The sequence below is a fragment of the Thunnus maccoyii genome, chromosome 8 (assembly GCF_910596095.1).
Source record: "Thunnus maccoyii chromosome 8, fThuMac1.1, whole genome shotgun sequence".
Classification (NCBI taxonomy): domain Eukaryota; kingdom Metazoa; phylum Chordata; class Actinopteri; order Scombriformes; family Scombridae; genus Thunnus; species Thunnus maccoyii.
Window position 1 is genome coordinate 13411620 of NC_056540.1, and position 123804 is coordinate 13535423.

A 123804-nucleotide genomic window follows, 5' to 3' on the forward strand; every position below is an offset into this window, starting at 1 on the left:
TGCAGTACTCGGTGTACAGCAGCATGTTGCACAGAGAAATGGCAGCCTGACTAACAAGCTGCTTTTAATAGCCTTCAATAGAGCTTAAGGTTATGTAATTGAGAAAAGTGCTTTGCTTAAGTTTGTCACAAAACAAGTTCAGCCAGCACTCTCAATCATTGTGGAGGACACAGCGTACAGTGTTTGTACAGCAGTTTAAGAGAAAGGGCACAAAGAAGAAAGACTTTCCATCACTTGTTAAAGTGCTTGACACTTGCCCCAATGAGACAGTGCCCAAGATGAATGGTCACCTAAGGCCCTCATCACCTCACCTGTGACAAGCTGTACTGTGGAAACACTCTTCTCTGCTGTCAGTCAAACATAAACTGGCATCAGGGCATCAGCAGTGACACAGAGGCTGAATTCCGCCTACGCTTTAGTTAAACGAAAATCGACAAATTAATTGGACTAATTTAAAATATTAGTATTCTGTAATCATCAAAGGAAAGCTATTTTCATTCTTTATCCCATGTATTGCCTATTATTGTTCATTGGGCATATTTTTAATGGGGACTTAATCTGTACAATCGGATTTTAGGACTGTTTCTGTGACCCTGAAGGGATAAGCTGATATAAAAATGAAAGCATAGATGTATGCCAGGTGTGCGTGTGTGTGTGTGTGTGTGTGTGTGTGTGTGTGTGTGTGTGTGTTAGTGGTTATTTTGCCGCTGTGCCAGGCTGTCATGCTGTTGTGTCCGGTAGGCTTGTTGAGGCTTGATTTTGTTTTGACTGCTTGTCCTTTGGTTCTCATGTATCTACAGCTGTGTGTGTGGTTATTGGGGTGTGCCAGGCTAATACTGCCATGTCCATAGACTACACAGTATACTAGGTATCAGGTGTCAAGTTACCTCTTTTGTATGCAGCTTGTATGATTACACTGTGTTGTATTTAAATATGTAGAGTAATAACTAGAGCCCTTCTGATACTGGGTCTTCAAGGCATATACCAACATCAATATTTGTGAGTTAAAAAATTGTGATAATGATTTGTTTTTCAATATAACACATAACATAAGGGATAGGGATCCCTTCAAAAGATATATGATGAGTGGTACATTTTACAGAGTTAAAATACACCTCTCTATATTCACTTGAGGTAAAAAAATATGCAATGGAGACACTGTTACACAATAAATCTTTGGGATTTGTGTATTGAATTATTTGCTCAACGAATGGCAATGTTGATTCATTGGTCGCTCTGTCTGTTGGACAACTATTGGATGGATTGCCATGACATTCATGTTCCCCACAGAATGAATCATAATAAAGTTGGTGACCCCTTAATTTATCATCTAGTTCCATCATGGGGTCAAGATTTTAATCTGTCCAATACTTTGGTTTATGGCTACTTTAAATACCATTCCCATCGGCAGCAGCTGACTTTGTGTTTACTGCTAATAAGCAGACGTTAGCATGTTAACTTGCTGAACTACAATGTTGAACACAGTAAATATACATGCTAGCATGTTACCATTGTCATTATAAGCATCTTGCCATGCTAACATTAGCATTTAGCTTCAAGCATTGCTGTTCCTATGTACAGCCTCTCACATCTGCTAATGTGGTTGTGGGCCAATTCTGTTGCTTATCAGACAATATATACTTTAACTCTAATATATCTGTGATAAGCTAAAATTGTCTGCTAATAATCTGCCATAGTGATGAATCAGTCCCGTAATAATTAATTTTAAGAGATAGCGTTCAGAAGTTAATAATTTATAGGCCTGAGGCAAAAGTATGCGCTAATCTCTGTGACTGTCTTGATTTGTGTAATTTCATTCTCTATTTATCTGATTCAGATGTGGTTGAACGTATGCTTAAAGCCAATATATCATTATTCAGAGCATTACATTCTGATGGCAGGCTAAAAAGTTGCCTTTGCCTCTAACTGCTACCATAAATCAGTGAAAAGCTTTTTCATTTCATTATGGGATGGAGGCATTATCCATCTTTTCACTGACTTCAGGTTTGTTGTCTGGTCTCTGCACACTTAAAAAAATGAATATGCAGAGGTCTAGATGGTCTTCTGTCAAAATTAGTAATGTGCCAAGTGCTTTCTGTCTTAAAAAAGTTTTAAAGAGGGGTACTGAAAATATTGAAATTTTAAATTATTTCTTCAGGTTTGATCAGTACATTTTCTCTGATTCAAACATTAACTTTTTTCTTTTAATATGGTTCATTTAGGTTCACCTTGCTCGCCCAAAGGCAAACAAGCTGCCAGTACCTTGCAGTCACTTACTCACTTCACTTAGAACAAAAGGCCAATAATTCCCTCGTGTATATTTCACAGTCTGCGTATGTTAATAGAGCACTATACTAATGCATCAAACCAGAATAAAAGACATCTCACTGTGGTCAGATCACATCTAAATCAGGTCTTTAGGGTTTAGCTTTGCTCAGTAATTGCTTCTTTTAGCTCAAATATAAAACCAGGCCTGTGAAACAGTCAAAATTAAATGTTTAGTTCATTATAAGAGTTTGAACTTTCCTGGAGCTTTCAATAGTACCCTCTGACTCTCTCCTAGTGTTTTCATTTTTGCTTTGATCTTTATCTCCCCAACTACAAAACAGTGTGTCTAAAAATCCTGTTCTTCCATAGACAGTTTCCTGTTAAAGTGCCTCTTTTCTAAGATATCAAAGGCAGCAGAACATGTCATCAATCATTTGTTTAAACCCTTAATCATCCAGGCCCACAAGTCCATTAAGTCTAAAATTACTCCTCAACTTCACTGATATTGTAGATCTGACAAGCTCTTACAACATGCTTTAGTTCTGCAGCACAGTTTAGTCAAATAAAGCAAACAATCACTACAGGGCTTTAATTTTACACCAAACAGTATCAGATTTTGGGTGAAAAAGGCTATTATTAAATCTTATTAACCACTTTTAGAGCTAAAGCTTTTATATTTCTTTCCTCCATTCTGTAATTAGCTCTCAGAGCACAAATTAAACTATCTGGGTGAAAAACTTTGGTCAATTAACTCGGATTGCAGGAGCGAAAACAATGACCTTTAATTATTACACAATGTGCTGTAACTATTTACAGGTCCTGCAGTTATGTTTGAAATACAGATAGAAAGCCTGCTTAGGAGTATAAGGTTGCCGCTTTTGTTTGGATGGTTTGGTAAAAATTCTGCCATTTCATCAGCAGAGGTTTGTTGTAATTAATTATTTGCTATTATTATTTCTCAAAGAGCAATTTGAGATGTTTGAGCGAGTAGACGGCGCGTTAACATGTTCAGCATGTGCATCAGTGAAGCTTGAGCATAACACGAGGCATGAAAACATTCATTCATGCAGTTGTCTTTGGTTTTCCTGGTGTGCTCTGATAACAAACCTTCCCATAAATCAAGCCTAACAGTGTTTACAAAATAGGTTTATAAGAATACATTTTGCAATGTTTAAAAATGTTTCTTCCAGATTTGCTCAATTGCATCAATGACCCCTGTTTTATCATGAACACTTCAATCTCAGCTGAATGTCTTGCAATATTGTGATCATATGTTTACTTTAATCGTCTGCTGTACACTCACACAGGGTGATGACTGTAAGCGACACATGCCGTACTGTTCTCTGTTCCTCCAACCCCTATGAATGAGTAATAATGCTCCTTTAAATGGAGGTGAAAGAGTCTGACACTGAGAACCATTATCAGAGACACCAGTTTCTTTCTGAGGGCAACTAAAACGAGCACAAAAGAGTGACAGGGTGTTGAATGAAGATAAGGTGCATTCTCGCCATCGCTCCAATTTACAGGCCTCAAGAATCAAAGGGAGGCTCTTACATTAAAGGTTTAAAAATGGAGTGGCGTTTTTATTTCTTTTCCCCGGACCTCATTTTATCTGCTTGGATCCTGACGGAACAACTGGTTTCAAGTACAGAAGTGTCTCAGCCCTCATTCCACTGCCTTTTGTCAGATTATGTGTGTGTGCACGTGGCCGCATGCATCTTTACTCTTTAGTGTGAGCATGCGTAATATGTGTAACTAAGCTGTTTGTGTGTTGTGTATTGGATGAAAAAGCCTTTCCTCAGACTTGATAGGACGTTAGTTACTCAAGGAATACAAGGTCAACTGGGAGACTTTCCTCAGTGAAGGCACTGAAGTGTAAAAAGTAGAAGGAAGATGAGAACATTGCCTTGAAGCTACTAATACCTTCAGGGGTAGGTAAGTTAGAGAGTGTGAGAGAGAGGTTTGTGATAAATACAGCTGGTGGTTGAGCTAAAGACATGCAGTCTTCAGGGTTAGTATGAGGGACCATGCTCCTGGTGATGGGTGACATTTTATTGATCTGCAGCCAAGTTGGAGCTAAGCAGGACACGACTGAGGTAGCATAACGTGATTGGACACTTAAATTGTGACAATGATGGAATTTTTCCCACTGGGTCTTCATCTCCTATTATGTATCTGTCTTTTTTCCCCTTCTTTTTCTCTCCCTGCCTGTCTTTCTCCCTTTCAGTGATTGAAAGAAATGGTCTGTCTCAAAATCTCAAAAAAGTCCCAAAGATGTAGGAGACAAAAGTGAGCTGGGGAACCATTTTGCACTTTAATGGAGACCTTGAATACTCTGCATCACTCCTGTGCCCAAGGGTCCACCATGTTTGTTTCAATTGGTAATTGGTACATAGCGTCTTGTCTTACATGCATACACATATTCGCAGAATGCAGAAGCACAGAAAAAAAAGAGAAAGATGTCCTCTTCTCCCTTAGAGGCAGGGACCTTGAGACAGCTGCTGTGAATGGCAGAAAAACAATGAAGCACTTTTCGTCCTCCAGTGAAGAGGCGTTGCCAGGCAGCAGGAGCATGACGTTGTTGCCCGCCAATAGTAGCTGGGAGGGGCGCGGGATGGAGGGAAAAGGTATGTGTCTGTGGGACTGTGATAGAAAAAACGTACAGTTGGTCTTTGGCCGTGACATACAGGGGATGTTCACTATGTCAAAGGAATGCAGCACCTCCTTTGTAGAGCTCCAAATGTGTGTACATGTCTTTGTGTCTTGTGTGTGTGACTGTGACTTCATATCTGCATGCTGAGGCTCAAACAGAGGATCTTTCTGCAACTCTGCCCTGGAGACTAGCATCATTGCGTTTAATGAGCACTTCATTCCTCCCCCCTCATTCCATTTCTAGAAATGGATATCGATTTCAGGGTAGAGAGAGAAAGTGACACAGCCAGTATTATACTGCTCTTATTTCAGGACATATTGAATATAATTTGTACATTATTATTAAATATAGGGCTGGGTATCAAATCTCAGTACTTTTTCTCTGAGGAACGAGTTTCTCTAACTTTATTTGTTTTGCAGTTCATTCCAGAAGTAGTGTTTTATACTGGAAACCATGTTTCACCAGTTAAACTTTTAAAGCTAGCCCAGTCATAGTTGTTCACTTTGAACTTGACGAAAGATGTTAAACATCTCACTGTATATAGCAAGGCCTTATAAATAAAAACACAGATATATTGATGCTGTTCTGATATCAGTGATGGCCACCACACCTTTTCATATAACTCACAGTGGTGAGTGCGATAGCTGTCTTTAGTGATGGATCAAATGGCACTGTAGTGGCAGCAGCATGGGAATCCAGTTTGTGTTTTTAGTTTTTGAGCAAGATGTTCAACATGAGTTTTGTGGGATAATCTGATAATTTTCCCTTTTCTAACCAAATTCCTATGTATTTACAATTCTGTACTGTATCAAGTAGATCATGCATTGTGAGAACAGTAATTAGACTATTTTAGATGATGGCTGCTTGTTTTTAGATAACATTCACTCTAGAAATTTGGCTTCTTTTGTTGAATAATAAAGGTTTTGAAAAGTATATTTATATTCCTCAAAGTAAGGTATCCTGAAAGTACTGTACTGTACTATAAGCTACCAGACTGACACCTAATGACAGACAAAGTTAGAGACAAGCTGGTGAACATAGTGCAGCATTTAGCAGCTAAAGAGCCAGATATTTCCCTAAGGAGTTGGTGGAGACCAAAACAGCTAAAAGGAGAGTGAATATTGGACTTATATTCGCCAGGTGACCTGAAACATGCAAATGAACGCTAATGCTGCTCTGTGTATGCTGGATGTTTATAAAGGCGACTGTTTGTGAACATGTTCACTACATCAACTTAATAAGATGATAATATGGGGGCCACACGACCAGACATAATCCCATCTCTTCATCAGTAATCCAATGTTCCAGGTATTCAGCATATCAGTTCAGTTTATAACTGTATTGGGGCTGTCAATTACTCAATAACTAACTGTGACTCACCTCTCAGCACTCACTCCTCTATAATCCTCCAACTCCAACTTACTGGCTTTCTCTATCTTTAATAAACCTTGTGCATGTGTTTGACTATTTCTTCATCTGCAAAATCACTAAAGCCATATAGCTGTTATCAGACTGTGCTGCTAAACTAATTCATCGGATTTTAGAGTTGTTGCCTGTTTGCCTGTTAGCTATAGTTCACTGTGGAAGCAGATGCACAATGACTCTGAGTTGGAGTAACAAGAAGACTACATGAGAATTGTGAGAGACAACCACAGACAGAAGTCATAAAAAATAGAAGAAAGGAAAGGATTATAAAAATATGTGCTTATTTTTCTGAAGACTGTATTCCTCCAGTGCCACATCAACTCAGAGCAGATTTGTCTCTCTGTCTGTCTCCTCACCACTCCTTGTCTGACTCCTTCCAAAAATCTTCTCTCTGCTTTCTCCTCTATCTAGGCCTATCTCTCTTCTCTCCAGTCTTTTACTTCCTCTGGTACAGCAGAGCGTGTCGTTAAATGCAAATTCAACCACGCAGTGGAACTGTGTTGTGCTAACTTCACAGCATCAATATAAAGCTATTCTCAGTTTATCAACCTTCACCCTCAGAATCTATATGTTTTCCCCAAATTTGGTTATGATGCAATTAAGGCAAAAATTAAAGTCAAGCAGAGTAAATGCTGCAGTCTGATGATATCAATGTGCAGCAATCAAAGTCTGCACAGTAACAGTGCATATGTGGAATACTAATTTTATTACCGTTAAAGCAACACATATTTTCCTGCATTTTCACTACAGGTTATTGAGTGTAAACAAAAGTTATTTGCTTTCTATGAGCTTCACTCACATTTATAAAGGAACAACATGATGTACTCCACAGGAAAAGCATTATTTATGATCCACAATTGGCTATATGATTATATAGCCAATATATATATATATTAGCCCCCCCCCCCGAAACAATTACTACTCAGCTGGAAACAAACCAAATCTTGCAGTACCGGTGTTTCTTTCATCCTGGGGCAGCTCTGAATAGTTTGTTGAAATGCTTCTATTTATTCACATGCAAAAACAATGAGGGGTGCCAGTTTGATCTGTTTCTTCTTTTTGTTTGTTGGTTTGGGGTTGGGGTTTTCTTGTCCATTTGGGGGCAGCAGAAACAAAGAGACCACCACAACAACAACAGAGAAAAAGGGCAGTCGAGCAGTTGTGTAAACTGACAATAACAAAAGCAAGAAAAAATGATGTATATAAGCATAAATTATGTTTGCCAGTGGAAATCAAGGCCTGGGCTTGTCCACTTCAAAGATATGGTATTACAGCCTTTTTTGAGTCTATTTTATATATCTATATTTACATATCTGTCGCATTTTATTCACCAAAAGTTGTTCAGATTTCTCTAAATCCATCTTTATACAGCCCAGATTTCCCTCCATCCTCCAGCAGGCTGTTTCAGAAGCTATTTAGATAAAATCAGCATTATTAATGAGCAACTATTCCAATTCGCTGGAGGTGTGACCCCCACCTTCACCCCCAGGCAATTGGAATATTGCCTAATGAATAATGCAAATTCCTTTACATCACATCTTTACTTGGAGTAATTCATGCAGCTGGAGATGTAAGGCAGTATATAGCAGTCTATGAACCAGAGTCTGATCATGAATGAAGGGGAGGAGCCTGCTGTTGCACAGTTGAGATTTCAACAGGATGTTTCAGAACGGTAAGATCGTGTCTAAGTTTCCTAGCAAAGTAACCGGAGGTTGCTAGCTTAGCTTTAGCACACTTCCAGTGTCCTGCTTTGTTTGTCATTGGGCTGAAATGCAAACTCCGACAACAGATGTTAGGTATGCACTCAGCATAGTGTTGGGCAGTGGTGGCCTTATACTAAAGCTTCCTGCATATTTGATTTGACTGTTGGGTGTGACAATAGTAACGTGTTCAGCTAGCTCTTGAGCTGTGAATTTTAAAATTTCAAATAACTTAAAAACACAGAAGAGATAGAAACTAAAGCTGCAAGCATCGTTGAATGGGCCCTCGCGCCTCCGTGCACGTCAGGCCATGATGCAATCGAAGGGCTTCTGTCACGGGCATGTAGATGTCTTCAGACCCGGGCTGTTTTCAGACAGTGCAAGAAGGAGATAAACATCACTTCCTTTGTCCACTATTTTGCCTGCTACCTGGGCTGCTTCGCTGAAGTTTCGTAGGGGGCACTATTCAGCCAGTGTGCATCACTGATGGAATATTGTCATGTAGACGTGTTCAGGCTGGGACTCTTATCAAACATGTAAAGTTTGGTGCAGACTGGAGCATGTACATTAAAGTTATAGCAACTTCCTCTGTCATGGCGAAGCATCAAATCTCAACGGTGTGAGGATGAGAATTTTCTGCGGGGTGAGACATGTCTGTCTTGCTCACACCTGTGGCATCAAAATTAAGTTTTAGGCCCATTCACTTGAATTTCAATTAGTAAATTGAAAACTCTTGATGAGTTTGTGTGTAAAACAAATTTATTTCCTTATTTTCATCAAGTCTATTTTCAGAAAAGTAAAGACTTTTAACCCACATGACCTGGTGAAAGTTTGATTGACATGTGTACTGTCAGGTGTGTAGAGACAATAAGTAACTGCAGCTGGACACAGAAAAATACTCAATATTTGAAGGGAGAGTGTGAGCGAACCTCTAGGTGCTCGAGCTCTAAGAAAAGAAAAACTGCAGTACAGAGCTACAAAATTTAGCTATGATTTTATTTTTCTACTGCACTTTATCACTTAACAGTCGCCCTCACTCATTTTTTCCCTTCCCCTCATAGGTCATCCCCACTACTGATTATATATATAAGACCTACAATTATTGTAAAATAAATGATAATAACCCCAAACTTCATACAAAGTTTGTATATAATGTACTGTAAGTATATAGACCTTGAGCTACATTCAACTGTCACACCCATCCCCCGCCTTTCTTCCCTCCTTCTCCCTGTCAGATTGAGAGCAGGATTTCAGAGCAGCCTTCTAGTGGAAATATCTTCATAAATCCCATGACTTTGGCCAAATCTTACATTAAAAATCACATTTTAATAGGATTTTTCGTCGCAAATTCATTGATACAGGTTTGAAAGTGGTCTGACTTATAGTTTAGACATCAGACACCTCAGTTTGGCACAAAGTCCGTGCCCAGAGATTGCCTCCCCATTGGTTTACATTGTAAGGTGCAATGTGGCACTCCAACTTTCGGGGCTTATAAAATCTAAACCGTTCAAGTTATTACAAAGTTTTTAATAACTTCTGTTCAGCACAGTGTCATTAGTCATGTATTAAAGCCGATACCATTAACGCCCCTGGGCGTTTCTTGGGGGTCCAAAATTGGCGCAAAGTCGCACTTTGATGAGCATATTGCGGACTTCCTGTTAGATTTAGGTCAGGGGTGTCAGATGATTTGTAGGTCTTGATGAGACAAATAATTGAGTTTTGGTTCGATCTCTCTGCGACATTCCTACGGGCCATGGTCCATATTAAATGCATAGGTGGCGCTCTCGAGCACATTTTGGCACTTTGGGGGTTAATTTTTACATTTTATCAAATATTTCACCAGACCTGATGTGCGTGCCATATTTGGTGAGTTTTTGAGCATGTTTAGGGGGTCAAATTTAGGGTTGAAGTGGCGGAACAATTAAGAAAGAAAGAAACAGAACAGATACAAGAGGGTCCTTTGGGGCTCAGGTCCTAATGAATAATTTTACAGCACAGGAGGGCCTCCACCATCACCCTAATCCATCCCAAGCTCATTTTTCTTGTTTTCCACAATACCAGCCTTTTAAGAACCATTTATAATTTATATGATCAAGAAACTTTTGCCATTTCTTTACATAGGTGTTCAGTTTGTGTACCAGCCTGTGGGAGAGTCTCTCATAAGAGGTGACTTTTTCTACAAGCTGGTACCATGCACACACAGAAGGAGGTTAAGGCCATTTCCAGTCTTTGTCTGTCCTTCTCTGGATAATCATAAGTATTGTCTGAATCCAAATAGCATCATGGGTGGCCAAGGATTTGAGGAAGGAAGGATCACCAAAGACATAAAGTTTGTTTGAGTATGGGTATTGTGTACCTACAATTGTCTGGACACAATCATGAATTGTTATCCAGAACTCTTGTATCACTGGATATTCCCATAGACAATACATCCAAGTGCCCTCTCCCTGACACCTCAAGCATTGGGAGTTTTCTCTCAACTTGAGCCTAAATAACTAATTATTTTAAATTGAATTAGTCTAGTCCTTATGTCCCTTGATACCAGTTTGGAGTCCCTCAATGGATTGGACCATTCATTATCTGTAAATGAATCATTCAAGTCTTTTTCCCATACTGACTTTAAAGCAGTGCATTTTATAGACTTATTTATCAAGTGATGATGGTATCTAGATACCTTGTGACCAAATCCTAATACACATAAGACACAACAAGGCACAACACAACACAACCGATCAATAACTTTGATAATCCAAATGCACTAAAAGACTATAAGTTTGAATGTATTGCCATGACTGATTAGCTCAGTTAATTATATTCTTAACAAAGATCTGCAAAGGGCTTTAGAGTATTATTATTATATGAATCACCCACTGTCTTAATGCCAAACCCTCCATATAAATGAGGAATTACTAATATAGAGTTTAGGGTTTGACCACAAACTTGATGGGGTATTTAAATATAGACTAAAGTCAAACTGCCTTGATACTCAGTCCCACACTCATTTCAGATGAGCGATAACCAGATGTATGATTAATATTCATTGGATCAGGCAGTTGGGAGATAGTTGACTGGATTAAGAGAATTACATATATGGCTCCTTTGTTTTACTATGGTGGTGCTTGTTCAAGGAGAAGCGTCCACTGGGCCAGATGTCTCAGGCAAAAAGCAAAAAGCAATGATATATTTGGTAGTCCAAGCCCTCCTTGGTCAACAGGCTTTTGTTTTACTCATAGTAAGATGAGGCCATTTCCAGCCCACAGAAACTTTCTGCAAAGTTTCTCAAATTGTAAAAAATAGTGTAAAGGGACTGAAATAGGGAGAGCTTGAGGAATATAATTAAACTTTGGCAGGGTATTCATCTTAATGACATCAGCTTTCCCCCATTCTGTCCCAAAACACTCGAGGAGAGGTTCTATATCAACTTTAATCAATCTGATAATTTAGATGGAAACTTGGAGGTATGTGATTCCCTTTTATACCCTGATAATTTAGAGAAGGAATCAGTAGTTGCTTGGACAGATTTTATTGACACTTCAGGGTCTGATATACAGACCAGTATGTCATCAGCATATAGCATTAATTTATGAATAGTTGAGTTAATAGAATTGGGATTGTTTACATGAGTTTATGGATGAGTAGTTGAGAAAGGGGCAAGAATAAATAAGTGTATACTTCTTCCTTCTCCTTTTCAAACATGTAATATTTAATTTGTGTTGTTTGAGAATTTGTTTGAGTTTTTGTATAGGTTTATTTTTTTATTTCATTTTACTATATTGATATTTTGTTTTTGTCTATTTTTTATTTTTATATTTTCAAAATAAAAATAGACTAACTAATTCCTGATATATTTGAATTCTGATGAATAGCAATTGCCAAAGGTTTCAATGCCAAGAAAAGAGGGCAACCCTGACATGTTGTATGATGAAATATAGTCATTTGTAAGAACAGCTAATAAAGTTCTCACCAAATCCAAAAGCTTTTGAAGTCAAAAACAGGTATTGCCACTCTACCCTGTCAAATGCCTTTTCAGTATTCAGAGAGAGGGCAGCCATAGGAATCTGTTTGTCACACATGCCATATAATATCAATAAATCTTCTAATATTATCAGCCAAGTTACCAAAGTAATTTTGATGTAGCATCTGTAATTTCGCCGTCCGCTATATCTTCATCTAATTTGTTTTTAAGGTCTACATTGTTTACTGGCAGGTTCATCTCACTCCAAAAGGGTTCAATTACCTTCACACTAACAAGAGAATCTAAAGTTGACTATAAAAATTAACAAATAATTCATTTATATCTTTTAAAGTCTTCAAAGTGCTGTCATTCCCCATCATAGCAGGTATTATACTTAAAGCTTCCTGCTTTTTGATTCACTAGCAAGCAGAGTTCGGAGATTATTGAACTCACATTTTAACTGTGTTTTAACTGTAAGATGAAGAAGATTCTGATTGGACATATCCTGTTTCTGCAGCACTGTATTCTTTTCTAACTCAAGCTGTTTTGCAAGGCCAGATCTCTTCTTATAGGCAGATTGCTGTATTAACCAACCTCACAGAAAGGCCTTAAGCGTTTCCAAGGCTACTGCACTAGAGGGGACTGTAGACAAATTAGTTTCAGAGTACAGGTTAATCTGATCTCTAATTGCTGTTTTAATTGCCTCATCCATGAGAAGGCTTAAATTCAGCCTCCATCTACAAGATTTTGTTGATTGAGTAAATGGATACAAACTGAGCATAACACTAGCATGATCAGAAATTGATGTTATCTAAATTACATGACAGAGTAGAGGGTATTAATAAAGGCCAATTCACGCTTTCCGCGTTCCATGGACAGCTGTGGACTTGCATGCGGTCATGCACGTGGTTCCATGCATACAATCGGTGGTGCACTGACACAGACGCATTCCACATGATTTCCAGAGTTGTCAGTGAATATTACAAATGCTGTGCAGTGTTTTTTTGATAAGCCTTTAAACGCAACAATCTGTTACTCCAACTTGACTTGCTGGATCGCATTTCATTGTCTCACCAGCACTTTAAACAACACACCCTAAGCAACACAACCCCTTGTATTGTTTTACACAGGACAGTTTTCAGTCTGAATGCAGCTGAGGAGTTCCTGAATGTTGCTGAACAGTGAGAAAAAGTCGAAAAACGAAAAGCTTAATGAGAATAGGAATACAGTACATATGTACATACAGTAGACAAAACAGGCATTCCTGTTTGCTTTTCTAGCACATGAGCAGTCGGCGTTCTTGCAATGTGTACGGTCCACGTGGTCGCAAATTTTGGGCTGTACATGGACATCCACAGAGGGGTCTGCACAGACCCTCATGGACATGGGCCAGTGACAAAATTTACATCACACAGCACTAGCATCCACGTGGAGATGGAAAGCATGAATTTGCCTTTAATGTGTTAGAAATAAGAAGGAAATCTATTCTGGAGAAAGTCTGATGTGGTGAAGAAAAGGAAGTACAATATCTTGTTGGATTTAGGAGTCCTTTATGTTTACAAACCCCAAACCTGACATGACCTTTGGGTATGAGAGAGAGATGGTTTACTGCGATCTAGTGCTTTATCTTAAACCTGATTGAAGTTGCCCCCCATAATAATTGGGTGGTTCCCCAATTTTGCATTCTGAGTCTCCAAAAAAGGTTGGGTCAAGCACATTTGGGGTATAGATATTAACAAGAATTAGCATGTGACCTTGAATTTCCACATTTACTACCAACATTTCTCAGGCTGCATCACGTGACGCTAACATTCACTCTCTTTTAGCTCTGTTTTTGGTCTCTATCAAATCCTGAGAGAGGATTTGATAGAGACCAAATGTCTGGCTCTTAAGCTGCTAGATGCTTCAGCTAGCCACTAACTTTGTGTGTAAACTGGTGCTGAGCAGGTAGTGTGCAGTGGGTTTTTAGAGCTTTTTTCACTGGCTGGACCGGGCAGCTAAACAATGAGCTGAAACTTGCTATAAAGCCAAGACAAGCCTGTAAAGCCAAGGGGAGCTCCAGTCACTGATAATTCTCTGTAGGTTCATCACTATGAGCCATGCCTCTCACATTACACATTGTCATTTGATATATTGTTGTTATAAAAATATAGATTATAGACGCTTTGAAGGTAAAGTTGTGTTTTTATAGTAAGTATACAAGCATAATATGTGTAAAGTGGACGCTTGTGGTTCTGTAAGGTTTGCAGTCAACATCGTCTTGGAAAAACCCACAGCAACTGAGAGCTTACACTGTGAGTGACAGGATGAGAAGCTGTATGTAAACTCTAAGTCTCTGATGGGTAGAAAAGGTCTAATATCCTTTATCTAATGCAATCAGCTATATAAGCCAAAATAATGTTATTAAGCTCAGAAAAAAAATCGTGTTTTTTTGGTGTAAAGCAGCTGTCAACATGTTTATAGCTTGTTTAAAGGCATACCATGCAGGATTTGTCAGTTGGTGTTTGTAAACACAGCATTCAAAGCTGGCCCCTCCTCCCCGGCTCAACAGCTGAGAGGAGAGAGAGGGAGAGCAGCAGTGGTCAAGCGAGCTAGAAATGAAGAGAGTGAGTGGTGGTAGTGAGAACAAAGCTGTAAATCAGATAAATAAAACATTATTTTCTGATTGTTTCATGGCGGTTATGTTTTAAAGCACAAATAAACACACCCACAATTCCGCACACCTCCGCACAACTATGCAGGAAGGTGCCGCTTTGCCAGATTTTGTCTGAATGCAGCCGAAGCACATGCTTATCCTGTCTGCTGTGGCCTCTCTGCTCTGCATGTGTGTGTGTAGCTCAGCCCCGCCCTCGTTCAAACAGACACAGTGACAGCAGAGGAGCAGCACACAGCAGCACTCTGCACACAGCAAAGGAGAGAGATGGAGACGCAGTGGAAACACTGAAGCACATAAAAAACAGTGATGTAACCTGGTCGCTACGCCACGAGTCCCGACCGGGGGGTTCACACCAACACCGGGGTGAACAATGGGTTCAGTGGTCGATGACTGTCAGCCATCAGCGATGGGTGGCCCAACCCTATTTGATATGACATCAAACATCTGGCACATGTCTACTGTGATATCTGGTGGTATTTTGGTGGCAAAAGACAGGAATTTTACACACAAGTATCCATGTTTTAATCTGTGCTGCCTATTCCTGGGGATATTGTATTGATTCAGTGTTATTGCAAGTGTTATTACTACTTGCAAGATGGGACTTGTTAGTGTAGTCTGGCTTTACTAGAGCTGTTAGCTTCCATTTGTTACTGTAAATGAATGTGTCATATTAGCAGGATCAGGAGTCAGCAGTTAGGTTCAACCAATGGCCAGTTTTCTTCTGCGCTGTTTATGGGGGCCGATGTTGTACAGGCACGATGAAAACACAACCCAATATGTTTTTAAAATGTTTTGTTTGTTTATTTATTTGAATTCATTCAAGAAAAAAACTTGAATTTTTAAACAGTTTTAGGGTTGTATCTGAGGGCAAATTTCCTAGTTCGAGAGTTACAGCAGCTTATACTAAATCTGCAGTGCGAAACTTTTACATATAAATGAACGTCCGTTACATTCAAGCCTTTGCCAAACGAGTTCACAGAATGCTGATTAAGCCTATCACTGCAAGATAAATCTCTCTGTATTTCACAGTATATGGAGTGTGTCTCATGTCGGGTGCGACATTCCCGCACTGACCATTTGGCAGTTAATCGTGCAGCTTTTCTATACTTTCCAAATGTTATCGGACCGAATGGATCAAATTCTGATAATGAAATAGGTCATTTTGCGGGGGCTGTGTGGTGCTCAAAACAATTTATCCACCGTTTTACAGCCGCAATAGTGGGTTACGGCCAGTATGTGCTGGTCATCAGGCATAGTGGGACAAATCCCAGTGGACCGTCAAAAATACATTTTTGGGCTGGTGGACTGTCAATACACATCCATTTTTACCAGCCCTCTCTGTGTGCCTGTCATTTGGGGTGCACATGAGTGCGCTCTGTATGCCTGTGTCAGGCCGTATTCAGACCAAATCAGGCATTGTGGTGCACTGCCGCAGGGTTGAGCGGAGGTGTGTGGGGGTGTGGGCATGTCTGTGCTCTAGAACATAACCACTGTGAAACAATCAGAAAGTAACATTTTATTGATCTGATTCACCGGCTTTCTCGCTACCATCACTCCCTCTTTTCATTTACTCTCTAGCTCGCTCGACCACAGCTACTCTCTCTCTCTTGCTCACTAGTGCTCTCAGATCTCTCTTTGAGTCAGGACGCCGACAGAAAAGTCTAGCTTTACTTTTAATGTTATCAAACGAAGAGAAATGTCTTCCCCTTGTCATAGTAACATCTTTGTACTCAGGCAATCACAGCCAAGTGCCCCCCTTTACTCTCATTGCCAGAAGGGAAAGACAAAAGTCCCACACTCCAGCTTTAATATCCATTTGGCAAAAAATGACTCACAAACATCTTCTGTGTTACACTACAAGCCTAGAAATGTAATTGATAGCATATCCACACACAGTAAACAGTGGCCAGTGCAGTTATGGTTGAAGCAAAATACTGTTATTGACTCAAATCTGCTCTTGTTATATACACACAAAAAAATGGTGGTTCTTCAGCGGTTCTTTGGGGTGGTTGAGGTACTATATGGCACCGCTGCTGTACAAAGAACCTGTTAAGCCCCTGTATGGTTCTTTAGAGGTTCTTCAGCTTAGTTAAGTTTAGTTGGGGAAAGAATAAAAAAACACATTAAAATACAGAGTATTTCCTGAGGATAACACATTAAAGCAATGGTTGTCAACCTTTTTGCCCCTAAGGCCCCCCTATGTCTAGGAAATATTCCAGGGCCATCAAAGGAGAACCCCCACCCTTATTATTTTATTCTCCATTTATTTACCAGTAACCTAACCCATATAAAATCTGTGGTGGCATATATAATACACACAAATTGTATCAGTGTAGGCCTACTAATCAAATCCACACTTAAACCATTTTCAGATCATCATCCCATAAGTAGGTTATTAACAGCCTACATATCCTACTTAACTTTACTCTGGAAAAAAAATCTCGGTTGGAAGCTTGTTCCTCTTTATCACAGCAGTATATTAAAAATTTGTTTTTAACTAGAACTACTTTTGACCAGAGCACGTAGCCAGGCAAAGTAGGCGCATCCGCTGAAAAACCTAATCCTGCGCGCCTATCAGGGTGCAGGTGCGCTAGCTGTCAGTGCGCGAGCGGTCCTCAAAGAAAAGTCGAGGAAACTCAGCCGTTGGATTAATCAGCTGGCCCTAGAAGGAACCAGCTTCAGAGAGAGAAAAAGCAGGTGTTTTCAAGTGAGTGTCTTAGTGTTAACCAGTGCCGCCACTCCGCCAGTATGCAGAGTGCGTGGGGCCTCAAGTACCAGGCGGGGGCCCCCAAAATTAAGGTTGATAAAAATGTCATGATAATTATCACATTATTACATTTTAACACAAATTGAAAAAATATATAAATTAGTTATGGGCAGGCCCACCGTTGTTTTTTTCATTGTATGTACCCTATCACTCAATTCAGGCAAATTAGATGTTTTTACCCAAATATCCATAGTCCAGTTTTACTTGCAGGAGTTTCTGAAGGCTCGCTTAACGTGTTTTTCTGCCGCGGAGGAAATAAATTCATGACAAGTGAAAATGAGTTCAAAGCATCCTCCAACATCTGTACTGCAGAAACGGAGTATGTCAAGCCTCCAAATACCACTGTGACAGATGATAATTAGCTCAAAAAGACAAACAGGCAAAAATATGATCACGATAATTTTTTCGCTATTAATCAATATAGATATTTATCATGATATATAATTTGATAATGCTACAACTTTGAAGAGTATCCTGATAATCACTAAAGCCTGAAGAAACCAGAGCAGTGTTTCCTCTATATTCATTTGCGCACAGCCACTGCTGAATGAATGAACAGTTGACTATGGTGCTTGAAGCACAATCTAATCGAAGCAGTACACTTCTTACGCATTTTGTTATGCTATAAAATTTTCTCATGCAAGCATTAGTTTTTTTTGTTGGTCTACACAAACTGTTCTATCAAAGTGGAAAGAAAATTACATTAATTTACATTTAATGGCAAAAGTATTTGAGCAGTTGTATGAAAGTAGTAAAATTTTAATGTTAACTCATAAGATTTGCCTTTCAAATAAATGTGAGAGAAGATGGTTAATGCTATTATTCCCTCTCCCCCAGGGCCATGCTCAGACTAGCCCTCCTGGCATCTCAACACCGAAGATGGTCCTTAAAGGCTGCAGGGAAGGTCACTTCGATGGCACTGGGCCTCGTCCTGTGCGTATATTATTTGCGTATATATTACTCAGTTTCACTTACTTACTTACTCACACTCATTCTAATGTTAAAAGCTCTTGACTAGTTCTTTATTTTGTTCAGAAAATCTAATGTAGGACTAAGCCTGTAGGCCAAAAGGAGACCTGCTTACAGGGCTGCAGTAAATGGCTATGGGCCAGAATGTTTGTAAACCAGGACTCTCTCTTTCACAAAATTTAACATATTTTAAGCTTGTTGCAATATTTTGTATTTCTATATTGTATTTTTTGCAATATTTTGTATTTCTATGTTGTATTTACTGCAATATTTTGTATTTCTATATTGTATTTTTTGCAGTATTTTTTCAATATATTGTGGTGTGTGTGTGTGTGTTTTATATATTTATTTTCCCTGATGGGACTTAATTTACTTGCTGAAAGAAAGAAATATAAAAGATTTGAAAGGATAATATATTGTTTCTCAGTATACATTTGGTACAGGATTCTTAATCTTTTAAGTCACCATTTGGTAAGAAATTGACCAATGACACTATCTAATGGAAAACATTAAAAACTGTAAATTTCAAGTGTTGAGTTCAGAATGAAACCCATTTTACCTAAATTGCATGATTTAATGCTGTAAATAACATGGAATTAAAAAGTGTAGTTTTAATGGGTTTCAATTGGCCAAAAGTTGCCACGATAGAGCCAAATGGTAGTATTGGATGTATACAGCATATTATTGACATATTTAAAGAATTGAAGTTAAAAATAGAAAAATCAGAAAAAAATCCACACCCTTGGGAAATTTTATATCATTTACATTAACACAGCTAAAATGATCAAAAAAAGAAAGCGAGGTGACCAGAGGGTTAAATAAAAATCGGACACCCTTTTATTTTTACCCATTTTTCGATTAACATCCCCCCCTTACTCACTTTAACCTTTTTTCGGTGACATCCCCCCATATCCAATTCACCCATTTTTCGACTAACACCCAATTTTACTAATTTTACCCATTTCTCGATTAACACCCAACCCATATTCATTTTATCAAGAATTCAGGAAAATCGGAAACCCTTTTCATTTTACCCATTTTTCGAGTAACACCCCCCCTTACACATTTTACCCATTCTTCGACTAACACCCAATCTCACTAATTTTACCCATTACTCAATTAACATTCATCCCATATTCATTTTATCAAGTCTTAGGAAAAATCGGACGCCCTTTTCATTTTACCCATTTTTCGAGTAACCCCCCCCCCCCACTCACTTTACTCATTTTTCTCAGAGTTACACTCCCCCCTTACTCATTTCACCCATTTCTCCACTAACACCCAATCTTACTAATTTTACTCATTTCTTGATTACCACCCACCCCAAATTTATTTTATCAGATTTTCGGGAAAATCCGACACTCTTTTAATTTTACCCATTTTTCGAATAATACCCCCTCCCCCTTACTCATTTTACCAATTTTTCGACCAACACCCAATCTTACTAATTTTACCCATGTCTCGATTAACACCAACCCCGTAGTACCTCTAATGGTTCTTTGTAGCACCATTTGACAAAGGTGCTATATAGCACCAAAAAGGTTCCCCCATGATTACAAGACATAGAACCACTTTTGGGTAGTATTTAGCACCATTTTTGTTGAAGCAACATAGTGTTATATGGCACCGCTAATGATTCTATGTAGCACTATTTGGCAAAAGTGCTACATAGCACCTTTAAAGATAGGAGCTATATAGCACGAAAAAGGTTCCTCTATGATTATGAGCCAAAGAAACACTTTGTGCTATTCAGAAATTATGTTTTGTATCTGTATTATTCATCTCATAAGTGTATAAGATGTAATGAGGTTGCATTTATTGGGATTTGCACACAAGTTTTTGTTTACTTATCTACTGTAGTTGTATGAAGATCAAAAAAAAAATGTATTCAGTCTCTAAAGGGAAAACTTCATCTTTCCTTAGCGGGCCACATATTTTTGCTGGAGGGCTAGATCTGGCCCATGGGCTATTATTTACCATCAGCTGTCTATTACTGTGTGGTTTGTCAAAGTCATTTCATTGTTTTCTAGCAGGTTGCATTATTTCTAAAAGTAAAAATGCCCATTAAAAAGCATTTATGACTTGAAGCCAATCCCGATAGCATAAAGAAGTGGGCCGCTTTAGGCAATGATGCGGCACTGCTGGCCTTTTTCTGGCCCGGACAAAATGGATGTGAGCCTGAAATGGCTCACACGTAAAATAGCAAATATGGCCCAAATATCCCAAATCAAATGTGGGCCTTTTTTGGTAAAGATGCGGTGTTCTCAGGTATGTGTATTCTGGATCAGGGCCAGTTCTGGTTTATCTGGTTTGTTCTTTGTTGACATACGGCTTGCTTGTAGCCCAGATCTGGGAAACAGGAGCCCAAGTGCCATCATTCCATGCGGTATGTGGGCTGGATAAAAGTGTCAGGTGTATGCTGGATCTGGGGCACAGCAGTTTTGCAATCTGGGAATGTGTTTTCTATCCTCTGGTTTCATGCATCCCTGATTTTTCTGAAACTAGAAACTCATCTATCAGTTGGTGAGAGGCATGGGGACTTAACTCTATGAAGTGGTGATCCAAAACAACGACCTCAAAGTAGCCAAAAGTTGCAAAAAGCTGCAGGCTGGAATGTTGATTCTCAATGAGTTTGGCAGTACTTCAGTAATAACCGTTTAACAATACAGGTTGTCATTTGATTCAGTGTTAATCGCAAAAATATTGATTAATGGAGCTGTCAGTAACATTTTTAACATTACTGTAACATTCATGCCAAAGCTAGACATGTCATGTATAGGAGCACCAGTTTTTAACTGACACCAGAAAGGACATACTAACATCACTTTTTTTACATAGAATTTGAGAGGAAGTTTAATTTGTGCTGAGTTGAGCAGATAGATTTTATGACAATATAACATAAAAGAAAGTGCTGAAATCACAAAGCATCTACAGTCTTTTATTTCTACCTTCATTAAATTTAATTGACTTTGTTGGCAATAATCTTCTGATACACAGCTTCTGACATGCATGCACATTACACATACCGTAAAGTGGAATGGAAATCCAGCAGTATGTCTGTCATGTCATGCAGGGGACATGACAGAGATATTGCTGGATTTATTTTCCTTGAAAATAAATCAGGACCCTGAGATGAATGATGCTCTCCACAGAAAATTCTTCCCACAATAGTTTTGATGACATTTTATCATTAGAATGTTTTATTCCGATGATTAAACATAGCTTCACTCATTCCTCATTCACATGGATCAATGTACAGTCTGCGGCCACAACAGACCATGGGAGAATCCTGTCTTTTAATCTGTCTTCAAAGAAAAAAATGAATCAAAGCCAGACCAAAATTGTTTTAAAAGAAGCCACAAAGCTTTTGCTCGTCCATTTAAAGACTACAAGAACTGAATTGGGAGCCAGATCTGAAATTATTTTGGAAAACATGTATTCAGTCACATGAAAGAAGTGGATTATAACTGCACAGATGAAAAATGATAACAAACCATTCATAACAGAAGCTTACCCATATTTATCATAATAGTGCACAATTAATTTTTCATCCCAAAGCGGCAAAAAATAATTGAGAGAGAGCTGTTTTGGGCAAGTGATACTTCCTACACTTATACACCCTCAGACTTTTGAAACGTTTCCTGAATATGATGTGATTACAAGCTGTACTCACTGAGGTATGACGAACTGACCTGAGTTTCACTGTGTGATTGGATTTCTGAGAGGGACTTTAGGCTGGAAAAAGAACCACACATATACAAATACTGGATACGTGTTAACTCTATCCCTGTAAATGTTCACACAGCTGAGTGAGCACAGTAATGGCAGCTCATAAAAAAAAAAAAGTTTAACTGGCTTACCAAACAGGTGTCACTCAAAGTGTGGTAATTACAGTTTGTCGTGTTCTTTTTATTTATTTGAGATGAATGTGAAGTGAAACTGTGCTTGCAGAGGATTCTCATTACTAAAAGAAATGGCAGAGCTGGAGCTTTCATATGTGTAATTACAAGTTTTCATACTGTTTTAATAAACTGATTTATCTAATATGTGTCCCCTCCAACACCTCATGCATGGAAATGTAAAATGATGTGTAGAGTATCTGCTTAAATTAACCAGCTATTTCAGTCTTTGCTTGATTTTTGTGGAAAATAAGATTCTGTGTTGTGAATCAGGTAAGATGACACCATATAACAGTCCCATTTGTATGTCTGTTGTTGAGTCATAGTGACATTATCATCAAGTCATGTGTCTTTGAACTTTATTTTCGGAGATCTCTGACATCTTTGTCCAGGTCCAGGTGCAGAAGACATTTCGTCTAGCTCTGCAAAGCAAGAAGTGGTAGAGAAAATTGTCCTCTTGCTTCTACTGTGTGCTGCTGGCAGCCATGATGTATTCAAAGCAAGGGAACTCTCCACAAGATTGAAGGTGTTTGCTCCAAATGTTCTGTGTTTTCGTTATTTCCCTGGGCGAGACGTATGACAATTGTGGGCTTAACCTCCACTCATGATTAAAGGCAGATTCATCTCACACCTCCAGGGGAAGGCTTTGAAAAAACAATGATGTTGTTTCTTCAAATACAGTTGCTCCCAATTCTATCTCCCAAGATTCTAACAGTTACTAGTTTCTAGAAAACAACTTAGCGGGAGGTTTTGTGAAAAACACCTTGCGAAGGAAAACCCCAACTGAGGAAGAAAACACTGGCAATCAATCCACTAAAAGCCATCGAGACAGGTTAGGCTTGTGGTGAGACTTTCAGAAAATAAATGACTGGGATGATAAGGCAAAGTGTTTTTAAAGACACCAGAAGGTGATAAGTCCTCTAAATGTCTTGGGGAGGGAAAAATACAATATTGTGTTCACTGCTTGAAACTGCTTGAACTGTGTCATACATTATCGTAAGCATATTAAAAGTTGCCTCGCCCTACTTCTGAATCTGAAAACCTCTAAAGCTCAACAGCTTCTTTGCCATTTTAAAAGATTAAAATATCAAAAAAGGAACATATCTGTTTGTTTTTAAGAAGGCTGCTCACACTTCCTGATGTTGCTGATGAAACTACACTACAACACTAATGAAAAACTGAAAGAAATGAAAAAACACAATTTGCCATGGCATATAACTAACATGAAGGGGCAGCACTCTGTGTGCCAGGACATATACAGTAGTAATGTGATGGTAATATCTGATTTTTGTATCATTTTTATGTATCATTTTTGCAGCATATGTCAAAAATATTTCTTGATCAGCATGTATGAAAGGTAAACTTTAACTTAAATGTAATGTATCAACATAAGAGACACACTAACACAAATCCAGGCAGTGTAAAAATGTGCTTGTTCTAAAGAAACAACCAAATATTGATCTAGAATCAATTTCAATTGCCTGAACATTCTACATTTGAACATAGCGGTGGAATAAAGCATTTTAGGGGATCATAGTGCACAACCGAAAAAAGGTCTCCAACACTTTTTGAATCAGAAAAACCTTTTAGAAAGCCTGGTGTTGTGTTCCTCCCCCTGTGACTGTTAGAAACCTTGAGTCAAAGCTGTTCCTCTCTGCTGCACATCACCAGCTCCCTCTGGACGCTCCCACCGCTCTGCTGTCACCACATGCTCTATTTCCCCTCCAAATGTGAATACTCTCAATCCCTCTGTCTTCTGTAATGCTTAGTGACAAGTGCTTGTGTGTGAGTGCATGTACAGTTATTGTTTTTGTCTGCATATGTATGTATTTATGCCTGTCTGCATGAATGAATTGATATGTGTTTGTGTAGCCGTGAATTTCTCTGTTTCCTCTGTAATTAAATAGACTCCCACAGAATTCCATTAGTATCCATTTCAGTGGCGTGTTTTACTGTTTCTGACATCTCTGCAAGTACTTGTGTGTGCGTGTGTGTGTACATGGTCATGAGAAGCAGAGGGAATAGTGGGACTGGATGTTGGACATTTTGGATAGCTTCCAATCCGATACAGTGCAATAGCTTGCTTCTTCCCCCTCAGACTTGGTTGACATTTAATTTCTCTATCCTGGTGAGTAATGCATAAAAGAATAGGTCCTGCTGCAATTACAGCCAAGGTCAGTGCAGTGGAGTGTAGTGTGCTGTGATGTTAAGATGTTGAATGGAGCTTTTATAGCATCCCCACTCTGTTGTGCACACACACACATACACATACTCCCTGGTATGTATGCATGGAGAAATAGAAAAAAAAAATCGGAATTTTATTTAAACAATGCTGTTACTATTATCCCACGGAAATACATTGCAGAGGCCAAAACCATCTGTGAAATTATAAATGTAATGCTGCATTTCTTCATTGTCTGTCAGGATGCTTGCATACTTAATTTAATCCATTTACAGCTATTTCAGCCAACTGGCATGGAAACCATGCATGTCATGAATTCAGCCTCCTGCTAATGGTCTTAACATAATGGTTTGGCTTTACTCTGTCAGTCTGATAAATATGTGGGATTCCATGTTCATTAATAACCTGTCAGTCAAGGAGAAGCGGCGCCACAGCAACCACAGACTTGTACACTCAAACATGGCTTAAACACACACATATACAAAGACATGCAAGCAGCAGCAACATAGAAACACTTGTGCATGCAGATGTAAAGGCGAAGAAGGGCACACCTGCAGTCATTTGTCCATCTATCTTTAGTATGGTCATTAGCATGGTGCCTCCGTGTGTGCAGATGTTGTTTCACTCACTAATCCTGCCAAAGCTTTACACGGCAGCCTAGCTTAACACCTAGCCAACTGAAGCAACAGTGCGAGACCTCGTTATGACTTTCCCCCCACCTACCGCATCCCTCCATCCTGCCAATTTTGTTTCTCTCTCTTTTTCTGTCTCTCTCCTTCCAGCTCTTCTTAGGCTCTACTCCTTTCTCATTTTGTCCCCTACTGGAGGCTCATTAAGAGCTTACCCTGGACCCATGCCTGATCAGACCCACTGCCAGTCAAATGGGGTAAACATACTTGTGAGGTGTAGGTTCAATGAGCTACCGGCAGGGGGTGGTAGTATGCCATAAAGTATTTGCCTCCCAAGAACTATCATTTCTATACTCTTAAGCATTGATCACAAGCTCAAAATGCCTGTAAAATTACCCAAACTCAGATTTCAGCAGAAGGCAGCCAAAGTGGCTGAATTAAAAACTCGATCGGTTAATCTGAAAAACATATTATGCTGTGCTTTTATGCAGAGAGGATGGTGTTGTAGCCTGATAGTCTGTACCAAGCAGCCCAAATATGAGTGACAAAGTAAGTGGACAGACTGTGTGAGAAGGGTGAAATCAAACTGTACATGAGGTACACAGGAGCAAAGGAGTTAGGAGGATGTAGCAGATGGCAGACAGATGGAAGCAGGAGGGCAGAGGAGAGAGACGTAGAGAGAGAGGAGAAAGGGCAGGATTGAGGGTGAATCCATCAGCATCTTCCTGTGAGGCGTGACAGAGTGCCGGACATCTAGATGGATGCCTGTAGGTGAGCGCACTGAGTGGCAAAGCAGCTGGCTGTTCACTCCTCCGTCTTTTGTTGGATTCACCTGGATGCCCCATTGACACGTACGCTGACACAGCACCGGTACCACACACACACACACACACACTCGTGCAATCCACCCACAGACTCTTTCACACACACACACACACACACACACCAACATGCTTAAAATTCACTCAAACACTGCAAATAGAAAAAAAATAAGTGAGGACACAAAGTGGGGCAGACAATCACTGCATTGTTTACAATTGGATTGAATATGAATGTAATGCCAGGCAATTTCAGGGCTTCACTTGATCAGCTATCTCAAATGGAAGTTTACACATCTTCAGCTTTTCAGAGCAGCAGTCTCTCTGGAGCAGGGCCCAATGGGTGAAACTTGGGTGAATACACAATGCTTATTACGCTCTGGTCGTTCAGCGGAGTGGATGCAGAGACAGAAAGAGATAGAGAGAGATAAGTTGGTGAAGAAGTTGAATGCTGAGCAGGTCCCGCCTGAGGGCTGTGAGCCAATATCCGTCACTGTGGCATTAATTATATTCTCTATTCATTAGAGCACACCCCGGGGACCGTAGTTATTAGACACAGCCCAATTAGGCCTACGGTGAGCTAACGATGCTGGGCAGGGGCGAGGGGCAGTGAGACGAATAAGGAAACCTAGAGGGTTGCAGTGGTGCCTCTATTAGCCCCTTTTCAGGGAGTGGGAGGACACAGAGCAGATGGAAAAGATGATGTAAGAGGAAATGTAATCTTACAAACCATATTCTCAAAAAAAAATCTATTTTGGTTGTTATTCTTGTTGAGCATACTGTGTGTGAGAGAGAAAAAGAGTAGGTTTTATCTTCTGCGGAATATTGATATGAAAGAAGGCTCTCATCAAAGGATAAAGAGAAAGAATAAATTACAAAAAAACCCATTTCCCACACTGCTACTGCAATTTGCACCAGAAATAACCCTCTTCAGAGACAAAAGCACAGTGACACAGTGAAAGCATGAGGTTGATATGATGGACATGTGAACTTGTGTATGTGTTATATTAGGATTGTTTCAACTCATCCTGTATACTCGTGTGTATGCACATACTTCAGAGATTTCAATACTTCTATTGCTCAAAGAAAGCTACTTGGGAAAAGTTACTGTCCCATGAAAGACAATGACATCTTCTATTGCTCATTTTTACGGTCCCAGAAGGATATGGTGGAAGTGAGACAGAGCCCATGTATTGAGGAGATAATACCTCATCTTTATGATTTTGCGAAGCACTTCCAAATCCAGATGGGCATTAGCAGATGACGAGAGCTTTACAGTCAGCTTTGCAGCCTGGCTACAGTGTGAAACTTTTAACTTCACACTTTGAAATAAAGAATTCCTACATATTTCATAATGACTGAGTTTTAGGACAAAATAGTTTTTTCAAAAAAAGGAACCATCGGGTTGAACACGGGGTCTGGATCAATTCTATTCTGTTCTGATGTTAGAACAATGCGATGCTTGAGCAATATATTGATCTTCTAGATGCGCACATCCTCTTCTTGTTGCTCAATATCTTCTCTTCCAGATTATCTTTCTTATCTGCCATGATGATTGTATGTGGATCCCTGGATCAGGCAAAGCACATAGGCTGTTATGGCTGGAGGTGAGGTGAATCAATATATCAGTGTTTCTTTGATGCAGAGTCTGTTTCCCTATAGTGTGTCTTTGGTTGATTAAACACATCGACTGGCCTGTCAACAGGCTGGAGGGATGGCCTGCTGCATCTCTCTCCGTGGTACCACTTCTCCACCATCTTGGAGCCTTAGCTGGAGGCTAAAAGGTGAGGGAAACTCTGGGTGTAAGGTGATGTCAGCACAATAAATTTGACAACACAGAAAATCATGTCTTCATCTCTGTTTTCTCTCTTCTTGGCCTTCTTACTTTTCTATTGACAGGAAACTTTCTTCTTTTGGCCACTTCAGCCTCCTCCAAACTCTACAGCTAAACAACCTCACTATCCATAACAATAGAAGACCAATTTGAATGCTAAATAGATGGTCATATTCTGTAATTGCTTCAGCCTGCTTGCTGTCCATTACTGAATTAATGGTTTCAGACCTCCCTCTTATTCTGCCTCTCTTCTTATTCTGTCTCTCTCTATGTCTTTCTAACAATCTGTGTCCCTCTGAGGGTGAGCTGATGCAATGATATCGATGACTCCCTGACTACAGAGCATCTATGGGCTGATTATGCACTTTTCCCTCCAATCTAATCCAGCTAATGATGCAGGGATTTCATATTTATTAGGCAGCACACCATCATTTATCATTTCCCAGCTCTCACATAAATAGTCATATTGGCTTTGAGTAAATGAGAAGCAGGAACTAACTGTCTGGAACCTTGGAGGCATAATGCTCCCATATACTATAACAGGCTCAAAGCAGGTATTTGTCTCAGAGAATCATTATCTGAGTGTGAGCTCCCCCAAAACGGTCAATGCAATAAGACCGACACTAAATGGCTGTTTTCACATATCCTTGCAGGCATGACTGGCTGGAATTTGTTGCTGCACCAACACATCTGGTCCCACTGGATGAGTTAAGTGGAGGAAAATGTCTTGGTCTCATTTAAAGGGGCAATGCAATGGTCTTACAAAGTCAAAGGGAATTTTCTTGTCATAAAGAGTAGCTCATCAAAAAAGTTGTATAATATCATCTGTGGTTCTGTAGGAGCCCCATCAGGTCCAAGAAAATAACTCGCAATGATGGCATCAGGGTTCAGGTTGGACTGGAGATATAACAGAAAGTCTGCGTTACAAACTGGGTGCATGGACTTTAAAAGGTGTGGGCATTTACAAAAGACAGTGAGCTCCTAAAAAAACTGCAATTGAGATTTGAATTTAAGATTTTGTGAATTTGTTGGATTGTTTAATGGGTTTTATAATAGATTGTGATTAAATTAAATTTTAAAGTTTAGGAATGCCTGAAGATGTATGTAAATGCCAAGATTTTGGATGCATTAAATGATGCAAGTGAGAATGCTGATGACCTGATTTACCATATTAATTCAATCCTTGTATTCTGATTTGTCGTGTTTTATTGGTATTTTCCTTTTCATGTATAGAATAAATCTTCTATCCATCCTTGATTGCAACTAATATTCTTGGAACAGCTTTTGGATCTGTGTTTAAATGTGCACCCCACATCAGATGTTCGGTGAGCCAAAACCACCAGCATCATTGTAGCGTCATGGAATAACAATACAAAATTGATGAAGTGCAACAACAACCCAATGCGAATTACTGTAGTAGATTCCCTTATTGCCCTGTGGAACATTCATCATGTTTTTTTCTATAAGAAGTGTGATTGTTAGCTTATTTGTTTTTTTTTTTCTTCTGTATTTCAGTTGAATGCAAACATGATGTAATTATTTTCTTGTGTAAAAAAAGAGATCACATATGACGTAAACAAATCTCTCAAATTGTTACATTTTATTATCTCAGCCTCATGATTTTAAGAAGCTTTTTCTTTCTTGTTTTCTATCACAATTCACCAGCTCAGACTTGTCTTCTGCCAGTGAAGGGAAATTACCATCTTCTTCAGTTTCTTGTTTCGCTACAAATCGTACGCTGATCCACGAAGCGTTCATATGTGTCCATACAAAACACACAAAGACACACTGAAGAAACACATAGTGGATTAAAGATGGATTTGATATAGTGTTTGCTTTCAGTCGCGCCCTATGTTAATTGATCCCATTGATTCTGTCAGGCTGATCCAGAGCCTGCAGGCTGAGAGGCTCCCCGCCCTCTTCTGTTAACATGCCCACAGACCCCATATCCCTCAGCCAACACATATACACACACACAGTATTTCACCAATGAAACCTGCAGTATACAAATACATATTTCATAGATTGTGTAACTCCTATTTATTGTATTCCTGCCCAGTAATGACGACACACTGCTCTGAAATGACTGTAATGGGACTTTCTGTTGTCTCAGCAAATATGCGCTGCCCTGTGCGTTCATTTATACGGCTGAGCAATTGTAATGCAATAAGGGGCTGCCCAGGAAATATGACATGTCATATAGTAAGTAACCCCATGCCACAGCTGGAGAGATTAGCTCTGCAGAGGCAGCAGAATAGAGTTATTATTGTCATGGCCAGTGTGAAGTCTGCAGGTGAGGATCCATACGTGGCTTGGTCATTCACCAGGTCACATTGTGGTCCAGTGATCAGCGTGAGTGACACTGACTGGCGAGCTGGTTATTGCTTGGTGGTAGGTTCAAACTGTCAGTGTCATATGGCAGCTCTGCTCACTGTGCTGAGCATAAACTCCACAGTACATACCAAAGGCTATAAGTACAGAGCATGTAAGTCATGTATAAATGTAAAAGATCATACCGGGATGTCAGATTTTTGGAAATGTGCTACATATATGCAGCCGTTATAGTAGAATGTAGTAAGTGATGAGTGACAAGGGTCAAACGTACCCTGCGGTGCTGAAATTCGTTGTTGCCGAGAGCCTATTTTAGTTTAATTCTTTCCTGCCATCTTTCTAGGTACTCTGATGCTTTGCATGTTCCATACAACCCTTCCTTCTCTCCCTCAATTTGACTCTCCAGCTCTAAGCCGGTGCACAGATTAGGGTGCAGGGAGAAGTAGAAAATGAAATCTTTCAGATGCAGCCTGCTGTGATATTGCAAACTCCTGCTGCCCTCACACCTACACACACCCTTTTACCTGTACAGTATTTATTATACACACACACACACACACACACACACAGATTTGTGTGTTGATTGATGCTTGTGTGGCCCGGGGGCCCCATTGCTCTCCTTCCACTTCAGTGTGATGGGCAGAGCTACTCCTGCTCAGCACCATTTCTAATTAAATGAAAAAGATCCAAGCAGCATTTCACTGTAGTTCCCCCATTGCACTGTGATTGTGATTCACAGTGTATGCAGCAGAGGAACACAGTACTACTCCATCTTTTTGTCACCTGTTACAATTTCTACAGTTGATAAATAGGGGTCATAACTACCCAGCGGAGGTCTAGGCCAGATATGCAAAGTGTTTGGCTCTTGTCCTCCTGTCTTGAGAGAGGAGAAGGAAGGGATGAAGGATAGAAGAAAGAGGGGAAGGAAAGCAGGATGGAAGGACAAAACAAAGGAAAAGGAAAGGAAACAAAATGAAAGGAAGGACGTGCACTTGTAAACTGATCTCGATGGAGTTGCCAATGGACCTGGCAGAGCTGCAGACCTAAATCGAGCAGATTAGATTTACTCCCCTACAATATAATCTAGACAGTGAGCTGGGGCTTTGATGTACTGTGCCATGGCCGGGCAGAGAAGAGCCATGTTCAGGGATTGTCTCTAATGAGCTCACCCATGTTGAAGTGCAAAGTAGGGTGACATTAATTCTTAATGGGAGCATTAAAAGCTTAGTTAATGGAGAATAGTGAGCATTTGTGATTAACTGGCCAAATTAATAACAAGTGTCACATTAAGACTTTGCTGAACTCAAGCTGCCTCCCTTTCTGCTGCACAGGGTTTTTTCAACCAGAATGACATGAAATACAATACAAGTTAGGTCAGAATTCATCCACTGAAAAATAAGCACAACTAAGGTCTTGCAGGTTAATGCTGGCAGTATTCTATTTTTTCTTATCGTCAACAAATCACATGAAAAGACCAAAAGGAACAATTTGTTAGTCATTTCTCAATACTTTCCAACTTATCTACCCTGCTTACTCAAAACGGGCTCAAACACATCACAATATATAGTTGTTTTTTTAAGGCCATGTCATCTTTCAAAACAGCTGGAGATTGTAGTTTTTAAGCAAATGTTTCTCAAACAGGAAAATACCAGTAGTGCATTTGTTGGGGACTATTTTTACCTGTGGATTTATACAAATTTGGTGCTCTAATTCCACAACAGGAGTATGGTGTACGTGTGAAGATCTATGGTACAGAGAATTAAGCTACATCAGGCTTTGGCTATACAGTCAATACATATTAGTAGGATTAATTCATTGTTGGTTTTGGTCTTTTGATGATACCAATTTTCCTGATCTTTTTGTCACAAAACTGGAGGTAGTTCATCATTTATAAAGGTCTGAAGTAATTTAGATTTCTAAATTCAAGCTTTATTGTTCTAAATGGTACACAACACAATAGCTGATCCCTCTCTGTCAGCTCCTGTACCCGCGTGCCTGCCTGTTGACATGCAAACTTCTAACAACATCACATTTTACAGTCTCCTGCCTCTGATTTTGCTGTGAACTTACTCATGTCTGTAAATCTTCAAAGGTCTGTGTTAATTCTGTTTTTGCACTTTTAGATGTGTTGCACAGAAGAGTTAGACACAATTACATGTGAACAACATTAGTTTAGAAGTGCTGTTTGCTTTATTTGTACAATTACCTTCAACTTTCCAATGTACTGCCCACTTAATAGATTTTCTCTTTGCTCTTTCCTCCACCCAGTGCCAAGCATTTCTGATGAAATACCACAACCAATCCCCCGAGCTCATTCAAGAAAAAAACATCACAAGTTTGCTCCTTGTTTTTAAACAACAGCCTTTTTCTTTCCGAAGACTCTTCATGCTAATATTACCAGCAGGGGAAGGCCAAGCATGCCATCAGACGCTTAATTAAAAAGCCTTTTATATTATTGACAGCTTCTGCATTTAAAATGACCTTCAGTTGCTTGGGTCTGCATGCTAACTCATTCTTCTTCTTTGGAGGACACAAATGATTTATGCCTCGTCTCTCTATCTCTCATTGCTTCTTGCATTCTTATGTGTTGCACGCAAATCAACTATTATATTTTATACGTTGAAAGATATAATTTATGTGACATTGTGCCATGCATAGGAAATAACTTTGTTATGTAGAACTGCTCTTCGATTTGCTAGTCAGAGCAGTGAAATATAAGCAATACTATTGTGTTGGTCCCACAAGACCAGTAGAAGCAGAATCGTGAATGCAGGCTTGCATGTATGCAGCCCTGCATGTGTTTCACTTCTCTTTGTCGCAAACCACGACAGGAGAGGTTAATGCATTAAGTTCTCACAGAATTTCTCCAGAGCCTTCACTGTCACTCACAGACTCACCCATAGTCATGCAATTCAGACGCACACACGCCAGTTCTGTTTTATTTTAGTTATTTTAGTTAGTTAAGACATACAGAAATGCATCTAGTCGCTGAACCTGGAACTGTTTAGTCAGATTCAATCATTGATCCTGTATGAGTCTGTCAAGCTATTGCAGCTGAGGACTAAACAGGTGAAACAACTGCTAGCATTAGAGTGCATCTGCAGAGGAACAAAGTGCTAAATAGCCTAACTTGTTCCAATCCAGTTCCAAAACCCAAACTCTGTCCTTTATTCTGATGAAGAATTCAGTTCAGACACAAATGGGAGCGGCAGTAACCCAGGAGAACAATCCACCTCTCAGTCGTCCTCACTCCATGGGACACTCTCTATTCCTCTCCACGATGTCCTGTTAGACTAAAAATCAATCCCCCCATGGAGCAGCAGCCCATTTGTCCTTGGCTTTGACAGAGGCTTGGGTCAATAAAGGCACTGCATCGCTACTCCCTCATTGGGCCTCCCAGCAAAGCCTCTGCTTGGCACAGCAATACTCTGACTGGCGTCCATGATAGATGGCACAGGCGTGTGAGTGGAATCACTGGAGCAAGTCGAAGCCACCGGGCAGCACTGACACATTTTGTTGCCTTTCCTGCTTTTATCTCATGGTGGAGCATCAGATGTGAAAATGACAGAAACTTTGACTCAGCCCTCTGGATACCACAGTAGATAACAACACTCTATTTAAAAAAAAAAGTTGTTTGTTTTTTTTTACTTTTTCCACTGGCGGAAAAGCTGTTTGCAGTTATCTACTGTTAGTAGATTGATAATTAGTAGGGTCAGTAATTTAAGGGAAACAATTTATGACTACTGTCTTTTTCACTTTGAATGGAAGTACTACGACATTATTAGTTAGTTTTTATTTCCATGCCAAGCCAAACATTTGGCAAGACACCATATCAAACATTAAAAATATTACAAGACATTTTCTGGTTAAACATGCACAAAACCAAAAAACAAACAATAAACAATGAATGTTGAAAGCTTCAAACATATTGCACAAGTTAACAGAAGAAAGAAAAGAAATGCTACAAGCATGAAATCTACCCTGATACGTTTTTTTTCCTCATTTCCCAGACTAACTTAAATGTTTTGTAAATACAGTAGCCAACTCAATCTTCGTGCATCATTCATGTTTAAGAAACTGTTTTCTGGCTCTAAGGATGACTCTGTTGGTCAGTCACACGATCAGGGTCAAAGTATTTGAGATATTTCAGACTGAAATACATTTCAGACCAGTGGCATAAGCTTGTAATGATGGGTCCCAGTGCAAGATTCACTGCGAGGTGCATTTCCAGTAGCCTCATCTGTACTTTGTGTTTAGCACTAACATAACCTAAGATCTATAATTACTGTATCTGCTAAACATCAGTACATCATTGTGGTTGTGAGCATGATGTGGGCATTTAGCTCAACACAATGCATGAATACAGCCTCATAGAATGTTACCAATAAGACATCAAAACCAAATAAAAACATAAATTAATACAGCATTATATTTATACTTTTATATATTTTCTAATATACAGTATAGAGCAGTATTATTTCTCCAAGTAACTGGCCAACCATCTCAGTATTTGCGCATCATCCGTGTTGTTATCTTACTAAACAAAATGTTATGTGCATCCCACTAGAAAGGAAATAGTGATGCTGACAGTTTTTACTGATAAAGGTGCAGGAGATTCTATTTGCCTTTATCCTCTAAACACAAACTATGAAAGATCTTATCAGCTGTACAGCACTGCATTTTCATGAGCTGCTACACTGCAGCTCTTATCTTTTGTCCTGCTGCACCTATTTCTCAGGCAAGTTCTTCACCACAAGTGGCCTTGAATCTATTGGACTCAGTTGGTGGAGGAGAACAAGTAGCAAACGAGGTTGTCAAATTAATTTCTTTAGTGTTAATAAAAGACAGCTTAGCCTGACTAAGAAGAACATAATTAACAAAAATCCTTTAATTTGCTTGATTGTCCCTTGGATGAACATGTGATTTACTAATTAACCTGTTGCAGCCCACTTCCCTCAATCCCAGTAATGAGCTGACTGCTGAATGCAATCAGCCTGACCTATCATTATTTGTCATGAATAAATGTATGCATTACCATTATTATCAATTACATGTCCTGCAATATATAATCATGCAGAAATTATGTACATCTATTCAGCTTCCCACCTATTAGTTCCTTCTGGAATTGCTCCTTTGAAAACATAGGACAACAGCTTGGCTAACAGGCAGCTGCCTCTCAATACACAACAGGCATAAACACACAACACAAATACACACATTAACACACACTTACTCCCCTGAGTGGAGTTTCCCAGATTCTCCAAATGATGTCAAAACAAGACAACATGTCAACTGAGTAAACTTTTTGACTACTGTAAATCCCACTGTGTGAGTTAAAATTGGTTTTAACAGTTACCCACAGCGGGACAAACCCTCTTTAACATAAAGCTCAGACAGTTTGTCAGTGTCACTTCCTATTCTCATAGCTGTGCATCATGTGGCCTCTTGGTCTACTTCCTCTTTTGCTACATATCAATACTGACGACACTATTTACTTTCCACCACATGCTTAGCGGAGGCACTGTGAAGAGAAACTTCTCTGTGTGTGTATCGCAGCGTTTTCTTTTTGTTTTCGACTTAATGAGGATTTGATCAGCCATGGATGGAGATGTGCTGTCTTTGTCGTCTTTCTCATCATTATCAGCAACAGCAGAAACACAGAAAGATTCTCCACCTAAAAGTGAGAGCAGCCTCCCTCAGAGCCACCAGGAACATAAATCAGCTGAAGAATTATGGTATGTATGATCCACATTTCTACTATATATACAGCTGTGGACACAAAAACAGCTACATCTTAGTGTAATCTATAATATTCTAGTACAACAACTCATCAACTGTCGCCTCAAATACTACCATCAAGTAAAATCAATATCTCTTTGACACAGAATTAACAAAGTTAAACATAATACAGTAAGAAATAAGGTAGTATTGACTGTAGGTATATTGTATTATATGGTACAGAGGTTCCTGTAATTGTGTCCGCCCCATCTTTTCATCAGCCTTCCTTATATAGACTAATAAGGCCAAAATGACATGGGTACGTTTCATTTCATACAGTTGTCTGATCATTACTGGTAGTCAGGGGAATTCTTGTAACTCTAATTTGTAATTCGCATGAAACCCACAGTATAGATAAATTCTATGCTTGATTACCTTTTTAGAAATGCTTAGACAGTTTTATTAAAGACAGCAAATCATTCAAGAGGGGGAGGAGGTATGAAGAGTGACTGCGGAGTTTCCCGTGAGGTCATCAAGATGTCTCACAAAAGAAATTATATCACTTCATTTCAAGCGTGTAAAAAAGGTCATAAAACAATGTCAAATATATAATTTTAAGCCATAAACTTGAAATAGGTTTTGTAATCAGGGTCACATTTTTTATTTAAGTGACTAATCCAGTAATCATAGTTGTTAATGTGGGCAAATTTGGTGAATGCCGTGACCTCACTACCTACACAAGGGATAAGTCTGCTTTAAATAATGTTGAAATTGTGAAACTCCACACTTCTCTCCTTTGTAAAGGGGATCCAACTGTGGCCATCAACCAGTTACACACAGAGATGTATCTAGAGTGATATTTTGTCAGAGTTGCCACAAGCAAGAGAGAGAGAGAGATATTATCTTCCTCTTTATCATATGCCATGGCAGTGAATTACCATATTGCTGGGGGAAGCACTGGCATTTTGGTGTCCTTCCAAGGCGGCATACGATTGAGAACTTTGTGAAACTGGGTCACACAGTGTATATCGACTGTCAGAAAAGCTAAAAGAGAAAAGTCGGTAGATCACTGAGACAAGGAGCATGGTGTGGTCCCAACAGGAAGGCTGAATACACAGGCCTGTCTTGCCAAGACAGGGTATTGGACATGAGTATGTTAGCATTTTGTGCTCATACTGGCCTCTAAAATGAGGCTCCATTTCACTTAATGTTTGTTTCATTTCATCTTCTGCCTTCATCCCAAACTTCCCAAACAGCAGAACTGTTGGTTGTGGTGTGGATGATTAACTCATTATTGACCATAAACAGCCTTCAGCCTTCACTAAAGCTCTTCTTTGCCTTGTTGAACCCAGAGGGATGACAGATGGTGCAAAGTGTAGATTTAGATAAATAATTTGACTCTGGGTAAACTTTCCTTTTATGTAATAACAAATTTTGATTATGGTTTCACACAAACAGCAACATATCTCTGGAAAATATCACTGTATTTTGTGAAGAACATAACCTTGCTTAATGTATTGCCTGAAACTGTCACCTTTTCAGGGAATAAGGAAAACACCCTTGTTTCGAGCTTGTTAATAATACATTTTTAATGTTATCTAGGGGCTTTGAGAAGTTTTCTTTAAGAAGTAGCTTGACATTTAGGGAAATATGCTTATTTGCTTTCTTGTCAACATTTAGAAGGTCAATACTGCTCTCATATGTGTAGGACAGAGGTTTCCAAAGTGGGAGGCGGGTCTCCCCAGGGGGGTTTCAAACAGCTTCAGGGGAGGCTCAGTGAATGGAAGTGAAAGTAAAAATCATATTAGGAGATCACTTAAAGTAGCCTAAATGTGTGTGATTTGGTTAAAGAGATACAGAAGTTTGGGGGAATTTCACTGGTTTTCCCACTTTCCCAGAATCAGAAACTAATAAATGTTTTAGGACAGAATTTTTATAAATTTATGTGGTCTGAAATTATGTCAAACAGCAATAGTAGGCTATCTTGGCTCAATTGTTGAGTGTCTATCGGATCAAATAATATAATCATGATCCCATAGGCATCCAGGAATGGATACCTATAGGATGAGGGGGAGAGGGGGTGCCTTTTTCCAAGCTTTGTCTGAGGGGAGGCCCACAGTCTCAGACTTTGAAAACCCCTGGTGTGGGATAAATATGAAGCCACAGCTAGAAACCAGTTAGCTTAGCTTAGCATAAAGACTGGAAACAGGGGGAAACATTTAGCCTAATTCTGTTGCAAGGTAACAAAATCCTCCCACCAGCACCTCTAAAACTCACTTTACTTTCAGATATAACTGAAACAGCTTTTTCCTCCTGTTTCCAGTCTTTACGCTAACCTAAGCTAAGCTAACCACCTGATAGTTGTGGCCTTACATTGAACAGACACCTATAGTAGTAGAATCTACTCATCTAACTTGCTGTAATAAAGTAAATAAATGTATTTCCCAAAATGTTCAAGTATTCTTTTAAACTTGAGAGGACAAGGAATTTCTAATCCCACATTTCCTTGATCTCACAGGGGTATCATGTGTTATGAAACCTGCTGAACCTGAAAGTACAAAGTCTTTATAGAACAGTATCTTGCCAGATATACAATATACAACCTGCAAAAAATTAGCCCCTTATATGTCATTTCAGCATTAAAAAGACAGACATTTTCTACTGCCTTGACCTGGCAGCACAGCTCTATGAAATTGTGTAACACCATTTTTCACATGGCAGGACAGTGCATGTAAGTGGATGAAAGCATGTGTTTGCGGAGGAGTCTAGCCTTAAGGGGGATGAGAGGTGATCGCAGATTGTGACTCTTGGTAGTGCTTAGCTCTGTAAGCAGTCCTACAGTACGTTTTGTGTGAAAAAGCCCCAAAAGCTACATGCAGAGCTGTGTTGTGTGTTCTTCCATGAGCAGGCTGCCTCCTGGGCTTTAGATCTCCCTTAGCTATTCCTTCTAGACAAGACCTCACAACAGGGCCGGTATATAGAAAGCTAGTTTGACTAATTAATCTTTGCAAATATTTTACTTTTGGTATTATCCAGTGGTTCCAAAGAAATAAACATTTTCCACAGCTCATCACCTCATTGTTTCCAGAGGCCATCGATACACAAATACATCTAATAGTAAACAGAGAATTTGATTGGCCAGGAGAGCAGATGCAGAGAAATGCACCACTCTGTGTGTGTTTGTGTGTGTGTGTGTGTGTGTGTGTGTGTGTGTGTGTGTGTGTGTGTGTGTGTGTGTGAGTGTCTTGAGTGCATAATGTGACTGTGCATGCATGTGTGTGCGTGGGTGTGCATAATAGCTCCGTTTTTATTCTCTGTAAGTGCACTCTATGTGAGTAGGTGTTCAAAAGTACCCTGACATTCTTTTGTGCATACATGCATTTGCTTATTAATGGAAATCCTCTGCTAATGTTCTTCATCATGACTTTATTTATGTGTATGTGTGTATGTTCAAACCGTATCCATGTGTTGGTGTGTGTGTGCAGGACAGAGGATGCGAGTCCTGCAGGTGACAGACTGCTGTCCGCGGAGGAGCAGGTCACTCTGATCACTGAGAGTATGACAGTCACCTCCACTGACCAGGAGAAACTACTGCTGCTCAACAAGAACACTGAGCTCCGCAGAGTCAACAAAGAGGTACAACATCAACATTAAACTAGTGCAGACTCTGTGCAGAGCTACATTTGTATTGCTGATGTTGGCAATTACATTTAGTTCTCTCTGAAAACCAGAGGAGGACTGTGGGCGTTATGTGAAAACTGCTGCTAAGGTGTGAAGAATCATCATTAAATTACATTTTTTCACAATTGTACAACCCTTGCTCCCAGATTTTAATTTGATGCTGCTTAATGAAAATGAGACAAGGGGAAGTAATTCTCTCAAGTGATGTAAACTGTAATGTATTTAGAGAGTGAGCATGTACCGAGGAGGGAAGTGTCTCACCTCACTGGCCTGAATTCACTTCCTGAAGCCTACATTGTGCCACCAATGACTTTATGATGATGATGATGATATGTTACAGCTGATGAAGCTGAATGAGGACTGGGACCAGGTTTATCGCAGTGCTACAATGGGTTTACAGCACAGACTGGAATCTTTGGAGCTGGAGAACTCCGCCATCAAGCAGCTGAACAGCAGACTGCTGCTCAAAGTAGAGCACCAACAGGTAAACACACAAATACTAAAAGGAAACACATGGGAGGTACTGTATGTACACACAATGGCACACACACACATAAAGTTCACATTGGCCTAAAAGGTGGGCGTAAAGACAGCTGTGATGTGGGGACAGATGAGGGGAATTTCCTAAACTGTGGGTTATTGTCTTGCTGGTTTAGATGGTGGTAGATAACACATATATGCTGTTTACTTATTGCAGAGTGCAAAGGAGTATTATGAGCAGGCACTGATGCAGGAGCTGAAAAAGAACCAAGAGCTGCAAGAATACATCAGGCTGCTGGAGAGCAGATTGCACCACTCAGACAGAGACTGCACACCTGCCAAACAGGTATTCTGCCTGCGTGTGGGTCTGTATAACTGTCTGCCACTTTATCATTATCATCTCTTAATATTCTCAGATCTATGACTTGAGTATTTTTCATCAATTTGTCTTGTGTCTTTATTAAAGGGAAGCTTCAGTGCAGTGGTACGCAGCCCTGTGTCATGCCCCACCAGTAATCCTCCTGAAGATCCAGAGCTGTCACCCTCTGGATACAACCCCTCATCTTCCTTTTTCCCAGCTTCTTCCAGCTCAGAGTCATGGCCAGAGGGAAAAAGCCAGAGCAGCAATACCCCACTGGGTGCACCAGCAGACTCCCAGCAAGAGGTGCAGGATCTAAAAGAGCAGCTGGAGGCACTGAGATGTCAGGTGGGCTGTTCTCTTCAGCACAGCATCAAAAATGTTCCCATTTCTTGTGTGATGAGAGCAGAACTGATGTCAACTCACTGTTGCCAGGGAAAGATCTGCTTAATGCTCTAAAAGAGACAGGCATTAGACGGTAAACTGCACCACCAAGTGGTTGCTCTGCTCTGATAGTTCCTGTTATGCTCTGAGCAAATATTGGGAAATCAGAAGATATGGCTTTGGTATCAGCTCACTGCGATATTGATGTCTTGTGTCTGCAGACCCAGATTTATGAAGCTGAATATGAGACAGAGCATAATGACCACAAACACACCATGCAAGAGAACCGGAGGCTGAGGAGGAAGAGGGAGGAGATGCGCCAACAGGTGGCACTACTGCAAGAGCAGGTAGTGTTTCAATTGTTTGTACAAATGCACACACACACACACACACACGCACACACACACACACACACACACACACACACACACACACAAAATGCACTCTCTTCTGAGCATATGCACATTTATACTTAAATGCCATAAACATGAATTAATAACCATTTAGTGGTTTTAACTTGACACTAATAAACATTTGTGCACTAGATTACTTTGTCAATGGCATCTGTTGCCCAGAGACCTTGACGTCATGCTGCATTGGTTAGATATGGAGTGTATAGGCAGCACCATGTCAGTTTAAACATACTGTTGTAACTACATGGTCTCATGGAGCCTTGTCTAACAAATAAATCCTCCCAGGCCTGGAAGAGATATTTTCACAACCGTGAATTCCTTCAAGATGTGTTACTCACTGGAATCTCATGTGTTTTACTGATCCTGTCTGTGGTTCTGACATTGCTACAGCTCAAGGTTTATGAGGATGACTTCCGACGGGAGCGGTCTGACAAACAGATGCTGCAGCGACTGCTGTTGAAGAAAACGCCTCCAAACAAGGACCCTGTGCTTATTCACCGCTGCAATAACGAGCAGCAGCCACTAGGAGGAGACAAGAGGACACAAAGTGGAGAGAGAGCTTATCCACAAAGAAAACAGCACCACCCACTCTGCCCCAAGCACCCAAATAGGGACAAAGAGTCACAGTGAGGCTAAGAGGGAGAAAATTAGAATCATTAATGTGTCAGAAACTCGCACACAATGATTTGTATTAACTTCCATTTGGAAAATCAGCATAGCATCATTACAGAGGCCCTCCAGGGAGACTCCTGGACTCTAGATGCAGTTTTAGCACTCTAATTTTAGTTGTCTGTCACACTCTCTCACAGCACTTTTATCTGATTAATGTTGACAAAAAAAAAGAAAAAAGAAAAAAAAGTATGTAGTAATATTTTAGAGAAGTAGCCCAACATTAACAAATCTGGGGTAAAATGCAATGTTTGATCTTTTAGGCTTCTTCTTGTAAAACTTAATGAAAATAAAGAAATGTTATAGTTAAATTGTAGATTACAGTCTACAGTGTTTTCTCTATATTATCTATACAGAAACTGTCACCAACTTTGGTACCTATGTCTATTTAATATATCTAATATGTTTCTTTCTAATAATTATCTTTCTCTAAAGTTAGCTTATTTGTTTACTCTGGCATGGATAGTAAGTCGTTACATTTGAAAAAGCAATACATATTCATAATAATAAATCGTACAGTAAGAACTGATCTCATCTTCCTGGCAGTTTGTTATCTTCTTTAATATCTTTGTGGCAGAAGGAAGCTACCCATATTTATGACCTTATTTATGATATTTGTTTAATTCTTTTTCCGAGAGGATAACTGGGACCATGATATACAAGATAATTGTGAAGACTGTAAAACAATTTCTTCTCAACTTCCTAGTCTCATTAAAACAGTCAACAACACAATTAAAGGCGTTGGCATCAGACAGTCTGACAAGGAAAATGTATTTCAGTGGTAATTCCCCTCATCAACTTCTAAGGAGCTGTTTTATCTCCTGGCATATGCTGCATAGTTAATGTTTGCTCTGTCACTGAAGGAAGTTGAAAAGTTTACTGTTGTTTTTTCCTGGTCAGTTGTCCTCATCTTAACTGAGACTGAAACACATCATCACACAACAGAAGTTATCACCGGGCAAATCAGAGTTTTCCTCTGTGAATAATTTTCAATGTCCCTGCAAAAGACTGTAAGATTTCTTAATCTTTCTTTGTACTGAAACAACATAAAGTGTATTCTATAAAACAATCTCTTCACAGTTATCTATTTGTATTAAAGTAGTGATTGATTTATCAATTAACCTGATACATATGCAGTATAAATTGAGAATGACGTCATGTGGCAGCAGCTGGGCGACAAAATAAACACAATTGGCAGCAGCTTCATGTTTCCAGTAACTCTAGTAACAGCATCAACTTCCTTAGTAACTAAGGAAGTTGATGCTGTTGTTTTTTTGACCACACATGGACAACAGAGTTTCACCTTTCAGAGAAGGAAACTGATAACTTGTTTTTACACTGCCCAGCATCTCCATCCTTCCCTAATTGTAAATGAAAATAAAGACACATATTAATTAAGGAGGCTGTTTTGTTCTCTTGACTTTTTATTTGCTTTTAGCGCCATTTGCAGAGAATGGCATAAACATGTCTGCACTGTTATTCTCTCATACATACAGCACCAGTCAAAGGTTTGGACACACTTTCTCATTCAAGGTGAGAAGAAATGTAATGTAATGTAGAAATGTAAATAGGAAAAACTGATGTCCATTTATTTAAAAAGGAGAACATTAGGATTTTCCCCTCCTGTTATTAATCGTTCTCCCAGCTCTGTTCACACATATGCACTCACACACTCAATACACACAATATGAAATGTGTCTTTGTCCTGCGATCAATCATCATTCCTTCATTCTCTTGAGTATCTGACAAGGAACTGAAAAGTTGAGTATAAGGTTGTGATGATTGGGAGAGTTAGCTTGACAGAATAATGAGTTACTGTGAACTAAAATGAACCATATCAATTTAGAAAGAACGACAGCACCAAAAATAGCTCCAGTGTCTGGAAATCACTGTTTCCTAGTTAATATATGACGTTATTCCTGAAAATGGAGATGACACAAAGCCCAGCACATAGGTACTGAAATGCAATATGCTCTTCCTTATATTCTCTGTTAAATGTGTAACACAGATGATCGGTTTTGGGATCAAGTGACTGGAGTTTCCACCAGTTGCTCGGACAGTATATAATGCCTGCCATGTAGGAGCTTGACAGTATCCAGTCTCAGAGAGCCAGCAAGAGAAGACAAAAAGGTATGGAGCCAATGAAATGCTTACTGTTACACTATTTACAGTTAAGACTGATATAGTTACATTGTGGTTTTGCTACTTTTACTTAATAAAAGAGGAATCTTGTGATAATATTATAATATGCACTTTAAAATATACCCTTTAGTTGTAGCACTTGTAGTTGTTACTATGTAATATGTTAATACTGTATGCACTTCATACTTTTTCCCTTTAGTATTCAAACTGTTTTTTGTGTCATTCTATCCTGTGTTTTGTTGAGTGTGTGTGCGTGTGTTCTTTGAATTGAATTGAATGTTTTGCACTTCTTCAGGCAGATATTTAAGAAACCTGATTTAAGAAACCAATTGTTTAACAAAGAGACTCTGAACACAGACAGTTGACTTGCTTCAGTCAAGTACTGAGGTGTAGTTAGTAGGGTTATATTGGTCGTGAAGGTAAGGAAGAACAAGGTGGCACTCAGTGTGACCCACCTAAATGTGGTTGGATGTTTTTTCCCCATCAGGTGAGGTGGGCAGGGCATGCTTTATTTTTATGCCTCCATAAACAAGCTAAAGTTCAAATTGTCTTGACTAAATGGAAAACACAATCTTGGACATTGAACACTTGCCATATTTAAACTTGATTTTCTCTCTCTGTTCTCGCTACCTTATATATTTTGGGAGCAGAAATCCGGAGGCTTCGGCACTGAAACAGTCTAATAGAGATGACTACATCCACGGCCAAACTGCAGGAGACCTACAACACGGAGGGCTTCCTCTCAGCACTGCCTGTGTTGAACGAGACAGAGCTGAGGGAGGCCAGGCGTGCCTTTTCTGAGCTGGAGGAGGAATTTGGTAAGTACCACAGGAAGATGTAGGGGTCTGAGGATGAGGAGGGAAAAGAAAGGAAAGGACATCAGAAAAAAAGGGGTGAAAATGAGTGAAAGTATGACCAGATATGATAAGGCTTTAGTATTGCATCAGTTGTCACTTAATGGAAACGTTATGTCCTTGTGTGTATCTCCAGGTAAAAAATACACCCAGTACAGCCTCCATAATGTTCACCTTCAGTATCCATGGGTGATGGGCTTGACCAAACACCCTCGTCTCTTGCAAGTGGTCACAGCCATCCTGGGCCCAGACGTCATCCTGCTGGATTCCCGCTTTATCTGTAAATACCCAATACTCGCATCATCCAACACCCAGGAGAATGAGGAGGAGGAAATCAAAGAGAATGGACTACCATACGTGGCCTGGCATCAGGATATGAGGTAGAAATACATTCTTAGGAAACAATCAAATGTTTGTTTTTTTTATTCAGCGAAGGTGTTTTGTTTTGTTTTGACTAACTGTAATCGTTGTGTTGACAGGTATTGGGGCATTGCTGGTGGCCCTGTTCTCTCTGTGTGGCTGGCTTTGGATGACTCACAGAAAGAGAACGGTGCCCTTCAGGTTATCCCAGGTACCTCAGCTCCTCTATATTTATGCTTTTCATGTAGGTTTATGCCTTAAGCCACTGTCCTGGTGAGACTGCAGCTAAATAAATGCATGAAAAGCTCTACTTGACTCCCACCCGAGACGTCAACAACTTGCTTTACAACAGTCTTTTTGCTCCTGTAGGTAGCCACTGCTCTGGCATGTTGCCCCATCGCCAGGCCACCCGCCCTGGAAACATGCTGACAGTCAACCAGGAGATCCCAGAGGAGCTGGTGCAGACTGAGGAGGCTGTGTTTTGCCCCCTCTTAGCTGGGCAGATGTCTGTAAGTTCTTTTTTTTGCTAAAGATGACAGGGTTGTTTGAGCTCAATATAAGGAGAATTAATTATGATTTTGAATCTTTTTTCCATAGATTCATGATGGACTCCTTGTCCACGCCAGTGATACCAACACATCCCAGAGGAGGCGCTGTGGGTTTGTGATCCGGTATGTTCCCACCTGCGCATACTCTATACAGGTGAGACAAGCATGAGTATAAATGACTTCTTATATTCTGTGCAGGTTATAACTTCACAGTCTTGAACTTGCACTGTGTATTTATCTTTTTGTTCATTTTAGGATCCGGACCGTCCCAGGAAGTTCCATGCTACAGTGTTGGTCAGTGGAATGGACCAGTTCAATCACTTCTCAAAGAAAAGCTCATGAAAACTTCCTGGATCCTTTCTGATTGCAAGAACAGTAACTTCAACACTTTACATGAATATTTAATACTTAGAGCAAATGTCAATTCTCTGATTCTGAATGCTTACATTTATTTAAAAATAACCTGTAGGTTTGTACGGTATAGTTTGTATTACATTGTATGGAATTTAAATGTCTCAATTGTGATCAAATTATTGGATACATTTTTATTTTGATGTTCATAATGTGAGGACATTGTGCAATATACATACTTTAACTGAAATGGACTTGTAAAATAGAGTTAGGGAGGTAACTGGTTACATTAGTCGCATTAGTTCATACTGTATGTATTCTATTGAATTCCAAATGTTGTATTCATAATTAACAAAAAATGACTTCATCATGTTTGTGGCTCTTCAAATAAAGTGTTGACCTGGCAATTCTTGGTAATTCATGTATTAACTATGTGTTATTTATACGTCAATCATCTTTGTGACCCCTCAAGTAAAGTCAACTCATCTATTTATTTGAACATCATATATTTGGAAAAATTACAAAAGCTAATTAAATCACAATTTTGGACCTTATATCGATGACCAATTATTTAGTTGGGCAAAGTATCATACAGTATTACTTTAAAGCTTTAAAGATAGCTCATTCATAATATTTACAAATTTGAATTGATAATTCAAAGCCAGCAAAGTAAAATTTTCATATATCATGTCACATTTGTAAGAAAGCAATAACATTTTTAGCAAAGACAGACAGAATACATATGCACTGCTGTGACTGGTCAGCATTTTAGCCTGCCCCTTTAACTGCAAACTATGAAGAAGACTCAAACATCATTAATAACTCAGAAATCATGACATATCATATTGAACCGCATTTGAATCACTACATTCATTCATTAATTCTTATGCATTCCTGAAAGTTCATGAGGTATTACATGAATGAATTCATGCTTTTTTATGCATGAAGTCATGCATGAATTAATTATAATTCATGTACCCTTACCATAAAGTGTTATATCTAACTTGACATCTAATAATACTAGAAGGAATTACACAAATTACAATAACTAGAAGAAGAAAATGTAACTCTAAAAAATGAGAAATAAACAATGCACAGACATTAGTCTGGCTAGAGCTCACTATTAACATTAAAGAGCAATATAACATTACTACATTATTTCATTTTAACAAAAAACATTTCTTGTAATAACAACATATCACTTTATCTTGTTATATTGCAGAGGGTTCTTGTTATTTTTATTAGTTATTATTTTATTAGTATGACTAGTTACTTTTCAGATGAAGATTTGACACAATGGATAATATAACAAGCTTTTAAAATACAACACATTGTTAAAGATGAAACCAGTGGTTTCCAACCTTTTTGGCTTTTGATGTCTTACAGAAAGCAGTGTGTAGTCAAGGTCACATTCCAGATGTCTATGCGTTGTTAATAACAGCTCCACCAAATGCTAGCTGTTAAAAGCAATATTTTTATTCTTTGGACAAGGAACAAAACACGGTACCAGGAGTAAACGTCCTTGTCAGTGCCTAGAATAAAGAACATAGACACACTGAAACCACCAGAAGGTTTGGAATTTGTCAGAAATGTGGGCTGCAACTGGTGGATGTTCAAGCAACAGTCTGTCTGTAGGCTACATGGTAGTCATAAGGCTGGATTCGGAAAAATCATGCTGCTGCTGACAGTGGCAGGTCCGCAGATGACTGAAGTGTTCAACACATTTGAGTTTGCTGAAAGGGATGACAAGGACAAAATTAAAGGCTTTTTATGTAGAATTGTGAAGCAACTTACATGTATTAATCATTTTTTATTGCCAATGAGTGAACGGGTAGTAATGTAACAAAAAAATGAGACCCTCTCCAACTTTCTCAGTTGTCTGTATCAGACTGATTTCTATGTGAAGGCCGGATTTCATTGCAGCTAATCACTCTATAAGGATTGAGGGTGGTGGATTTCCATAGATGTGGTGTAAACTGTTCAGGTGAGAAGAAGCCTGAATCAGGTTAAAGGCTATGTCTCCTCTTTATCTTTACTTATCTTGTGTACCTTAGATACACATTGATATAGATTTGTATTTTGAGGATTCATTGCATATCTTGAATGTAAGCACACACGTCTTTCTATTTTGATTTTTACCCGTTTTTTCTCTAGTTGGTGATTGTTTGTAGATGTGTGGAAATGTTTTTGTTGCAGGCCTTTCTTCATTATGAATGTCCTCTCAAAGGACTCTTTGTCTGTCAAGGTTATTTCCCTGAGAGATCAGAATGTCACTCAGGTGACTGGTGGATTTTATCCTTAAGAGGGTAATGTGCTGAAACTTTAGAACTAGAAATAAAAGACTGAATAAGAGAAAAGAGTGTACAGTTTTCCCATTTCCCTTTATTAAATTAACATATTAACAATCATTGGCACAGACATGCAGTATTAAGCACAGTATTTTATAAATGTTTTTTTTATAAAAATATAATGTTGATGTTTGACATTATTCAATAAAGAAATCATCTATGCTTTTCCCTTTGCAATTTAACAAGATTGCATTTCACACCTCAGTATTGATTCTAAATAATCATAGCATACAGAGAGAGTACAGAGAGTATATTAGATCAAGATGTACTGTCATATTGATGACTGACTGAGACAAGCATGTGTAAAAATATTGTCCAGATGTGTAATTGTAGTGTACATGGATCAAGGCAAATATTATACTGTATGTTAGACATGTGATATGTTTGTCATCTATGATCTTTCAATACTTTTTATTTTATATTAAGGATTTTTGATTTACATTTTCATTATATGTTTTGTTTTGTTGTTGTTATCCTGTATGTCTGTAAATGTTCACTGCAGCTGTGAGAGAAGGTGGGTGCAGTCCCCAAGTCTGTCCAGCTCCTCCAAAACTTCAATCAGCCTCTCAACCCTCTCTGACGGAAGCACAGCCCCTGCGTTGTTCCTGAACTTCTTCCTCAGACTCTCATTGGTCAGTGGGTTGCGCCAGTGACCGTAGAAGGTGTCACAGCGTCCCCTCAGGATGTCTCTCCCAACAAGTGTCACCTGGACTTCGGCATACATGTGGTTGAAATTAGCTGGGTTGTCATGGGGATGCTCCACGTGAACATGGCCCAGCAGAGCGAGCAGGTCAGGGCGCATCATAGCAGCGGGGGTGAAGGACTGCACAGTCACCTCACCATCCAGGAGAGCGCTGCAAGCATTGAACTGAAAAGAGTGACGTGCCTGGTGCTCAGATTCAGGGAAAGGCCTGTTGATGTATTTTGATTGGGGGACTCTGAGCAGGATCTCCTGAACTTCAGCTGGGGACACAGTGCCATGGTCACCCCCCACAAGAAGCTTATGGACCGAGGCTGCAGCATCTGCCACCCAGTGCATCCCCAGATGTGCGGGGAAGCGCTTGACACCCATGTCCTGTTCCTCTAGCAGGAACATATGGCCATTATCATCAGGTGACCCCAAAGGCTGCAGCACGTAGTCTTCATAAAAAGCATTGAAGCCGGCTACCCCTGGGACAGCATCAAGGACCAGTGGACTCGCCTCTAGGCCTCGAGAGGCCAGGAGAGCGGCCTCCAGCCCCAAATGTGAGGCATTGCCGATGTGGAGGGGTTTGGACTGAGTGGCAGCATTAGCCATTGGGGCTCCAGACAGAGAGGCAGCAATGGCCAAAGCATGACTGCTGCGGGAGTGATCCAAGGACAAGAGGTGAGCACAGGCTGCTGCACTTCCCATAGTCCCCACCACAGTGGGAGGGTGAAACCTGGTGATGATGAAGACAGATAGTCTTTGGTGAGGGTTGGGTTTACATTTCCATCATTATGGTTATAGCAGAGCTGCGTACAAACAACTTCTCTTTTACACATGCAGAGACAGCTTATTTCAGGTGTGTTAAAGGAAAAAGAATTTTAGTAATTGAAGTATTTGATAAACAAGCAAATAACGTGGTGGGTAATTTGACTTGGTGTAAACACTTGCCAAAAGGAGCCCTCTGTGATATTCTCCTCCACATGGCTAATTGTACGAACACTACCCACAGAGCCTCTGCCGTCCTGGAGATGAACATAATAACACGTCTTTCACAGCTCATTGACACCACTAAAAGACTGCATGTTACAATGTGCCAACCTCCTTGTAACCCCTCCAACAAATCCTCCAAATGAAACGACCAAATACGTCATTTGACCACGCACTCTAGAACGACTCACAGGAGCATTTTCTAATGTGGCGCCCCTATTATCAGTAATGGCCAGGACAACATGATTTGTCTCTGCTTTCCAAAGTTGTTACAAAACATTCTTAAAAATAATTACATTTTGTGATTTGATAACACTATGGTTACAATCTGGTTAGGTTCAAGCACAAAAACCACTTGGTTATGTTTCAGGAAAGATCATGGTTTGGGTTAAAATGATCACTTTGTTAAGGTTAGAGATTGTGGTGTATGTTACTAATTCCTTAAAGTTAGGCCACTGTTATTGTTATGGCTACAATAATAACCACAGGGTTATGGTTAGGGGACTGTAGTTATGTTTTTTAAGAAACCGTCCCAACTGGTGGTTGGAAATGTGACACTCTTAGAAAAGGCAAACAAGTGGTCTCCTGTGGCAAAGTCCACTGTTGATGCTTCCATCCACCCTGCCTCCTCTGAATGAGGATATTTGTAGACACATATACGTCATCTGAACTGCACCATTGCTCTGCGTCATAATTACTACGGCCACTATGGCATCTTTCACTCAAACCTAACTATATATCGTTTTTGGGCTACTCACTTTACAACCTACTATAATAAGAAATGTCACATACAGTAAGTATGCTCCAAGATTTTTTTTTAAGAAATCTGATTTTATTGTTTACCTTTTCTATTAAGTTATTTTTTAATCTATTTATTATTATTACTTTTGCGCTTTGTCCTGTTACAATGTTTACTATATCAACAAACTGAAAGTGAAGTCATGACCTTTATGTTATCTTTATTTCATTATGATGCCTATTGTTGTTTTCTGCTATTATATTATTGTCACACATATTGTAAGTGTTGCTTTAAATAAATAAAGTGATGGGAAAAAACAAAACAAAACATTACAAACCACTGTGTCATTCTTCTTGGGAGCTCAGTCTCATAATTGCCCTTTATGCAAAATATAGAAATAAGCAAACCTGCAAATTGCAAACCCTGCAATGTTGCTAATATACCTTAAAGTACCTGTTTCTGATTTGACTCATGTTCTGAGGTGCTCACCTCTTGGGGATGTTGTGGGCCTCATTAGAGAATCTCATCAGCCAGCCCTGGATCTCTATGCCGATGTTGAAAGCCAGCAGGAAGTCAAGGCCACTAGGTTTGCTATTAGCATTCATCATGTCACTGAGCGCTTACACAGCGGGAAGGACGGCTCCTGTGGGATGAGTGGCAGGGTGCCATGTATCATCAAAGTCCATGGAGTGAGTCTGTAGCAAAAAGACAACTTTTTAGCAATCTAAGAATGGTATAACTACCATAACACACATAATTATTTTTTAATTTTAAAAAGTGAGATGATTATCAAGTGATTTTGCATACAACTAGCAAGGGCATGAGGTTGCTGCACTCCATGAAATGAAACTGTAAACATTGCCTTTGCTTAAATAATGCACTTTATGTTACAGCTTAACAGGCTTTGGCTACTGAAGGAAAATGTGGGCTGCAGTGGCTTCTTTAGAAACAGGGGCGAAGGAATGTTTGCAGAAATTTCTGCAGCAGGGTCATGTGAAGTTAATTCAGGATTCTCATCAGCACCTCTAGTAGCTGGCTGTCCAGACTGTACCATAGTTGAGTGCAAAATAACTGTAGTGTGGTTGTGGTACTGGGTTTGGTGCATCTGAAACCGTCCGGTCTACTGGGGACAAAGGTGACACATCTGTTCCACCTGTTTATACTCACCGCCACTCAGTTGACGAAAGCTGCAAGTGTCAGGGAGAGCCTGGTGCATTATCAGACACTGGGTTACAGAGAGAAAAAAAATGTGTCCAAGTCATATAACTAAATTCAGTATATTAATAATCAATATTTATTCATCATTTTATCTGTCAACATATGACTACTATTTGTATAAGATCAGGCATTTGCTTTCATATATGCCATTGTTGTATCAGAAAAGACCTTTATAAAAAAGTTATTTTCGTCTGTTTTTCTTTCACTCTGACTCACCTGACAGTGCTGCAGAGCCAGTTCAAACACATCAGTAGTGCTGCCAATCAGACCAACTCCAATGCTGTCTAGCACCATCCTTTTACTACGGTGGAGGACTACAGAGGACAAGTGCTCGGAATTCACTTCACTGATAAACTTCCCAAAGCTGGCTGTGACTGTGGCATCAGGGGCTGGGTGCTTCAAGACTGCAGGGGGAAAGGACAGCAATGTGTTGCAAAATGCATTGAGGAGAAAGAAGACTTGAGGGCAGGAGGAAGTAGAGGAGAAACAGTTTGTATATTTGTCTGAAATGTGATGTGATAGAACTAGTGAATCAACATTTGCTTGGTAGGTATAGAGTTTGAGAATGTATGTCTCCATTATTCTCACAGTCTGTGTGACAGTGTTTTAATATTCTTTGGATAACAGGATAGAATAGAGTTCAATGTACCATAAGTTTGACAAAATAAGCAATCGAAGTTGCTACAATGGAGTTGGAAGAAAAAAAATGTTGGTAAGTGAAGATTAAGTAAAGATGAATTACTACCACTACTACTACTACTTTACATAACTGTCATTTCAAGGGAATCAATGACCTGTCACCCTCAAGTGCCAAAAGTTAATTTACCTTTCAGTGCAGAGTTATGCAGTCCTCTGACAGCTGACATTGGACCAATGATTTTCTGTGGAACACAGGTATAAAGGGTTGAATACACCTAAGCTATGAGCATTACCTCAGATCAGTTATTTGCTGTGGACATGCAGTGATTTTATGGCTTTCTTTGCCAGATACAGATTAAGTTAAATCAGCCTTTTATTGCACATCAGCATCACTATAATAATATTGCTTTGCCGTGTGCCTCCTTTGAAAGGTCTGTTGCTGGTGAGGTGGTGCTGCACTGTACAACACCTGTTAAGGTGTAATCTGCTCAACTCTTAACAAGAACTTTGTTAAATTCCTTCCCTAATGTGTACTCACAAAAAAATCCTACACAGTACACACAATTTAATTATATCAGAATTTTGTATTAAATCTTCCACAAGATTGAATTAAGCCAAACTTTTTTAATATGACAAAAAAATCTTCCTCACACATCTTTGTTCATCTAACTAAAATAAATAAATAAATATTCTGAGTCTTTACCTGTATCTTGGACAACATGGCTTCAATAAGGTATTTTTATCACACTGTTTATCTTCTCTTTATACAGTTCTTTTCTTTTCTAGCTTTCAGGACAGGATGACTATCTTATATAGCCCAGGACTTGCTGTAGAATCAATTGGGGATCCTAATAAAAATGAACATAAACTCATGTCATATGGTTTAATACTATGCTTCTTTGGAAAATATTTTGCAGCAATAGATCAATGAAGTATTGCATTATATTGTTCTACCTTTTAAAGATATACAGATTTTATTAATTCATAGATATGTTGTCAGTGTCATTACATTTTTTGGTTTGACATTGTTACATCTTTTACCAGTTGTTTCAGCAAAACTACAATTTGACAACATAGAGACTATGACTATATCAGATGGTTTTCCCGCCAGTTTCTATGGTGAGCCAGGAGTTTTAGGCATGTTATCCAATGGGATCAGTGCATTCCTCGTACTTCCACAGAACTTCAGTACAGCACACACTGGCATCGCACCACAAGGGGTGGAGAACATACTTGCAGGTAAAACCTGTAGTAATTGTTCTAGAAAAATTGAATCAATAATATAAAATTGGCTTATACTAATTTACAACACCTTTTACAGGTGTTCATCTCATCCTGATTGGTGGTATATGCCAACTGGTGGCGGGCCTGCTTTCCTTCCAAAAATACGATCATCTGAGTGGCACTGCCTTCATTAGCTATGCTGCTCTTTGGGGCAGTTATGGTGCCCCTCGGATTTACTTTGGTGCAGTAGCTGAAACTCCCACAACAGAAACTAACGTATCAAGCAACATGCTGCTGAATGACACCACAGAGGCCCCAGTTTGCTATTTATGTCTGTCCAATGAACAGTCAGCTGTTGCTGGTCTCGTCCCCTATATCCTTCTGTCCTTTCTCTTCGCCTTTTGCTCTGCCACAGTCAACTACATCATGCCTTTCGTTTTTGGGGCAATCACAGCCACTTTAGTTTTTGAAGCAGTGGTTCTGGTGGCAGGTTCTTGGGCTCTGGTGGTCTCTGGGATTCTCGAGTTGCTCATTCTGATCTTTGCCATCTATGGTTCAGCTGCACTGACTGATTGACCCTTGGGTCTCTGGAGCATCTCTGGAGCTATCATCCAGGTCTATGTCAGCCGGCTACAAGTCACAGGAGCAGGCCGATTCGGATCAGTCATGTCATCCATCTATGTGGCAGTATGGGCTACCTGGACCAAACCCACTGCAGTTTGTTGACTTCACTGTGCCTGCGTGACAGAAAACAATGTAAGTACAATTCCTGAAGTACACTATTGCATAAATACACACAGGTAAGACTTAATACTAGTACTTCCATTAATTAAACTGATCATATAATGTAGTATAAAAAATTGGGGTCACACAATCACCACTGCTGAAGATATTATTTTTTATTGATGATTACTCTGATCGCCCACCTGGCCAGTTTTTACATTTACTTTACCACAACTGCTCAGGATCAAAAACAGATTTTGGACCTCAACATTAATATGTTAAGATTCATTTTACTCTCCAATGAGTTTTAAAGGCTCACAAAGCTGCTGGCATCACTGTGGACTCATGTTTCAAAGCAACTGTTATCCACAGTTTAATTTTAGTAGAGAGAGTGTCAATGACTTAAAAAAGCAGGCACAATGAAAGAGCCACCAGGACTTCTTCTCTCCCCTCCCCCAAAATGATTCTCTTGCTTTTCAGTTCTCTTTTGTGGTTTGTGTGTTTTGTCTTTTAATATTTGTGACATTTCTGAATTGGGAGCTCATTTCTCTAATCTCTAATTCTTCTAATGAATGAATGAATGTCATGTCTCGAATCACAGGATTTGTAAATTAAACCATAAACATAGTTATGTATGAAAAATGATTAATTGTCCTCAAACATCAACTTTATTGGTGGACATTAACAAAGGCATATGTCACAATAAGGAAATGCCCAAGTTTGGTTCATCAGTGGAGTAGACTTTCCGTGATGTATGTCAAAGACACTCTCAAAAATTTTCATTTTCTTTGTTTAAACAATAACATCTTGTGATGAAAAACGAACAATTCTGAGAAACAGAAGCTTTTCTTAGAAAATGACTCATGACCAGGAAATGGATAGAGGGTGTACACTATGCAGGACTCTGACACCAGAGACTGAGGTTTGCTTCCTGAGTCCCACATGTGTTTAGGTTTAGGAAATAAAAGTACTTTGATCAAGGTTAGTGAAAAAACGTTTCGTTTAAATGTCAATGAACATGTTATGCTTCAAGTCATTGCAGTTTTTTCTGTATTAAAACAAGACCATGATTACTTTTTGAGCAAAACATATTTGTTGTTGCAATTAAGTAATATATGAATGTAATTTAGACCAGGTTGAGACAAGGTTGCATAATTACGAGAAAACTATAAGCAATTAAGAGATTCTGATCTCCTCGTTACCTTATTGGCCCAAATAATAGATGATATTTTCTTCTGGAAATTATGTTTGAAAGAGTGGGGCTCGTCTTACATTTAAGGACTAGCAATTTACATGTTGACAACATCTGACCGAATCTGTCAATCTGCCAATCACCACTGTTTCAGATAATGACAAGCTCAAAAAGACAAAGACTATCTGAAAAGTGCTATTTAGCACCTCCAAACATTTTGAAGCCAGACTCTGAACAGAGCGGCTAGTGCTGCAAACCTCAACTCCACTGCCATGTACCTTTAGGTCCTCTACAATATCAACCTCACCTGAACATAGTTTAGAAAAAGAAATCAACAGTCTTGAAATAGAAATTAGACTCCTGCCTGTAAATTAAGAGAATCTCCAGTCGCTCTAATCTCTGCTTTGTGGCCATTATAAAATAGGCTGTTATAAAGTCTTCACTGACATAATTACCCCTTAGCCCAAATCTACATATTTACGATATCAATAGATCACCTCTATTATTAAAATTCCCAATTACAGGAGTTTTCACAGGATACAGTGGTATGTTGAGGCACAGGCAACGTTTTTCGTTTGTTTGTTTGTTTGTTTTGATGAATGGAGTATTATATTTATATATGGCCCTGAAGTCACAGGGAGGAGGTCAGTGTGGATAGAGAGAGTACAGGATGCAAGACTCTGACACCAGAGACCAGGGTTTGCATCCTGAGTCCCACATGTTTTTAGGTTTCGGCAACAAAAGTATTTTAAGATTAGTGAAAAAACGTTTCATTTAAATGTCAATGAACATGTTTTCACAGGATACAGTGTTATGTTGAGTGTCAGCATTGGACATAAATAACTTATCAAGAAATCTGAGAAACTGAACTGAATCTACTACAATCTCACAGTGTTTTTACAGAGATGTAGAAAATGAAGCTTTTTATAAAATTCCTGTAAAAATATTAAAATAGCTAAACAACAATAGCTAAATAAACCACACAGTACCTGAGTGACTGAGATGTAAAGTTTAATGAAGCGCAGTGCATGTTCATTCAGGAAGACGATTAATATTTAAATTTAGTCATCACTCCAGGGCTGCAGTTATTAGTTATAATTTAACTAATGAACACCTTAGCTGAAGCACATTTAAATTACCATAATTGTTTTGTATCTTTGCTGTCATTGCAGTCTCTTCCACTTTGCTGCCCCACCCACCACTCTCTCATTGATATACCACCCAGATTACCTCCCATTTAACTTGTAATAAAATTCAGTCAAACTTAAGCTCTTTGTGAAAAAATGCTGCCCCCTCCCTCATTTGAATGAGGCCAGTCCAGCAGCGCACTGGCAAAAAAAAAAGAAGCAGTAATGCACCAGAAATGTGTACATGGGCAACCGGAACGTCTTGCACAACAATGCTGCATTGCAGCAAGAGCTGAACCAGGGTCAAATATTTTATCTGACAACCCTTCATTTTTTTCTGGAGTCCTTGTACCTTGTCACTCATGCTGCACCACAGGACTGGCGTCACTCAAATTAATGAGGAGGCTGCATTCTTTCACACAGTCAGTTTAAATATGGCCTGTTAAAACAATGCCAGGAGCTGTGTTGGTTTCATTAAATGAGAGGGTTGACTTTCTTCTTGCAGTGCTTTTGTCTGTCTGAACATGACTTAGTAGGTGTTCAGACTGTAAGCAGCCCTATAGTAAAATGATGCAAGGCGTTGCGTTGCTGACAATGGCTATAGAGAACAAGACACTTACCTTTTCACTTGATTATACAACCCCACAAAGTGTTTATCATCATCATAGCATATATCCACTGTAATTAACAACTTCAACCACTTTGAGGCCGGGCTCCTCGCAGAACAGTGAGGACTTCAAATCTAAACTAAACTACCCTTATCTTTAGGCCTATTACAGTATCCACCTCACCTAAACATACTTAGAGAATGAAATGAACAGCTTTGAGGTAGATGATCTGAGATTAGATTACTGATCTTAAATTCAGAGAATCTTTACAGTTGCACCAAGTCCTGCCTTTGTCCAACAGGATGTTATAAAATCTGATGCAATTAAAAACCTTAGCCTTGAATGTACAATCCCTAGTGCTGTAAGCTATGGCAACAACACCCCTGCCTTTTTGATGTGTCTTCTAGGGACTAATGGCATGAAATAGAATAGAGTCATAATTGTATTCCTTTTTAACTAAATGTTTTGGTAATAACATGTCTGTGTATTTATATTCAGTAATAATGCAGTCAATGTCTGTAAATACTCGTGTCTCTCACTGATAAGTCATTATGTCTACATTTATAAAAGTTAATAAATTATTAATAAAGGGTTTTTACAGTAACCCATCAAGTCTGCAGTTGTAAATGGATTTTGGTCCACATGCCCTGCAGGCCTTTTCCACAAGTGGTGGAATATTCCATTTGATGAATTGAGGAGTTGGCTAAAAAGTGTCACACTGGAGGAGGATTTTCCCCAAACTGGCAGCCCAAATGTTACATTATTATACAGCTGCTCTGCTATCGTTGTACTTTTTTTAAAAGTATGCTTTTGCGTTATATATTCATCTCCTTTTGTTCCTGTTTTTTGCTGCTGTTTTAAGTAACAGTTCCATTAGACAAAGGAAGCAAATACTTAAGGTGTCACATGACATTAACTTTCGATATTAGTGTGTCCATGGGTACCTAATATTTTAATCCAAGGGAATATAATTATCAGGTTACTTCATGTTGCCTAGTAAGTAATTAAGTAAATCATATTTTCTTGCCAGGAAACAGATCCCACAGGTAAAAGAACGTATGCCTTCAACTGGTGGTTGTGGCATTCTGTGCCCTGCTCGCTGCCACAGAGAGGAGTTCTCCATTCCTCTGTCAAGCTCTGGGAATTATCCTGTAGTTCTCATTCTCCACATCTACAAAAGCTGGGGGGAGGTAGGTATCTGATGCCTTCTCCCTGAAGAAATTGTGAACACATTGTGGCTAGTGTTATATTGGAAAGGAAAACATGCAGTCTATTGGCCAAAATTCCAAATGCATTCTTGACCGTGCACCTTGTCCTGGACAGCCGGTAATTAAATATTCACTGTCCACGGTCCAGGTTTCGGTAAGGGTATGGCTTTAGTACATCGGTCCAGAGAGGAAATGCTTTATCGCCAACAAATGCATGAGGCATGATTATGTTAGTGCCTGGCAGGCTCTGGAGGGGGGACATTCATTAGACCTCTGTCCATGGCAGCCCAGAGATCTGAGTGGCCAAATATCACTCTCTGCACTCTTCCCTGAGTACCAACATTGGCAATAATAACATCATTTGCACTGACTATGGCTATAAGTGACAAAGAAAATCTGGGTTTGTAGTTGTTTGGTACTTCCAGACTTAGCAGGTGGTTGAATATGCACTGATGCAATTAGAAAAATTCCAATTTTCTTGAAAGATCCTTGCCACCTCTTTCCACTCCACTGCCTCTGTGGTAGGCTGGGGAAAATAAGCACCATAGATAATCAATACATGTAATGTTCTCACACTGTCTTTCTCACACCTTTAACTGTGCAAAACTTATCACATTAAACACTGTAAAATCAAAGTATACATAAAATAAACACTAAATTAAACATCAAATACTTAGAAAAGGGCTAGGACTATTACAGCTTCATGAACCCAGAAACAGTCATTTGAAATGTTATAGATAGGGGACAGTGTTCCAGAGAGTGGGAGCAGCTACAATAAATGCACAGGCAACTTCAGTTTTCATTTTGGTCTTAGGAACAACCAACAGAGCGTGGTCAGCAGACTCAGGTATCTTATTGGGAGTATAAAACCAACAAGATACCTGAGTCTGCTGATTTTCATATCAGTGATATGAAAATGTCTTCATGTGTTTCTGTGTTCGTGTCGCACAGGAGTATAACAAAGGGATGGAGGACATGAGGAAACACATGGAGGCTGAGATGCAGGAAATGGAAAAGTTGAGGATTGCTGCAAAGATCATGGTCCTGAAGGAGAGGGAGTCCTGGAGAAGTGACAGAGAGAAGCTTCTGGATGAAAGGAGGTCATGCTGAAGAAGCTCTCTTTTCTGTAAACCAGTCATTGAAATTCAGTGACTGTGACAGTTATGAATTTCTGTTTTTTAATTCCTCAATGTTTTAAAGTGATTTTTCTCTCTCACACGTTGTCACAAATCAAGCAAACTAAGCAGCTGCTTGGGGCCTCCAAATGAATTAGGGCCACAAAAGTCCCCTGTAACGTATAAAAGATGGTATGTGACATTATTAGATCATTACTGATGCATCAATGTGTAAGTAGCATTTTACTGTTGAGAGGGTCCAGGTGGAGCCAGTCAGTCTACTTTATATATTACTTTGGTTGTGGCTCTCAAGCTGGAGTCAGGCCCCATCCAAAGGATCACAAGATAAATCAAGCACAAGAGAGAAAAGAAGACAAAACCAAGTTCTGATACACAAATCTGTATCTAAATTTTAAACTTTTCTATGGTCTTAGCTTTTTGTAAAATATTGAATCATGTGAATAGCTATTGAAATTAAATCATGTGAGAGGTTTAGAGTGGGAACGTCTCTTTGGTGCAAATGCTAACAACTCACTGACTACGGTTCAACCTCAGTTTAGTCTCACTGGTGAAGTTTCTGCATGGGTTAAAACCATTGAATTTGTTAAATCCTTATCAACGTTTGTCAATTGATTTATTGTTTTGAACGGGCACTGTACTAGTCTCATAAAAACAAATTGGACCTAACTCATGAAGGGTCTCATTACTAAGCCCTGGGCCTTTGATTGTGCCTTTTTAGGGGAAGACCATGCTATATGAAGAAGAATACAATGAAAGTAATAAATAAGCTTATATGAATTTGGTTAACATTGCAATGTATTACAGATGTTGATTACAGTTATTTACATCAAATGTCTTACTGTCATATGATCACTGTGTGGACAATCCGGTAATGAAAGCTTAGGAATCGAAACAACTTTCCTATGGAGAGTACGGAGCCCTTAAAGGGACATGGGGAAAAACATTTTTTTAGATATGTTTCTCGTGCGCACGAGATAACCTTCTCGTTCGCGCGAGATACTTCTTCGTGCACATGAGAAAAACATCTCGTGAGCACGAGATAATCTCCTGTGCGCACGTAACTTTCACTGGTATGCTCCAGAAACCGAGGGTATAATCAACAGTAGGAGTTATGCTTGCTGTGATTAAGCCTCCAAGACAAGCACAAAGGATGGCAGCAGAAGTAGATTTATTCTCGTTTCTGAAAATGCGGAATATACCTGATAGTGTCATCAACCAACTAAAAGATGACAAGGTGAGGATAATTGTTAACTTTCACATAAAGTAAGCAATAGCCTACATTTAATGTTGCTAGCTTTCTGTAGGCAATATAATTTCGCAAACGTTTGCCTTGCATTTTACAGACCGACATAAGATCATACAGATCATAAGTGTTATGACAGATGAGGATTTAGGCCAGTATATCGTAAGATATGGGGACCGACTTGCGCTCAGAGCATTTTGTCGTCAAAGAACTGTGACAAACGAAGAGTCGGGAGGAGTAGAGACAGTGAAGTCCTCTCTCATGCAGAAATTAAGAGACAGATTAAGAACTCCTGCTAACAGTGACACACAAGGCCCCGGTATTGGCAATAAACATGCAGCCAAAGTCACCCGGCGGCTTGAAATGGGATGGCTCCACTTTGAGAGCGGAACTTATCACCAGGTCAGAACGAGAAAAGGAGGAGGAACACGGAATCTGTCAGTCCAGAAATCAGTGACTATGGGTGAACTGGTGGAGACAGGCAAAGGCTTGTTTTTTCCAAATGGGCATTCATCCAAAGGACCGATGGAAGACTTCGAGTCACGGTGGGCCAGCTGTACGAACAGACTAAACTACGAATGCTGCGCATCTACACAACCACCAAGGCTAAAGATATTATACTCCTCTCTGATGAATCATCGGACTTCGAGCCAACACATAAGAGGCCAATGAAGGTAATTTATCCTCTGCCACATCTGTGGTATCAATACATAGGCTACTGTAGATATTTAATTTATATTGATTGGTTGTTTATTGCTATGGTTTTAAAACGGCGTAAATTGTGGGTGAAAATGCTGCACTATAAGTAGAATTAATGACTTCCTTTATGGTTGGTGTGGTTGTATACCACACCTGTCTCATATGCTGTGTATGATGTATGCTGTAAAAAGATATGCATTTGATACATATTTATTGTTCTCAAAGAGTAGCCAATTTAATAAGTTTCACCTTAGCTTTCCTACCTGTGCTCTTATTCAATGTGACCTTACATTCACAGATGTCACTTATTTTTGAGGATAAATCTATTGTCTTAACTCTGTGTCAAGTCTGTATAAGCCCATAATTTGCTGATTTGCTGACTTTTTTTATAGGCTAGGACAATGAAGACACGATCCTTGAGGAACAAGACCAGGAGACGTCATCAAGTGGATCATCCAGAGAGCTCCTCTTATTTAGATCTAGCTCCCAGTGGCTCAATGCAGAAAAACCATGAAAGGACCATGGACCCAGTCTGTGCTATACAGTACAGAACTTGTGTTGTCTGAAGATTTTTTTGTACCAAAATCAGTATTCTTTAAAATTCAAACAAAAATTGATTGAGCAAAAGTTCCTGTAGTGGCATTTGAGTTACATCTGCATGACACAGCAGCTATGTTTATATGTTATAAATCACAGGTGAAGTCTATGAGGACACAGAAATGGCCTTTAAGAGACCACAATTTTGTTGCAAGTTGTAAAACCATCTTAAATTTCAACTGCGAGATGGGAGTCTGCGAACGGTTTTGAGTTTAATGCTACATTATTTTCAAATAAATATTCAGTTCCTCTTTCATGTCCTGCCTTGTTGTTTCTCTTTGTAGTCAGTGTACATATAGTGACATATCAATCCTTTTTGCCCCTCAATATTGCTGCAAATGTTCTTAATGTCTGTGGCATAGCACTGTTCCAGTGTAGTCAGTGTGCACATGTTGTACCCCTGAATAATCTGAATAATAATCCATCTCAAATTAGAGAGCGGATGTTATCTCATTCCTCAAATGCAGGTACAAATCCAATGCTTGATAAGCATCATCTGGAAGATGCAGCTGTGACTCTGCCATCAGAATGTTGCAGATGTTGTAGATGTCTGTGTCACATGGCACTGCTGGTCGAAATGTGCAGTTACTCTGACACAACTGTGCATCAGCTCTGCCCACTGGGGAAATGCAGTCATAAATTGTGTAGAGTTCTGGGAACATGTACATGATTCGGGGGCGACCACTGGGCACCCTGTCATTCTTTGATGGTCTGATGACATGTGAATCCCACACATGGATGGTCTCGTCTAAATCATCCTGGAAAAACAGTATAGAGAGAAAGAAAAGTTGTGGAAAAGAGTGGAAAGGGACCAGCATAAATAACTTAATAAATTAATAAAAACAGTGTTTGCTGCCCACAATGCTTGTACTGGGGGAAAAAATCTCTATTATATGATGAGACGTTATTTCATGCGGCTAGTTAAATGAGTGAAGTTGTCACAACTCTTCTTCTGTATGTCTGTGTCTGTATGGAGACAGCTCTACCCGCTGAGAGAGATTAAACTACAGGACACTGGTGAAGTGAGTTTCAGGGTGAATATTTAACACTGTTGAACCCACAATGAATATCTGAAACTAACTTCACCACCGTGTTGTTGTCGAATGAAGACAGAAATCATCAGATCAATTTTATGATTGTTTCACAGCGGTAACGTTCAACATAATACATCTAGAAGTCGAGTGTTAAGTAAAGACAGATTATAGTTATTTGAAGAAACGCGATCAAGGTACACCAAGCAACAAAAATAAAATAGCTTTAGGCTTTTGCTGAAAATTTTCAGATGTAACTAAAATCTTAATCATGAATTTTACATAAGTAACTGTAAATTAATAGGCCTAAACCTAAACATTTTTCTCCAGTAATGTAACGGATCACAATTTTGTTTATTTTGTAATTAAATTAGGCCTACCTAACCCCCAACACTGATTATGAATTAATACGCTATTGTAGGACACCGATGACAGTGATTAAGAAGACAGATGGACATGATGAGACACGAGTCCTAATACTCCCAACCAGTGTCTGCTCATGGGAGGATGTTAAAATAAAAAACGAACATTTGTGGGCCTCAATTTAGGATGAAAATACATATAACAATGCATTGTAGCTTACCTGAATGATACTCATCAAGCAGAACTGAATTAGACCTCGGTCCAAATATGTACCACCGAACAAACCACGGTCCTTCAGGTCAGTGAAAAGAGAGATGTAGAACTCCATTGATTCCCATCTGAGGAAACCCCACCAACTCTCTATGCGCTGATTTGCTGTGCTTGCCCCTTCGGTGTAGCTGTCAATACCAGAGCCGTCATGAATGTTACGACGGAGAAAATGCTGAAAGTATCTGACTTAAACATTTTCAGTTCCCCGGTCGCCTCTGACAATCCTTGGACAACCACCGAATTTCTGGACTGCCTCCGTATAGTAGCCTCCAATGATTTTTGGGTCACTGCTGGTCGTAAATGCATTCCTCCAGATAATTTTCCGGGAAAATACGTCAATACAGCCGTTTATACAGATACCAAATGGTTTCAGTTTGTCATAAGAGTCAAAATGCCAAATATAATTGGGTCTCCCAGTCTCCCCCTACCTCTTCTTGCCCTCTACTCAACTCCTTGCTGAACATTTTATAACAAATAAATTAAAAGTATTATCTATTTAAGTATTAACTATACTATACTACTACTGATAGAGCTATTAGGATCTACATTCTCAGAGGCAACTGGTCTATACTGGAATAATGTTATTTGTGATTTTTGTGACCTTACCCCACAAATAAATGATCAATAATAAAGTTAAAGAGGTTTCCTTTAAGTTAATTCAGAGATCTTAACAAATGTGTTAAGATTATTGACACTGCATGTAAAGAACATGTTAAGGAATCCAGTTAAATCATCATTCATAGATTTTGGAACTGTCAATATTGTAAAAGCTTTTGTGATATCCAGACTTTGTCATGATTTCCCTCTGAAGTGGGATTTTTTTTTTTTACTGACCACAGCAAAAATGATAAGGACACATTTTCCATGACAATCTCTGTTATAACTATAGCAAAATATCATATTCATAAGTGTAAACTTATTTAATTCATGTTCAGTCACATAAAATATGAACATATATACATATACAAACATATAAACATAAAAATTTCATGGCTTTCATTGTTCACAGTGTAAACAGAAAAACTGTGGAAATATATAGTCAATGTTTCAATGTTTTTATGTAGTTGATTCCTGTTGATATGTTTTGTGTAGCCTTCCCCCTGGCATTACCTTGTCTCATAGTTTTCTTCTTTATTTGTATAAATACAATGTGCTGGTGCTTACACTATATATTATTGTACACTTAAATGTACTGTTTAAAAATAAAAAAAATATATAAAAATTTAAAAATATATAAGATTTTTATTTGGTGACATTTGATGTGACTTGATTCAAGCATCAAGTAATATTTGAAAAAAAGATAAATGATTATTCTATCAAACACTGAAATCTTATTATTTATTACATATTTTATTACTTATTTCTGCTGATATCTTTTAACTATATGATTTAAATTGTCACAGTATTGATAATTTGCTTAAATTTCACGACAGCAGAAATTTAAGCACATTATCAGGAGAGGTGATTATAGGAGAGGTGTGCTTGTCTTTGAATTATTTTCATTTCATTAAATTGTTTAGTTTTTTTTATGTATGTGTGTGTATGTTTTTCTGTATATGTGTAATTGTTGATGAGTATGGAAGTAGTGCAATTTTATTATCCTAAAACTATACACAGTAAGTGCACTCATGTTATCTGGTATACAGATATAAAATATAAAGTTTGACTTGACCGTCAACATAAGCAAAACATCTGTACATAATATATTACACACCATAATTTACACATATATAGTCATATAACAAATGATGCATGAACATTTGTGTGTTATTAACACTTAACATACAGTTGGCTCTAAGAACTACACAAAACAACATACTTGATAAAGACATCAGTGTGGCCAAAATAAAACACAGCTTATGGGATTCTTCATGGTTGTTCAGAGGGCATACTCAAAGAAAGGAATGGCTAATGATGCCAATCAGTGCGTGATTTTTTCATTTGACAACTTTACAACAACCGCACATTAGATTACAATATATTATTTATAATGCAGCAGGCAGCATTTTGAAGCAGTGCATTGATACTATGACTCATTTCTAAGGACTGGACTTTGATCAGGGGAATTAGTGCGTGGTGTTGAGCTTCCACTTCCTCTTCCCGACTCTGCTGCATTGTCCTCTCCTGAACCTCTGTCTATTTGTGTATCTGGCAGATTTATATCATATTCAAAAGCAGGATTCGTCTGCCCTTGTCTGTGCCGCCTCTGAACCTCCTCAAAGATCTGAAGAACCTTCCAAACAAAAACAACGAGTATTAGTGTGAGCGTACAAAAAATTGAGAGGGTTAACCTAAAATGCAAAGAACAGGAGGGGATATTTATATCACCTTGGATTTAGGAATGAGACCAACTCTGAAGAAACCAATGTTTCCTGTTTCAATCTTTGTGCAGTCAACCACAGTGGATGCAATGTTCTCTGGCGAGGCTCCATCACATAACACCCCGTCCACCTAACCAAGCAAAATGCACATATTGTTCACAAAAAGTTCAATGAAAGTATGAACAGCAGTGCCTCTTGGATTTAATAAAACTGAATTATTGTGTTTACCTTGTTGCCCAGCTTGGCATAAACTTGGTTGTGGTGAGTTGTGTCTGCCTCGCCTGTAGGGTTGGCTGAGGTCACAGCAATGGGCCCCACCTTCAACAAAAACAGGTCATTGTATTCACTATGGGGTTTACTGCCGAAGGTGCGCAGTTATTCATGTCTACAGCCCTTACCAGGTTAATGAGGTGTGTGGCCACAGTGCAGTCTGGGTTCCTGATAGCGATGCTTTGTGGAGTCCCTATGTGTTTGGCAGCTTCTCCTAAACCAAAGGTGTCCATCCATGGGCCTGTGTGAGACAAGAAACCCATATGACCCTTCATGCACCATCAGGCAACCAGGCACAAACATGCAAACATCCACAAACACACACCTACCTCTGGGTATGACCATGCTGATGGAGGAGGGCCACGCAGCTTCCATGAAGTCCAGGAGCAGAGGGCTCAGCAGATGTCGGACCGGCTCCAGCTGCTTGATGGAAGAGATCCACAGGGACATGGGTCGGTCCTGCGCCTGCTTCTTCACCCTGAAGTCAAACACAAAAATTAGAGAATAATGAGACGGAACTGATAAACGAATGCAGACCAGGGCACACTCACAAAAAAAAGACACTTACTTGTAAGCTTTGACAACTGCATCTGGCCTGTTGCAAGCTGCCACCAGCACATAGACAGTGTCTGTAGGCATTCCACATATGCCACCATTTTTCATGATTTCTGCAGAGGAGAAGAGAGGAGAAGAAAAATCAAGTATGCAAACAACTGTATTTTAATATTCACATCAATTTCTTTTATGCATTCTTACCTGCAATCTGTTGGACAGATGAAGCCTTGCGGGCCGGCACATGAGGACAGATATCTGCCCCTCCTCCAACCCCACTCAGCTTCACTAAAGGTTTTCCTAAGGGGATCTGGGGGGTCTGGAAGGTGCTGTTGAAAATGTGAGCCAAAAAACAATAAAAACTAACAAGGCCAAAGATGATGGTGACTCCTATGTCATAACCATAAGGCAGTGCACCTACTGCATCCAGCAGGAAGCTAATGAGGATGAGCTGGAAGGTGAATGCATAGACAAACCAGGCAACATTTAGAAACAGTGCCGCCACTGTCACTAAACAGTTAAACAGCATGAAGCAGATGATCCCGACGGCCACATTAAAGCCTCTGGTATCACCGTACAGACCTCCGTATCGTGTCAACCCCCACACTGTCCACATCACCCCGTAGACTATAAAAACTGTGCTCTCAAAGGTTTTACCCCGAGAGAAAGCAACCGAGCCGCAGAGCAGCTGAAGTGCCCCACCAGCCACCACCACCCAGGGCAGAACCAGCACAGACAGAGGATTTCTGTCACCAATTGTGGCTGTGACAGCAAAAGCAGCCAGTACACTGCAGGCGTAGCCTAACACTTCTGCGTCTGCATATTTGGAGTAGCCCAGGTGAGGTGCATGGAGCTCTTTATCATGGGCTCTGAGAGTGAGACCCCGCGTCCTGGTTACTAAAGCCTTGAAATAGCCCTGCCCTGTGGGAATCATTTTAGTGGAGACCATATTGAATGCGGTAATTAAAAGCATGATGGCAGAGGCTACAAATATAGCTGCCTGTACTCCCTGAGTGCCTCCTTGGAAGAAGCCTCGAGGCTGGGCTGCAATGGCGATACAATACGCTGAAAAGAACAACTGGTAGAACCCCTCCAGCAAACTCTTCTGACAACTAAACAGAGCCAGGATGAAGAAAAGCACAGAGAAGACGACAGGGAAGGGAACCGGGGAGAAAGGCTCCACTTTGTAGAATGATAGGAGAGCACTGTAGCCCTCTGCAAATCTCAGGAGAGCAGTGAAGCCGTAAAAAGTAGCAGCTAGTGTGTCCATGGCTCGGTAGAAGAGGACACACATGCCAAGCTGGAAGACTCCAGCTGTCCACAGCCAGGGGACGTGACCGACAAAGAGCTGAGGGACCACACCTAACAGAGGACAGGCTAACACAGAGGCTGAAAGTAAGTTCATCACCAGACCCACTGACACTGCATCACTACACTCCTGCTTCTGCCCTGTTTTCAGCTCATCTTTTCTCTTCAGGCCAGTTCCTGGAGGTTCCACTTTACCATGAGTGACGATGGACAGCAGACGTCCAAAACCAAAATAAACACCCACCAGACAGACAAGGAGGTAGTTAGCAGCTGTGGCAGACTGGCCGAAACCTGAAGCTGACAGACCGGCAATTTGGTGGGCACAAGCTAAGCTAATGCAGACAGCTATGAGACACAGAACTACTTTCTTTACCACAAGTGCCACATTGCCTATGAGGAGCAGGGCTAATGTAAACGCTGCCAGGCCGGGGATCAAAGAGGATCTTAGCTCTGTGGGCTTTAGCACCCCCTGCCCTGCCAGGATGTACACCAGGCCTGAACCACACCACAGAGCAGAGATAGTCAGACACACAGAGGAAAACAGCTGGGCGTGGGACAAACTGCGACGGATACCTGAGAGGTAAACAGTTAACAGGGAGCAAATTAAGTTTTTTCATGCATAAATACAAATCTCTAATTAATAAATTTTTAAAATTAGTGATGACTAAACTCAAAACAAACCTGCATAAGCTAAGAGGGCAGCGATGATGAGGAGCAGAATCCCCAGTGCAGTATGGGGGATGAAGTCTTTTTCAGGAGAGCTGGCATAGTTGTTCACCAAAAGCAGGAGAGAACCTAAAGGTCAGAACAAGTTTTTTTTAGACATCTTGATAAGAATTAAGCAGATGATTTTGTTTCCTCCTACAGTAAGCAGAATTAAGTGAAATGTTTCCCAGTTTAGATTTTCTCACGTTTCCATATTTTATGCAGTTAATCATGAACTTAATACTAGTTCTGCCACATTTCTAAATTTGTATTTTGTAGTTGGCAAGAGTATGGATTTCCTAATGCTGTGAGTGGACAGCAGAGGTTTTAGTATTATTCAACATATTTAACACACAAGGACTACCAACTGACAAGAATAAACTATAACCATCATAACAAAATATTAACTTATTTCTTCTCAAAACATTATTAGTTATGTAATTAATGTCATCTGAAAAAAAGAAACAGATTATTATTATTTCAGGAAAGTTACAGTTAATTTGCATGTTGTGTAAAACAAAAATATATACTTTTCTTTGACATAAATCGCAGCTTTTATTCCAAGTACAATCTTTCCACAAAGCCTTCAAAATAACTGACAGAGAGCAAAGTCATTAGGAACAAACTGATTGACAAAGTCATAAAAAATTGGAATAATAGAATAAAACACCTGTGAGATATGACAAAAAGTACACCTCTGGATTGAGGTTAAACTTACACAACATGTAACTTTTACCAACTTAAGATATAACTTTACTTTTATCTTACATTTCCGCATGATATTAGTTTTAGAGAAGGCAACTAAAATGATATTGTGTTTTGTAGCCCTGAGAAGGACTGTTAGTCACAGCCCAACTGTTGCAGTGGGGAAAAATGAACGAAAAAACAAACTGACGCATGTAAATACAACTTACCGCCAGAGATGCCCAGTATGCCCACGGACACATGCAGTGAGCTGAGTTGAGCCATAGCAGGAGCGACACTCAGCAGATGTGAGGATGCAGTCTTTATACAGTCGTGAGTGACGTCAGCACACGAAAACAAACAGAAAAAGCTGCACAGGTCCGCCTTGTGTCGACTACACCCATTGAGTTTCCGTATTGCCTGTAACTCAAAATTAGACAACCGTCATAACTCGCCTAATTCACCTATATAGACTATTTTGTTGGTTCCCAGCATTATTATGGCCAACCTAAACTATAATTTCGTCCAAATACCAGTACTATCCCTCTTGTTTTAGGCTGCACCTGCACCTGTAAAAAACTGAATGATCTCGGTAATTTATTTTTCCACACAAATACTTTTTTTCCACACAAATACACAAATACTCCCTACGATGTAAATAAGATCTACAACCAGAATATACCCTAGTATGCACCTTTTATTTTATCAGTAAATTCAGTCTTACCCTACGTTAATTTATAGCTATTTTAAATTAGTGATACATTTATTCACATACCTATATCTTATCGACATGCAAGTTAGACCAATACGTTTGAAAATTGGCTTTAGAAAACTTTTACACTTCTCATCCACATAGCTTTGAATGTAACCCAATTAAAAATTAACCATGTAGTTGACATGCGTTGTCATCATTACAGCAGTCTTACTGAAAACAAAATTTGCTAGAGAGGAATGACTCATCATTTTAACTGCAACAATAACCACTTTAATTCAGCCCTGTTCCTGGTTCCTTAAACAAACATGATGTCAGCCTTTTGGACAGCAGGCTGTGGGAGGAGACAGGAGAGGCAGGCAGGACTATAAAGTGTCTGCCTCAGGAGTTCAGCCCGTACACTTCTACTGAACAGCAGGATCACACAGTGAAGAGCCAGGCCACCTACATATATACCTGTCCAAGGTGAGTGAATCTATCCACACTGTCTCTACTTCTGTTTTTTATACTTAACAAACACCTTTTCTTTATATATGAGAAACAGTTTGTATTTAAGGAATAATCTCTTGGAGTAACTGTGAAGTAGTGCTGCAAACTGCATGAGTGAAATGGTGAAATGCTTAATAAGTATAATATATTTACCTCCAAGTATTATATTTATTCATACCACCTGGCAGCAGCAGCACTCCTGAGACTCCTCTGCCACCTGACTTTATGATTTTTTTATGTGCAGTGTGAAACTCAGCGGTTCAAATGCAGCTGATATGAGACAGGAAAAACAAACAGGAGACCGACATTTTATGATGTGAAACTAGGGAAGCGCGATGAAGTCTGTCGTGTAAATATCTTTAGTTCTAGGTTATACATATGTGCTTTGTGTGTCTGTTTTACAGGAACCATGGTGAAGCGTGTTGCAGTTATTCTCTCAGGCTGTGGAGTCTATGATGGCACAGAGGTCCACGAGGCCTCCGCTGTCCTCGTCCATCTGAGTCGTGCCGGAGCAGAAGTAAGGCCACGTCTGCAGGACAAAAAAACCAAGTGACCATGTTACAGTATAGTTGTCTTATGTCATGGCAGACAGGATTTACTCCAGTTCACACTTTGCTCTACTTTTCTTTCCATTTTTCATTAAAAGAACTGTTGTAACCCTGACCCACTGAGATACGGTTAACAGCTTTGGAAAGACTGACACATTACAATACTACAGAGCTACAGAGGCTGTTGGCCCATCCATCTGATGTGTAATGTTTATTTATTTGTTGTTTATTTCCCTCCTGATGCTCCTCAGGTGAAGATGTTTGCTCCAAATGTAGCTCAGATGCATGTTGTAAACCACTGTGAGGGGAAACCTACAGAGGAGAAAAGAAACGTCCTGCAAGAAAGTGCCCGTATTGCCCGGGGTGACGTGACTGATCTGGCCAAGTTGGATGTTTCAGCATTTGATGCTGCCATCATCCCAGGTGAGACTGAGTCAGTTGTACATAGAGTATAATATTTTACATTTAGCACTTTTATATTTCTTTTTTCACCTTCACTTTTGAGATATGCTACATGCTACTTGAGTATGTTCTTGTTTAGGGGGTTTTGGTGTGGCCAAGAACCTGAGTGACTGGGCAGTGAAGAATAAGGACTGCACCGTCCAGCCACAACTGGAGAAGATCATCAAGGCTTTCCACAAAGCCGGAAAGCCGCTGGGCATGTGCTGCATCTCCCCCGTCCTCGCTGCCAAAGTCCTGCCTGGCTGCGAGCTCACTTTGGGACAGGACAAAGAGTGTGAAAAGTGCGTGAACACATGATTATTTTTCATCATCAGATGTCAGTGGATACTGAAATGTGCAACCTAAGGTTCTAACATTCTCTCTCTTGTCCTCTTCAGGTGGCCATATGCCCAGACAGCCGGGGCTGTAAAGACGATGGGCTGCAAACATGTGAATACAGATGTGGAGCAAGCTCACGTTGATGTCAAAAATAAGCTGGTCACCACCAGTGCCTTCATGTGCAACGCTCCCATTCATAAAGTTTTTGATGGAGTAGGTGCCATGGTGAGAGAGACACTTGGCTTAAGTCACTAAAGACTATTTGTATGTATTGACTTTAAACCCAGTTCTCTGTGATTTTCTGTACAAGCATTGTGTTTAATATCAAGTTACACCACTTATATCAGAGCATTCATCTAATGTTACATATATAATGTGTTGTTTTGAGATTTTCAATAAATGTTGCACTGCAAATTACACATTTGCAATCATTTATCTTTATTATAATAAAACAATGGTAATCACAAAATATCTACAACTTAACTTTCTGTGATTTTCTATACAAGCACTGGGTTTTAGATTAAGCTATGTCTGAGCATTTCACTGCTGTCGTCAATTGTAAGGTTTTCAATAAAAAAAAACGAGTTAATATGCAAATTGCAGTACAGCATTTATTTTCTTATTTATTCTTAGAAAAAATAAAATGGAAATGACACATTTCATAAGAAAATATGCAACACTGTAAAAACGTGTTTGTGTTTGAACCTAACATGGAATAAAGCAGTTTTTTCCACAGGTTATCTAAATTTTAAGCCCACTGAAGTGTCACTTTATGGCAGTGTTGCTTTTATCCGTCTCGGGTGATCCGATCACAAGTGGACAGCTTTACGTACGTCTGTTTACACCTGGCATTAACATGCGTCTCCACATGCGTCCTAGTGACCATTTGAGATCGGATCTGACTTCCCCGCTCTATATGCAAATAAACACGGACATCTCGGACATTTCCGTTTGCAATCGGTCGTTATTAACCGGCGGGAGGACCGGGTGTCCGCTCCGTCCAAAGCTGTGTTCAACTTGTTTGATGATAACAGGATAAATAAATATACAATGCAGTGTGTGTGTATAGTGAGAGAGAGAGTTATATGCAGCGATCTTCCCGCAGCTGCTTCTCTCCCTGTGCGCATTTACGCACAAGACACAGCAGCCTAACTTCATCGGATCGGTCAGGATCTAATGTTAATTAATGTTCTGTGTTCTTCTACACATCCAATAGGTCAAGTTTTTACACACACGGTCCAGGTTCATACTGTTTGGCGTAAAGCAGCTGTCCTCCTGATAAATCCTGAGCTCATCATGTCGAGCAGCGCAGAAAAACTAAAAACTGTAGTTATCAACTTGACAGGACAGAGGGAACTATTCAGCAACGTTTAGCTTCTGAAATATTTTTTTAGACAGACGAGCGAAAAACAAGTTAGTTTCTTATTTTGGTTTAATTTGTATTCTAATTGTCGATTTGAAGAGGGAACTCGGTTAGGAGAACTGGAAAAACAGAGGTGGATTACGTTTTTAATTCACATAAAAAACAAAATAATTTGTTTATCCTATTATAAAACAAGCTGAACAGCTTTGGGCGGAGGGTCCTGTGCCTAGTCTGCCGGAAAATAGAGGACGTCTGAGACTGAGATTAATGCTTCTGCCTGTGTTTCATCTCTGAAAAGTGAAGACACAGTTTGAGTTAAAAAAAAAAAAAAAAAAAAAAAAAAACTTAGCGGCGACTGGTGTGTGTCGAGCTCTCAAGTCGGTGTATTAATGACTGAGGCAAAGACTAAGTGCTCCCCCCACAGGCTATTCATCAGAAATAATTTTATCTATCTGAATACTGAATCTGCTCTGTTTTAACCATTGAAGACAAAAACTGTAAAATTAACCTTACAATTCAGATACATAACATACAACCCATTCAATACATTGGTTTATATCTTGTACATCAGGCAAAAGCAGCATGTTGTTACCACCATAATCCTGGTTCAGTCTTTAAGAGGTTAACACATCTAACTTTGGAACACTGATTATACTACCACTGTGAAGGGGGACATTTTATTTATATCAAAATTCATCAGTCTCTGAGATGGTAGGTTCACAGTTTTGTGCTTAAATCATGAATACACTCATTTCTACACATATAATCCAATTGATCAATTTGTTCTTGTGCTTGTGAATGTGCCCACATTTAGAACCACTCCTAACCAGGTTTACCAACAAACACCCAGTAGCCCACAGATATAATAATGGGCAAAATGATTCCTAAATTACAGATAGATCTACACAAACCAACTCTACTGTTAAACATGTAATAATGAATAGATTGTAAACTATTGTTTTTGAAGATGTGCATCACCATTTTTATTCGGAAAACAAGGTAATCATGTCTCTATAGGCTACCATTGATGCCTCAGTTTTGTTTCTCTAATGCTGCACCACGAAACACTTGGCCCCATTTACGAGATCCACATGATTTGTGTTGACATTCAGTGATAATAATGCATCATTATGGTTTGATACTGTTCATTTTAATTGGTTTGTCTAAGCCATGTATGTTTTCTGTTACAATGAAACTGTTAAAAAGTGCAACAATATACAGTTGTGTATCACCTGTCCCCATCTGTATTTATTTATCTCTGGACAAGCAAACTCTAAAATTGTCAAATACAACAGTTTGGTTTTCTTGCCACTGAAAGCTGTCCAGTCATACTGTAGATGTTTTCAAAAAAGAATGATATCAGGGTTTCCAATTTTCATGAATCTGGCGTGAGACACCCACTTTCAGGCTCTGGGTGCAAAGATAGAGTAACTAATGTTTAAGTAATTAATAATGAATGAGTCATTACTATTTTTTTGCTGCTCAGCAGCTGCATCAGAGTTAATTATCCCCAACTCATGAAGAAAGTGGTCAGTATGATCTACTCACAGATATTAATGAACTGATCAGTACCTAATGATTCATTAATATAGCATCTCCCAGTCTGTTCTCTAGTAACTCATCATTATCTATTGCATAGTCCTCCATTAGGAGTTATTAGGGAAGTACTTATTAACAATTAATCAATTATCAGGCCATTCTTGATTTGTTCCTCACTCGTTCCTTTGCAAAAGTTTGCACACTGTATTGTAAAGTGTTACCATTAAGGTTGTAGATATTTTGTGATTACCATTGTTTTATTATAATAAAGATAAATGATTGCAAATGTGTAATTTGCAGTGCAACTTTTATTGAAAATCTCAAAACAACACATTATACATATAACATTAGATGAATGCTCTGATATAAGTGGTGTAACTTGATATTAAACCCAATGCTTGTATAGAAAATCACAGAGAACTGGGTTTAAAGTCAATACATACAAATAGTCTTTAGTGACTTAAGCCAAGTGTCTCTCTCACCATGGCACCTACTCCATCAAAAACTTTATGAATGGGAGCATTGCACATGAAGGCACTGGTGGTGACCAGCTTATTTTTGACATCAACGTGAGCTTGCTCCACATCTGTATTCACATGTTTGCAGCCCATCGTCTTTACAGCCCCGGCTGTCTGGGCATATGGCCACCTGAAGAGGACAAGAGAGAGAATGTTAGAACCTTAGGTTGCACATTTCAGTATCCACTGACATCTGATGATGAAAAATAATCATGTGTTCACGCACTTTTCACACTCTTTGTCCTGTCCCAAAGTGAGCTCGCAGCCAGGCAGGACTTTGGCAGCGAGGACGGGGGAGATGCAGCACATGCCCAGCGGCTTTCCGGCTTTGTGGAAAGCCTTGATGATCTTCTCCAGTTGTGGCTGGACGGTGCAGTCCTTATTCTTCACTGCCCAGTCACTCAGGTTCTTGGCCACACCAAAACCCCCTAAACAAGAACACATTCAAGTAGCATGTAGCATATCTCAAAAGTGAAGGTGAAAAAAGAAATATAAAAGTGCTAAATGTAAAATATTATACCCTATGTACAACTGACTCAGTCTCACCTGGGATGATGGCAGCATCAAATGCTGAAACATCCAACTTGGCCAGATCAGTCACGTCACCCCGGGCAATACGGGCACTTTCTTGCAGGACGTTTCTTTTCTCCTCTGTAGGTTTCCCCTCACAGTGGTTTACAACATGCATCTGAGCTACATTTGGAGCAAACATCTTCACCTGAGGAGCATCAGGAGGGAAATAAACAACAAATAAATAAACATTACACATCAGATGGATGGGCCAACAGCCTCTGTAGCTCTGTAGTATTGTAATGTGTCAGTCTTTCCAAAGCTGTTAACCGTATCTCAGTGGGTCAGGGTTACAACAGTTCTTTTAATGAAAAATGGAAAGAAAAGTAGAGCAAAGTGTGAACTGGAGTAAATCCTGTCTGCCATGACATAAGACAACTATACTGTAACATGGTCACTTGGTTTTTTTGTCCTGCAGACGTGGCCTTACTTCTGCTCCGGCACGACTCAGATGGACGAGGACAGCGGAGGCCTCGTGGACCTCTGTGCCATCATAGACTCCACAGCCTGAGAGAATAACTGCAACACGCTTCACCATGGTTCCTGTAAAACAGACACACAAAGCACATATGTATAACCTAGAACTAAAGATATTTACACGACAGACTTCATCGCGCTTCCCTAGTTTCACATCATAAAATGTCGGTCTCCTGTTTGTTTTTCCTGTCTCATATCAGCTGCATTTGAGTTTCACATTACACATGAATAATTCACAAAGCCAGGTGACAGAGGAGTCTCAGGAGTGTTGCTGCTGCCAGGTAACACTGTTGACTATAGAGAACTAACAGGAAGAGGTTGGAGTTTGCTGAGCAAACCCTGCTGATATGAATAAATGCTGTACATGAAGATCAATATGTATCAGACACATATAAAGCATTTCCGTCATGCATTTTGCTGTGCTACTTTGCAGTTCATCCTAAGAGTATCGTCTACATTTAACATGTTTCTTCCAAACATATAAAGCAATGGTGTTGGTAAATGTTAGATAGGAGAAGTAGAGACAGTGTGGATAGATTCACTCACCTTGGACAGGTATATATGTAGGTGGCCTGGCTCTTCACTATGTGCGATCCTGCTGTTCAGTAGAAGTATACGGGCTGAACTCCTGAGGCAGACACTTTATAGTCCCGCCTGTCTCTCCTGTCTCCTCCCACAGCCTGTTGTCCAAAAGGCTGATATCATGCATGTTCAAGGAACCAGGAAAACTGCTGGATTAAAATCATAGACTGTATAGTGATGGACATAAAATAATGAGTCATACCTCTCAGATAACTTTGTTTTCAATGAACAATGGGACCGATATGATAACGATGACCCATTTAAACAACATGATTAGTTTTTTTGCAATCTTTCATTCAAAGTTGAGAATATTAAAATTTTGCAATATGTTTTGAAAATGTTCAAAAGGTACTTTTTTAAATAATATTTTGACAGATAAAAACATAATTTATGAATAACCTATGACTAAACAAACAAATAAAGAAAGAATACTTGTAAGTAAAATCCCTCATTTAAAATCCTGGTTAAGTAAAAGTATAGAGGTATTAACAGCTAGATTACTAAAGCAAAAGTAATAATTTTGCAGATTGGGCCCGATTTTCTGCAAAATCAGCACTTTTACTTTAGTACTTTACGGATTTATGATGTTGTATGATGAGGATGTAGGATTTTTACTTGTAATTAAGTATTTTTACATTGTGGTATTGATACTTTTACTTAGGTGGAGGATCTGAGTACTTCGTCCATCACTGCAGGTCACAAAATCTGATGGGTCTCAAAATATGGTGTGACGCCTGCACGGAAGCTAAGCAATGTACTGCTGTGGACGGGACCAGCAGCAAAGCGTATTTTAGCCACCTAAACACGGCCGACCTAAAAAAAAAAAAGAAAAACATCAAAATTATTTTAAATGTAAGCTATATTTAGAATAATTTCACAGCTTTGCCTTGCCGTCAGACAGCCCTTTCCTTTGGCACTACATTTTCTCAACCGTAGAACCTTCATATTCCTACGCATGCCGCCCACTGTATTACACCGCAGAGTTGGAGGCAAAAACATATTCCTGGAAATCACTTCTTATTTAAATTTTACAGGTTTCAACTATAAATTAGATTAGTAGCTTTTGTACGTGCATAATAACGCTAAAAACGAATAGTAGACGATTAAAACATTAGTATTTATAATTTTTTTTTAAACTGTCGCAGAAAAAATGTTAAAATATAATAGGTCATGTGTATATTTTTATAGTGATTACATTATACCCCTGCTTATAGAGAGGAGTGACTAATATGTGTTTTTCCCAGCGAGGTGAGGCTTTTTCTCAGGTTTCTTCTGCATGCTGACGTCACACAGACGGCTGTATTTAAAGCGCATCGTCACATCTGCAGTTTCATTCCTGCCATGGCACAACTACAGTCGCTGCATATGTCCGTGGGCATGTTGGGCATCTCTGCCGGTAAGCTGTGATTTAATGTGTCAATTACAAACATTCATAAGCCTACTTTGTGCAGTTATTAAAAGTTATTATTACATATTAGTATGAATTTAAAATAAATGTATGCTAAAACAGTAAAGTATCATCCTATTTAGGCTTAAAACTTCAAAAAACGTGTTAGTTTTGAAACCTAAAAAACTGAAACCCTCTGGTCTTATTTTTAACTTTTATTCTTTATTTATTATTTACATGTCATGGTAATATATGCTGAAAATAAAGTGACATTAAGTTTTGAGCTGCAGAAACTAAAACTTTAAAACTTAAGCAGCCTACACTGATATCAGACACCAACTCCATTATTAAAACAAAACATACTGCTGCAGATATTTAATTATTAGGTTCATAATTACCTGCATGGCATTAAGGACATTAAAACAGGGACATTTCTCAGTCACTTTCAAGCAGCCACTTGCTGTTGCCATTCGGTAAAATCATATTTTGATCAAAATGTTAAGATACTGTTTGTGACATGAGTTTGTTTTGGTCAGTTGCCAGTAGGTGGCTCTCATTAGTGAGTTTTGTTTTGACCTTTAGGTTCCCTCCTGCTTTTGGTGAACAACTATGCCAACTCTCCTGAAAAAGGCTTCATCCCCTATACGGCACTGGGGATTCTGCTCCTCATCATCGCTGCCCTCTTAGCTTATGCAGGTTTGTTTTGAGTTTGGTCATCACTAATTTTAAATATTTGTCAATTTTTATTAATTAGAGATTTGTATTTATGCATGAAAAAACTTAATTTGCTCCCTGTTAACTGTTTACCTCTCAGGTATCCGTCGCAGTTTGTCCCACGCCCAGCTGTTTTCCTCTGTGTGTCTGACTATCTCTGCTCTGTGGTGTGGTTCAGGCCTGGTGTACATCCTGGCAGGGCAGGGGGTGCTAAAGCCCACAGAGCTAAGATCCTCTTTGATCCCCGGCCTGGCAGCGTTTACATTAGCCCTGCTCCTCATAGGCAATGTGGCACTCGTGGTAAAGAAAGTAGTTCTGTGTCTCATAGCTGTCTGCATTAGCTTAGCTTGTGCCCACCAAATTGCCGGTCTGTCAGCTTCAGGTTTCGGCCAGTCTGCCACAGCTGCTAACTACCTCCTTGTCTGTCTGGTGGGTGTTTACTTTGGTTTTGGACGTCTGCTGTCCATCGTCACTCATGGTAAAGTGGAACCTCCAGGAACTGGCCTGAAGAGAAAAGATGAGCTGAAAACAGGGCAGAAGCAGGAGTGTAGTGATGCAGTGTCAGTGGGTCTGGTGATGAACTTACTGTCGGCCTCTGTGTTAGCCTGTCCTCTGTTAGGTGTGGTCCCTCAGCTCTTTGTCGGTCACGTCCCCTGGCTGTGGACAGCTGGAGTCTTCCAGCTTGGCATGTGTGTCCTCTTCTACCGAGCCATGGACACACTAGCTGCTACTTTTTACGGCTTCACTGCTCTCCTGAGATTTGCAGAGGGCTACAGTGCTCTCCTATCATTCTACAAAGTGGAGCCTTTCTCCCCGGTTCCCTTCCCTGTCGTCTTCTCTGTGCTTTTCTTCATCCTGGCTCTGTTTAGTTGTCAGAAGAGTTTGCTGGAGGGGTTCTACCAGTTGTTCTTTTCAGCGTATTGTATTGCCATTGCAGCCCAGCCTCGAGGCTTCTTCCAAGGAGGCACTCAGGGAGTACAGGCAGCTATATTTGTAGCCTCTGCCATCATGCTTTTAATTACCGTATTCAATATGGTCTCCACTAAAATGATTCCCACAGGGCAGGGCTATTTCAAGGCTTTAGTAACCAGGACGCGGGGTCTCACTCTCAGAGCCCATGATAAAGAGCTCCATGCACCTCACCTGGGCTACTCCAAATATGCGGACGCAGAAGTGTTAGGCCACGCCTGCAGTGTACTGGCTGCTTTTGCTGTCACAGCCACAATTGGTGACAGAAATCCTCTGTCTGTGCTGGTACTGCCCTGGGTGGTGGTGGCTGGTGGGGCACTTCAGCTGCTCTGCGGCTCGGTTGCTTTCTCTCGGGGTAAAACCTTTGAGAGCACAGTTTTTATAGTCTACGGGGTGATGTGGACAGTGTGGGGGTTGACACGATACGGAGGTCTGTACGGTGATACCAGAGGCTTTAATGTGGCCGTCGGGATCATCTGCTTCATGCTGTTTAACTGTTTAGTGACAGTGGCGGCACTGTTTCTAAATGTTGCCTGGTTTGTCTATGCATTCACCTTCCAACTCATCCTCATTAGCTTCCTGCTGGATGCAGTAGGTGCACTGCCTTATGGTTATGACATAGGAGTCACCATCATCTTTGGCCTTGTTAGTTTTTATTGTTTTTTGGCTCACATTTTCAACAGCACCTTCCAGACCCCCCAGATCCCCTTAGGAAAACCTTTAGTGAAGCTGAGTGGGGTTGGAGGAGGGGCAGATATCTGTCCTCATGTGCCGGCCCGCAAGGCTTCATCTGTCCAACAGATTGCAGGTAAGAATGCATAAAAGAAATTGATGTGAATATTAAAATACAGTTGTTTGCATACTTGATTTTTCTTCTCCTCTCTTCTCCTCTGCAGAAATCATGAAAAATGGTGGCATATGTGGAATGCCTACAGACACCGTCTATGTGCTGGTGGCAGCTTGCAACAGGCCAGATGCAGTTGTCAAAGCTTACAAGTGAGTCTCTTTTTTTTGTGAGTGTGCCCTGGTCTGCATTCATTCATCAGTTCCGTCTCATTATTCTCTAATTTTTGTGTTTGACTTCAGGGTGAAGAAGCAGGCGCAGGACCGACCCATGTCCCTGTGGATCTCTTCCATCAAGCAGCTGGAGCCGGTCCGACATCTGCTGAGCCCTCTGCTCCTGGACTTCATGGAGGCTGCGTGGCCCTCCTCCATCAGCATGGTCATACCCAGAGGTAGGTGTGTGTTTGTGGATGTTTGCATGTTTGTGCCTGGTTGCCTGATGGTGCATGAAGGGTCATATGGGTTTCTTGTCTCACACAGGCCCATGGATGGACACCTTTGGTTTAGGAGAAGCTGCCAAACACATAGGGACTCCACAAAGCATCGCTATCAGGAACCCAGACTGCACTGTGGCCACACACCTCATTAACCTGGTAAGGGCTGTAGACATGAATAACTGCGCACCTTCGGCAGTAAACCCCATAGTGAATACAATGACCTGTTTTTGTTGAAGGTGGGGCCCATCGCTGTGACCTCAGCCAACCCTACAGGCGAGGCAGACACAACTCACCACAACCAAGTTTACGCCAAGCTGGGCAACAAGGTAAACACAATAATTCAGTTTTATTAAATCCAAGAGGCACTGCTGTTCATACTTTCAGTGAACTTTTTGTGAACAATATGTGCATTTTGCTTGGTTAGGTGGACGGGGTGTTATGTGATGGAGCCTCGCCAGAGAACATTGCATCCACTGTGGTTGACTGCACAAAGATTGAAACAGGAAACATTGGTTTCTTCAGAGTTGGTCTCATTCCTAAATCCAAGGTGATATAAATATCCCCTCCTGTTCTTTGCATTTTAGGTTAACCCTCTCAATTTTTTTTACGCTCATACTAATACTCGCTGTTTTTGTTTGGAAGGTTCTTCAGATCTTTGAGGAGGTTCAGAGGCGGCACAGACAAGGGCAGACGAATCCTGCTTTTATATATGATATAAATCTGCCAGATACACAAAGAGACAGAGGTTCAGAAGAGGACAATGCAGCATCAGAATCAGAGTCAGAAAGAAGAAATGGAAACTCGACACCGTGCACTGATTCCCCTGATCAAAGTCCAGTTCTTAGAAATGAGTCAATGCATCGCTTCAACATGCTGCCTGCTGCATCAGACATTCACAAAGAGCTGTCAAATGAAACCTCTTAATCTGGTGTTTTATTGTGGCCAAACGAATGTTCGTTTTTTTTTATCATGTTTGTGTGTTTGTCTGAATGTATTATAATAATGTATATAGTAATATAATGTATTGTAAACTAATGTAATGTATTATAAACTCACAAATCCTCATGCACTGTTATTTGTAATATGACTACATGACGATAATTTGTGGGTAAAATTTGAAGGTAAAATTACAATAAATTATTTCCATAAAATTGTTGCTATGCTATTTTAACATACTAATGGCTATGTGTTTTTGTTTCCTCACCATTTATCAAATATATTCAATGAAACATATTCACATTAACATTTACAGATCGCTGCTCAACATTAGTTACTTGATTGCTCTGTAACTCTATATAATCTGCAACATAATCTAAAAACATCATGGAATAGAGTAAGTTAATAAGGAACCGCATAAAGCTGTGTCAATGATAATTATAATCAAACTTATAATAATAATCAAATAATAAATAATCATAATTTCGAGCAATAAACTTCACAGAACAGATAAATGGAAAATAGAATTTTGGAGTGAAGCACGTCATTTACAAAACACCTTTCTGATACTGATAAGCACTGAGGACAGTAAAATAATTGCATGAAAACACATTTTTATGCATATAATTTAATACTTACATAAAAAAAAAACAAATTACATCCAACATTTAATTTCATGCAAACGCAACAGCCATCAAGCAGTTTTGCAAAGAAGAGCCTAGTTGAAAAAGAGTGATATTTTAACACATATTAAGACACATAGTACGAACCATAGAAGCTTTCAATTACTATGATTGTAAAATGCCAGTTGACCAACTGCTAGTTGCCTCAGATGACCGGAAATCAAATCTCTTATTAACTTTCAAGTACAACAAGCTGTTTCCTCACTGTGATACGAGTTGCAGACCTACATCAATAATTTCATTACAGAAAACATGATAAAATGTCCATCATTTGTTACCACTCAGTGTCTGAATATCACCTTTTGCTAGACTTTCTAAACTAATAATGCTCATATAATGATGAACAGGACATGAGAAAAACACAAAAACCCCACAATTAATCTCACAGTCAGCTGTTACAGGCCTTATTTATGTTCTCTCTTCTTTTCTAATAAAACCCTGTGACGATGCTTATTCAGTTTATACTCAAAGGAATATTTGAACTTCTAACCCTTTCAAATTGTTAAGATTAATTATTATCAATTAACAATCTGCCCTTCCTCATCTTGGATAAAAAAAATATACATCTTATCTTTATCTCGCAGTCCAATGCTGACACTTCACATACTGCCCCCTGAAAAAAAATTTATTATGTTGATTAGGATTAAGGTTACTGATTAGGTCAGAGGGCAGGAAAAAAGTGTTACACACTCTGGCTCTCTATATATTTCCTTTTTATTTAATAAATAAATCAATTTTATGAATAAAAGAGAAATGCATATGGATCCAGAGTGTGCAACACCTTTTTCCTGCTCTCCAGTGATCTGCACCTCACTACAACCCTTGGTGTACGTTACTTATCCACTATATATTAATTTGGTCAGGTCAATATTATAACACCATGTTTCATAATGGCCACAATGCAGGTGTCAGTGCATCTGTAGAGATTCCCCTCAATGTCAGATGAGGAATCTAATTTCAGGTAATCCATTTCACGGCTGTTCATTTCATTCTCTGAACAGGAGAGATCGATGCTGTAGTGATTCTGAGCATAGATGATTGCTAAACTCTGTAATATTCAGAAACTGACTTTAAAGGTGGACTCTATGATTTTACATATCAACATCCACAGTATTTACACATCTTGGGGAGCACTACTACATCTGTGAAAAAAAGTTTTATAAGGCTTTTTGTGGCTCCAGAGGAAACTTCCCAATATCTGATATTTTGCCTCAAATGATGTCACTCACTTCTGCTTTGATTTTGAATCCTTTTTGTTTGTGTATTTGTTTGTTTTTGGTGTTTTTTTGGTCCATCGTGAATCCAACGTTGTTATAGTGGTGCAATGCTACATCGGTTTACTCTTTAGGTGGTGGGAAAGAAGTTGATCAGTGATGATTCATGTGTAAGGACTGCAACCAGCACCTGGTCAACTGACATTTTACAACAATTTAGTGAGAATTAAGGTTACATGATCTGTGGAGATGCAGGAAACAGGTGAGTGTCCCATTGCTGTGCGCCATTTTGTGTTACTGGATAGGTGATAATCAACATTAATGTGAATAAGGAAGTGTTTGTCAGAAGAAACACAGTAATAAAACCTTTCCTTATCGCCTTTTGCAGAAAGCTATTAGTCAGTAAACACTGTAATACATCTGTTTTTCTGCAAATCCTTCCTGCCTCTTAATGTAATTGATGTGACCTGATAAATAAATAAACTATTAACAGAAATCAGGCTGAAGAACTTCGGGCTACACAGACCAATGCAGAGTTTTCAGAAACTTGTTATTTCCTCTTTTGCGGAGTAGTTGAGTAAACAGGCTGTCTGGACTAAAGACTACAGTGTTTCTTCTGCACACACTGTCAACCACAGTGACTAACAAACAACCTGTGGAGCAGAGTGAAAGGACATCCGCACCCAGGACCTCCGACTCACATCTCACAGCAGTGCTTTTGTCAGACTGTGTTTGGGTGTTTCTGTGTAAATGTGTGAGCATTTGAAAAGCATTTATAAATATTTCAGTGTATTTTGAATGGTCTACCAGTGCTAAGGGATTTCACTGCCACCACAGCATCATTGAGCATCTTGTTTACTGCATTTCTACATCCAAACAGAGAGGAGTCACGAGAGTGTGTGTGGTCAGATATGCCTGTACTGTACATCCCTTCAAGAAGTGCAGGAAAAATAACACTTAAAATAACTAAAAATGTTGATGATGCTGTTCTTTCTTAGTACTATATCTGTCATTTGTGTCATAATGAAACTAGGGCAATGGTTAATATGTCACCATAATAATGATTCATTGTTCCAAAGTTTATTGAACAGTTTTAAAAGCTCTTTCGTTCTGAGTGTTTCCTGTTAATGAGTTACTCTATAAGCATCAGTTTCCTTATTTCATGACAAGACTAAAAATTTATCCTTAAAAATGGGGAAATCCCATGGATGTGTTGTTTTGGTTGACTTACTTTCAAAGTGACGTATCAGAAAAATGATCTATTCCAGTAACAAGAAGGAAAACCAAAAAATGTTTCCTTATATGTTTCCTTATGGGTGGCTCCATTTATGAGATGCTTTCAGGGAGGTACTCCAATTACGACAAGGGTTTTGATTATTTTACAAAGAAGAAAATATCACTGATATTTCTTTATCTTTACATTTATCAAGGTGATAAGATAAGTCTGGAAAACAATCTTTCTTACTATGACACATAGGACCTTGTGCCAGAACCACTCATACAAACAGATCTTAAGATGCACGTACGAGTGATTTAAGAACATTTGTTGTTAGGTATCAACGAAATTGATGAGTGGTCCAGTGTCGTACATGTGATCAATAAATCATATCTGCCTTTCTTCACTGGGTAGAAACACTTGTTTGACTTACAATTATAATGCACTAATCTGAATTAATTTGGAGTTTGAATATGATACTGAAATTAATTCATTTTCATCATTTACTAAAAGGTTTTTTAGATTTTATCATTTTTATTGGCATATTTTGCTGCAGCAACTTCTACATTTCAGTAGCTGTTGCTAAACTTCTCTCATTCTGACAGCTGCCTCTGTGTCTCTGCAGGTCTCTGTCCAGTATCATCTTGTTGTAGATAACAGTGTAACATCATCTGTAGACTTTAATATTCTCTCCTCTAATATCTCTGTGACTGTCACATGACCACCTCCCATCACAGACCACTTTGCTTTAGAAATATGTTTTTTAGCATCTAATTTCATGTCAAATCATTCCCTCTTTTTTTCTGTCACAGTGCAGAGCTGCTCTGATTAAGCGTTAGCTGGATTCATATTTCCTGATTATTTTAGGTATCCTACTGCTGACACTCCTAAATTTTTAATATATTATGTATTGTCTACTGAGAGGGGGACTTGAAGTTGTGCAGTGTTTTTACTCTTTGGGAATTTTTTTGTGAGTGAAACTTGCCCACAAACAGAGAGCCAATGTTGATTATGCTGATGATCACATCTCACGAACACCACATCCACAAGAACAGGTGACTGTTCATGATTCATCAGGCTGAAACCAATGATTTACAACAAGTCCAGGAAGTTAAGAGAGTATGTTGAATCTGACTTTGAACACTTGTACAAGCAAACCTCACAGAAAAAAGTCAAAGTGCACGAAGCCCAATTTTTGGATCAAATTTAGAAATTAAATGACGATTATTTGATGATTTCTGTTATTAAAACAATGATATGGCACAGTATATTGTAGCCTACATTTTCTATTAAGTACAGAAAGTAATTAGACATTTTGGCAATATATTGTTTTCTTGATAATTTGGTTCAATGTTTTTTTTTTATTGTTTGCAGTGTATATATCTATATCTATATCTATATATGTATCTATCTATATATATAATTATATGTTTATATACAACTGTACATGTTTAACATTGCAAACCCCATTCAGCACACATGATCTTTTCAATAACACGTTACATACATCAGTGTATAGATATGCATACCTACATAAAAACATATATCCACACATACATAGGCGCCTGAGCAATGGTACAAGTGGAGCAAACGCATCCCCATTATTCAATCAGGGGGAGTAAATTTACGGTTTTGCTACCCCACTTTTTGTCTTTTTAAAAATAAACTTATTATCTAACAGTCCCCGCAATCAAGTGATTATATTTAAGCTGCCTATATCAATGATCATTTTTCTATTTTCAGCAACTGACAAAAACAAGTAATAAAAAAATCGGATGTTTTCAGACCACCATTTGAATTGGTTCAGTCCAACCCATCACAGCGCAAAAGTATCTGAATTAACATCAGTCAGATGTCCAGCAGTGGAAAGTAACTTGCTTACACTTTGCAAAATACCCTGATTTCATTTCAGTTTCAGTCTGACTTAAGATGGAATTATTTTATAAGATGACGCATTGCTCCATGTAATGATCTCTCATCCGGCTATTCTGCACTGTGCTTTTATTGTTTGTCTTTGTTTAACCTTGAAGATGCAACCTACTGACATTTTAGGTTACATAATGTTTTTATGAATAAAATTTCAAATATAATCATTTCCTGTCCTCATCCACCTAATTATATACTGTTCTTGATGCATTCCTGGTTTTTTTTTGTGAGTGAAACTTGCCCAAAAACAGAGAGCCAATGTTGATTATGCTGATGATCACATCTCACGAACACCACATCCACAAAATACCCTGATTTCATTTCAGTTTCAGTCTGACTTAAGATGGAATTATTTTATAAGATGACGCATTGCTCCATGTAATGATCTCTCATCCGGCTATTCTGCACTGTGCTTTTATTGTTTGTCTTTGTTTAACCTTGAAGATGCAACCTACTGACATTTTAGGTTACATAATGTTTTTATGAATAAAATTTCAAATATAATCATTTCCTGTCCTCATCCACCTAATTATATACTGTTCTTGATGCATTCCTGGTTTTCATAGCACCCTCAATCTAACTAATCTAGACTAGTGCAGGTGGCTGTTTCTTGACTTAATCCAAGAGGTTAGATGATGTAGAAATGCAGGAAATTTGTTTTAAATCACAATTTTTTTTCTGGAGAAGGACCCACAGACCCCCTTCCCAAATTATGTATCTTTCCAAGTTTGCGCCCCCATATTAATACATAACCAGGCGCCTTTTCACACATATTATACATACTCACATCATATACACATACACAGACATACAGTATACATATAGGACAGCTATGTGATGTCTATTGATTGTTGAAAGTTATTGTATCTTCATAAGACTGTATGCAAGGAAATTCCAGTGTTGCTCAGCTTTGTTGGCACACCTCTCACCGTGGTAGTCTACACAATTCAACAAACAAAAGAGGAGAGGTGATGTATGTGGAGTAATTTAATACACAGCACAATAGCCCTGAAAATGCAATTCTTCTGGAAAAAAAAGCCCCAAAACTGAGCTTTTTGAAAAGAGCAAATGTATTTACAGAATTTCCACACTTGTATAATCATATCACTTACAACAAAATGTATCCAAAACATCTTAAAAAAAGAGACAAACTGAGTCGGACCTGTCTTTCTGCAGCACCAAGTGTGAAGCCTGGCTTACAGTAAAATAAACATAAAACATAATACCATAATGAGCATGTTGACATTGGAAATGAATAAAAAGGGACTAATGTCAGCTTTCAGAATTCATATAACAGAGCTTGCACATAAAGTTAGTGAAAACAGTGCCATTTTGTTGACTTACGCAATTAAAAAAGAAATACAAATCTGCATGCAATTGTCTTTTATCAATTTATCATGTTATGTCTTGGCACATTTTGAGTAAAACCTTGTATGTACTAGACATTATGGGTTGTTTTTTTTTGCTATGTGGCACGTGCAGTGCACCATGTCATTAGGTTTCTGTTATCTTGTAATGTCATATCCATACATGCAATTAGTGCAAGTAAGATTTTATTGGATTGGACCCATCAATTATTGCGTAAATAGAAAGAATGCAGCTGTTTGTGCGTACTATTGCACTTCAGACTATGTACTACACTCTGCCCTTATTTTCTTATTTGTAACATAGTATAAAAAATAATCTTTTTCATTAATGTTGAACTAGGTGTGCCCCATCAGTCATAAAAAAATATTTCTTCATTCTACTTCAAAACACATGGATATCATAATATTAACACTGTGATCTCAACAATCCCAGTTTAGTTCCAGTCTGGGACCTGTGTTGCATGTTGCATTCCCCCAAAACGTATCCCTTGTTTCCTGTCACCTCTCAATTGTCCACTGTTGAATAAAGGCAGTAATACCCTAAGAAATATATATTTTTTAAAACTAAATATATTGAAACTTAGTGTACCAGCTATATCATTATAATATTTTTAATTTAGGACACAAACGTTTCACAACATCAGTCAAATAAATGTATAAGTTTGAGTTTATAAGTTTATTTGCACAAAATTCAACAGTACAAGAATGCACAATGAGCTTAAATACATACAGGGCATATGTCCACACATATGTACATACGTTTTCTGACGCACCCTTAAAATTCAGATAAGTGTGCAGTATAATTTAAATGTATAAATACATATTTACAGAATCATTAACCTTTTACAACAGTCATTCTATGAAGATTGTTCGATATTATTTGAAACAAACTTAAATATCAAAGTTCTTGCAAAGATTCTTCATGTCAAATAAATTCTATGCTTAGCAGACATCCACTTTCACTCAATCTTATATTGTTCATAAAGTGTCCTTGAGATGGTGGAAGGAAAATACGGGAGCTGAAGAAGCTAATCTTATAGGGAACCAGGAGTGAAGAGGCTCTCTGAAGGAGAGAAATTGGCTCTCTAACATTCACCCATCATGTTTCTCACTCTGTCAAAGATCTGTCTGACTTTTACTGCAGGGACACAGCCTTCTCTCACAATGGTGATTGTCCCTGTGGAAAGAGGAAGACAGGTAAGAATTAGAAAGTGTCTGTTAAAGCAAAAACAGAGACAATCTGCTGGAAAAGATTCTGCATTGTACCTTCATCAATCCTCAGGCAGTTGACTATAGTGGAAGCAACAACTTCATTAGAATCCCCATCGCACAGAACCCCTTGGATCTTCTCTCCTAGTCGGCTGTGACAAAACAGATGGTCAGAATATATTGTAATAAACTGATAAAGCACACATTTGTTACTCTGACACACTGAGATGAATCTTCTGTAAAAAGCAGTTTTCAAATCTCATGTCAATACAAAGTGTGTCAGTTAACAGGAGACATGTATGAGGACTTTGGTACAGTAGAGTTGTCAGAAAAGACTCTTACTTGACGACCATGCTGTGGTGGGTGCTGTCTGGCTCTCCACTGGGATTGGCTGAGGTAATGGCAAGGGGTCCAGTGATGTCACAAAGGTGGCCAGTCACAGTGTGGTCAGGGACACGGATCATGATGCTGTTGTTGGTACCAACACGGTCATAAGCTGGTCCCACTCCTACACAAGATGAATTAAAACATTTAAAACATGAGGTGACTGCCATCTTTTTATGCTAAGATAATGAAGTTAGAAGAAGAACAAAATTGCTGCTGTTTTGGCTAGTTTACCCAGTTTGAACAGCCAGTCTCCTTTGCTCACTATGCAGCTGATGCCTCCAGGATACACGTTCCTCATAAACTCCCAGAGCAGAGGACTGAAGGGAGGTTTGGCTGCCACCAGCTGCTCCACACTAGAAATGCAAATACAGATGGGCTTCTCCGCTGGTCTGTCCTACGGGTTATAAACAACAGGTTAATGACTTTCACATCATGCACAAAATGGTGACATTGGATTTAATTCACATGACACTTTTCATTCTTACTTTAATGTTGTAGATTTTCTCTATTGCCTGAGGGTTCTTGCAGGATGCAGCCAGGGCATACACAGTGTCTGTGGGAATGCCACATACTCCGCCTTTCTCCAGCAGGCCAGCGATCTCCAGAAGACCACTGGTGAGTCGAGAGTTAGCCTCAGGACAGTGTAGCTCTGGAGCAGTCTCCTGCTTCATTTTCTCCTAAGACAGGCCACAGAGGGAGGGAAAATACAAAAATATTTAGTTTACAGCGGATCACAATAGAATGAAAGAGGAAATACAATAAGAGTCTTTTGATTGGTTACCTTTAAGAAGGGAGGGCCCATAGGTAACACTCTCTGTGAGAAGATGCAGTTCAACATTGACGCCAGAGCTCCATATATACAAATTATAGAAAGCAGCACAAGCATGGCCACTATGAAGAAAAAGTTGTCACAATGTTTTAATTCCAATGTGGATGTTTTTTAAAAATGTGCTTTGAATGAATCTTTGTCTATACTTACCTTCTAGCTGGTATGGCAGTCGCTGAAGGGTGGAAAGCAGGAAACAGACTAGTACAACCTCCATGACTGCTGTTAGAAACAGCAAAACCAGGTTCCTATAGGCAGCTGACATAAACAATGGAAAGGATTACAAATGGCTAAAAAAAAAAAACCAACATAAAATGATTATTCTGTTAAAAATAATATGATAAACCTTACCAATCACCATGAGGAAAGCATTAATGACCAGGAGAGCAATGGCTCCTGCTGTAAAACCGTAAGCAGCCTCTGTAGAAAACTGAAGCAGTTTACCTAGAAATTAAAAACTTGTGATTAGAATTTTGTGTAAATCTGTCAGAAAGAAATCTGCATTGAACCACATGTTTGTACTCACATACCTGCAAACCTAAACCAGGTCCAGGTGGCCCATACTACCACATAGATTGATGAGATTACTGATCCGAATCTGCCTGCTCCTGCGACTTGCAGCCGGCTGACATAGGCCTGGATGATAGCTCCAGAGATGAGGACCCAAGGGACAGTCAGATGAAGGAAGGAGGGGTTTGTGCTGGAAACAGCAGCCTGAATAGCCGAGAAAGCTGCAACCCCATTTGACAGGTAGAACAGGGCGTCTGAAGTGTGGTCCATTTGGAGCAACACCTCCTGGTCTCCCTGTTCAGATCTTCCACACGTCAAAGCCTTCTTCAGTTGGTGAGTGGAGACGGGCTGTGGTCCTACAGGGATGAGAGACTTCTCTGCTATAGTGTTGATGAGACGTGAGAAGGTACCATACAGGGAGGTTGCGCAGAAGAGAGAGCAAGCTACACCAAAGAAAATGTAGTATCCCTGGAGAGGGATCTGGGGGACTGTGGAGACTGTCAGCAGGACGAAGAGCATGTTGTGGATCAGCTCCAGGACATCGATGTTCAGGCTTCCACAACAGAGCACCAAGGCTGCCACCACAAAGAACCAGTCTCCCACCATCATTTCCCTCCCTGAGGTCACTTCACTGTCCTTCACAATCAGAGCAGATGCCACAAACTCATCCCAAGCCTTGATCAGCCAATATGTGGCATGAAGACCAAACTTTGTAGTGTGGTAGCAATCTTGGCGCAAATGGGCATAGTAGCTGGAGAACAGCTGGGCGACTGAGACGATTGACACCCATGCAGCACCCAAGCCAAAGGACTTCATGTACCCAAAGCTGTAGAAGGCGAAGATGAAGGGTGCAACAGTGTCACTGAAGAAACCCAATGCCATTGGCTCTGCATACTTTGTGTTTTTCTTCTTCTCTTGGCCAGTGCTCTGGGTGCTTGCTGAGTTGGTGGTACCAAGCAACAGAACATTGAAGAGGGGTGTCCCGAAGCCTTTGAGGGCCAGACGCTGAGTCAGACCTTTGACAAGCAGTGCAGCTGAACCGTAGATGGCGAAGATCAGAATGAGCAACTCGAGAATCCCAGAGACCACCAGAGCCCAAGAACCTGCCATCAGAACCACTGCTTCAAAAACTAAAGTGGCTGTGATTGCCCCAAAAACAAAAGGCATGATGTAGTTGACTGTGGCAGAGCAAAAGGCGAGGAGAAAGGACAGAAGGATATAGGGGACGAGACCAGCAACAGCTGACTCTTTAATGGACAGACATAAATAGCAAACTGGGGTCTCTGTGGTGTCATTCAGCAGCATGTTGCTTGATACGTTAGTTTCTGTTGTGGGAGTTTCAGCTACTGCACCAAAGTAAATCCGAGTGGCACCATAACTGCCCCAAAGAGCAGCATAGCCAATGAAGGCAGTGCCACTCAGATGATCGTATTTTCGGAAGGAAAGCAGGCCAGCCAACAGTTGGCATATACCACCAATCAGGATGAGATGAACACCTGAATAAAACATAAAATTAAAATTACTAAGACAAGTTTACACTTTTTTATTATATTATATTATTAAAGCAGATTATCTACAAGTTTTACCTGCAAGTATGTTCTCCACCCCTTGCGGTGCGATGCCAGTGTGTGCTGTACTGAAGTTCTGTAGAAGTACAAGGAATGCACTGATCCCATTGGATAACATGCCTAAAACTCCCGGCTCGCCATAGAAACTGGCCGGAAAGCCATCTAATGTAGTCATAGTCTCTATGTTGTCAAAAAGCACTTTTGCTGAAAAAAAAAATCAACAAAGGATGTAATTTAACAAATGACACAAACAACTTATCTATGAATATATATGCTTGGTACATTTTCCATTATGGATAAATTGCAATACCAAATACATATATCACCAAAAAGACTAATTCAGAATCATCTTGATTGATTTATTACAGCACATTTACCAAGGTAAAAAAGTATTATAAGTATCACTATGTTGCAAAAATATGAATGCAAGTTAAGTGGACAGAGACATGTTGTTTGTGGTTGGAAAGAACAATTTGGTTTTCTTAGTGGCTAGTGAATGATAAATACTCTAATCAGTGCATTTTACAAAAACACCATAGAACAAATCTGAAGCTAAATTAAAAACAAAGTAGATATGATAACACATTTAGGAATGTAAATGTGAACCACAGATAAAAAAAATTAGACTGCTGGTCCTATGAACTAAATTAGATGTTATTAATGGATATATGGATATATATTCAAGTGAAAGTCAGAAAAGTTAAAAAGTTGGAAAACTCTCCATCAGGCTCGTTTTTGTCTTATCTCCTGAAACACCCCCATAAACCTGAGAGTCTCTGGCCCTGCCCACTCATAAGTAGGGTAACTCATTGTTGTAGTGTAACAGCAGCAAGAGACACAGAAGAGTAGCTATATTCAACGTTCCTGCTCTAATGACTATAGTTAATATAAGTTACTATAAGTTAATATATAGTTAATATAGTTACTATAAGTTGGTATCGCATAAGTAAACATTTTATCCATAACTGACATATTGATATATGCACAAAAGACAAGCGCAGCATACTAAGGTACTGTCAGATACACTTTTTAAAGAGTTGGGATTTTGGTATTCTCTAATAATTTTATTCTGCAATAGAACATCTTTCCTGTAACTGCAATTATTTAGACAATGTTTAAAAAAACTTGTTATTTTTCACTGTTCATTATGTTGCATTTTGAAGCCTACATACAAAACACAATCAATAACACTGGAAATAAGGTCTTACCTGGTGAAGCTCTTCGGAGAAATGAAGTGTGGAGTTGTTCTGGAGTGTGGATGAAAGGTCATAAATAAGACTCTGTGTGTAGGAGGAGTTCATGAAACTTCCCCCACACTCACCTACAATCTGCAACGTGAGAGATGACATCATTGACTTACTTACAATAATAAAACTTCACTATTTCTTCCTCCTTTTTTGAGGGTGGGGATGTTTGTTGTGACGACGATGTAAGCCAACTACATGGAAATTCCTCCTTTGAGGAAACTCATTAGGGTTTTGTTATGGATAAGCCTGCCCTTCCTTGTTTCTTCCCAGTCAATATCAATAGCCATTGTAACTATATAAGGCAGGTACAACTCAAACCCAACATCAGTATCCATCTGCTGACTGCAATCCTGCTGTATCAAAGAGAGAGAAAAGAGAAAAACAACTTGAGAAAAACTGCAGCCATGATCTCCACACTACAGGTAAAGATTCAGAATACTTTTGCAGGCATTTTTACTTAGATTAATATGAATCTACATCACTTTGTATGCCTTACTAAGTAATTTTATGGCATATTTATTCAATCTAGTGAAAGATCTAATGTTAAATTCTACAATCACACTATAGCATTTTTTTTGTATACATGGTAGTGGAGAACGTAGCTCTTGTTAAATGTTGAGCAGATTACACATACACACCTGTTACAACACCACCTCACCTGTACAATAGCTCTTTCAACAGAGGCACACAGAATGAGCAATATTCATGACAGTGATGCCAATGTATACTAAAATTTAATTAGATCCGTGTCTGACAAGGAAAATATCTGAGCGCACCAACAACCTGAAATAGATTTGAGACTCTCTGTACTCTGTGTCCTGCAGAAAACTATTAGACCAATGAGCACTGTGAGAGGACTGCATAAATCTGCAGTGGAAGGTAAGCTGTTACATACATAAATTCTACTTATTCAGACAAAGAAACTAATAATTTCTCCTTTACTAACTCCCGACTTCTTTCCTTCTCTTTCTCGCTATTTTTGCTAATTTTTCCCAATACAGTCTTTAACTACCCAGCCCATGAGGACACAGTCACAGCCAGCTTTGGGAGGTTCATCAGTGAAGTAAAGCCTCAGCACTTGTCCCCTGTAGTCCTCCACCGCAGTAAAAGGATGGTGCTGGACAGCGTTGGAGTTGGTCTGATTGGCAGCACGACAGATGTGTTTGAACTGGCCCTGCAGCACTGCCAGGTGAGCCGAGGGGAGAGAAATCATTAGAAGGAATAACTTTTTATTAAGGTCTTATCCGATATAAGTAGAGACAGATGAAAGCTAATACCTGACCTTTTACAAACAGTAGTCATAAGTCAGTGCAAAGGTTGTGTGTGGACAGATGTGATAAAGGGAAAAAAAACACTGGTTATTATTAGAATATATCTAGTCATATAACTTGGGAACAGAGAGGGGATTTTTATGTTTAATGAAATATGACGAAGAAACTTATTCAGCTTTCATCAACTGAAGAGTGATGAGCCAGAGTTTAATTTAATTTAAATTTAAAGTAAAGCTCACAGTATATGTCTGTGTGTGTATGATGACACAATATCTGACTAAAACATTGCAATAAAAATATCCTTGAAACAATTCATTATGTTAACCTGTCTGCTTCTCTTCCCCTCAGAACATGTACGCCCCTGATGACATCAGCTCTGTGTACGGACGCAAGGGCACCAGGCTCTCCCCGACACTGGCAGCTTTTGTTAATGGAGTGGCAGTGAGTATAAATAGGTGGAACAGATGTGTCACTATTGTCCCATGTGTGCTAGACAATTTCGGATGCACTAATCCATAAACCCATTACCGCAACCAAACTACAGCTACTGAACATGGAACAGTCTAGAGAGCCAACCACAGGAGGAATGAATGGGAATTACCCTTCTGCAGAAATTTCCAACATTATGTGTGCAAACACTAGTTGGCCTCCGTTCCCCAAATAAGTCACCAGGGTGTCGAGCCCATTTCTGCAGCCAGCCTTTGCCCTCTATGATTCAACCCTGTCATAGCAATTAAAGAGACTCAGATTTTCCTATTAAATACATCGGCCACAGTGAGGATTAGGGACTTGATAGCTATTGTTCCATTTGATTTTTTTTTAAATGTGTCCTTTTTGCCACAGACTCACTCCATGGACTTTGATGATACATGGCACCCTGCCACTCATCCCTCAGGAGCAGTCCTTCCTGCTGTGTTAGCTCTCAGTGACATGATGCCTGCTAATAGCAAACCTAGTGGCCTGGACTTCCTGCTGGCTTTCAATGTCGGCATAGAGATCCAGGGCCGGCTGATGAGGTTCTCTAATGAGGCCCACAACATCCCCAAGAGGTGAGCACCTCAGAACATGAGTCATATCAGAAATAGGTACTTTAAGTTATATTAGCAACATTGTGGGGTTTGTACTGGACTTGGTCTCCGTAAGTGATCATTTCATGGATATAAAGCCTGTCCTTATTTCTATATTTTGTAAGGAGTATCCACATGAGTCTAAAGCCCATCCATATTTGACTCTGCTGATCTCTGTAGTGTGGTTTACAAGGAGGTCGGTGCAGTGTAACATGCAGTCTTTTAGTGGTGTCAATGAGCTGTGAAAGACGTGTTATTATGTTCATCTCCGGGACAGCAGAGGCTCTGTGGGTAGTGTTCGTACAATTAGCCATGTGGAGGAGAATATCACAGAGGGCTCCTTTTGGCAAGTGTTTACACCAAGTCAAATTACCCACCACGTTATTTGCTTGTTTATCAAATACTTCAATTACTAAAATTCTTTTTCCTTTAACACACCTGAAATAAGCTGTCTCTGCATGTGTAAAAGAGAAGTTGTTTGTACGCAGCTCTGCTATAACCATAGTGATGGAAATGTAAACCCAACCCTCACTAAAGACTATCTGTCTTCATCATCACCAGGTTTCACCCTCCCACTGTGGTGGGGACTATGGGAAGTGCAGCAGCCTGTGCTCACCTCTTGTCCTTGGATCACTCCCGCAGCAGTCATGCTTTGGCCATTGCTGCCTCTCTGTCTGGAGCCCCAATGGCTAATGCTGCCACTCAGTCCAAACCCCTCCACATCGGTAATGCCTCACGTTTGGGGCTGGAGGCCGCTCTCCTGGCCTCTCGAGGCCTAGAGGCGAGTCCACTGGTCCTTGATGCTGTCCCAGGCGTAGCCGGCTTCAATGCTTTTTATGAAGACTACGTGCCGCAGCCTTTGGGGTCACCTGATGATAATGGCCATATGTTCCTGTTAGAGGAACAGGACATGGGTTTCAAGCGCTTCCCCGCACATCTGGGGATGCACTGGGTGGCAGATGCTGCAGCCTCGGTCCATAAGCTTCTTGTGGGGGGTGACCATGGCACTGTGTCCCCAGCTGAAGTTCAGGAGATCCTGCTCAGAGTCCCCCAATCAAAATACATCAACAGGCCTTTCCCTGAATCTGAGCACCAGGCACGTCACTCTTTTCAGTTCAATGCTTGCAGCGCTCTCCTGGATGGCGAGGTGACTGTGCAGTCCTTCACCCCCGCTGCTATGATGCGCCCTGACCTGCTAGCTCTGCTGGGCCGTGTTCTTGTGGAGCATCCCCACGACAACCCAGCTAATTTCAACCGCATGTATGCCGAAGTCCAGGTGACACTTGTTGGGGGAGACATCCTGAGGGGACGCTGTGACACCTTCTACGGTCACTGGCGCAACCCACTGACCAATGAGAGTCTGAGGAAGAAGTTCAGGAACAACGCAGGGGCCGTGCTTCCGTCAGAGAGGGTTGAGAGGCTGATTGAAGTTTTGGAGGAGCTGGACAGACTTGGGGACTGCACCCACCTTCTCTCACAGCTGCAGTGAACATTTACAGACATACAGGATGACAACAACAAAACAAAAAATATTGTACACATTACTGCAAAATACTGATTTATCTGTCAAGCCATGTTAGAACATAATTATCTCACGTATCTTATACTAAGTTATTTTATTGTATTATTTTATTTAATCAAGACATAAATATGAGTTGTAAAATATGATTTAATAACATATCACATGGGTAGGAAAAGAAGGTTTTTGTACTGAATAATTTGAAATATCAATTTTATATATACTCTTTGCAAAATACTATACTTTATTCTGTATGTTTGTGCTACACAATGTATTGTTAAAATGTTAATTTCAACACTTTAAATGCTTATTGCTTGTAAATGCGACTGTATTTCCTCTTTGACATTTCATTTCACAAATATAGCATTTCTGTTTTTATTGTAATAAAGCTGCTAAAAACCAAAAATGAGAAAGTGTCCCCTTTTTTTGACATCTCCTCCTGTAAGTATTTAAACACATTTATAAAGAATGACAGCAACACGTGCAACAGTAAGCTAAAGGCAACACTATATACTTTGCTGGAGGAAAAGATTATGTGGACAAAAATAGTCACAGGAGGTCACAAAGTAGAACCCATTATTCTATCATTAGGTTAATTTAAAACCTAGTCTGTAGTTTTGTTTCATGATAAGGACAAACATCCTTGTGTCCTTCAGTTTGAACAAGCAGGTAACAGCAATGTAAGAAAAGTTAACAAGCCATGTATTTAGTCAAGTGTGTGCATTTGGACTGTTAATAAAAAAAGAATGTGGAGCAATGCTGGCAATAGAGAGGTGCTTTCCTCATTCTAGTCTCCTTAAGTTAATATGTGCCAATAAGTCTGCTCAGGAGGAAACAGACGCCTGTCCTGGAGACATGAGGGCTCTGTTCCATGCACCTACCCAGCTCAGTCGTGCATCGGATACGGTGAAACCAACATGTTTGCAGCACTGTCTGGGTACACCTGTATGTATTGGCAAAAGTGTCACGGTTCATAGTGTACTTAAGAAGAAGGCACTATTGAGGTTAAAATTAAAGTGAGTTGTGGTTCTTTCCAAAAACTAGACACACAAAGTCTAAAAACAGCTTTACCAATGTCAAAATACACAAAAAGAACCAGCACTGTGTGACGAAGCAAGTTTAATAACTTCCTATTGTCCAAACTTACAGTGAAGTACAATAGCAACTTATTAACGTTATTACGTATAGCAATGTCGGTCTCAATGTATAGCAATGTCAGTCTCATCTTAGGGGGACCACCCAACATTTTGCATTTTGCATCATTTTCTACAAGTTTCTTTGTAATTCGGCCTGACATATTCACTATATTTTGAAAGGTTTGGATAAAACTTAAAGTTAAGTTCTATGGGATGCATAACGTTTTTAAATTATGGACTCATAATTAGTATCAGCAGGGTAACAGCTAAGGGTTGTAAGAGCTGCATATGAGCAGATGACGACAAACATAATACAAATCTGCAGCTTTTATTTGATTTCTTCAAGGTTTTACCACAAAGACAAGTGCAAAAAAACACAGGATGGACAAAAACATTGTCATGTCACTTTTGTAATGAAAGGTTTATAACCAGTCATAGTAACCCTATACAAAAGCTTCGGTATGAATTTGCTCAACGATTAAAATATTTACAAATAAACAACGCAAAGTATTGTTTTAGTAACAAGAGGTCAGTAACAACTGAGTATTATTTATCCTCAATAAGCACAATAGTAGCCTATGTTTGAACCATGTAAATAAAAGATGTCTGCATATCTTAAGTCAACATATATATTTTAAACATACATACATCTTTCAATCTTTGAAATAATCTCTCAAAAATAACCTGATGAAGGTCTGCATACTGAAACATTGTTCCCAATAAATCTCCTCTAATTGCAAGCACAGAAGACAGTGTGTGGGAGTTCTTTGTTCAACTATTGTCCACCCATGGTGGATCCTGTCGATCTGCAGGTGTGCAAATGTTCTACTCCTTAATCTTTGAAATAATGAAAACAAAACATTTCTCAAAACTTCTGAAAATTAAAGGCTTTGTAAGTTGCTCTACCATGTGTAACTTTCCATCCTGTCATGTCAAGTAGGTCAATTTGGTGTCTTTCTTGAATCTGTTATGGCCTGTTTGGAAATTTTGCTCCCAGCAACTGGCACTTTCTGGATAAATCCAATGCTTGTTGAACAGCTCTCGCTCATCCCAAGTACTTCTCACTCAGTCTGATGTTTACTTTTCGTGCATTACAACCTTTAGTGGCTTCAAATCCTCTCTTAACAAGTTCCGGGATAGCAGACTTCATTACCACAAATTTCCCATTACACAAAATGGACTCTTTGTCATCACTTCAGGAATATTGGTGCCTATTTCTCCACACTCTGACCAGAGCTGACTGTTGATTTTTCATCCTGTCTGCAACAGGGACATCAAATTCCTCCTTGAGTGCCTTCAGTATAACCTTGTAGGTCTCATTACCCATTGGCCGTAAGCCCAGGCCTTGTCCAGTACTTATCACACAGAGTGTGGACAGTAGAAGTATGCGAAGAATCATCTTCAACCTGTGAGACACACAAATATGATATGCTGCAAGTATCTAACCGCACTGAACATGTACAATAATTTCAGGTCTAATTCTAAATGGTCAAGTCAACAGTCTTTTATTTCTCAATTATGACTGCTGGGTTTAGGCTATAAACTGCTACTGTTAGCATTCACTGTTTGCCTGTCACATTTGCTACTGGTCAAATTGCTAATAAAATTATTTTCAATTCACTACCAGTATTTCATCTGAATGTATTAATTTTGTAAGAGGTGTAACTTACTCTACTTCCCGTCAGGGTCCCACAGTAATCACCCTATCTGGGTTTATTTTGTGGAGGTGACTGTTTACTCAGAGGTAGGGGACTCGGGTCACATGATTTGACTCAAGTGAAACTCCAGTCTCAAATTTGATGACTTGCGGTTTGCGTGATCATAAATAACAGAGGACTCGTTCATTGACTAGACTAAGACTTCAGATCGATGACCTGAAAGGAATTCATTTTGATTGATAGCTGTAAAATGATGAGCTATAGTCACTTTTCTCATCGCTGCAAGTGCTACTTAAACAGTTACAATCACTGACACTGTGTCCTGGGCGAGCGAGTGAGACACGCGTGAGCGACAACTACATTGTTTAGAGAATTACCTAAAAGACAACTTCCATGGATCTAGATAGATATAGTCAGATATCCATTGCCTGAACATAATGATATAGTCAAAAATCATGAGTTATTGGTATTATGAAACTGTACAAGCTGGTCAAAACTGGTCAGAACTGTGGTTTTATGCAACTATCATATAATTCCTTCAAACAATAATAGGTGGATGAGAGCTTGGATGACACTTATTTAAAGTAAATGTAACATATAATTTATCCTTTTCTTTTATCTGGGAAATTTTCAATTAGGGACGTGGGAATTCAGATTCTTTCCTGCATTCACTGACATTAATTTAAGTTCACTTGATGTCAGTCATTAATCATTAATCGTTTGCAAGCCTTTAGTGATGAGCAAAGTGACTGTAGCTTACAAGCCTTTGAGAAATGCTTCGTTTTCATTATTTCAAAGAATGAAAGACCGGTTCAAACATAGGCTACTGTTGTGTTTAAAGGGACACTCCACCCAAAACATGATTCTACCTCATTTTTACTCTCTTTTGGACCCAATAAAGTCATCCAGACAGTTTTTAGAATCATTTATTCTGTCTAAAGATTAAAGATTTTATTAATTGTTAGCAAAAAGTTAGCATGTAGAAGTTAAATCTATCTTTATAAACAAAAAACAATTTTTAAAAAATGAGGAAGAGAAAAGAGGAATATAAATGAGGTTGAATCATGTTTCGGGGTGGAGTATCCCTTTAATGAGGATAAATAATATCCAGCTGTTACTGACAATTAATACTTCACATTCTTTACTTGTGGATAGTTTAACTGTATAGCAGGTGAGTTTGTACTGAAACTTTTGTATAGGATTGAGTATGATTGGTTGTAAATCTTTCATTGCTAGAGTGACATGATGCTGTTTCTGTCTCTCCTGAGATTATTTAAAATGGGCTTCTTAATAAAACCTGGTTTAATTCTTCCTGTGGGAAGAAAATGTGATAAATATGATTGGGATTGATTGCTCATTTGTACACACAACACTTCATCAGTCTAAATAGGCAATAATCTAAAGGACAAGGATATGTGGGAATAAAATGTTATTGGCTGTTGAAGACATGTAGAGTTAGCAACTTGTATAAGCTGCAGATTTGTATTATATTAGTGGTTTATTACATTTGTGGGAAGCTATTACAATTTTGAAAGCTGAAGATTTTCACCTTTCTGCAAACGGAACAACTCCCTGTAAATTAAATAGTTTGCAGGAAATGACGTATTACATTAGTGGGATTATTACATTAAAAGCTGCAGATTTGTATTACATTTGTGGTTTATTACATTTTTGGGATGTTGTTACATTTGCGGGTCTAACAGTCGACATTCACATAAACTGATAAGAATACTGTGCAGTCAAAAAAAAGCAGTAATTGATTTCCTGTGTCAACAGCTTGAACACAAACAGCAACAAAACGTCCTCACTGACTCAAGCACACAGTATCATTTTAAATCAACACAGCAGCAGGGATTGTAATACAATATGTTCAGTGTTGTGCCCTGAAGCCATATTGATTACAGCTCACACAGATGAGTGGGTCAAAAATGACTTGAGTTGTCTAATTTAAGTAAGACCAGGCTATATTGGTCTTGATGAGCAGACTTCTACTATTTGGGAATGATGCCAGATACAGTTTTGGTACAGCTATGTCATATGTGCTCTGAACAGAGCAGAGAGAATAAGTACAAAAAGGTATCTTCTCCAGTTTCTTTCAATGGGTCCAAATACAACTGATAGTTCAGAGCTTAACCAGGGGTAGATACATTTTTTAGGGGTTTAAATAAGCAAAAAAAAGTATCTTAGGCCCGTAGGAGGTGGCTGGCCTGTTGCAGGTCAGATCCCCTTTAGAACAGCCCCCGCCCCTACAGGAGGGGTCTGTTCAATTGGGTCTGAGGAGCAGCTCTCTATTTGGAGAGGGTCTTAGCAGGGATCAGGTCCTCTGACTCTAAGCTTTTCCAGATCAGTCCAGTCCCCCAACCCCTCCCAGTCACCAGGGCCCAGTCAGAGGTGGTCCCATCATTCAGATGTGGTTGGGATGAAGGGTTGAATAAAACATAACAGATTAAAACATAACAGAAGATAGATAACTGAGTATGCAAACAAGTTAATAAAAATAAATTCATAAATCATAATGAGAGAATAGAAAGAAAAGAGAACACATATGTATGTCTGTGGATGGACTTGTAAAATGATAGAAATGGAAATAGTTAAGTAAATTCAGTAACTGAACTGAAGAGACAAAATTGAAATTAAGATTGAGATTTGTGATAAATGGGGTCCAAGTTTTCAAAAAGTGTGACATCTGTTTTCTTTGAGAGGCAGTTATTTCCATTGATATATGTTCTGTGCGAAGATTTAACCAATGATGATGTTTAGTGTTTGTGTGGTTTTCCTGTTTGTAAGGATGACTTTCTTGGTGATATCTAGGGCAACCAGTGTGCGTTCTGTGTGTTTTGGTGGAAGTTCAACTGAGGATAACTCACCAACTATGCATAATGAGGGAGAGGGGAATGCTGCAACCCAAGACTTAGGAGAGTTTAAACCAAAAGTGTTGTATAGGTGGACAGAGCTATAAGGAGTGCATGTAGTCATCTGTGGTGCCTAGAGTGCACTGTGAACATTTATTTGTGTTGGACAGACCCATTTCATGCATTTTGCTTTGAGTGACAATGTGTTCTATGGAGGATTTTATACTGGATTAGTTGTAGATTTGTATTCTTTGTCATTTCAAATGAATTTCTGCAGACCTGTGTCCAGAGGGAGTCAGAAGGTAGAGATAAATCTCTTCCTCATTTAGCAGTTGGCAAGTGGATGTTGTTATCTACACTCACTGGCCACTTTATTAGATACACCTGTGCAATCTAACACAATCCAACAAAACAACTCTGCCATAAATTCTACATTTACGAGGCTTACACTTTTTCAGTTTTCATTGACATTGTCAGATAAGGTGATAATTCTCCTTTATGTTTATTATTGAGGTCGTAATGGGTGGTGGTGTACTGGAGTGCATTATATGGAAAAGTGTTCCTAGTATTTTGTCCACTCCATTAACATACATGAGGAGGGCAAAATAATAAAAAACCCACATTTGCCACTTTAAATATGAACATCTGACATTGAAACATTATATGCATCATTATATACAACATATGTGACTGAAAATAAGGAAAAGCATAATAGGTCCCCTTTAAAGAAAAGTAAGCTCAGTGTCTGCTAGAAGTCTTTAAGGAATTCAGCAGGGACCATCTGGTCTGAGTTCTTTGTTATTAGGTATGTGTGTAAGAGCATTGTGTAGTTCAGAAAGTGTTAATGGAGCATCTAAAATGTCTGCTTGATCTGTGGATATTTGTGGTGATAGCAGATTATCTAGAAACGAGTCAATTATTGCGTGGGGTTTATTTTCAGGGGAATACAGATGCTATAAAAAGTTCAGAGAGTATCATTTATGGCTTGAGGAGATTGTGTATTGTTCCCTGCTGAGTTCCTTACTGTTGTTATGAGTGATTTCTCTTTATTGCATTGAAGTGGATTTGCTAGAAATTTGCTTGATTTATTATTTTGTTCGTTGTTATTGTATCTCAGCTGTTGTTTGCTCTGTGGGGTTGTTTGTATAGTTTTTGTTAGTTCTTTTATTTTGTTTTCCAAGTTATTTTGTAGTTTTTGCTCATTTTTTTGTTATGAAAGGAATATGAAATAATTTCCCTCTACTTATCACCTGCTTTTGATAGCAGAGGTGGAGAGGTATTTAGATTGTTAGTGTAATTATACACATTGGTGATAAGTTCCGTTGTTGGTTTCATGGTTGATGTTTTCATAATGGGAAGGGTTCGTGGACACTACTGTCATTGCTGTGTTTTATCACAAGGAAGGACTCTCATGGCAAATACAAATGAAGTCAAAAAATTTCCCCTATGATGTTAAAGTGTAACATTATCTTGTGGCTTTTGGACTGGGTAACGGTCAGCAACAAAGGAATTAATTCAACAACAATAAATGTGAATCAGGGGTGTTTTCTTTCCACCCACTGCAAACAACAACATAATAGAAGTGCAACCGCAGATGTCTGAAGACTACAGTGTGTCACGTGTCTGTGACATACTGTAGGTGGAGTTTCCTTAGAACAATAGCATACCTTGTTGCTTTGATAGTAAGCCCAGTGTCAAAGCTTACAGCCATAAAGTAGAGATATTAAAGTTCTTTACACCTCTGACTACTAATATAACCTACTCTTATCTATGTACAGTAAAATCCAGTCTGCTTTTCACATAGAGGTTTCAGAGTGCTAACTGGGTCATCAGGTGTGTCTTCCTGTAAAATGGAAAGAAAATACAAAGGTATAAATGCGCCTTGTTGCTGAGTATGGGGCATTTGTGAACTGAATATGAGAACATTCAACACTAGGAAAATATCATGTGGGAGAAGAAATGTACGTGTGACTCCCTATTTAGGCTTCATTGATAAGCAATGCTTAAGATTGTAGAGGACTGATAATTTTTTCTTTGTACCCTTGTGTCCCAGCAACAGGAAGTTTCAATGCACATTAAAGACTGTAAAAATAAAGAAAGCAAAGGTAAAATCTTGCAAATAAAACAAGTACAATCTGCTCACAGGTGATGTGCAAAGGCTAATTTTTGTTCCAGAAATATCTCTTATTATATTTAATTTAAGACTAACACTACTACATTTCTCATGGAAATGACTCAGCATGAGCATATATATTGTATATTTAATGGGTCCTGTATTTTAAGTATAATAGTGAGTGAAATGTAGTCTCTTGTGTATTTCATGTCTGACCATATAATCTGTATGCCTTTTAGTATAAACAATAATCTCCATGTCTCTACCACAGATAACCAAGTAAAAAATATATTATGATGTTCCTAACTTTTGTTTTTCCCCTAAATGATTGTTAACCTGGTGAGCAAAGGCAACAAGTATTTCCTGTATTTAAATGGGCTAATTATTCAATATAAAAGTGTCATAAAACAGAAACAGTGTGACAATAAATGGCTTAGGCACTGATAAAATATAAACCCATAATGACATGCAGGCTAATGTAATCTAAAAAACTGCATAAATTGTGTCAAAAAGCAAAAAAACAAAAAAGACCAGAGCCTTTAGTAGATGGAAGAACCTTTTATTTTCAGCTGAAAAAGAAATGTTTCTTATAACGTCTTACACACCCATTTGATTATACTTTATAACAAAACTTTTTCAGCTGTTGAATTTTTCACTTTTCATGCTCTGTGGGGTTGTTTGTATAGTTTCTGTTAGTTCTTTTATTTTGTTTTCCAAGTTATTTTGTAGTTTTTGCTCATTTTTTTGTTATGAAAGGAATATGAAATCATTTCCCTCTACTTATCACCTGTTTTTGATAGCAGAGGTGGAGAGGTATTTAGATTGTTAGTGTAATTATACACATTGGTGATAAGTTCCGTTGTTGGTTTCATGGTTGATGTTTTCATAATGGGAAGGGTTTGTGGACACTACTGTCATTGCTGTGTTTTATCACAAGGAAAGACTCTTATGGCAAATACAGTAATGAAGTCAAAAAATTTCCCCTATGATGTTAAAGTGTAACATTACCTTGTGGCTTTTGGACTGGGTTACGGTCAGCAACAAAGGAAAGAATTCAACAACAATAAATGTGAATCAGGGGTGTTTTCTTTCCACCCACTGCAAACAACAACACAATAGAAGTGCAACCACAGATGTCTGAAGACTACAGTGTGCCACATGTCTGTGACATAAGTGGCTTAGGCACTGATAAAATATAAACCCATAATGACATGAAGGCTAATGTAATCTAAAAAAACTGCATAAATTGTGTCAAAAAAGCAAAAAAAACAAAAAAGACCAGAGCCTTTAGCAGATGGAAGAACCTTTTATTTTCAGCTGAAAAAGAAATGTTTCTTATAACTTCTTACACACCCATTTGATTATACTTTATAACAAAACTTTTTCAGCTGTTGAATTTTTCACTTTTCATGCTGAATTAAATGTACTAATATAAAAAAATGTAGCCTTTTTCACACATCATTAAAACAGCAGCCACTAGTCAGCAGAACTACATAGGAACTCTGTCTTTGCAAAGCCAACTGATGTTATCTACTCCAGTCTAAATCAGGTCTGAACTACAGCAATTTTGGTCGCAAACTTCATAGCTGAACACTACTTGTGCAAAGTGGGTCCAACAGTAAGTGCAGTGATTAAATGCATGTACACATAGTCCTAAAATGACCCTTCTGATGTTGGCTGGTTATAGTTTGACACTTCGATGAGATTGTGGTCTGGATCTCTGAAGTACAGGGAGGTGATCGTCCCCACAGCTCCACTCCTCTCCACTGGACCCTCCTCTATCTGGATTCCACAGACCTGCAGAGGAGAAAAGACAACAAGAAGTGACACCGAACGGATATATGTAAAGTTAACTGGTTTTAAAAGAATAAAAATATTATATTATAGAGATCAAGAGAGACATATGTGAGTTTGTACCTTCAGATGTGCAGCTACTGTAGCCAGAGGGGTTTTAGTGATGAGACACAGGTCTGCAGAGCCGGAGGTTGGATGCTTGGCTTTAGGCTCAAACTCCTGGCCCAGCTGGTGTAGGTTAAACTTCTGTTTCCCAAACCCCAGGGCTTTACGGTTTCCCTGGGTATTGCAGAAATGGCATGCATGGGTGTAGTGAAGAGTGTGTGAAAGCTCAAGACCCCTCATAATGACTGAGAGTTGCTATCAGCTGACATACAGTCAAAGCCTGCCATCTAGTGGATGTTCTCTCAATCCAACAGTACTTTTCCTGTTGTCTCTATGTAAATAATGCACACATTGATGTTAAATGTACAACTATTGGAAATTAATTGATATGAATGAATACATACATTTAGTCCTTAACAATTATCACATTTTCAACAATCATTATTAAACGGAGGGCATACCTTGAAAGTGATGACCTCCATGCCCAGAGCTGTGGTGTAAAAGTTGACGGTGTCTGGAACACTTTTCACTGTTAGCACCAAATGATCCAGATGGCTCACTTCAACAGGACAGGTTCTTTTGAATTTGACATATCCAAGTGTTTGGATGGAGACCGTCTGCAACAGGTAAAAACAAATAGATCACACGAATACAAATGATATTGCTGTTTAATTCAGCAGCAACAGCGTCGCTGTGTTGTAAACGGGAAGTGCAGCCTGTAAGTGAAATGTGCCTTTTCTCTCAAGCAGTGCTAAACGATACTAACTACATAAATATGAAGCATATTAAAGCAACAAGTTGTCTAGTTACTATCTGCAGTCCATGAATGTGTGGGGTTTATCATTTGAGGCTACTACCTAACAAGAAAGTATAAACATACATTGAGCTGTTTCAGTCGCAGAGGTAGACGCGAGTAAAAAGACTGATAGTAAAACTAGATGTAACTTTTGTTATATTCGCAGATAATAACATGAATTACCTTGAAATTATTCCTCTGCAAGTGCCACAAGCGACTCCCAGCAGTCCGAAGAGCCATCCTTGCCGTGCCTGAGTCTGTCTGACACCGGCATTTCCTTGTTTTTCCACCTCTGTGGACTACAACACTATTGCAGCGCTACATTACAGCACCGAAGGAAGTAAAGTATGAGGTTAAAGAAGGAAGAAAAACAACAACTTGTGGATAAACTACAACTTTTATCTGCCAGATTTCACAGATGGCTGAACCTGATATATGACGTCAAGGGCAACATTAAACTAATTATATGCGACTGGATGGAATCCAGTTAAAATGAAACTCATTCAGGGTTCATTGAGTGTGAGAAGTCTTTACAAGTTTGATTGCTTTTTAAATGGCAATTCTTGTTCAAAGAAGCCTTGTCGACTCAAAATTTGCTGTTCTGGCAAAGTTGATAAAGCAACATTGAGGAAATGCAAAATGCTCTTTGTTCATTTTGAATGTGATTTTTCACAAATCCTACCAGTAGGGGGGACTGTTAATAACTTTGCTTTCTAAAGCAAACCCCCAGTATGAGTGCATCATATCGTACTGTATATTATATTGAGCACAATGGCTGTGATCAATGCTCATATTATTGGAGGGAAGCTACCAAACACCTGCTGTTTTTACACCTTTATGAGGCTCATCAAAGTTTTTAAACGACCACCTTGTAATCAATGACATTTGAAAAAGTCCCAATATCAAGTGGGGGTAAAAACAATTAATGGTCAGTTAAAGGCAAGCTTGTAAATTCAAGTTAGATTAAATTTAGATTATTGCATATATAAGGCAGAGCTATAACTAATAATGAGTAAAAAAACAGCGCAGGGTGTATACAGAATGCATATCTACAGTGCATTTTGTAGCATAACAAGTTGTTTAATTCAGCGGTTAGTTTCATCTTAACACCCAGTTAACATACTGCACTGGGTGGGTCACAGAACAAGGCCAAAACTAGGAAAGAATGGCCCCAGAGGGAACATACATTTCATTTACAGGTTAATGGTATTCAACAATGACAACGTCTTGCATTCAAACTTTTATGCCCCACAAAGGGAAGTAATAATTGTGGCAAAGACATCAAACAGTGAAACAAGAAACATGACAGGATGGCATTAGAGTGATGCCCTTTTCTTCCCCTAGCCAGTGATCTTGTTATCAACAGTGCTATTAAAAACCTACAGAACCTCTAAATAAAATTAAATGTACTTCAAATAAGTCTTCATTTAAGATTTTAGCCATTAACAGTTTTAACAATAGCATACATTTATATCATGGTTTGTATTCCCCTACTTTCACTTGTGTATTGCACACTGATATGAGCATCTGCACATGAGGCAGAAAGAGGGCACAGTGGGCGAGCATCTCAACTTTCTAGTGGAGCCTTACAGAACAACAATGATGTGACTCTTTTCAGACTTGGTATACATCCAACACCCAAACCTTTAGATTGATGATGGAAATATTGACTTGTACATTGAGGTGAACCTACAGGTAAAAAGTTATATTCTGACATGAGACTTAGGTCAACTTCCGATTATTTCATGTATTTATACCAATACCAGCTTATAGAACTTAATTCATGAGTCAATAATTAAAGACAATCCATTATGTTAGTGGAACAGTAAAGAATTAGACCAGTAGCTGATGGATGACAGGATGAAATGATTGAGAAATCATTCTTGTACATTAAAAAGTAAATGTGGGTGAAAAGGAAAAGCTACCACATATACATTTCTGACATGTCATGCCTGTTAGTATAATATTTTTGAGTTGGGAAAATTCACATGCCAGCAACTTGATATCAACCCAATATCTACTACCAATATTGAGACATCCCTAATTTCTGGTATGAATACTATTTGATCATTTTTAATGATCGAGAAAATAAAAAATAAAGGTTTAATAATTCCAAAATCAACTTCCACTTTGCAAAAGTAACCTAGTTGCATGTGTCTTATGCCTGTACAACTTTCTACTTTTTAAAACAATTCAGCACACTGCAAATTTTCATGTCATGGTGCCACTTGAAAATTGTTTGTTTCAGGTGAACAAAGAAGGGAGAGTACAAGTCACACTTTAAATGGCAAACCAGTAAAAGTCCTACATCCTCTTAAACGTCACAATCTCTAAATAGATCTGCTGTGTACACCGATACCAACTCTAAGTTTTAACACCAAATTTAGGGATGCTCTGATAGAGAATAATTGTGGTCAATACAACCCTAATCTTCATATGAGATAATTTACAATCCAAAACCAATTCACTGATACAAAGTATGATTCAAAATTATTTTTACAAGCTTATTTACAGCTAATACTTTGAACTGGTGTAACTAAGACTTGTACCAATACCCACCTTATGGTATATAAGGCGCCATTTGGTAGCTAATACAAAAGAGCAGATTTGAAGTGCCTGAACTACCAGCAGGTGTGCAGCATTTACAACCGGGGGATTCTTTATGAGATACAAGTCTGCTTGTGCGCATGGCTTGATGCAATGCATCCAACTGCTTGGTCACTACAGGTTGATTCAAACAGCATGCATTGCTTGTGTGTAACTTTGGACTGTAGAAATAAATGTCTTAAGAGATACACTCCACTGCATGGTGCACCCCAAACCAAACCTGTGACTGCATTATGATAAAACTCACAAATGGTATGAAGGAAATACATTTCAACAGTGGAGACACATTTCCTCAAAGCCTCTTACGGACTTGGGATATTAGATTATTTAGGTTGAGACAAGAAGGCCTGCAGTCTGTTATGAGCTAAACCACACTCTCTCGGTTGGCAGATACCAGGACTGCCCTGCGGCAGATGGGGCAAGTGGAGTTTTCAGACAGCCAGCGGTCGATGCAGTGCACATGGTACTCATGAGAGCAGGGCAGCTTACGTAGCTTATTACCTTCTGCATACTCTGTTATGCAGACACTGCAAGTCTTCAAGGCATCACTCTCACCAAAGTTGCGCATGGAGAGGTTGTCAATCTGCTCTTTGGTCAGCCCTTGGGGCTGGTCCTCATCGTCATCATTTAGGAGAAAGAAGTGAGCGAGTCGGAGGAAGGGCAGTGAGCTGGGCTCTTCTAGGCTGATAGGAGGTCTAGGTCGAGCCCTGCCACCAGAGGCAGGTGGACCATTGGCAAGACCCTCATCCATATCAGTCTCAACTGTCCTTGCTCTGACTCCAGCAGCCACAGGTGGTTCATCAACCTCAGCAGCAGGAGTCGCAGCAGTGGTAGCATCTGGGTTGTTGAGGGCTTCAGTCAGATCCGCAGGTGTGGTGGCTCCACGGTTTGAATCTGAAGAGTCAGAGTCTGAATCCATGAGGTAGCCGAGTTCACCAAAGCCTGTCATGATCTGACGGATCATAGACTGGAGAGCCATTGAGGTTGCCTCTCCCAAACCTGCATCAGAGATTCTCCGGATAGGGATGCGAATTGTGCTGACGTAGGTCCTCACACCAGCACGCTCCGAGCGTGAGAAAGTCCTACGAAATCCACCACGCTCACTTTCATAAAGAAATGTGTTGTTTGAGTTCTGGGAGCGTGAGCGTGTACGACTGGCAATGCTGTCTCTTTGGCGATATTCGCCTGGACGCACACGACGCACCTGGAGATCAAGCATGATGGTAGGGGGCCGGCGCCCAGCTGCACCCCCTTCCCCCCCAGCAGTTTCTCCTTCCTGAGATCTGACGTTTTGGGCCTCTGGGACTGATTCTGCTCCAGCCCTAGATGGCTGAGCATCACTCTCAGCATTGCTTTGCCTGGAGAGAACATGTTGTCGAGTCCGAGAACTGCCCTCCACTGGAGGTACAGGGGGAGTGTTGGTGTCAGAGCTGAGGCCTTGAGAGCTGGGAGCATGACGTGGATTAGGGAGATCCTCCAGCTGATCTAGGTTGAGAGGGGACCGGCTCCTGGCTGTACGTGCCCTGGTCCTGCGTGGTTCTGGACTGCGGCTGCGAGCTCTCCTTTGTCCTCTGCGTGGAGAAGGAGGAAGTATAGGTTGTACCGGCAGGACAGCTGGTGGCAGGACAGCTGGTGGCGGAACAGCTGGAGGCGGGACAACTGGAGGCGGGACAGCTGGTGAGCTGGGTGGTTCTCCTAGTATCTCCTGTGAAACAACCTCTTCTAGTTCAGGCTCTGGTTCCACTATGACAGCCAACTCCTCTACAACTGGTTCTTCTACCACTTCTGTCTCCATAGGGACCTGTGGTTCAAGATTTGCATCTGCATCTGCATTTGCAAGCACAGCTGCTGCTGCTGCTTGACCCTCTGGAGACTCCTGCTCTCCTTCAGCAGCTCCCTGCTGTTCAGCCAGGTTGCGGTTCACACTGATTTCCAGGCTGAAGCGAAAATCTCCACTGTTTGGGTTGGTCTGGCTTACTGCCCGCCATGACTGGTTCCCACGATGACCAGTTCTGGTTGTATTGCCTGTGCGCCTCACTGTGTTCAGCCAGTCCAGGAGACTATCCCCACCAGCAGGATCCTCGGAGCTTTCCGGTTGTTCTGAAAATCAACAGAACCAAGTTGTGATAAAGCATATCTGAATTTGTCACAACATGGTTAAAAAAAGCAACAACAAAAAAAGGCTAACTTACCACCTGGTTCTTCTGCACTTTCAGTCCTGGGGGTGTTATTCTGCTGTTCTGGACCATCCTTGATTTGCTGAAGTCTATGTAACAGTTCATCCTCTGTTACCTCTCCTGAAAGAGATAAAAAAAAAAAAAAAAGTCTGTTATCACAAAGCAACATAACTTTGTGTCAGTCCACACATTCCTTTTCTGTAGGTTATTGTGCGTTTAGTTCACCTCCAGAAATCCACCAAATGGGTTTCTCCGACACAAGCGCATTTTCATACTGCATTAGATGATTATTTTTCACTAATTTTGGAACTGCCCACACATCTGATCATTTTGGTCAGGGGTCATGAGCTCCTAGAAGATCTATCCTACACACATTCCAACACAATTCAAACTCCTTTTGCTTGTAGCCTTAACCACAGCAAAGAATACCGTACTTTTGAACTGGAAGAATTGGGTGAAAATCACTCTAACTTACTAACAGACCGTTCCACTCCTTCAACTCTCAAAATTAACAGCTACTATACAAGACACCTATACTGGAAATACCTTGAGAGCGGATTCCTCTCCTCTGTACTTCCATATATCATACTGTCAGCCCAGTAACGCACTCCAAACAGTAAACAATGTCCAACACAATGTGCCGCAATCTTTACCTCATTTGTACATTCACAAATGAAATAACCAGCTTTCCCTCCTGTCTACCCAGTCCATGTGTTGTCCTTATACAGGTATTTTTTCCTCCGTTTGTTTTTTCTTCTGTTCCCATGTTGTGATCGATTTGTCGATGTATATATATTTTGTGTGAATATATTTTAATAAGTATTACTTCAGATTCACTACTCTGACCACCAACTTAAGTTGGGAGAAAGACATCGCAGGTGGCTGAGAGGAATTGAAAGATTCTGATTTAATGCATAGAAAGGGGATTAGTCAACAAGGTGAAAAAGAAAATCTTGCACTATATTGCAAAAACATACATGTGACAAAAGTGGTGATCGTGCACAAAAGACTTAACGACTGGTGTTTTTTGTACTGTATTGGCCCATAGAGCTGTTTGGTTTTCTTTGAACACAGCAACAGGACAATACTGAAAACCTCCACACTTACCAGGGCATGCCACTGTCCACTCAATGCCCTCTCCTTGCAGGGTGCTCCGCTAACGGATGCTCCAAACTTACATTCCCCCTCCTACTGTCCTGGGACAGAAACGGATTGGGTGTCTTCAGTAGTGCGTAGGCTGTTGCATTTCGAGCATAGTGACAAATCCAAAATGGATGGAGGAAATAAAGATTTTACCTGTTGGTCACAGAATAATCTAAATTGTTGACATCCACTAATTTATGATAGAAAAAAAAGCTTTCAAACTATCCTGGTTCACATCTTTGTAGGGTCGGGTACTGTTATTATCAAAGTTATGATGAGAGGTACTTTTGAAGTAGTACCAACAGCAAGTAAGCAATTATATACATCAATACCATCTACACTAAAATCAAACTTTCAAAATATGAAAGTTCATAATCTATAAATTTAGAACACTTAAGCGAGTGGGTTGCTGTGTTATTTACATGGCACCACACCGCAACACCACAATAGATAATCTGGTTTAGGTGCTCCATAAGTAAAAAGGAACATGTCCTCTTTATTCAAGAGGCACTGAAACCTAATTATTAGTCCATCTGAATGGATTTTGATTTGAAGTACCTACATAAAAGTGTTGATTAAGCCACAGGGTAGCAAACGTCATGAATGAATTTTCCATCAATCTATATTAGCCCTTTTTTTGTCTGCTAAAGGCTTTGAAAGGCATGAATAGAATACAGCACAGCTCAGACTAAGCACAAGAAATTAGAGCATGAATGAACTCTATGTGTTACATGAAAAACAACAATAACAACAACAACAAAACAGAAGTGAAACAAAACTCAGAACGACAGTGACTCCTACGTAAGTCACACAGGCACTTAGTGGGATCAATTGCTGGAACTTTTTGACTGACAACAGTGTGCTGTGGCATAATTTTAATTCACTCTGGATATCTGGAAAATACTGAGCACTGATACCCAGCCCTATCTATTTTATAATAAATCTTATTATCAGCAGAGTTTGCTTAAACTTCCCTTAATCACAAATTCCACAAAATCAAAAAACTAGTGTAAATGGCTCAAAAGTTTATTACCTGGGGTTCCCAAGAGATTGTTGTCTCTCATGAGACGATAATCCTCATCACTGAGATTGTTGACAAACTGATAGAATGCCTCCTCTCTGTCAAGGCGGTCCAGCTGCCGTCTGCGCTGTGACTCCGGCTGGTCACTGCCGCTCTGCTCTACACTATCAGACCCTTCCATTGATTCAGAAGGGAGAGGTTGAGGGATATTCTCCAATCTCCAGCAAGATCCAGTTGCTGCATAAAAGAAAAAAAGTAATATGATTAGATGAATATTAACAACAGATGGATAAGCCCCTGCTTGTTTGTGATACAGCTAAATCAGACTACTCAGAATCTGAATGGCATTATTCAACAACGATTCACTTTCAAAGGGACATAAAGATGTCTGGTTTGACCCCTTTATCTATCTCCATTATCCAGACTGTTAGTACAATGGCTCTATCAGTGTATTCCCATCAGCCAGGCAAAGTGTCATCAATGGGAAATTTTGGGTCAAAATACAGCATCACAATGCGACACACTCACTTAGAGAAGTGAGCTTCGACCCTGGCTAATGAAAGCATCTCGGTCCACCGGTCATACCTTTAAAGCAACCTGACATGCTAACCGCAACACTACCTGGCTAAGCCATCATAGTTTTCTTACAACACGCTTTGCCAGAACATATTACATTATATGACTGTTTATATAGCTATAGCGTTTCTTGCTGTTACACAATTTTATATTTTGTGTGTTTTAAGTCCGATGGGAGAGTGAATATGTTGTGTCAAAGTCGTCATAAAAACAAAATGGCATCATATAGCTTAGCTTACGCCAGCTAGCTTTTAGCATTGTACAATGTTGCTGACATTGACAACTTCAACCACAGCGCAGGTAAATTGTGTGGACTATATTTGCAGTAATCTATGAAGTGAATAATTAAATTCAGACTATGTAGCTAGTGTGGTACCGGCTGCATTGTCGGCTCAAAACAATATTGGTAGACGACCAAACAAACGGCTAACTAAGCTAAGTTTGCCATTAGCTAATGTTACATTAGCCAATAACTTCATGATACGTGCCTTTTACTTGACGTTAACTTTGCTCGTATATCTGTCATGTTTGTAGACAAAGTAAGAATTGTTTTTTTGACCCCGTAAAATGTTTACAGGACATTGGTGAAGAAACACGAGGGTTTCATTAAAAAAAGATTACGCTGCCGTTAGCATCACTGCAAGCTAACTGGGCTAACGACGTCAACCAATGACGTTCTCAACCAGCATCTTAACCAGAGCAAACTAGCTAAAATTAGCTCGCTGAAGACAATTAAGGTAACCTGGAGGGATATAACGTTACAGTCTGTCACTAAACCGCTGGTACCTTACCTTTCCAATGATGTTAGTAGCCGTGTGATCGTACAACCCGGTTATTCTTCTAATATTATCTGGAAGACGCTCGACTGTTTAGCTCAAAGTGCGATTTCAGGTTTCCATTTTCTCTCTGTTAGGAAGGCTAAAATGATCTTCCGGAAACTGAAAAGCGTCACACGTTTTTCTTCCTGAGTTTAGCCTTCCAGGTAGACACAGGCAGTACAATAAACACTGAGTAACCGGTTTGTTTTTTCACGTCTGCCAATCGTAGCGTAGGAGGCGGAGCGTGTGGCGCTGCCTGACAGACTGAGATCAGGGCACAGAGAAGTTCGGTGTCTGCTGCTTTTCAGCTGTAGCGTCACGATGCGGTTATACATGCAAAATACTCTAACCTTTGTATCCACAACTAACTGAAAGAAGTACATTAAAATTGTGCATAACATAGCCTATATTCCACCAACACATTCATCTCAAGATTTCTGAATATCAATAACAAAATATGATATTTGTAAAAGAAGAAAAAAAAAGAAGAAGACACCACTACACATCTGGGGGGGGAAAAAACAAAATTGAGGATTATTTTGATGCTCAAACTAACCATTCAATTAAGCTAGAAGCCAAGGATGTAGTACTGTACTCTGAAAACAAAAACACAGAAAGTTCAACTGACTGTCAATTTATTTTTTTTTTACTTTACTGGGAAAATTTCACATCCATAACTCCAAGTTTTCGAGGTCTCGCCCAACGTTTCAACTTTTCATGATTGAATTTATAAAGTATTTTGAGTCTATCCAGCTTATAAACGATAGGAAATGTGCACATTCAGTTCGTATGCTCCAAGATTTTTTTTAAAGAAATCTGATTTTATTGCCCACGTTTTCTGTTAGGTTTTTTTTAATCTATTTATTATTATTATTATTATTGCCCTTTGTCCTGTCACCATATTGACTGCATTAACAAATCGAAAGTGAAGTCATGTCCTTTATGTTATCTTTATTTCATTATGATGCCTAATTGTTCTGTTACCGTCTTAATATCAGACTTGTTGTAAATGACGTTTCCTATGAATAAAGAAATGGGAAAAAAGAAAGAAAAAAGAAAACTCCTACCTTTTGTACATCTTTTTTTAAATTGCAACTTTGTTGCCAAACTTTGGTCAGATTTTAGTTGTCATTTCTATCATAAACATAATTTTAAACTTCCTGTTAAAGATGCAATAATATATTTTGAATGTAAAGAACCTAAAACTAATTTTATTGTTAATGTGAGGATTATAATGGGTAAGCTTCTTATCAACAAATGTTGTTTTTCAAAGAAATTACCATTATTTTCTCTGTTTCTTCATGATTTCATGTTTTTTTAACTCTCTAAAATCTCATCAAAACATATGTACAATTGATTATAATTACGTTTTTGAAAAATATAGTTCACAGTGATATTTGGACTGTGATGAAATGGAATGTGTTATTATTAACAAAAACAAGCCTGTAAAACATTGGATTTCTGTACTTTATTAAACAATTTTGTTTAATATACCTTACCTTTTGTAGAGTTCAGAAATTGGAAGATGTATAAGATCTAGACACAGCAGTTGTTTGCATGTCCTGGATATAAATCTATTTGGAGATTTTTAATAAAATAATCTTATGTTCACAGGTATGTCATTTACCCAATAAATATATGTCAGAGCATGAAACACTGCCTATTTCATTTTACTAAACTATTATATTAATATCATCTTATTTTATACTATTCAACCCATTAATATCTAATTGTCCCATATATTTTAAAGTGGTTTCCACTCTCTTATTTGTCAAAGGCAATACATACAGCCAATGTACCGTCATATAATCATTTTAAAACAGCAGGGACCCTCTTCATCATTAACACCTTATTATTCTTATAGTCTCCAGTGTTATACAATCAGTGGTTTTGTGCAGGTTATGCAGTTCACAGTAGCATACACAATATGAACTGTAGACCTTCACTCAGTGTCGATGCTTTTTCAGCCAGAAGTGAGTATACCGAACTTCTCAAGTGCTCTTAATGAACAGACTATTCCTGCTTTGTCATCAAAATAGATGTAGGTATTCATGGTAGCCTGTCTACAGTACAGCTTACAACACATCGTCATAGGATGAACAACCTGTTGAGACACATCAAAACGGGAAAAAAAGTCTGAAAAACATAATATGTGGAAGGTACAATAACCATGACCCCAAACTGTCTAATAGGAGTCTGGGAGATTATCTTAAAAATTTATAAAGAAAATGTCATGTATCTCAATATAAGAGCTGCTGACAGTATGTCCCAAAGTCTAGCTGTTATAAAATCATGAACATATAACACTGATTCACTTTACATGACAATTTAGTTCATTACAAATATGTTGTAAATGATTTTTTTTTTTTTTTGCAAAGCCAGTTACATACTATCTGTTACTAACTTGATGTCACCTTATGTCTGTTATGTATTGTGGTGTCAGCAATAATTATCAATAATTTTAAGAAATCACAGAAATTTGTGGCAGTATACAGTAAGCTACTGTATCTGAAAGAGAACGACATAATACACAAGACATATGTATAATTACATATGGAATCAAAATAAACTAAATTAGGATATTGAGTTCAATATACAAACTATCCCATCATATCAAAGTGGATTTTCTATTTCTTTACACAAAACAATGTAAGGCAAACATGTTTTGTGTTGTTAATTACTTAAAGCCATTGCAGTGACACTTTAAATGGACTTGCAATGCATCAAAGTGAAAACATAAAAACCGGTCCAATAACTGAAAGTCTATCAAAACATCCAACATTCAGAATTCAGAGACAGTATTGTACCAAGTCAAAGTCAATGAGTGGTATTAATTTCCTGTAATCATTAAAATTATTATGGAAAAAGAAGAATTCTAGATATATTTTGACAAAGAAACACAGGCTTGTAGCAGCAGTCTCTTGTGTGGGTGGAGGAGGGACGGTAATGATACAGCAGCATGCCAGAGTAGTGGCTTCTACTTACAGGGCATTTGTAAACCAATGTGCAAAAACTACCAACCACACTTGCAGCTATCACAGACACATGTTTGGGAAAATTGTATTATTCACTATTTTACCTAATACCTGAAAATAAACACTTATCAGCCAAGCTATAGGAGGTTATTTGGCAGTTGTTGAAAGCTTCTGCAGTGGCTTAAAGCTTTTGTTCTAACACACAAAAAAGGAATTACCTAGCTGTAGTGTTTCACCATCTTACTGAATTTAACACATCAGATTAGTTTGTAAGGTTGGATTTATAGAAGTTTCTTTCTTGTAGAACTGCTTATCTGCCAGCCAAACAAAAAAAAGTCTTTGAGTAATTGCATTGTTTGTAGGTTCTTTGATTCTTTGTGATTTGACTCAATAAGTACATGCCTACATTATGAAAACACGCAAATTTAAACACGCTGATTCTTTCAAAATGTTACTCCATATCCTTGTCAGTGGTGATTTAGACAGTAAACAAACAAACAAATGTCCTAATGAGGGAGCCGCCTATGGCTTTCTCTGCAATGTGAACACGCACTGACAATAACTAAGATCTCATTTAATAACCACAGGTGTACCTGATCCATTGCATTAGACATTCCATCTTAATTTGCTTGCTCCCTTATCTGCTATGGGTGACTAAAGAACAAAAACAATGTTAATACCACCTGACAATTTTGGAGGCATACATCACAGGATCTGTTTATGGTCTGAGACAGTATCTCCAGCTCCAATTAAGCATGCCAGAATGAGTTGCAGTGTGGACCACAGCAGCCCAGCTCAGAGTTACGGATGAGCAGTCACTCTAGCAATGCCTGACCCTGAGTGCTAATTAGATATGACATTAAAATAACATGAGCCAAAGCCCGACTTGTGCAGAAATGAAAATGCCTTTCGTCTACGAATCTTCCAATATAACAAATAGGGACAGACTAATTGGAATTATTGAGGTTGTATTTACACTCGCACGTGTTGTGGGAAGAGCAAACATTGAATATAACAGATTATATTCTTCTCTACTATTATTGAAGTGGTACCACAGAAATGGGAGGATATTGACTCAATAGACTCACTCCTATGCCTCAGTCCTGACGTCTCAATAAGTTGTTTATGATATCAAGCGTTTTCACAAAACCATAACTTTTTGTAATTATTATTTTAAATTGATTGAATTTGTTTCTAGAGTTGTTATCAGTGTGTAGATTTTGTTTACTGTATATATTTTAGTTATTGTCTACAATAACAGGTGGGCGGTAAAAAACACAACCCAACTCTCTTCAGAAAGCAGCATTCAAAATCTTATTTTAATTTGTATATTTACTCCATAAACATTATTACAAAACTCAGCAAGTTACCAATATTACATTATCACCATACAGGCTTGATCACAAATATTTAAAACCTTTGCAACAGTTACAACAAAACAAAAAAACAAAATAATACTCAAATAATTTACATGAAAATCTATAAAACAGCAAATTGTTCACAAATTATATTTTTTTCCAAGTTTTCATGTTTTTTTCTTTGCTTATTTGTGTTTTGCACAGTAACACAACACTCTCACAACAAGATCATGGTCTTATTACAAAACTCCCAACAAAATGTAAATATTTCTAGTTTTTCTGTTGATACTTTCATATTTTGGTTTTTAAAACCAGAAACTTGTCATTGTATATCCTTTCCACTGCCCACAGAGGCGCATAAAAGGTTACTCACACACACAAATACTTCACAGCACTTTCTAAGAAAAATATACACTTACAAAATATGTTACAAATTGGCACACAAAAAATATACAAGATTTTGTAGTGTCAAGAGTTCATTAAGATTCCTTCTGGTAACAACTCTAGACAGTATATATAAAGCTCGGTAATCTTTTAATGAAAAGAGCAAAAGTAATTCCAATCAATGTCAAAGAATCATGAAGTGAATACATCAAACATAACATTATAATATACATTCATAAAGAGGGTTAGGTACCTAATCTATTTTGCATTTCTTTTTTTGTTAACTCTTGAAAAACAAAAAAACTAAACAAAAAAAAAAAACAATTGTCAGCTTTCTTAGCACCATTAACATGAGGCAGCTCAACAGTGGCACATTTTAGAAACAAAAAGAAGAAAAAAATAAAAAAAAAAATAACTATGAACTCAGAGAAGTACATTCAATTTGACAATAGGCAGAAATGAGAGAAGGCAGACTAAATGGGCTTACAGCCCATGTGGAGCTTCCCATCAGCAGCTTGTCTTGGTCCTAACCCTGATACACTGGAGAAAAGAAACAAAGGATCATGGCAGAGAGGAGAGAAAAAAGAGACAGAGAAAGATTGATTATGATTCTTGCCATATGCAAGCAATCAATTACTATCACCTGTGCGTCAGAATTACCATATTCAGTGTGACAAGGCCTGTTTTTAAATCAAGCTTCAATTTGTCAATGCTCCTCTCCTGTTTAAAAAACTACATATATTTGATGTTCAAGAGAAGAAGAGAAAAAAACATAGGCCTACTGTTTGTGTGTATGTCTATTAAAGATACACCTGTAATCAGCTGAAGGGGCTGCACATTTCAATTGTTTTGTATATAAAATCAGCAATTTAAAACAGATTAAACATGATTGTATGGCCCATTTTAAGATGTTTCTGGATGGTCATTCATGAATGAGCCCAAATAATTAATTTAAATGGCCCAGAAAACACATATACATATACAGATTTTTTTTTTCAATTTGTGCATTTATTTGGCCTTGATTTTCTGCCAAAATATCGACCCAAAACCTAGATGACAAAGATAACATAAAAGAAAATACATCCAAAGGAATGAAGTTAAAGTAAGACATTATGTAAATAATTAACCAAAATAATTTGAGACTGAATACACCTGTGGTGCAACATATTATGTTATGGCAGTGGTAAGAAATCAATTCTGTGAGAATGTCAAGAAAAAATAATGTTTAAATCACCATTTCAGGTAAGAAAGTAGTAAGATTCCCATGTGGAGCTAATGCAAAGACATGCTTTCCTTCATTTACAAGATTACTGATTCCATTTGCACTGAAAACTGTGTTCACATTCACATTAAATCTAACTGCAAAAATGTAATGTCCTAAGTCCATTCGTGACTGATGCGTGCATCAGAATCTCTATGAGTAATAAACTGCCTTGAATTTCCAGTACAAAACAGCTATTCAGTGAGGCACAGCCCCAACTGACAAATAATCT

The 123804-nt window shown here is 39.1% G+C and overlaps 10 protein-coding genes and 1 pseudogene across 13 annotated transcripts; 5 read left to right on the top strand and 6 right to left on the bottom strand.

Moving 5' to 3' along the window:
* The first annotated feature begins 35555 nt into the window (after nt 1-35555).
* Nucleotides 35556-42318, top strand: si:ch211-153b23.7. Its single transcript, XM_042418008.1, has 7 exons — nt 35556-35821; nt 39290-39440; nt 39826-39969; nt 40183-40311; nt 40432-40671; nt 40929-41054; nt 41511-42318. Exons 1-7 carry the CDS (start codon nt 35685-35687, stop codon nt 41748-41750), a joined length of 1167 nt encoding a protein of 388 aa, XP_042273942.1. The 5' UTR covers nt 35556-35684; the 3' UTR covers nt 41751-42318.
* Nucleotides 42319-44619: 2301 nt separating this feature from the next.
* Nucleotides 44620-46247, top strand: zgc:174917 (uncharacterized protein LOC565650 homolog). Its single transcript, XM_042419760.1, has 6 exons — nt 44620-44749; nt 44922-45165; nt 45265-45356; nt 45515-45654; nt 45743-45847; nt 45949-46247. Exons 1-6 carry the CDS (start codon nt 44620-44622, stop codon nt 46033-46035), a joined length of 798 nt encoding a protein of 265 aa, XP_042275694.1. The 3' UTR covers nt 46036-46247.
* Nucleotides 46248-48885: 2638 nt separating this feature from the next.
* On the bottom strand, nt 48886-53398 carry LOC121902398 (annotated as a pseudogene).
* Nucleotides 53399-65426: 12028 nt separating this feature from the next.
* LOC121901897 lies at nt 65427-70887 on the bottom strand. Its single transcript, XM_042418976.1, has 10 exons — nt 70810-70887; nt 70155-70344; nt 69217-69330; nt 67432-69108; nt 67244-67343; nt 67005-67153; nt 66804-66916; nt 66634-66723; nt 66413-66535; nt 65427-66317 (listed from the first exon to the last, which is right to left on the bottom strand). Exons 1-10 carry the CDS (start codon nt 70885-70887, stop codon nt 66111-66113), a joined length of 2841 nt encoding a protein of 946 aa, XP_042274910.1. The 3' UTR covers nt 65427-66110.
* A 74-nt stretch (nt 70888-70961) lies between these two features.
* On the top strand, nt 70962-72872 carry LOC121901899 (glutamine amidotransferase-like class 1 domain-containing protein 3A, mitochondrial). The gene is made up of 5 exons (XM_042418977.1): nt 70962-71101; nt 71530-71642; nt 71925-72096; nt 72215-72416; nt 72513-72872. Exons 2-5 carry the CDS (start codon nt 71535-71537, stop codon nt 72706-72708), a joined length of 678 nt encoding a protein of 225 aa, XP_042274911.1. The 5' UTR covers nt 70962-71101; nt 71530-71534; the 3' UTR covers nt 72709-72872.
* Nucleotides 72873-75645: 2773 nt separating this feature from the next.
* On the bottom strand, nt 75646-79755 carry LOC121901902 (glutamine amidotransferase-like class 1 domain-containing protein 3A, mitochondrial). 4 transcript variants are annotated; one of them, XM_042418985.1, is made up of 6 exons: nt 79697-79755; nt 77467-77615; nt 76874-76986; nt 76420-76591; nt 76100-76301; nt 75646-76003 (listed from the first exon to the last, which is right to left on the bottom strand). In XM_042418985.1, exons 3-6 carry the CDS (start codon nt 76979-76981, stop codon nt 75808-75810), a joined length of 678 nt encoding a protein of 225 aa, XP_042274919.1. In that variant the 5' UTR covers nt 76982-76986; nt 77467-77615; nt 79697-79755; the 3' UTR covers nt 75646-75807. The 4 variants fall into 4 exon arrangements, with proteins under 4 accessions (XP_042274919.1, XP_042274916.1, XP_042274918.1 ...); XM_042418982.1 differs by lacking the exon at nt 79697-79755 and adding an exon at nt 78154-78402; XM_042418984.1 differs by lacking the exon at nt 79697-79755 and adding an exon at nt 78138-78402.
* On the top strand, nt 78529-82933 carry LOC121901901. The gene is made up of 9 exons (XM_042418980.1): nt 78529-78898; nt 79472-79585; nt 79704-81380; nt 81469-81568; nt 81659-81807; nt 81896-82008; nt 82089-82178; nt 82277-82399; nt 82495-82933. Exons 1-9 carry the CDS (start codon nt 78844-78846, stop codon nt 82774-82776), a joined length of 2703 nt encoding a protein of 900 aa, XP_042274914.1. The 5' UTR covers nt 78529-78843; the 3' UTR covers nt 82777-82933.
* Nucleotides 82934-89961: 7028 nt separating this feature from the next.
* Nucleotides 89962-93869, bottom strand: si:ch211-153b23.3. The gene is made up of 10 exons (XM_042419556.1): nt 93713-93869; nt 92147-93622; nt 91968-92060; nt 91770-91874; nt 91572-91681; nt 91276-91467; nt 91022-91184; nt 90746-90911; nt 90461-90555; nt 89962-90371 (listed from the first exon to the last, which is right to left on the bottom strand). Exons 1-10 carry the CDS (start codon nt 93867-93869, stop codon nt 90280-90282), a joined length of 2649 nt encoding a protein of 882 aa, XP_042275490.1. The 3' UTR covers nt 89962-90279.
* A 1820-nt stretch (nt 93870-95689) lies between these two features.
* Nucleotides 95690-98768, top strand: LOC121902387 (cis-aconitate decarboxylase-like). The gene is made up of 5 exons (XM_042419670.1): nt 95690-95820; nt 95943-96130; nt 96561-96653; nt 97056-97261; nt 97841-98768. The coding sequence occupies exons 1-5, from the start codon at nt 95781-95783 to the stop codon at nt 98766-98768; spliced, it is 1455 nt and encodes a 484-aa protein (XP_042275604.1). The 5' UTR covers nt 95690-95780.
* Nucleotides 98769-107541: 8773 nt separating this feature from the next.
* glod5 (glyoxalase domain containing 5) lies at nt 107542-110107 on the bottom strand. Its single transcript, XM_042419126.1, has 4 exons — nt 109436-110107; nt 108918-109073; nt 108475-108630; nt 107542-108354 (listed from the first exon to the last, which is right to left on the bottom strand). The coding sequence occupies exons 1-4, from the start codon at nt 109490-109492 to the stop codon at nt 108211-108213; spliced, it is 513 nt and encodes a 170-aa protein (XP_042275060.1). The 5' UTR covers nt 109493-110107; the 3' UTR covers nt 107542-108210.
* Nucleotides 110108-110307: 200 nt separating this feature from the next.
* On the bottom strand, nt 110308-117852 carry rlim (ring finger protein, LIM domain interacting). The gene is made up of 4 exons (XM_042419125.1): nt 117568-117852; nt 116213-116437; nt 114052-114156; nt 110308-113959 (listed from the first exon to the last, which is right to left on the bottom strand). The coding sequence occupies exons 2-4, from the start codon at nt 116379-116381 to the stop codon at nt 112224-112226; spliced, it is 2010 nt and encodes a 669-aa protein (XP_042275059.1). The 5' UTR covers nt 116382-116437; nt 117568-117852; the 3' UTR covers nt 110308-112223.
* Nucleotides 117853-123804: the final 5952 nt, after the last annotated feature.

Coding starts and splice junctions, on each gene's coding strand:
- si:ch211-153b23.7 (XM_042418008.1), top strand. CDS start 35,685: ATGGATGGAGATGTGCTGTCTTTGTCGTCTTTCTCATCATTATCAGCA. Junction 39,441..39,825: donor TCCGCAGAGTCAACAAAGAG/GTACAACATCAA, acceptor GATATGTTACAG/CTGATGAAGCTGAATGAGGA. Junction 40,672..40,928: donor TGGAGGCACTGAGATGTCAG/GTGGGCTGTTCT, acceptor TTGTGTCTGCAG/ACCCAGATTTATGAAGCTGA.
- zgc:174917 (XM_042419760.1), top strand. CDS start 44,620: ATGACTACATCCACGGCCAAACTGCAGGAGACCTACAACACGGAGGGC. Junction 45,357..45,514: donor TGCCCTTCAGGTTATCCCAG/GTACCTCAGCTC, acceptor TTGCTCCTGTAG/GTAGCCACTGCTCTGGCATG. Junction 45,848..45,948: donor CCTGCGCATACTCTATACAG/GTGAGACAAGCA, acceptor TGTTCATTTTAG/GATCCGGACCGTCCCAGGAA.
- LOC121901897 (XM_042418976.1), bottom strand. CDS start 70,887: ATGATGAGTCATTCCTCTCTAGCAAATTTTGTTTTCAGTAAGACTGCT. Junction 70,345..70,809: donor CAACGCATGTCAACTACATG/GTTAATTTTTAA, acceptor TTTGAGTTACAG/GCAATACGGAAACTCAATGG. Junction 67,154..67,243: donor GCAGTTGTCAAAGCTTACAA/GTAAGTGTCTTT, acceptor GTTTGACTTCAG/GGTGAAGAAGCAGGCGCAGG.
- LOC121901899 (XM_042418977.1), top strand. CDS start 71,535: ATGGTGAAGCGTGTTGCAGTTATTCTCTCAGGCTGTGGAGTCTATGAT. Junction 71,643..71,924: donor TGAGTCGTGCCGGAGCAGAA/GTAAGGCCACGT, acceptor GATGCTCCTCAG/GTGAAGATGTTTGCTCCAAA. Junction 72,417..72,512: donor CAGGACAAAGAGTGTGAAAA/GTGCGTGAACAC, acceptor TGTCCTCTTCAG/GTGGCCATATGCCCAGACAG.
- LOC121901902 (XM_042418985.1), bottom strand. CDS start 76,981: ATGGTGAAGCGTGTTGCAGTTATTCTCTCAGGCTGTGGAGTCTATGAT. Junction 76,302..76,419: donor TGATGCTGCCATCATCCCAG/GTGAGACTGAGT, acceptor GTTCTTGTTTAG/GGGGTTTTGGTGTGGCCAAG. Junction 76,004..76,099: donor CAGGACAAAGAGTGTGAAAA/GTGCGTGAACAC, acceptor TGTCCTCTTCAG/GTGGCCATATGCCCAGACAG.
- LOC121901901 (XM_042418980.1), top strand. CDS start 78,844: ATGGCACAACTACAGTCGCTGCATATGTCCGTGGGCATGTTGGGCATC. Junction 81,808..81,895: donor CAGCATGGTCATACCCAGAG/GTAGGTGTGTGT, acceptor TGTCTCACACAG/GCCCATGGATGGACACCTTT. Junction 82,009..82,088: donor CCACACACCTCATTAACCTG/GTAAGGGCTGTA, acceptor TTTTTGTTGAAG/GTGGGGCCCATCGCTGTGAC.
- si:ch211-153b23.3 (XM_042419556.1), bottom strand. CDS start 93,869: ATGACTACATTAGATGGCTTTCCGGCCAGTTTCTATGGCGAGCCGGGA. Junction 93,623..93,712: donor GGTGGAGAACATACTTGCAG/GTAAAACTTGTA, acceptor TGTTTTATTCAG/GTGTTCATCTCATCCTGATT. Junction 91,468..91,571: donor TGGGCCCTCCCTTCTTAAAG/GTAACCAATCAA, acceptor GGCCTGTCTTAG/GAGAAAATGAAGCAGGAGAC.
- LOC121902387 (XM_042419670.1), top strand. CDS start 95,781: ATGAGCACTGTGAGAGGACTGCATAAATCTGCAGTGGAAG. Junction 95,821..95,942: donor GCATAAATCTGCAGTGGAAG/GTAAGCTGTTAC, acceptor TTCCCAATACAG/TCTTTAACTACCCAGCCCAT. Junction 97,262..97,840: donor GCCCACAACATCCCCAAGAG/GTGAGCACCTCA, acceptor CATCATCACCAG/GTTTCACCCTCCCACTGTGG.
- glod5 (XM_042419126.1), bottom strand. CDS start 109,492: ATGGCTCTTCGGACTGCTGGGAGTCGCTTGTGGCACTTGCAGAGGAAT. Junction 109,074..109,435: donor TGCAGAGGAATAATTTCAAG/GTAATTCATGTT, acceptor TACCTGTTGCAG/ACGGTCTCCATCCAAACACT. Junction 108,631..108,917: donor TGGAGGTCATCACTTTCAAG/GTATGCCCTCCG, acceptor TGCAATACCCAG/GGAAACCGTAAAGCCCTGGG.
- rlim (XM_042419125.1), bottom strand. CDS start 116,381: ATGGAAGGGTCTGATAGTGTAGAGCAGAGCGGCAGTGACCAGCCGGAG. Junction 114,157..116,212: donor CAATCTCTTGGGAACCCCAG/GTAATAAACTTT, acceptor TATCTCTTTCAG/GAGAGGTAACAGAGGATGAA. Junction 113,960..114,051: donor AAGTGCAGAAGAACCAGGTG/GTAAGTTAGCCT, acceptor GTTGATTTTCAG/AACAACCGGAAAGCTCCGAG.